General features: G+C 49.3%; 1 protein-coding gene across 6 annotated transcripts; it reads right to left on the reverse strand.

Annotated features, from left to right (window-relative positions):
• Window positions 1-533: 533 nt before the first annotated feature.
• MGLL (monoglyceride lipase) lies at window positions 534-113,170 on the reverse strand. 6 transcript variants are annotated; one of them, XM_072784876.1, is made up of 9 exons: window positions 113,031-113,170; window positions 111,671-111,815; window positions 106,194-106,281; window positions 72,836-72,942; window positions 30,559-30,695; window positions 29,175-29,285; window positions 18,667-18,756; window positions 4,660-4,875; window positions 534-1,427 (listed from the first exon to the last, which is right to left on the reverse strand). In XM_072784876.1, exons 2-9 carry the CDS (start codon window positions 111,723-111,725, stop codon window positions 1,299-1,301), a joined length of 933 nt encoding a protein of 310 aa, XP_072640977.1. In that variant the 5' UTR covers window positions 111,726-111,815; window positions 113,031-113,170; the 3' UTR covers window positions 534-1,298. The 6 variants fall into 6 exon arrangements, with proteins under 6 accessions (XP_072640977.1, XP_072640978.1, XP_072640979.1 ...); XM_072784877.1 differs by lacking the exon at window positions 113,031-113,170 and adding an exon at window positions 112,295-112,434; XM_072784878.1 differs by lacking the exon at window positions 106,194-106,281 and having other exon boundaries at window positions 113,031-113,164.
• Between the last annotated feature and the right edge of the window lie 30,698 nt (window positions 113,171-143,868).

Here is a 143,868-nt window from a genome sequence, read left to right on the forward strand (position 1 = left end):
GCAGTTCCACCCCCACCCGGGGTCCTGTCTGCCCCCAAGGAGCCTCGTGAGGTAACAACAGTCCCGTGTGGAAGTGGAAGTCCTCCCACAGTGGGCTGTGAGCCCCATTTATTGCTGGTGCCAAGGGCGGGCAGGCTGGGGTTGGCACCTGACAATGGCAGGTCAGGCGCTGCCGGGCCCTCTGCTGGCAAAGGTTGGCCCCTGCCAGCCTCGCGGCCCATTCTGCTGTGGTCTCTGGGGCCTGCAGCCCTGGGCTGGGCCACTGGGCCGGGACTCTCCTCTTTTGCCACCAGAGGTAGCTGTGCCCCCAGCACAGAGGCTTCCAGGGTGGCCATGGGCCCAGGCAGGCCAGGACAAGGACGGGCCTGTCACCGCCCACTGTGGGGGCCCCGGGGCCCTGCTTACAGGGGCTGCACCCTAGCGCCTTGACACAGGGCCCTGCGGCTGGCCCGTCCCCGTCCTGGGCGGGGGCATCGGGCTGCAGTGCCTTCAAGCCTCCGTTGGTCCCACCCACCCACCCAAATAATCTCTGCTTTAGAATATACATTATATATTAGACACTTCACCTTCAACACAACTGCCCTCTCATAGTGTTGGGTAAAAGTAGTCTCGCCAGGAAAGGCAGCCTCTGAACACGTAAAGCACTCGGTGGGCAGCGGCAGGCGGCCCGGCAGGTTGGAGGGGTTGCCTGCCTGTACTCCTTCTGGGCCAAGCCTCATCCTGTCCCGCAGTCCAGCTCCAGGCCAACGAGGAGCTGATGTGGGTCATGGGTGGCTCCTCGGGCCGAGGGGGTCCCAGGCAGTTCCTGGGCATCAGAGGGCACATGGGTGTGCCCAGGGGGGCTGCCACCTGCCACCTAGTCCCACGGCAAAAGGCCACGGAGCGGGGCCAGGCGGGGAGGTCCTGGAGTGGGGGCCGGAGCGGAGGGCATCAGGGAGGCTCCTCCAGTTATTGCAGTCGGGTGTCTGAGGCACACCAGGAATTGCTGGGAGCCTCGTGGGGGCCAGGAAAGGCAGGGCAGAGGCTTGCTCGGCTTGAAGGACGTCTGAGCACATTCCCTCCCTGGGACACTGCCTGGGACCCTGCTCTGTTTTTGCATAAAGTGTCTACCCCTTAACGTAGATCCAGGAGCAGACAGGATGTCTTCTTTTTTTTTTTTTTTTTAAGTACATTGTGCTAGGGATTCCTCCAATTTGTGATGTCCTCCCCCCTCCCCCTGGCGAGCCACAGGTGAGAAGCCCACCTCTGCCTCCTCTGCCCACTTCCCCGACCGTGGGCCGGCCACGCAGCCGCTGTGCTCAGGGTGGGGACCCCGTTCCCGCCGCCGCCCCTATCCTTTGGGAGACCCACATGTTTATTTCGCGGAAAACGGAGTTGGTCACTTCAGGAAGCTCTTTGTGGAGGACGTGGTAGGCACCTTCATAAATCTGCAATCAGGAGAGACAGGGAGTCAGGGCCACGGGAGGTGACAGGTGCAGGTGGGGAGGCCCAGGCAGCACAGCCAGTGCTCCAGCCCTGCCACCTCCCCATCAGGCCTGAAGGCTCCCTTCTTTACGTTGTCGTTGCCTTTGGATCAGATGATGATTCAGATAAATTTAAATGTCCCAACATGTTCTAGCACTCCCTTTCTTAAATCAACTCACACCCTCCCTTGACTGTCTTTCTCTCTCCAGCGATGGCCACGTCTGTGCCGTTCTCTGTCTACACATCCCCGCCTTCCATCTGGTGCTAGCTTATTCCAACCTGACTTTCACTCCCCCAACCCTCAGCGAGTGTCCTTGGCACAGACTCCAATGACCCTCATGGCACAATAACTGGGAAACACCTTGCTTTCATATGATTTGACTTCTCAGCTTCATTCAAAAGTTGACCAGAGTTCACCTTCTAGAAACACTCTCCTCTTGTGGTTTGCACGGCTCTTTACCCTCCTCCTCTTCTCCGTGCCTCTCTAGCAGCCCCTTCTCAGTCTATGGGGGCGCCAATGACCTTTGTAGGCTGGTGTGGCCCACAGGCCTGGCTGTGGCCCTCCTCCCTCCCTGGAGTAACCTCGTTCGGTCTCGTGGTTTTAAAACCACCCACGTGCTGGTGACTCAGGAATTTATATCTCCAGCCAGACCTCTCTCTGAACTCTAGATGTGTATATCTGCCGGCCTATTTGCCATTTCCAGTGGGACTACTAATAGGCACCACCAAATTTCCTTATTTTTAATACTGTGGTAAAAAATATTAGCCTAAAAGTGGCCATCTTAATCATTTTTAAGTGCACAGTTCAGTAGTGTTAAGTATGTTCACATGGTTGTGCAATAGATCTCTAAAACTTTTTCATCTTGCAAAACTGAAACTCTGGCCCGGTTAAATCCCCTCTCGTCATTCCCTGCAGCCCTGGGCAACCACCATTCTACTTTCTATTTCTATGGTTTGGATATTTCATACAAGATAGAATCATACAGTACTTTTTCTTTTGCAATTGGCTTATATCATGGAGCATAATGTCCCCAGGGATGCATGTTGTGCATGAGTCAAAATTCCATTCACTTTTAAAGCTGAATACTCTTCGCATCGTTGGTCCAGACCACACTTGATTTATCCACTCATCCATTGATGGATACCTGGGCTGCTTCAACCTGTTGGCTGCTCTGAATAATTCCTCTATGAATGTTGACTGTGTGAGGATCTTTTAGAGATTCTTCTTTTCTTTTTTCTTTTCTTTTTTTTTCTTTTCTTCTTTTCTTTTCTTCTTTCTTTCTTTCTTCTTTCTCTTTCTTTCTTTCTTTCTTTCTTTCTTTCTTTCTTTCTTTCTTTCTTTCTTTCTTTCTTCCTCTTTCCTTCCTTCCTTCCTTCCTTCCTTCCTTCCTTCCTTCCTTCCTTCCTCCCTTCTACCCCCCTTTTTTTGAGAGAGAGAGAGCGAGAGAACATGGGGGAGAGGCAGAAGGAAAAGGAAAGAGAATCTCAAGCAGGCTTCATGCTCAATGCAGAGCCTGATTCAGGGCTTAATCTCACGTCCCTGGGATCACGATCTGATCTGAAATCAAGAGTCAGATTCTTAACCGACTGAGCCACCCAGGCGCCCCGGTCTTTTTCCGAATTCTAAAGGGACTCAAAATGGAATTCTCAACGTTCCCCAGATCTCTCTCCCAGTGTCACCCATCTCAGAGTAGCGGGTCTCGTCTCGTCACTGGTGAGGCCCAGCCCCGGGGCTCACCCTGGTCACTCTGTCACCGTCCCTCCCAGCCGCCTCTGCCCTCCACTTTTGTCTCCACATGGCAGCTGCCAGGGCGCCTGGAGAGCTGAAATCAGCACATGCCACTCTCCAGCTGCAGACGCTTCAGTGGCTCCTCAGGGAACCGAAACAAGTCCTGACTCTCCAGGGACACAGGCCACCAGTCCCTCGCTTGGCTCACACCTCCCCCTGTTGGCTACTTGCACACACTGCGATCTCACCAATCTGGGGTCTTTGTGCTCTTTCGCCCTCAGTCTGGAATGTTCTTCTGCGGTCTCCCCTGGGCACCCCATCTAAAGTAAGGGCTTCGCCCTCCCTCTGGTGACCCAGCCCACCCCTTCATCGGTGGTGAAGGAATAACCAGGGGGGTCTCCTGGTGCTGCCAGGGTTTTCATGCCCTCTGGCACGAACACGAGCCAGCTCTCCTTTCCCTTTTCTCCTTCTTTCTCTTCAGCCCCGAGTCCACACCTGGTGGCTGGTGTGAGTTAGGGTCTGTACTTTGTAACGGTGTGAGGGGAGCCTGTGACGGCTGGCCAGGGTGTGAGCATCTTTGTCAGCAAGGTGCAGGGTGGAGAGGACCAGGGGCTTGCTCGGGGGGGCCTGAGCTGGGATCCTGACAGCACAGCTCAGGAGGCGTGGGACTTGTGTGACTTGCCTGCTCTCATACCTGAGCAGGATCCGGCCGGGGTGCAGGGCCCCCACAGGTGGCTGCCTGGGCTGTGGTGGCCCAGTCAAAGACAGATCTGTTCGGGAATGCACCTTGGGGTTGCGTCCACCCAGCTGGCCACAGAGAGCCACCTTTGGGATGAGCTGTCGCTTGACGGGCGCACAGGAGATGCTCCTCCGGCCAGGGCTCTTCCCAGCTCCATCAAGCAAAGGAAATGGGCACGAAATGCAGGTCAACCCCACAACTCCACCTGCCACCTCGGAAGGCGCTCTGAGTCAGTACGTTGCAGTCTGTTGTATCCGACATGCCATACGGCTAGGCCACGGGCATTGTACCCTTTATGGGACATGCTCTGGAAGATTCCTGCGCAGATCCAATCCCACCAAGGCCTGTGCACCTGTGCGCTCAGTGTCCCGGGGTGGCTGCTGGGCTGGAGCTATTGCTGCTGGTGCAGAAGGCTGACAGGTAGGGAGGCGGGCAGAAAACGTGCCCTTGGCCCTCATGCCCAAGCTGACCTCTGCTGCTCAGTGCTCGGGGTGGGTACTCTCCCGGACCTGACAGCTTCTCAGCGTTCTCTCCTCCTTCCTCTCAAGCTCGTTCGTGAGATCAGTCAGCTAGTGGCTCGGGGGCTCCCTTAGAATGAGCAGATGCCTGAGATTCCTGCTGCTTAGTCCCCTGGCGGGGGTGGGGTGGGGTGCGGGAGGCCCAGCGGTGCCACTGCCCCGCCCACCTCGGCCTTGGGAAGCAGCAGTGGGGGTGGGCGGCTGCTTACCTTGAGTGTCTTGTCCTGGCTCTTGGCGGACTCCATGAGCAAGTAGGCCCCTTTGCTGTCACAAAGGCGGTCGGCGGAGCCCTGGAGCAGCAGGAAGGGCAAGGTCAGCTTGGGGAGGGCCCGCTCCACTCTAGTGACAGCGTTGAGCAGCTGGATGCCAAAGCACACCTTCAGGCCTGCCCGGCAGATGAGGGGGTCCGAATTATAGAGGTCCACCTGCAGGAGAAGAGAGAGAGATCCATCAATTCATGGCCGGGGGTAGGGGTTGGAGGCTCCAGGTCCAGAGGCTCAGACCTATTCCCTGGGAGTCTTTGGGGCCTGAACAGTTGACTCCATTCAGGTCAGCTGGGTCTGGGGTGTGGGTGCTGAGGGCTGGCAGTGTGGCCGGCCCTTCCAGAACCTGGACCTGCACTACTTCCGGTGTCTCTTCTTCCAGGCTCTGTGGCGGTCCATATCCATACGTGTGTCCATGGGCAGCTCCAAAGCATGAATTTGTAATTTAAAAGATGTAAGCAGCGTGTTGCTTGCTTTGATGATTTCACTCAGGAATAGCTCTGAAGATGTTCTGGTGTAATTTGTGTGGATTTTGTTTTCTCTAAGTCTGCCTTCCTTGACTTAGAGTCTGCCTGGCTGGAGTGGCTGAGGAGCCCACCTGAGTTCCTGGGGTAATGGCCCTGCTGGAAGGCCTGGGGCTGGTGTGAGGGGTCCTGAGGGCACATGGCAGGGCACTGCCCCATGAACCTCAGAAGTGGCAGGGCTCAGGCAGGTCGGGGCTGCAGTTTGCCTGCCGTCCTGGCAAGGGGCCTGTTGCCATCTCTGCACCCTCAGCTACGTCTGTCCCTTTGTCAGATGTGCCCAAGGGTGGGTCTTCCCTCCTAACCATCTGCCCACTGCACCAGAGCCCGACACTGTCCTTGTTCATTGCTCGTAAGTCCACCCAGATTAGTTTCTGGCTTGACTCTTCCTGCTGCTGGGGCTCACTGTGGCCTGAGATGGGGCATCTGCCCCACAGAATCTGGGTAACAAGCTTCTATAACTCTCGGAGCCCCATATGGGCAGGGGTGAGACCACAACGCCCCTTCACTCACTTTCCTCATCCTTGCCAATGAGTCTTTAGCTAGTTGGAGAAGAAGTGCCCTGTGGTGTTAGGACTGGGTGAGGGAGCGTAAAAGCCATGGGGACAGGGCGTACAGGAACAGCTGCCTTGTGAGGCCACCAGAGCATCTGCTATGTTCTCACTCTGATTCTCCAAGTGCGGAGGCTACATCTCCCCTCCTGCTGGACTACCCCCTATAGGGCCTCAGCCAGAATCCTGGACCCATGCCAAGAGGGGATAGGCTGTCCTGGGTCACCCCTGCTGTCCCCGGATTCCTCCCATGCTGGGGATGGAGCACAGCAAACCAGACCATTTGCGAAAAGCCACACGAGAGAGATTAGCCACTTCCTGCAGCTGAGCTGGCACGACTCCTACAGGGCCAGGCCATCTGCTTGGGGGCTGAGATGAGACTGGCGAGGATAGTCCATGGGTAGCACGTGGCCACTGCAGGGGATGATCGGGGTCTGGGGAGGGGCCGACAGGGCTCACGAGAAAGCCCCGGGCTGAAAGTCTGTCGTAAACTGATGCTACCGGGAATGATGGCAAGTGCAGCCGAGCAGGGGCCTGGGTGTCACATGCAGGATCTCATTCGGCAAAATGAAATAAGGACAGCTAACATTTATTTCTGAGCTCTCCTGTATGTTTGCACTAAGTGCTCGGCCCATTTAACCTTCACAGCCGTCACAAGCACGCCGTATGAGGAGGAATGGCTCTCGCGGTCCCTACTGTGCAGACGAGGAACCTGTCATCCGTTCCCCACTTCTCGTTCTCCCCTAGAAAACCCTGGATGTATTTAGTCTGGAACACTACCACCAGGACAAAGGACTACATTTCCCAGCCTCCTTTGCGGCCGAGCGGTCATGCGACCCAATCCTGGCCAATAGGAGGCGAGCAGCCGCGCCCCGCGCGCTCTCTGGCCAGGGCTTGGCCTCCGCGGTGGCCCGTTTCCCTCCTCCCGCCGGCGGGGGTGGGGAGAGAGGTGAGGCCGCACACACCAGGGGCGCCCCCGGAGACGGTGAGCAAGGAGGTGGGTGCGTGGGCCCTGAGAAGTCCGCTGCGCGCAGGCCCAGCCTGTCTCCTGCAAGCGTGTGGCCGCGACCTCGATGCCTGCTGGGCCGCCCGGCCCTCGCCCCGCTGGCCCGGGCCATGCCGGCCTGTGAGGGCCTGGCGGAGGCCGCTCCTGGGTTCAGTTGCTCGGACGGCCCCCGGGGCTTCCTGCCGCCCCTTCCTGCTCGCTTTTTCCACGTCTTGGTCACGTAGGCCCTGTTTACACAATGGCCTATTATGGGCCTGGAGAAGGGCCTAGCAGATGGGTCGGGGAAAGGGCAGGCCCTGGCGCGAGCCCTGGCCAGGGTGGAGGGTGGGGGCCAGGAGGGAAGAGAGGAGGGCCGCGCCATGCGGGAGCACTGGGGCTCGGAGGGCCCAACCCTCCCTCCCTGCAAGGAAGTGCTGGCCCAGTCGTGGCAGATTTTGTTTTTGAGAGATTGAGATCTAAATCTGCCCCAGGTCCCCCTTTCAGGGTAGCAGGGTGTCCAGGCCCCCCAGGAAGAGATAGACAGGGCTCTCCCTCCGCGGCCAGGTCCAAGCCCAGAGCACTGGTCAGCGGAGCCAGCGCATTCAAAACCAGCACCAAAGAGTCAGTCCTGCGGAGGACTTCTTGTATGAGTCCATCTCCATGACATTCTTGAAATGACAAAACGAGGCAACAGATTAGTGGTCGTCAGGGCTCGGGAGGGTGAGGTGGGGGGACGTGGATGTGGCTACAAAGGGCTACAGGAGGGATATTGTGGTCACGGGATGTTCTGTTCTGGGGCTGACTGCCTCAATGTCAGTATCCTGGTTGTGCCCCATCCTGTGGCCTTGCAGGATGTCACCACCGGCGGGTGCCCAGGGCCAGAACATGGGCCCTGGGGATCCCTCTGTATTATTTTTCACCAGCGCATATGAACCATGACTATCTCCAAATAAAAAGCTTCATTAAAAACACATACGAAAGAGCCAGTCTTTGGTACTATCTCTCACAGCCAGCTCCCCTCCATTTTCTGGACCACAGCTGGTCCTGCCAGCTGAGGACATTGCGGGGACCTATCAACCAGAGGCTGTGGATCTGAGTCCAAGTGACTGAATTCTTGCTCCAGATGACTGACTCCTGGGGGCACCTCCACTTACTGAGACGTGAAGTCTTTCATCTTGGGGTAGTCGAGCAAACAGTATAAAGAAGGTCAGAGGAGTGAGACCACCCAGCCCTGACACCTCTTAGCCGAGTGATCTGGACAAGGCTCCTTGCTCTTAGACTCAGTCTGCCAATCTGTGAATGGGGGGATAGTGGAGGTGCCTGGGGAGATTCAGTGAAATGATAAAGCCACAGTGCCTAGCCCAGGGTCTGGTCCACAGTGGTGATAATGACTGTGAAGTCTGACACTGGGAAGCAAGGGGAGGAAAGCCACTCTTTCTTGGAAGCAGAGTGAGGCCTGCCCAAGAGACCCCAACCTACATGACCATGGGTGAGGCCCTCCTCCTTCCTGGGCCTCAGTTCCCGTAGAAGGGACCTCCAAGATTCTACTTGGGTTATAGGTCTCCTAAGCGGTGAGTATTTTCCTGGTCTCCTGAGTGTGTTTAGTGATCCTCTCATACCTCCCTGTTTTTCGGGGCTCTGAGGGCTGTTGTCAATTGAAGTTGACAGCCAGGGATGTGCCAACTGGGACTTCTGACTTCTGCACGTGGTCTCTCTGTAGGAAGAAACTTTGCCCTAAAGCACAGTAAATATAGCTGCAATCCACAGCTGGGAGCTTTCTTAAGCTTTCGGTTGAGCAAAATCTAGGCCCTACCCCTACAGTCAAATCTCTTGACCTATTTTTAGAAAATCTGTTCTGTGATGGAAAGCAAAATTACATTTTTAATTAGAGTAATATGCTGAGCCCTTAACTCTGTAGGGCTATATTAAGTGCTTTGCTTGTAGTTGTTCACTGAACCTTCTCAGGAGGGACATAGGGACTAGTCCCTACATAGGGACTAGGATTATTATCTCTGTTCTATACGTGAGGAGCCTGAAGCTCAGAGGGGTAGTAACTCACCCAAAGTTACACAGCAAGTGTGGGACAGAGCCAGGGGAAGCACATGGGCAGTCGGGCTGCACATTAGCATTCCTAACTGCTCACCAGGCTATGCTACCTGTCTAGAGGGAGAGAAAGGAAAGGCAGGTCCTGTGGACTCAGATGGCCAGGAGCTGTGGAGCCGGCCCTCCCAGAAAAGAAAGGGGTGAGTCCCTGGTGAAGACCAGAAACACCTGGGCCTGACAGATAATGAGGTGACCTGGGGGGATCCCAGGGGTTGCCTTCCTTCACAGACTGCCAAAGGGGTTGGGGGCCACCCTCTGGGTACAGACACACATGCCCTCCCACCTGACCCTGTCCCCTACTTCTCAGAGAAATGTGGTCCAACAGGCCTCATGTTCTGCGATTTCCCCTCAGGTTCCTATAGATGTGTCTACAGCTGGGATTTTTTGATGCTCCTCCCATCAAATCCCTCCCTTTTCCTCTATGCTTTAGAGCCCAGCCATCCTGGGCTTCCCACCTCCCTCCTCCATTGTTTAGGTCTCTGTTAGTCCATCCATTTTCTTCCCAGGAAAAAGCAGATCACCTTGTCTAGTGTGCTGGAGAGAGAGCAGCAACTCTATCCAAGGGATGTCTGTGAAACCCTTGGGAAGCCTAAAGTGAACTGGCAGGTCTTTGCAGAGACAATCTGTTCATTTTCCACCCCTGACCTGAAGGGCAAGGGGGGGACAATTTATAGTGCAGAGTTGGATCACGGAAAATCCTGTCCTACGTGCATTGGTTTCCATCTCCTGTCCCAAATGCTTTTCCAGCCTGATGCTCTTTGTCTGGTTGATGTCTACTCGGCTTCCAGGCCTCAGGTCAGACTTCACCCCTTCAGGGAGGGCTCCCAGGCTCCCAGACTCTCAGGCTAGCAACTCTCCGCCAGCTGCACACATGCTGCCGTGTGTGGCCAGGTGTTTGCACGCCTTGCGCAGCACTCAGGTGGCGGCCTCCACCGGGAGGCCCGGAGGGAAAGGTCCCTCCCTCGCCTCATCTCACAAAGAACGGGCTGTTCACGAGAGAGGGGCCCCATCCCTCCACGGAAGGTCAGCTCTCTGGAGCTGCTTGCTCTTGCTTTCCCTGTGGCTCGTAGGGCTGTGTTCTCATGAATGCCAGGCTTATGGAATATCCTAAACACAAGTAAGAATCGACCACAGAAACTGGCGGGAATGCAGAACACACTGAACGCTGAAGACGGCCTTCTTGCCTGGGGCTCCCAGCGCAAGCTCCCCTGTCCATGTGTCCTCTCCTGTTGGGACTCAGCTGGCTTGCAGCACCCTCAGAACCCACCCCAGAGCGCCCCACTTCCTGCGGCAGTAGGGCCAAGTCCAACAAACTCCCGCAGGGGCCTGTGAGGCCACAAGCCATGGGCTCCAGCCACTGCCCCGTGGCCCTCCTCAACACGTCGTCATCCCCACCCCGCCGCCTCACTCCCTCTAGGCCTAGTGTATACCTGTCTCCTCGGCCTGGCCGCCTGCAGAGCTTCTCCTCTCTTTCCACGCTCAGCTCAGCTGCCCCTTCTTCTGGGAAGCCTTCCTCCCCTGGGACACCAGGAGCCACTGCAGCTCCTGTCTTTCCTTCACGTGCCCATCTTCTGTACCTATAGGCCAGGGCTGTCCCGGACATTCCCGGTTTCCAGAATCCCGCTTCCTATGTCCTTCCTCCCGTCTGCTGGAGAAGCCCTGTTCCCTCTTCAGGGCCAGTTCAAGTGTTTCCTCCCATTGACAGGTGCCTAGACACTGTTGGGGAAACGGGTGCTTCTGTCCCCAAGGCTCCTGTATCTTTAATGGAAGATGTAATAATGACAGCTCCCATCCCCGTGGTGTCTACACTGTACCAGGCTGCAGCCTGGCCCCGCAAGGGGTCTGGGGACCAGTGACACTGAGTGTGGTTCTCAAGGTCATGCTGTGGCACAAAGAAAGAGACAGTTGGAAAGACGGGCCGTGCTCTCCCCACTGGGCCCACTGCCTGCTTTTTTGTCCTCTACCAGAACCACCTTTCTGTCCCTGTGACTGGGACCCCGGAGGACAGGGTGGCTAGGCAGGTATTCCCAGCCTCTGGCTCAGGGCTTGGCCCGAAGCAGGGGCTCCATGCAAGTCTATTGATGTGCCACTTGCAGGATGGCACAAGGGAGACGGGTCTTGCCTAACTCGGCACAAAGTCTCCCCAACGTAGTTGGCTAGAGGCAAGCCCTGTGTACCAGGAGGCCCAAGGCTATGACTACCGGAACAGGAGCCCGACCTTGGTGGTTGAAATTCTGGAGCTAGACAAGAACCACCAGAAACAAGGACGCTGCGGTTCCATTCTGGATATAAAAAGGATGAATCAGGATTAGCCTATATATATGAGTTACCACTTAATCAAGAACATGTGAATTACTGAACATTACTTCCCAAGAATGACTTTTTCTATTAAAGCTCAAACTCCTGGATGTTCTGGTCTCTGCACACACCCCCACCCTTTTTAAAGATTTTATTTATTCATTTGACAAAGAGACAGAGCACAAGTAGGAACAGAGCAAGTGGGAGAAGCAGGCCCCCTGTTGAGCAAGGAACCCGACATGGGTCTTGATCCCAGGACCCTGAGATCATGAGCTGAGCCAAAGGCAGCCACTTAACCCACTGAGCCACCCAGGCGCCCCTGGTCTCTGCCTTTCTAAGCCATGAGCTCTGGCGGGTCATGACCCTAGGCGTGTGGGTGCAGGCGGTTTACACAAATCTCTGGGGCTTCATTCTGGAGGGCAGGGGGATCTTCACAACCAAAAGTGATGCAGACAGGCAGCCCTGCCCGCTCTTCTGGGGTGGAGCTCCCGGAATTGTGACGCCAAACCCAGCTCCTGAGTGGTCACCTAAAGAAGGGGAAAAGCAGCCCCCACATTCTTTGCCCAGTCCCACTGGCCATAGCCACCTTCTCATAGGCCCCGGGGACTGAATAAATAGTAAGAGGAACAAGAAAGAATTACAGGAATCTTCCAAGGCCACCTCCATCATTGCTGCTCATGTTATCACAAGTCTTAACATCAAAAGTTGGCGGCAACTAAGGAAATCAGAATATGGACCAGACAGAGAACGAGGTAGGGAATTACTGTCACTTTTCCAGAGTGTGATAATGGCATGGGATTATGTGTGAACATCCTCCTTCTGGTTCCTTCCTCTTGGGCAACACACACTGAACTATGCAGGAGTTGAGGATTCTGGTGTTTGAAATTTCACTTTCAAAAGGTTTAGCCAAAAAAATGCATCTACTTCATGACATTGAATTGGGCAATGATTCCTTGAATATGACACCAGAAGTACAGGCTATATAAGCAGAAAGTGGGTAAATTGGATTACATCAGAACGAAAACCTCTTGTGCATCAAAGAACATGATCAACATAGTACAAAGCAAGCCACAGAGTGGGAGAAAATACTTTTAAATCATATACTGATCTAGAACATATAAAGAGCTCCTACAACCCAACAACAATAAGAAAATGCAGAAAGTCTGATTAAAACATTTTTTAAAAAGGGATAAAGAGACACTTCTCCAGGAAGATACATAAATAGCTGAAAAATACATGAAAAGATGCTCAGCATCATTTGTCATTAGGGAAATATAAATCCCTTTTGGGCATAAACCCAGAAGTATCAAAAGCAGGGTCTTGAAGAGATACTTGCACATGCATGTTCACAGCAGCATTATTCACAAGAGCCAAGAGGGGGAAGCCACCTAGGTGCCCATCAATGGATGAATGGGTTAACAAAGTGTGGTCTGCCCATACGATGGAATATCCTCCAGGCTTATAAAGGAAGTTCTGACACATGCCACCACATGGATGAGCCTTGAGGACGTGGTGCTGAGTGAAATGAGCCAGTCACAAAAGGACAACTACTATATGATCACACTCATATGACGTCCCTAGAATCATCCAATTCACAGAGACAGAAAGTATGATGGTGGGTGCCAGTGGCTGCAGAGGGCTGGGAGCAGAGAGTTATTATTTACTCAGGACAGAGTTTCAGTTTGGGAAGATGAGAAAGTTCTGGAGATGGTGGTGGATATGGCTGAACCACATTGTGAGTGTACTTCATGCCCCTGAACTAAACGTTTAAAGATGGTTAAGACGCTAAATTTTATGTTCTGTGTATACAACCACAATCGATTTTAAAAGGTTTAAAATATAGTGAAAGGGAATATAATAAGGGAAGGGAGAAGAAATGTGTGGGAAATATCAGAAAGGGAGACAGAACATGAAGACTCCTGACTCTGGGAAACGAACTAGGGGTGGTGGAAGGGGAGGAGGGCGGGGGGTGGGGGTGAGTGGGTGACGGGCACTGAGGGGGACACTTGACGGGATGAGCACTGGGTGTTATTCTGTATGTTGGTAAATTGAACACCAATAAAAAATTAATTTATTAAAAAAAATAAACATCCCTTACCAACAAAAAAAAATAAAAGGTTTAAAATATATATCCATATTGATATTTTCATACTTCAGCACAGATTTTAAATGCCTGCAGAATATTTTCAATTGGTGAATCCCAGGGAAGAGTATATGGGAGTGCATTGCACCACCACGTTGACTTTTCTGTAGGTTTGAAATTTTCCATAAATAAAATTGGAGGAGAACGCTCCTTTCCCCACAATACCAGTTTCCAGGTTCTTTATTTGGTTTCCCTTTGCCAGTAGGAGCCAAACATCCCTTGGGGATGCTTGGGGCAGGAAGACCCCCGTGGGCAGAGTCCCCCGCTCGGGGCTGGTGTCTCGCTGGGCCACTTATGCCAAGCCTTGGCAAGTCAGCCGCATCCACTCCTCATATAAATGGAGGTCCAAATCTTAGCTCCCGCCCAGGTCTTTGAGAGACAGGTGGCACCCCCACGCGGACCCAGCCGAGCGTGTGGCTTCTCTCCTCCTGGACTATGTGTGGGTACTTGGGAGGGAAGCTGCAGGGTAGGGAGGGCACCCTGTGGTCTTGGGTCTGGCTGGCAGCTGGGATTATCTCTGACAGTCTCTCTGTAGAGTCACTGACTTTTCCGCTGCCATTAGAGCCACTGCCTTCAGGAACCTGCCTCTGGTGTGCTCAGAGCTGCCTCTCCCATCGGTGGCAGTGGCAGGAGTAGAGCAGGGAGCAGGAAACATGCGGTGGGGGGAGGGGCGCAGCAAGGGGCAGGTGGCGGACCCCTGGCGTGCAGGGCAAAGGCCCCAAGCAAACCCATTCGCGTGCTGCCCGCTGGCCACTCCCATATGGAGACAGACATACCGAAAGACATTCTAATGGCCCGTGGTTTTTTTTTTAAGGCGTCAGTAAATTATCAGCTGCTTCAAATAGGCATGTCATCTGCAGGGAATGTAAGCTAGAAATGATGGAGAGTCGCAAAATAAAATCAGCTAACCAAATCGGGCACACTGGAAAGCTAATAACCGGTTCTCAGAGGGGATTTCTGTGGGAGGCTGTGTCCTGAGGACAGAGTGGGAGGCTGGGGCCTATCTTTAGCTGTGGTTACAATTAGTCAAAAGCCTCAGTGATGGCCGAGCTTTCCAAGGCCTGGCAGGAGCCTTCCCAGGGCCTCGGGCAGATGTAGCCTCCCTGCAGCAGAGAGAGGGGGCAGGGTGGGAGACATGCAGGCAAGAGGGGCAAGGGAGTCCCACCCTCAACACTGGGCACCTCTGAAATGTTAGGCAAGGGTCTGGAGCGGCGCCCCCGCCTAGAGGAACAGAAGGAAGCGAGCTGGCCACTGCTCACAGCTCTCCGGGTGCCTGGATCTCACCATATGGCCGGCCGGCAGGAGCGCGAGCTAGCCGGGATGCGCCCAGGGGCCGGCCAGCGTATTTATAGAAAACAGAGACTTGGTTCAATAAGACCAATCGCCTCAGTTGTATATACAGCGGATGCCCCTCGTAGACGGTCTGACCAGAATCAGCCACATCTTCCTCGCCGTCTCCACCCTGTTCAGAGGCTGGATGGAGCTCAGAGAAAGCAGTGCATTCTGTTTTTGGAATCAGGCGGTTGTCAGTGGTTTGAGATCCTCAGCCATCTCCTCTCTTTACCTCTTGCCCCAGTGTCCTTGGCCGGAGAACTATTTAGAACATTCAAGGCTTCTCAGAGTGGGAGGGATTCATCACATTGTGAAAACCCCACTGTTGAGGGAGGAATGGTGAATATGTCAGCACTCCGATGTTCTGGCCAAGGATGCTAAATGTGTAGACACACATAAAAAATGCCCGAATGGCAACTTCTTTGTTCTCAGGATTTTAGTGCCAAGGGCACTTGACTCAGAGCAGAGAGATCTGGGCACAAATCCTTACTTGGTAGCTGTGTGTCCTTGGGTAAGTGACTCGCCCTCTCTGGGCCTGCGCTTCCAGAGATGCAAATACTGGTGGTAAGACCGACTGCGGGAGCTGGCAGAGCAGAAGCCTAGGGCGTGGGGCTCGGAAGAAGGGTCTGACCACCATGCACTGGCCGGTGTCGGCCAACGTAAGGCATTAGGGCCTGTATTCCTGGGTGCTCCGCACAGGCCGGGAGGACGTGCCTCTGTGGGCCGGCGGCGGTGAGGCGGTGCCGCTCAGCGGAGGGTCCTGCTAACAGGCCGGTGGGCGGTAAGAACACTTGCCACAGCAAGGCCCAAACACACATTGCACATGGGGCTTTTGACATTCCAACGACAGAGCCAGCCTGCTTCCCCAGAGACACACTTCAGATCTTCCAAGAGCCTGCAGCCCCTTCCACCTGGTCCTGCGTTCGGGAGCTTGTTAGGGAGGGGAACGTTTCTTTTTGTTTTGGGGCTTTCATAGCTGCAGGGTTCTGTGGGAAATATATTAGCTAAAGATGTGCCTTAGGACACCCTGATGTTAGATCCGGCGAGGTGCCTTTTCTGAACACATGTCCCCCCTGGGCGTCGCTATTTTTAAGGCTCAGCAGAGTGTTCAAAGGGAGTCTCCGAGCAGGGACAAGCACGGGGCTGGCTCTCTCCACGTGGCCGAATGGAAACAGGCTTCTTGGTTATTCCAACTGGAGTCCAGCCTTCAGGCAGCCCGCTGCCTCCTTCCTCCGAGTCTTCCCAGCGGGGAGATACAGTAGCATTTCTAAAGCATCACCCCATTTGTCTGACGCTCAGAAACCCGAGGAATGAGGGTGTGCAACCTCCAGGGGCGCGGGCTGGAGGGAACAGGCAGGGAAAGAGCCTGCTTGCCCCGCGCTCACACCACACTCCCAGGCTTCCCTAAGGCCTTCAGTGGAAGTTTCCATTATCTCAAAAATGAGATAAAAGCTCTGAAATTTGCTACTTTTGAACAAAGATGGTTTGGAATCACTGCATTATCTTCTTCCCTTCCTTTCTGCCTCAGTACCTTCAGGTGGTAAGATAAACAATTTGGATTTGCACCTGGATGTTTCATTGCAAAGATGTCAAAGGGAGCATCGTTCTCCCTCTCTCCCCCCCTCTCTCTCCCTTATTGTTGTACTAGCGCAGCTGAGGCAAAGATAATTGGTTTTACTAGAGATTGCACATGCAAGCCAGACCCATTATTCGGGATGCCAGCAGGTGGAAGAGCCCCTGCCCCCGGGGTGGGGGTGGGGGTGGGTGGGGGGTGTCTCCCTCTCAAATCCTGTCTGCACACAGGCAATGGCCCCCAACCATGGCCATGGGTACCAGTCAGTGTAAAGCAGGAAAAAGAGCTTAGTGACTGTAGATGGTGCCGGAAGCAGGCAACCAGGCACGGGCTTCTCAATGAGACGGGTTCAGCTCTGGCCCCGATGAGTCGTGCACCTCAGAGAGCTTAAACCCCCTACTTAACCCTTGAGCCTCAGTCTTCTCATCTGTGAAACCGGGCTGTTGTGGCTCTCATCCACACACATTAGAGGGAACAGCACTGAGTTTGACTTTGGTGTTTCTGGGACCTAAAGGATGCCTTTTTACTGCATAGATGGGCTTTTGAAATGACATTTGTCTTCTTTACCCAAATATTCTTTGATCCTGGTGGTCAAATGTGGCCCCAAGATGTGGCTTTGGGAAGCATCATGGGTTTTAAAAATGGATTAAAAATTTCAATTGAAATGTGGATGACTTGGGTTATGGGATATCCCTGGGGTCCCCCACAGGCCCCAGCACCCCCTGGGGTCTCTTGCCAGCATCATTCACAAAGAGGTGTCCCTCAGAGGCCTGGGAGTCAGACCTCTGATCAAGACCTCTCTTTCCCACACATTAAGGCCTATTCCCATTTAGTTGTTCACTCTCTGACTCAGAGGGCCAGGAGATCACATTTTATAATGAAGCTACAACCTGAGTGCTCAGGTCCCAAGGAAATCCAGGAAGGCCACTGGAATACCAGAGCACCCCACTCCATTTTCCAGGGTCCTTGGGGAGCCAATGATTCCACAGTTTCAAACTCCTAAGCAAGAGGGGAAACTGAGGCAGAAGAGTAGCAAAATGATTTGCTTAACCCTGAAGATAATTCCAGTATCTTCCAGATGCGCAGGGATGCCTCCTGTCCACTGGCCATAAGCCCACAGGGGTCCTTGCCCCCCCCCCCACCAGACAGAGCAGGCTGAGGAGCACACCCCCTAAGCTCTCAGGCTAGCCCCTGCAGCGCCTGGGCCAAGGCAAGTCCTCTCGACATGTGCAGTCTCAGACTGCTCATCTGCAACATGAGCAGCCGGTGGCTCATGTGGCACCTGCCTGGCACCCAGTCAAAGGCAGAATGCAAGGTGCTGGACTTGAGCTAGATGGAAAGTGGGCTGGCTCGCTGAGCAGTATCTTAACAGACCGACCCACATCTCTGGCATATTGGACTGTACTCAGGCCCAGCATCTCAGGCACGTGAGTTGACCTTGACCACTTGTCCCTGCTGACTTTGATGCCTGGTCCCTGGATTATGACATTAAACCAGGAGCCACCTTGCCTTTTCTGAGCTTCTTTCAGCTGGTTTTGCTTTTACAGAAGATAGCACAGCTCTGTCTGGTGAGCTGTGATGTATTTCCTGGCTCATAGGAGAAGGGGTTCACGAGGTGCCTTATGATCTGACCTGTTTACCCCTTGCCAGTCACCTGCTGCCCTCTATGCTGTGGCTGAACCTAACAACTGACTGTTCTACACGTGGGCTGTCCTTCCTTCGTGCCAAGTCTTTATCAGCACAGTTACCTTTGTTGGGAACCCTCTTCCTCAGCTCCGGCACCAGCTCCCACCTCCCGAGCCATGGACCTATGACCTTTGGCCTGGCCCGGATCCTATCTGCTACCACCATCCCAATTTGCCCCCCAGGAACTTCCCTTCTGTAAAGCTGAGCCCATGAGTTTGGGTGGGGTTGATACCAGTTCTTTCCCTGGATAATAATTTAGGCCTGGACAGTCTGCCAATAAGCATCAGCCCTGAGACGTTTTTTGGCTTTTCCACCAACTGTCTTTCTGCTGGGGTTGCTGAGGTCAAGCTGCTGGTGACCCTCTTTGCTTGCACTTGGGGAAAGTTTGCCTGGGAATGAAGCCAAACCAGAGGATGTGAGAGCTGGGAAGAGACAGATGTTGAACAAGACTTTCAAGCCCCTGGATCCAGCCATGCCTGAAGCCTTTGGTTCCATTCACTGATAAATACCTCCTTTTGCTTGAATCACTCTGAGTTAGGTTTCTGTCCCTGGCAGCCACAAGAGACCTGGCTGATTCACACAACTTCATTTGGTTTGCTCCTTTGCATGTTCAAGGCACAGCTCAGGCATCATAACCATTTGTGCCTTCCCACCCAATCCTGAGGCCGCACAGCACCTCATGCATCTTTATGTCCCCATCACTTCATGCAGGGCCTCAGTGAAAGGCGTGGCCAGGTCCCCAGGTTTTCAGCAAGACTCACCTCCGTCTTATTCCGAGAGAGCACGCTGGAGTCGATTGGGCCCAGGGACATGTTTGGAAGGACAAGGTTGAGAACCTTCGCAGCCAAGACCTAGGGGGGAGGGGAACACAAGGGGCGTGAGTTCGGTGGCATCCATGCTCAGTTCCTTCCACGGGACAGTTTACAGTAAATTAAGGCAGGTGATGGCCCAGCTGAGCATCAGCCAGGTTTGCTTCCCAGGGCTGAACACCCCGACTCCCTCTGCTCTGACTCAGACGGCCTCCAGTTAGTCTGGCTCGGGCCTGCGCCGAGGGTGAGCCGGCGGGAGGTGGGCCGCCATGGCAGGCCGCAGGAGGGCCACGTCTATTTTCGGCCTGCTCCAGATCCTGTGTGGTCACCTCCCCTGCAGGCACGCATAGGCTGTGGTTCTGAATTCTCTGCAGAGTGGCCTAGCTGAGTTCTTAGGCTCGAGTCTCTGCCCTGGGGTTCCTAAAAATACACAGCCGGAGCTGAATTGCCCAGATCACCTGTGAGGCAGGATAGTGCGGAGGCCGCCAGAGAAGGCTGCTCAGAAAAAATCACTTGATTGCCTGGTTTTCTCTTGGAGGGAAACAGAAAGAGTCACCGGTCAGATCAGGAGATGCGTGGCAGAGAGAAAGAGACCTCATTTGACCCCTGGCTGTGCTGTCTGGCGCACTTGGGCACAAGACCTGAGCATCACAGAGCCTCCGCTTCCTTAGCTGCCAGTGGGGACCTTGGCACTCTCCCCAGAGGACCACTGTGTGCAAAAGCACCAGGCGCGCAGTAGGTGCTTAACCCGTGCTCCTTGAACTTGAGCCCGATGCAGGAACAAGCCTCCTCGCCCCACCCCATCACTCCTGCAGGATCTGGTGTTTACGGAGGGATGGAGTGAGCCTGGATCTCCCACTCCTGCCTGCAGAGTGGGGCTCTTCTCATTTCTGCACTGTGCACAGTCACTTGGGGGTGAAGGATGCTGTTTCACAAGCGAGCTGTGACATACTGAAATTAGAGTCGCATGGAAGGTGGTGAGCAGTGAATTCTCGGTCTGTGTGGAAGGGGGGCCCATCACGGAGCTAAGAAGTGACGTCCCCTCGGTACCCTCGGTGGGGGCGAGGGCACCAACGTCTACCGAGTGACAGTCTCCAGTGTGTCGTACAAGCAGGATGTCACCTCACACGACAACCATCTCACAGGCGGCCAGGGATCAGACACAGAAGAGAAAAGGGCCTCGCTCCTGAAGGAACTCCAGTGCGTGAAGCCACTCTGACACCCACAAGGTCAGCTGCCCATGCTTCGGGCCAGGATGGGAGCCCCCTGCGTGTAAGACTAGCCTCTCTCCCTACACCCCTTGCCCGAGGTCTAGGCCAGCAAACCCCACCCCTGTCCACTCACTGCCGTCGAGGTACCAGGCACCACGCCAGCCCTGACTGTGCTTGTGACAGTCTAGCACGGAAATATAAGGGGATCCAGCTTGCGGCACTGTGTGGGGGCCTGGACTTGGCCACACGGTCTGGAGCCTCATGGGGTGGACATGACCTGTTGGACAGTGTCAAGAGTCAAGGTGGGGTCATGGGCCAGCCCCACGGACAACACAGGACTGGGAGGCCTCAGGGTCCTGGGAGCTCAGGGTCCTGGGAACAGGTTTGGGTGTTTCCAAACACAGATCAAATGTCTGTGAACTCCAGGAATAGTTCACAGACACAGTTCACTCCTCTGGTAACCTAAATTCAGGAGTTGGGATCTGGGCTTTTAAAGGTTAAAAAAAGGTATTGGGCAGCCTGAGTGGCTCAGGCTTCAGCCCAGGGCCTAATCCTGGAGACCCGGGATCAAGTCTCATGTCAGGCTCCCTGCATGGAGCCTGCTTCTCCCTCTGCCTGTGTCTCTGCCTCTCTCTGTGTGTGTGTGTGTGTGTGTGTGTGTGTCTGTGTGTCTGTCTGTCATGAATAAATAAATAAAATCTTAAAAAAAATAATAAAGGTTAAAAAAAAGTATAAATAAAAGGAAAATACGGCAGATAAGGAGCATATTGCCATAAGCAGGGAAGCAATGTGCCGTACCCCGTGGCCAACTGCATCGGGAGGGTGGACTCCGTGGGACTTACCTCCCCAAGGAGCCATTGGCAGGAAGAATTTAATGTGCATCCCAAAGTTTGCACAACTGGTGTCTAGACATTTTGCCATCCTCAGTGACTCTTGCCGCAGCTCCCTGAGTGGTGTGAGGGCTTACGGTTGATGGTGTGTGGCCCATGTGCCCATCTGGTCCGACCCTCAAGGACACCGCTAGTTTTCTGTGCTTCAGTTTCCTACCCATTCCCAGATTAGAATGGCAGATAGCCAGGAAAAGGTGCGGGGGCATACAACCTCAGTAGCCATCCTACAATAAGGTGAGGGGGAGAGACCACCCCGCATCCATCCCAGAGCTCCGAAGCCCACCACCAGATTGCTCAGTGGCCAACAATTTACATTCTGTTGCCCGTCACCTGATTCTGCATGGACCTGAATCAGATGCCAGCCATTGGTGACAAGACACACTTACCTTCATCTTTGAATCTATATTTCTGCCCTTCATGCTTCTTAAACCAAAACATTTATACCCCAAAGTGCCAAGACCCCTATTTCTAGAAGAAGATGCTGACAGTTTAGGTTTGACAAGGATCAGAAAAGGCAGAGCAGTGGCTCGAACCATCCTTGCTCCGCTTCCACAGAGGGCCAGGAAAGACTGTAGTTGCTGGAGAGGATGACAGTCGTCTCTCTGAGCCACAACTTTTCTTTCTCTTAACAGAAAAACTTTCTGCAGCTACAGGGAGCTTTTAGGAAAAGAGTCTTGGAGGAGAAATAAAAGAGGAGGGCTATTTCTGGACAAGAATTTGCTTTGTACAAAATGAACAATGCCAGGGGCACCTGGGTGGCTCAGCCAGTTAAGTGGCTGCCTTCAGCTCAGGTCATGATCTCGGGGTCCTGGGATGGAGCCCCACATGGGCCTCTGTGCTCAGCGGGGAGTCTGCTTCTGTCTCCTGCCCCCTCACCATGCTCTCGCTCTCTCTCAAATAAATAAACAAAATGTTTTTAAAAAGCAAAAAAATCCCAAAATGCATAATGGCCAGGTTTGGTCTCTGGAGGAAACTAAACAGGGCAGATGAGTCGGCCGCTGTGCCTCCCCCTCCTCAGTACAGTGAGCCAAGTGCTGGGGAGACTGGTCCCTCCCACAGCTGCCAAAGGCCTTCTCCCCCAAAGAACAAGCAGAAAGAGACATGGCAAGGGTGCGTCATGCTCAGGACTGGAGGTGGTGGGTGGCTGGGCCACTGATGTGACCAGCTGTGCACCTCCCTCCACAAGGATTCACAGGGCAGCAGCCACTCTTGCTCCTCTGAGGGAGCGGAACCGGGGGTCCAGGTTGGGCGAATGCACCTAAAGGAGCAGCTCAGGACAGTATGAGTCCCGTGACAGGGCGCAGAGGCAGACACTGGGGTGGGAGCAAGGAGAGCCGGTGATTCAGGCACACACACAGAGGAGGCTGCAGACCCTCCAGGAAGGCAGGGGGCACAGACTAGCCTTCTCTCTCGTCAGCCTGGTGGTGTCTTGGCTCTCAACCCCACAGACCTCCACAGGGCCTCGGCACCAGGAGACTGCTAAGCCCTGGGTGTGAGTCAACACCAGAGAGAGCCCGCAGAGATGCCTGGCACCCCATTCACCGGACAGGCCCAGGGAGGGAAAACTGAGGGAGGCTTCTTGACTTCAGGGAGTCCCTTGGAGTGACATGGGCACCTTGCCTTCCCAGGAAGACAGCACTGTTGTTGGAACCTTCTGTTCCTTCCATCCCATTAGTGTAGTAAGGGTAGTGGGAGCAGCGCCCCCAGCCAGCCCTCTCCCTGCCTCCTGTAAGTGTGGTCCTCACACCAGCAGCATGAGCAGCACCAGCAGCTCCTAGGGACTCTGGCCTAATTGGACCAAGGTCAACATTTCCACAGACCCCGGGGCATTCTTGTGCACTGTGAAGGCTGACAGGGTGGGGATGCAGGTATGTCTCGGAGAAGCATCACAAATGCCTCTTCCCAGGTCCCACCCTGAGAGATTCTGATGGAATTAGTCTGAGGTGGGGCCCTGGAGTCAATCATTTTTTTTTTTTTCTTTTAAGCTCCCTGGGTGATTCCAGCGTTCAACCAGAGTAGAAAAAATGCTCTCATCCACTCCCGGATGGGTCCGGGTATGGACAGAGTTGAGGCTGGCACACGGATGTCTCTAAAAGGCATGCTGCCCTTTTGAAGGAGCCAGGATAAAAGATGTTTGGACAGGCCTGACCCTTAGCTCTTTTTCTAAAGCTGCAAAGTCCCAAACCACATTTCTAACAAGATGTAATTGGGTTGAGGCAAATCTTTGGCTGACAATAATGCAGATTAAAAAATTTTAAAAAGAATTAGGTGCTTAGCATCTTCCCCACAAAAAAAATCCAAGAAGGTTGCAGGGGCAGGATGCCTTAAACAGTTGCAAAAGATATTCCCTTTCCCTGCCCTTCTTTTATGGGTTGTTTATTCCATCAGCCAATAGGGCAGAAAGAACTAAGCGGGTTGATTATGGTGATGCAGAGAGTCAGACAAGCTGAGAAGGGGGTATGAGGGTAGGAAGGGCACGTAGTAAGGAAAGAGCGGCAGTGGCAAGGGCCTGACAGACAGAGCCCACACCCTGAGGATCAAGTCTGTTCAGGCTGCCCAGGTGGCTGCCTTGCCACACCATCATCTCCCTCAGCCTCCACCATCATCTTCCTCAGTCTCCACCATCATCTCCCTCAGCCTCCACCATCATCTTCCTCAGCCTCCACCATCATCTCCCTCAGCCTCCACCATCATCTTCCTCAGCCTCCACCATCATCTCCCTCAGCCTCCACCATCATCTTCCTCAGCCTCCACCATCATCTCCCTCAGCCTCCACCATCAGCAGCAAGAGCCCCCCAGCTCCTTCCAAGAGAAGGCAAAGGAAGCTGGGAGAGGTGCCAAGGAGGGGTGCAGCTCACCCATAAAGAAGTTGGAATAGAAGAGAATAACCTTCTTGTTGCCAGTTCGCTCAGGCTCTTCGGATAATCCTGCAGGAGTGTGGAGATCGCCTCAGATCCAGCTCAGGGGAGGGATGACCACAGACTACCCCCACCATCCATGACCCCCCTCCCCAAAGGTTTGTGCCCCCACAGGAGCTCCCAGAGGTGCTGACTCAGCAGGAACCGCAGGTCTCATCATCGGAGGATAATTTGGGGACCGAGACCTACAGCTAATGGGCACCAAGTTGCCAGCCCCAGAAAAAGGAGGCTGAGAGCCAGGCAAATCTGGATTCGAACTCTGGTTCCGCATCACCAAGAAAGTCTCCGGTCCTCAGTGTCTTCATTCCTCAAATGGGGATAATGAAGTGACCCTCAAAGCCTGGCTGGGGAGGTTACCCGGGACCCAGGTCCCACGGAGCTCATCCTTAACCACCCTCCTGCCTTCTGGCCCCAGGAGAAGCTCAACAAATACTCCATGGCTGTTTGAAGACAGAGCACCTGCTGATGTTTTTCAGAGCAAAGACTTCAGGAAAAGCATGTGGCCTGCGGCTGTGCAATGAACGTCACGGTCACAGCTAAAAACCCAACCTACTGCACCCACAAAAAAGGACAACTCTCTCAGAAGTGAGGTGCACCTCCTGATGAGCAAGAGGCCAGAGTGTGTCACTGGCCTGTGACACACCCTCGGGGGCATTCCTGAATGAAGTGCAGCGCCCATCACTTTAAATACTAGTGACTTGCACAAATGCCTCTATTGATCCAAAAGGTTTTAATGGCTCCCTAAGATCATTTTTAAGCTTCTGCCACTGAAAGACTTGACACGAGGGAGGGAATGACAATCGCTATCTTCTAAAGTGGCTCCAGCAGGAGCCCTGTGCAAAAGGGGCCAGAACCCCAGGCCTCCTGTGAAGGAGGCGTCTGTGCAAGGGTCAGCTTAGAATTTCTTGGTGGGGGAGGGATGTACCCTCAGGCCAGCCGAGACTGGAAAGTGCCTTGTGCCTTTTCTATAAGCTGAGCTGGGAAGGAGGGCGCAGCTGCTCACTGCTGCACGCCCCATGCCTGACATACAGCAGGGGCTCCCCAAAGATGTGCTGGGGAGATGACTCATTCCTTGAATGTCAAGTGTCTAGGGGTCTGAACCTCTAGCTAGGGCAGCCCAGGTGCTTGCAGGACAGAGGTACACCCCACCTCCACCAAGGTACATCACAGCTGCCAGATTCACGGGCCAGTTCATGACCGTAGTTTAGGTCCTGGTTTCTGTTTATTAGGCAGGTGCTTTAACCAACTAAGCCACAGAACCTTATTAGGTCCTGGTTTCTGGCTCTAACTTTACAGCAAGTGAGAAAGAATAGCAATTTCCCCTGCTGCCACCCACCTGCCCTCCATCCCCGGCCCCCAGATCATCCCCAGGGCCTTCTGGAGCCCAGTGACTACAAACAGATGAGAATGTGCTCAAGTCAAGAGAAGCTGATGGCAGGATATTCTGGGATGAAAGAGAGCATCCTGTCTTGCTCACTGGCCTGGGCTGGGGCCCAAGCTGACCTTGAGCAAGACAATTGGCCTCGTGTCCTTGTCTGTGAATTGGGAATTATTTTTCCCTCTTTACTGGGCGGTGACGGAAAGGAATTGAAACAGTGTTTCACTGAGGGCTAGGTTCATGGCAGCCCTCCTCTCTCTACTTGGCCAGCTGCCTTGGTTGATGGGGAATGGAAGCATCTGGAAGTGCTGGGCTGGCTCCTGCATCCCTGACCCTGGATCCCAGGGGACAACCTTCAGGAAAGAGGCAGAGAAGATCATTTAGAGGACTACCCTTCCTGCAGGCTGTGAGCCCCCATCCTGACCCCAAGCACGGCCCAGGGGGATTTCTGGTGTTCTTCACCCTACCTCACCACCCCCTCCTAGAAAAGCTAATGGCTCTGCAACCTGCCCTGAGTTCCTGCACGCTGTTCCAGGGCAAGGCTAAGTAAGGAGACCAGAGTCTAACACATACACCCTCTAGCAGGGCAGCCAAGGGTGTCATCTCTGTACCCCGGAATGACTCTAGCCCTGCTGCTCTCAGGGGGTGAGACATGGAGATAATCCCCCATGAAATGGCCTCATAAGCAGCTGAGACTCATTCTGATACACTGGATATTGTTTCCAAATTTCTCCTGCTGTCACTTCCCTTGTGCAACCACATTCTAAACACAGACAGGGTTTGGGGGCCAGAAGTCTCCTTTGTCTGTTCTCTGGGCTCGATATACCCCAATTTGTTGGAAAAAAGGAAAAGGAAAAAAAAAGGAAAAGGGAGCATGGAGGTTAAGACCAGATGTATGCAGGTCTGGCGGGGTGTGGGGGACCGGGGTGGGGGTGGCAAAGGCTGTAGTCTGGTGGGGGGATCAGCGTTCCCCATTCCAGGGGGTGGGGGCTGTCATCTTCCACATGCCTGTCTACTCAAAGACTCAGATGCCTCATGCTGCCCGCTTTGATGATTTGGGGAGTGTCTCCAGCAGGAGTTTGGTCCCATAAAACAAATGGTCGCAACAGTCCATGGGCTGAGCTCCGGGAGAGGAGGCCCAGGGCCAGGACTCCGGCTTTGTGCTCCGCGGCCCCGGGAAGGCCCCCTCCTCCACCTCATGTCTGAGGTCTGTAGTGGGGCTCACAGATCTTACCTGATCCAGGCCCCATCCTAACTATTTTTGCTAATCCTGCTGGGGAGGGAGCTGCAAGAGGTATCTCAAAGTAAAATAACTGAATTAAAGCCAAACCCTCAAAAAGGAACAAGCCGACAGAAAGCACAAAGGGGGTATTTTCATTTGTGCAAAAACACAGGACCGGATGGAGGGTGCCTGCGTGTCCCAGCTGGACGGACACTCCGGCTGCCCACCTCCGGGCAGAGAGACCCCGTGCTGTCTATCCTCTCTCGTCGTCCAGAGTTTGAACGATATGAATGAATTATTCTAAAGATGTTTAAATTTTAAACATTCTATGAGACTCTGTCAGGAAGGTTGTTAGACAAGACCTGATGTGTGCAGGGGTAATCAAGTCACCCCGGGGGCGGGTAGGCAAACGAATCAGAGACTCTGTCAGTCAAAATTGCCCAAGACCCAGAGGCAGCAACAGATTTCATGGTGGGGAAGATGTGTCCTCAGGTCTGGGGGCAACAGGAAATCCAATTTGTCTTGGTTAATAAGAGGAGACCAGCACCCCCCAGGGATGGCTGGTTCCTGATTTGACAAGGTGATCTATTAGCACAGAGCCCCGAGAGGTCACGCTGGCAGCCTTGCCCGAGAGTTCCACCTCTGCCAGTGACCCTGAGGGGAAGCCTTGTGGCCCACCTCCGGGCCCTGCTACCATGACCCCCATGTGCATTGTATCTGGTGAGCCTCATGGTCTCCACTTATCTCTAAGGGAAAGCATCCTAGACGGAGAGTGGTCAGCCCCAGATCCAAATCAATCACACAAGTTGTGTGATCCTGGAGAGTCACTCACCCTGCCCAAGCCTCAGTGTTCCCATTCACAAAGCAAGGTCACAACCTCTCCCTAGGGCGATAGTGCACAAGAAAGTGCCCATGCTTGGCAATCGGTGAACTGAGTAAATCTTCCTGAGTCAGAGAATATGGATGCAGTGAGAACTCCCCTCTCCACTGTGGTGATCCTGGTCTTGTTTATTCTACTTAGAAAATAACCTTGATTTGAGTGATTTGGCTTCATATAATCACACTCATGATGGGAGCTGTCCCCACAGTCCTACCTCCTCTTGCACGTTTCATTGACCATGAAGTAGCTCATCCGTGCATTTTCCCTGTGGTTCTATGAATTACCTTTATTTCTTTCCATGGCAGAGCCAGGGTGGCCTCCACACAGCCCTGAAATTTACTAATGATAGTTGATTTCAATAAGTCAGTGGCGGTTTCCTTAAAATGGGGTAAAATTCGAAGAAGCTTGTGCATCTCTGTTCTTCAGCCAATTAAGTAAATCGTTGTTCTCTGGTTAAACCATCAGACAGTTCCAGGTTTCTCTTTTACTCAGCCTGCCTCCATTTCAATTTGGTGACATTCCTGTATCTAAGCGAAAGCCTGGACACAGGACCTGCCCACCCATCTCTGGCTGTGGGCTGGAGGAAACACTTTGAAAACATTTTCATAAGGTTTCATTCCCTGCACTGCGCTCCCCCGTTTGGATTCTCAGGAGAATACTGGAGGAATCAAGCTAAGGCAATTATTTAAATGTCCTGCCATCATTTGATGGTGAGGCCAGGGAAAGTAGGCTAAGCCATGGGCTGATGGCCGCCCAGTTCCTCAGGGCCCCCTGACTCCCCATCTCACCCCCACATCCTTTGAGAGTTCTGATAACTGGCTCAGGCAGCAGCCCCATAAGATTGACCCTACCCTGGGGATCCACGGGGTTGGGATCTCCGCTCTCGTGTGTGGCTATGTGCTCTCTTAAACCCCACGCCGCTAAAGGGTCTGTAACATTCACAACTCATGTTCACAGCAAGCAGTCCTGCGAGGCCATGGTTTCATCTCCTTTCTCAGAGAAAGCACCTGTTCTACTCCTAGATCTTACAGTTGACCCTTGAATAATTCCAGGGCTAGGGGTGCCAAACCACCGGGTAGTGGAAAATCATGTAGAACTCTGACAACCTCCTCCCCCCAAACCTAGCTCCTAATAGCCTACTGTTGACTGGAAACCTTACTGATAACATAGTTGATCAGCACATATTTTGTATGTATCATACACTATATTCTTACAATAAAGTACACTAAAGAAATAATGTTATTAAGAAAATCATAAGGAAGAAAAAATCATAAGGAAGAGAAAATATAGTACGACATTTATTGAAAAAAATCCGTGTTTAAGTGGGCTCATGGAGTTCATATCTGTGTTGTTCAAGGGTCAACTGTATTTGTTATTAGCTTATTTGCCTTGTCAGAGTCACTGGAAGCCCCAGAACCAAGAGCATGTACACACATGCTACTCCATAACAGTGTAACCAAAAACCAAAATGATGGATAAAACAGAGTGATGGATCAATAGAGTCAGAGGGAAAAGTGCTCTGGGCTGGAGCAGAGCTACAGTGAGTATGCTTCTACGGCACCGTTACAAATGGCCTGCAGTTCCACTCACTGGGCACTTTTGGCTGAAGTTGGCAAATATTCAATGAAAATCAGCTCAAGCCTTGAACATAAATTGTTAACAAAGGTTATTTTGCTGGATTCCTGTCACCTTTCCCCTTTTTTTAACTCTCACCAATAAAACATGCATAAACAGGAAATCATTTTTCTTTCATCTCTAGGGGAAAAAAAAAACAACCACACCTGGCTTTGGAAATTATAGAACCCCAGTGGCAACAATGTTTGTTATTTGTCCAAACCTTCACGTAGCAGATCATGAAGTCCAAAAACAGACTTCGGCCCTCTTCCCCAGACTCTAGCCATAAATCGACACCCTGGGTCTTGGGAACTGCAAGACTTGCACAGAACTGGAAGTCCGTTTACCTTGAAAGTTGTTGCAGACTCAGGATTGGCAAGAACCAAAGGTGAAATCAGGACCATGCCAGAGAAGTGGCTCGGCCTCTCTGCGGCTGTGAGGATGGCGATGGCACCTCCCTGCAAAGCAAAACGGGCAGGGTTGCCACGTGCCAGCTTCCAGCAGCGCACAGCTTCCTACTAAGCACCATCTACACGCTCCTCCTAAGCTGCAGTCCTGGCCTGGAGCCCTGGGGAGGTCTACCTTGGAATAGGCACCATGGAATGTTGGATAAACTGGATCTGAAATTATTTTATTACACATGTTTTTTCTCTGGGTTTTCCAAGAGCAAACATTTCAGAGAGATATAAATAAGGCTCCTGCTTGTAGGCTGCAAGTTAAACAACACATTCCTACTTCGTTTCAAGCCAAAAGCTGGCAGGCCCCCAATTCCTCCATCCCGTCAGCCTTAATAGGAGATTTTTGTTTTTGTAATCGGATTATATGGACAGATCGCTATACTTTTTTTTCTTTTTCCCGGTTCGGTCAGGCTCCCAGAAATTTAGGTTCCAAGAAAAATACTGAGTGAACGTGGATGGTGCTGAAAGCCTGGGGCCTTGGTTGTTTGTCTGAAGCTGCGGGTAACTGGAACCAAGAGTTGAAACCACGTGTGCTTACAGAGGCCAGGCGGGTAAGAGAGACCCAGGAAGCCGGACAGGTGGTGACAAGAGGGGCAGAAGTCCTGCCCCAGAGTGAAGAGTACCCTCCCCCTGCACCCCACATTCAAATTTCATCAGTTCAAGATTCTCTGCCAGCCAACTTGTCAGCTTGTTGGGAGCTAGATATGCCCTGGGGCCCGCCCATTTGAGGACCACGGGTCTGAAGATGACACTTGGTTGATTCTTAGGGGATTTCATACATTCGCAAGGTGAAAAGGATTTCGAATGACCTTTACGGAATGGTTGCCCTGGGGAGGCTGTGTCTCTAGTTCCCGTTTGTACACATAGGGTTTGGGCACGTTCCTGCCCCGAGAAACAGCTCTACAGGGAGAAGTGCCCTTGGGAAGCTCATGAGAAATGGCACTAAGGGGTCAGCAGAGCTTGAAAAAGAGACTGATTTCCCAAGAGGCCCCATAGCTGAGGTCCCAGTAGGGATGGACAGGAAGCCTCCTGGGACTTGGGCCCCGAAGGGAAGCTAGCTCCCTCTGGGGCTGTCTCCTGAATTCCAAACCTGGCTCGTCCCCAGCTAAATTGCCTGGGAGCTCCAAGTATAGGGCATGCGGGGGCGGGGGGGGGGCACATGCTACAAAGGCAGAGAGCAGATGGGGTGGGGAGCACCTCTTCTTCATCACGGCCTTCTCACATCTGCCACCCACTGCGAGGCTGGGGATCAGGTCTTCTGGGGTCTACTTACCATGGAGTGGCCCAGAAGGAAGACAGGAAGCCCTGGGTAGTCTTTCTGCATGAAATCCACGTGCTGTAACACGTCCCTGATGAAAACGTGGAAGTCAGACACCACCATCCTTTCCCCTTCGCTCTGTCCATGGCCAACTGGAAGTGAACAGGAGATGAGAATCGCAGTCACCAGGAGTCTGTCTGCTGCTCAAGCTCAGTGATTTCCCCACCAGAATGACAGGTGGCTCTTTACTGAGGACCTGAGTGTAGCATCTCATCGAATCCTTTTTTTCCCACCACTCTCCCATGGGGGACTTCTCTCCCCATTTTCCAGCTTAGGAACTTGAAACACAGACTGGTCAAGGAACTTGGCCTAGGTCACACAGCTGGAAGTGGTAAGCCAGGATGTAAACATTGCAAAGGCTGTCCACACAGCCAGGAGGCTCTCCGTGTGCCGTTTCCAAGGAAGGAAGAAGGCACAGGTGCACAGAGTCTCACCAAGCCTGATTATCTACCAAGTGGGCAGGAGTAAAAGTGATGGGGCTCAGAATTTTCTGGGTTTTTCTCAGCTCTTTGATCCTCACAGTTGTGTTTCAAGGTTAGCCTTTTGCCAGGCAAAGGGTTGCAGGCTGTCACCCCATTTTACAGCTTTCAGTGACGATAATATGACAAACACACAATGAGAAATAGTGTGTTTGCCAGAGATCTCAACAAAGCCGCAATAAAACTAGGTCACAGTGTATTCCTCCTGGATTTTATGATCTGTCACATTTCTGTACTGCACATTTCCCCTTGTTCTTTTCTTAGGGTCTCTCCACGTATTCCCCTCTCTGAAGGACATCAGTCGCTATAGAAACAGCACGCTGGCTTTCTTATTCAGGCTGTAAGCAGCTCATACAACTGTTTGAAAATCACAAAAAAGAAAGAGCTCCCAGAGAACAGGGGCCACACAGCCAGGGCATCTGTCCAAACCCCTCCCGCCACCTCTGTGAGGCACCTGTCACGGGAATAATGATGGCAACACTCCTTTCATGGATGGCAAGGACTTACTGCCTAGAACTGACAGGCGGCCCACACCTCCAACCCAGAACCCACATTGTTGGGCCATCGGCAAGCCCCCATTTCCCACTGTCCTGTCTGCCATGCTGCCCTGCTCTGGCCCTGCCGTCATATGCAGCCCAGTGCCACCAGCTCTGTCACCTTCCCGATGGCACCCTCTGCTCCCTTGCCCCCTGAGGATTTTTGTCTCCTCTTTAAATTTATTTTATTTTATTTTTTAAGATTTTATTTATTTATTTATGAGAGACATAGAGAGAGAGGCAGAGACATCGGGGAGCCTGATGCAAGGACCCCAGGATCACACCCTGAGCTGAAGGTGGATGCTCAACCATTGAGCCACTCAAGCTCCCCATTTTTATTATTTTTATTTTGGTAAAACATACATAACACAAGTTTTACCCTCTTAACTACCTTTCAGCATAGAGTTCAGTGGACTTGAGTACATTCACGTAGTTGTGCTGCTACCACCACCATCCACCTACAGAAGTTCCCCAAACTGAAACTCCATACCTATTGTTATGGTCTGAACTGTGTCCCTTCCTCCTCCCATCCCCAAATTCCTATGTCGAAGTCCTAAATCCTTATGGCTCAGAATGTGACTTTATTTGGAGACAGGGCCTTTGGGGAGGCCTAAAACAAGGCCCATATGGTGGGTCTTAACCTTAATCTACTGGTGTCTTGATAAGCAAAGGAGGTTAGGACACAGAGACTTAAAGGGCATGCCCACAGGGGAAAGACCATGTGAGGACACAGGGAAATGGGGACGATCTGCAGGCCAAGGAGAGGCACCTCAGCCCTGCCAACACCTCAATCCTGGGCTTCCAGCCTCCAAAGCGCCAGAAAATCAGTGGGTGCTATTTAAGCCACCCCATCTACAGTGTTTTGCCACAGGAGCCAGAGGTCTGATACACCCATCCCATAACAATTCCCCACTCACCTCTCCCCCCATGTCCGCAGACTGTAGTTCAGTAATGGTATGGGCCAGTCTTATGTTTAAAGTTTAAGTTATTACAAATATGTCATAATCATTTCCCCTGTGTGTTTATGTCACTAATTTGATATACTATTAGACTTGTTAATTTCACATTTCAAGAAATTTGTTTCCAGCTATAAGTTATGCTTTTCAATTTAATTTTCTCTTCTGAATACATACACATTGACCTCATACAATGATTGGAAATTTATAGGAAGCTTCATCCAAGGAAGTCTCACTTCTATGCCTATCTATTCTACCTCTCCTCTCTTGCTCCCTATGGTTAACCATCTTCGTTATTTTCTGTTTTCTTCTTGAAGCACTTCTTTTTGCAAAAAAATATGAAAATTGTCTACTCGCATTTTCCCTCCTTTCTTGCATTAAAGGTCACATGCCATACAATGCTTCTATTCTACAATAGGCTTTTCTTTCACTTTTAGCATATTCTGGAGATTATTTCATTACAACCAGGCTACAGAACTCTTCTTCATCTTGTTGAACTGCTGTGTGATACGACATTGCCTGAGTGAATGGAAGTTCCTTCAAGCAGTCTCTCACTGAAAGCTATTTTTTTATAGATTTTATTTATTTATTCATGAGAAACACAGAGAGAGAGGCAGAGACATAGGCAGAGGGAGAAGGAGGCTCCCTGTGGGGAACCTGATGCGGAACTCGATCCCAGGACCCTGGGATCATGCCCTGAGCTGAAGGCAGATGCTCAACCACTGAGCCACCAGGTGCCCCACATTGAAAGCTATTTGTGTGCTAGTCAATCTCTTGTTTATCAAACAGTTGGCTGTAACAAATAACCAGGGGATGCCTAATTTCACCTTGGTGAAGGTGTGCCTTCAGGGTCTATGTCTAGATGGGGGTCACTTGGTTGAAAGGAACATGCCTATGTCACTTTGGTATTTTTTGCCAAATTCCCCTCCACGTGAGATATCCTGTATTGACTTGATGAGCCAGGTAGGGGAGAAGGCCGTTTCTCTCAGCCTTACCAACAAAGCATGCCAACTGCATTTGAGTTTCTACCCATAAGATAGGGGAGAAAGTGTAGTTTTTCTACACTTCCTTCTTATTCTCCAAGAGCCAGCTATATTTTCTTCTTCTTCTTCTCCTTCTCCTTCTCCTTCTTCTTCTTTTCTTTCTTCTTCTTCTTCTCCTTCTCCTTCTCCTTCTTCTTCTTCTTTTTCCTATCAGGGTCTTGCATTTTGTCTTGATATTTAAGAGCTGCTTCTCCTCCTCCTCCTTCTCCTCCTTCTTCTCCTTCTCCTCCTCCTTCTTCTTCTCTGTCTTATTTTTAAAGATTTTTATGCATTTATTCATAAGAGATACACAGAGAGAGGCAGAGACATAGGCTGAGGGAGAAGCAGGCTCCCAGTGGGGAGCCTGATGCAGAACTTAATCCCAGGACCCCAGGATCACAACCTGAGCCAAAGGCAGACGCTCAACTACTGAGCCACCCAGGCGTCCCTTAAGAACTTTTTCTATATTAGTTGCTCTTTTGCCCTTTGACTTCATTTATGTTGTGTTTAGCTGTGCGGGTGCGTCTTACTTTTAAAGAGCCAAATAATAATTCCTTTCTTTCTATGGCTTCTGAATTTTGATTCTTGGTCATATAGGATTTCCCTACTTCAGGGTTCTAAAGGATGCTGTCAGTCATACGTTATGAGTTATTTTATTGTTTCATTTCTTTTTTTGTGGTAACACGTATATAACGTGAAGTTCACACGAATCACTTCTAAGTGTCGAGCTCCGTGGCATCAAGGACACTCATGGTGTTGTGTGCCTGCCATGTCTGTTGAGCTGCAAAATGCAGATGGGTCTTCACTGTCTTAACAAAAGTCATAAAAAAGTCCATCATTACTTCATCAAATGGTGAGGTCATCATTGCAATACATGGAAGTTCCCATTTTCACTTGAATCTAGTCTATTTCTGAATTTCTGCTCAAGTCCTCCCATCTGCTTCTTCTTCGGGAGCTATCTCCCTGTTATTAAGCATTACAGTATCTTCCTATCCTTCCTGTGGATTAAGAGCAGGCAGGAGGGAGGCCCCAGCACTCCCCAGCTCCCCCTTGCTCCTGTCTGTGGCTCCTCTGACTCTCCTCCTGGTGTAGAGGTCTCCGGGCCACACAGTCTCTGGCTCCTGGCTCTTTCCAGAGCTGCAGATCCATCTTGCCGGTCCCTGGTCTGAAAAATTCCCATCTGTCCCATGGCTCCTTAAACTGGTTCCAAACCGGCTCTCCTCCTGGCTTCTACATTTTGGTTCATGGCCCCATCGTCTCTCCAAATCATTCAGGCCAAAACAGGGCTGTTGTCTTGGACTTTCATTCTATCCCTACATCCAGCTGATGCCCAATTCCTTCTGGATTTCCTGAGGCATACATAGCCTCCTGAATCTGTCATTTGAAGGGGGTGAGGCCCTCATTGGGTGTCACAGGCCACAGTCTCTTGTCCGGCCTTCCTGCCCCCCACAAGCTCTCCGCGCTCTAACCTGCTCGGCACTGCCCTGCTCTGCTTCTGGGAGCTGCTCAATCCTCACGTAGCCAGACCTCCCCCACTTTCCAGAACTCGGTCTGCACATTCCAGCCCAGGATTTGGGACCTTCCTTAAAGGCTCTTACTCGTCCCTCTGCCTTGGTAGAAACTTTTTTTTTTTTTAAGATTTATTTATTTATTTACTTACTTGCTTATTTATGAGAGACACAGAGAGGCAGAGACACAGACAGAGAGAGAAGCAAGTTCTCCGTGGGGAGCCCAATATGGGACTTGATCCCAGATCATGCCCTGAGCCAAAGGCAGATGCTCAACCACTGAGCCACCCAGACATCCCAATAGAAACATTCTAAGGCACACTGACACCCACCTGCCCACTGTTTGTCAAAGCATATCTATATTGTCCCTGTCATGGAACAGCTGGCCCCTCTGGGGCAGTGCCCTCACTCCTTCACCAGGCCAGAAGCAAAGTCCTTTAAGACCAGGTACAAATCTGACCACTTCCATGAAGTCAGCTGTAGCCCTCCAGATGCAAGTGTGATTTTTTTCCCTTCCATACCCCAAAGCACTTCTTGTCTCTATCACACCTGAGCTGATGAGACTTGCCCTCTTTCTCTCCCCTAGCACCATCTGCCCCCCATGGCCTGAGGGTCCTTGGAGCCAGGGTGACAAAAGCTTTGGTTAGTGGCTCTTGAGCCCCACTGTACTGTGTCGTGGAGGATTCTGAGGCTAGTCTGGCTGGACTGGGCAGAAAGGAGCATAGCGAATGATTAGTGATGTGTGCTATGGACAGGAAGGAGGAGGTTCAGCATGTGTGCACCCCATATTTGCCAGGCTATCCTGGCAAGCCTATTTTATTCATCTGCACATGCCTTGGGGCTCTGTACACAGGCCTGGCGGTGGGTAGGTGCTTGATTAATGCCTGTTGAAATGGATTGTAGGCAGTATTTTCATAATGGCCACTCATCAAAGAGATTTAACCCCATGACTCCAGTCACAGTGGATGTGATACATTTCCTTTCCCACCCTGTAGACGGAGCCTATGGAGCAACAGTCTGCACGTACAACTCAGATTCTTCTTTCCCTCATATCTTTTTATTATTATTATTATTTAAATTCAATTTGCCAACATAAAGTACATACTTAATTTCAGATACAGTGTGCAATAATTCATTAGTAGTGTATAACACCCAGTGCTCATCCCATCACGTGCCCTTCTTAATGCTCATCACCCAGTTACCCCATCCCCTACCCCCTCCCTCATGCTTGCTCTCTCTCTCAAATAAATAAATAAATTTTTTTTTAAAAAGCTGGTAAAATTCAGTCTTAAGGGAAGAGGGAGTGTACAAAGCAGGAATAACACCACCTGATATTTGAGTGGCAGTGTATAATTTACAAAGCCCTTTCCCAGGGTTTAATCCATCTGATCCTTCCAATTCTGTGAGTTAGGGTTCCATTCCCTAATTTTTAGCAGAGAACAGTGACCCTCAGGTAGACGGATGGGGCTCGGCCCTGCAGACTCCAGGTCCAGTGTTTTACTGTCACAGCTCTGTGGGAAGCATGAGCAGGAGGCAGGAGGCTGGGAAGCTGGTGGAATGAAAAGCAAAACCCCTCCAAACAGGATGAAGAAGCCGCTGTGAGAACACACAGCTGGCCTCTGGCCTCCGAGCCTGTGCCCTTGTGCCAGGAGCTGCTCACCCATGAGGCAAGCGCGGGCAAGGGTCGATCGGCAGTGACTCATGTGGAGCAGGTCACACTCGCCACGTGGCTGAGCTCTTTAATGCCTGCACATGTACAAACACGGGCCCTGGGAAGCACCCTTTGAGAGCCTTCTCAAATATTTGAGCGCGGGGTACAGTATAAACATACAGGCCAGGCAGAGACCAACATCCAAAATGAACCACAGCACACAGCAACAGACACTCACTGAAGACCTCATGACTGTGAGTGCACAGTGTTCAAAGGTGTCAGCATGGACACGATGACCCATCTGGGAGGTTCAGCAGCCTCCCTGGGCCAGGGTCCCCTTGAGGACGTGCTCTCTGAGCTAAGCTGGGAAGAACGGCCGGGTCCACGATGGGCAGGGTGCGCGGGCCTCTGCCCCAGGCACAGAGTGGATGGACCAGGATCCCAGGTGGGAGGGAGTGTGCTGCCTTGGGTTTGGGGCCATAGTCTGGCTGTTGGCATCTATCTAGAGAGAAGGGGCACCCGAGACAGTCTAACAAAGAGTGACATGTGCATTTGTTTAAAAACTGGCTTCACTTGATCACTTTTGCCATGAGACCATCACAGAAAGTCTTGCCCAAGGCTTTGTCCACTGCCTACATCTATGCCCTGCCCCCTAGGTATAGGGAACCCTGACACAGCTTTTGCTCTGGCTGCCAGGAGTTAGGAGGGAACTTCATCTCTGGGAGGAGGGATGGAGCCATCAGGGTGTGCAGTGGCCCTTGGGGTGGAGTGGACTGAAGACATGGTGAGTCAGAGACCTTCCTCAATGCAGAAGGACATGTAGCCCTGGCCGAGGTCCTGGTCTTGATCTCTGGTCCTGCCTCCACCCACTAGGCCCCCCTATGGAGGAGAGCAGCCCCCAGCTCAGAGGCTGGCCTGCAGCAACACTGACCTTCTCTATAGACCTAGAGACCCACAGAAGCTTTGAAGTCCACAAAAAGCCTTAGGGTGGCAGAGCTAGTAAGCCACATCTTACCTCTACCATCAGGGAAGAGATGTAGCATGTGGTATTTAAAATGCAGGCCTGGGATCCCTGGGTGGCTCAGTGGCTCAGTGTCTGCCTTTGGCTCAGGGCATGATCCTGGAGTCCCTGGATTGAGTCCCACATCCTGCTTCTCCCTCTGCCTGTGTCTCTCTCTGCCTCTCTCTCTGTATGTCTCTCATGAATAAATAAATAAAACCTTTAAAAAAATAAAATAAAATGCAGGCCTGTGAGTACAGGTGTTAACATCAGACCAGTGCTTACCTGCACCGGTTCCTCTGTCTTCTGAAAGGCACAGGTCAGCGAGGCAAGTCTAGAATGATGACACCATTTCCATGAGACCTCAGGGTGCCCACATCCCAACTTTGCCATCTGCCCTGTGAAAGCAGTGCCCTGGCGTCTCTGGTGAGGGGTGTGTGGTGGGGGCCCGGGACTTCAGTTTTCCTAGCTCCTACCCTGTGTGAGGGTTTCTGTGAGAGCAGAAATCTCTCCTGCTTTCTCACCTCTGCTCCTCTGGAAGTGCCTCCCTGCCCTCCAAGCTGGCTGCCTTCCCACAGACCACACAGGTGTCCTGCCAAAGAAACCAACTCTGAAAAGATGAAAGAACAAGGAAAAAGGCTCTGGTCTTGGCTTTGGCTCAACTTCACAACACACCCATGGAGATCCAAGGTGCAATTAGCTCTGTTGTATTTCTTCGCAGCAGCCCAGTGAGAACCGCTGAGGTCCTCTGTTCTTGATTTTCTAGAGGACCTTTCTTCCCATGGGCAAGGCAGCCATGGGAGGGGATGTGGAGCTAACTTGGCCTAGGCTCTGGGAAGCTGGCTATGATTTCCTTGGGGACATCCACTGGTAAGAGGACAGGCACTTCCTCCCACAATTAGGGTGTTGCCTCTGCATTTCTGGCTTACCCCAGGAGATTGAGAAGCACCAGGTTGGGGGGGACCCCTACATGATGTGTGGTCAGGCCAACCAGACAGACGATCATCAGTCATCGTGGAGCTTCTGGCCGTGAGAATCATGTGACTGGACCAGCAGCAGCCAGTTGTGGGAGTCACAGCTTCTCAAATCCAGAGGGAGAATTAGCTGTGGATGAGCGCCAGAGTGAAATAGGCATTGGCAGGAGCAAGGTGAAGGCCATAATGGAGCCCCCACTTCTAGGTCTAACATAATCAGCAACTCATACATGATAACTGAAGGAGAGAAACTGGTACAGCCACTGTGGAAAACATTCTGGTGCCTCATAGGGTTGAGATTCCATACTTTACAACCCAACAATTCCACCCCAGGTATAAATATGCCCAAGAGAAATTCTTGTGCACACACCAGGGCACAGGCATATGACCGGAGCAGCCTGTTTCTCAGCCAGAGATGGACAACTTGTAGCAAAGGGGATTACTCTACAGGTGTTATAAGCTAAAGCTACATCCTGCAACACGGATGAATCTTAGTAACAGACATAAAGTGAACAAAAGCAAGTCACAGAAGACTGTGTAAGTGTGCAGTTTAGCCATTTTATATAAAGCTAAAAAAAAAACCCAAGCAAAAGCAAACAATACATATATTTTTAAAAGATTTTATTTATTTATCTGACAGAGAAAGAGAGAGAGAGAGAGAGCACAAGCAGAAAGAGAAGCAGACTTCCCCGCTGAGAGGGAGCCTGATGTGGGGCTCGATCCCAGGACCTCGGGATCCTGACCAAAGGCAGACATTTAACTAACTGAGCCACCTACGTGCCCTACAAACAATGTATTTTTTGAGAGTGCCATACCAATGTGATAAAAGCAAAAAATAACAAAGCGAGGGAATTTTAAGATGGTGGCTACCTCGATTACTTGCCCAAGTGTAAAACTGGAAGGCATGTCTCCTAAAGTTGGGGGGATAAATGAAATCGAATAACCTACCGGGCATACAGGAGGTCACTGGCATATGCTAGCTGTCACCCACCCCCCCTTGCCCTACATACAGTTTCAGATGAGAAAACTCGTAAACTGTCTCGGGGGTCAGCACTCGTCCATGCCAGAGCTCTTCCGCGTGTCTAACCTGTATTTCTCACACTTATAAGAGTTTTGTCTTGTCCAGCTCCCAAAGAGATGGAGGACAGCTGGTCTACATCCTCAGGACAACCATGGCCTTCTTAGAGACAAGGCATTAAATAACCTTTCAGCTCAGTTTCCTGAGAATTAAAACTCCCCAGGTTTAACATGTAACAGACCTTTCTCCCCCTTCCAAAACATTAAGTTGGATCTGTCATGTCCTCCACCCAATTCCAGAAGTTCCCATGTGATGCTCTTCAGCTGCTTGGAGCTTAGGGTCAGGTAAACATGACAAAAACAGAAATGCTGCACCCAAGTTCAGCTTCTGTCGAACCTCTTTCACGCGCTAACAGAAAAAACAGCGGTACGCACATGGTAAAGGAGGATTGCTTTAAAACAAGCGCAGATTCATTTTGCCAAGATGTGAGATGCTATCTTTTCAATATACATAAAGTGAAGCTTACTTAAAGCCTTGGAGAGGTGCAAGCGCCCAAGACCAGCTGAGATCAGGGTCCCAGAGCTTTCAGAGAAGGCGAGAAGTGGCCAACATGTTCCCAGCAGCACAATATAAATGAGGTGCAAATTCAAGATACACACATAAGATGTTATGAAGGCAAAAATTAAAGAGACCCATTTGTTAAGTTTTTATTATATGCCTGTGCCTATGCCAGCCTCCCGGGCCTGTGATTCCTCTTGTATGGTGATAACAACTCTCACTGGAGGATCACCATCTAATGCAAAGACAGGAGGCAAAAGCCAGAGAAGACCAGGCACCAGAGGACTGGGGTTAAGGGTGGAGTTGGCTCTGTCTCCATGTGACCTGGGGCAGGTGGCCTCACCCCCAAAAGCTCAGCTTCCTCCCCTGCAGCAATGGGCACTCACTCACAAAGCCCACTCCATGGGGCACTGTGAGGATTAAGTGAGAGCCTGAGGGTGAGGTGGTTAGCGCTGTGCATGGCACGCAGTAAGTGCTCCATAAATGCCTACTGTTGTTATTAGGTTATTATGAACCCAGGGTCTGGACCCAAAGCAGCCCTGCATTCATTGCACTGGAACATCTGCTGTGTCATTTTCAGTTCCAGCACATCACTGACCACTGCCAGGATACAGGGAAGTCATCTGCTCCTCAAAACTGGCATTAATTATGTAATAACATGACACAAGAGGGTAGCAAGTGAGAATTATGTCAAGAGTGCCCATGAGTCCTAGAAATTTGTGAACGATGACTTAGATCTTTCCTGTAGATTCCTCAAGCAGATGTGGGGGCAAGCCACACCCCAGGAAGCTTTGTTTCCCTAAGGAGTAAGCTGGGTAGGAGTCCCACATGATAAGGGTGGAGGGGTAGAGGCTGGGGGCCTGGAGGCCAACCTCAGGCATTCCCCACCAACTCAGTCGTGTCAGAACAGGGGATGAAGCAAAGGGAGGCCTTTAGCAGAAGCCATCTGCCAGGGTTCTAGGGGCTCTGCTAGCTTGAGCCCCAGATCCCTGATGGCCCTGTCTGTGAAGAGGTTAGAGACTGGCCACCTGGCTCTCTGCCCACCCTCACCACCGGGACACAGTGATCTCCCGGCACAGAGGGATGGAGCACGGTCCTGCGGCTGTGGCCCAGCCCCTCTGTGGAGTGAGCATTCCCCAGCCACCCAGCTGCAGGGCGCCAAGGCACTTTATGCCATCAGGTGGTAGGACTGTAGCAGGGTGCTAATCTGTACGCTAGCCACTGGCCACATGTATCAGTTGAAGGTAAAGTAATACATGTTCAAGGCAGCTCTCTGGGGAAAACCAGACAAGCATCGAGGTAGCCACAGAGTGTGGGGTTAGGTGGGGGCAACTCTGCAGTTAGACATCCTCAGGTCCAATCTGGCTTCATTATACTAAAGCATCATATAGGGTTTGCAACTTCTTTGAGCTGCAAAGTGTGGGTAAAAATAGCCCTTCTCGACTTGGATTATTGGTAAGATTAATGGAGATAATGTGCACAAAGTGCCAGGTAGGTCAATGCTGGGCACAAAGAGATCAGTAAGTTCTAGCTGCAGAAATAAGAAACTAAACAAACAAACGAAAAACAACAAACCACCTCTGCCCTCACCAAGCAGAAATGAGCATTACTCAAGTTTGGTCTCACTCCAATGGCTTGTCAACATGAACTGTGTGAACTGACCTAGGATGGCCTCTAAGACACATCGCTGGGAGAAAAAAACCTCAAATTGTGGCATGCTGCCTAAAGAGCTCACCACTTATGTTTTTAATAACCCACAAAATCATACCATTCCCTATGGCCCCTGGGAATGGCCATCTGCCCTCGTGTGGCTCTGGACACTACCTTGGCTGGGCCAGAGCAGGCTGGCCTGGGCCCCTCAGGCTCTTCCCAGCCTGAGATTCAGGGGCTCTGCCCTTCATCAGGCAAGGGCCTCCTGCTAGGACACCCAGGATGCACATGCCTTACAAAGGCACAGAAGGTTTAGGTGGAGGTGGCCATGGACACGCCTTCCAGCAAGAACAGCCAAGGAGCATAAGTTGACTCCTTGTTCAGTCAACACCACCATCCCATGTCCAGTCCCTAGGGACACGTACTAGAACATGGGGTGGGGAGGAGGTCAATCCTGCTAACCGACGAGGCCTACCTTCTCTAACAGAGCTGCTGCAGGAAGATGGAAAAGCAGCTCACGTCAACCAAATAAATGTTTCTTACATACCTGCTGTGTGCCTGGTCATGGCTTCGTACTGGGAGCCTCGAGTTGATTTGTAATTTAATATATGATATATGAATATCCCACCCCCCCACCCCTGCATTGTTACGTAATCTGTACTCATGATTTCCACTGACTGCACGGTATTCCATCAGGAGAATCAAATCAAGACTCACTTAACTATTCTCAATGATCACCTTCAATCTTTGCTGCTGTAAATAACACTGGGATGAGCACCGTGTTACAGATGTTTATAGGATTGTTAGGACTAACTTGCCAAGATGGGGTTTCCGGATCCAAAGATATGACTATCTGGGGGAGTCCCCATTAGTAGAACCGAAAATGCTTTCCCAATGGACAGTTCTCGTTGTCCCCAGCAAAGTATGGAAATGTGAGTCTCATTACATCTTTCTTTCCACAAGGAGCTGTGCCTTTGTTTATTTTATGGGAGGTGGAAAACCTACTTTGTTTCCAGGCAAATGCGTAGGGAAAGCTATTGTTTTGGTCTAAAGATGACGTAGCTCAAGTCATGGTTTTTCTTCTCCACCTTTGGTGGGGAGTGAGCATAGAATACAAATGTGACCCAAACAATGGTTCATAAAATAATCCAGGCTCAGGGATGACTCATTTAAAAGCCCTGGTGTAGGCAGCTCTGTGTGACTGCATGAGCCACAGGGAATGCACCCAAAGGTGAGGCAACAGGAAACCAGCCCAAAGGTCGCCTACACCAGCAAGCCACAGCTGTCCGGTTCCCCACGGCCATGCTGTGCCATCTACTTCCAGTGTTTAACCTCAGTGCAGGATGCCCGCACCCCCATATTTCCTTCCTACTTTAGAGATCATGGTTTCAAAGCCTGTTTTCCAATGAGGGTCTGGCTTGTGTGCTGTGCTCTGTGACCTCCCATAGCAGAAACCCCCTCGGCAACAGCATATTACCAAAGTGGAAGGACGTAAGACCAACGACCAGTTAAAAGTAAAAGAATTGCATCCTTAAGCTGAAGGCCATATGTCTGTTTGCTGCCACCAAACACAAAACAAAATAGAAAAAGCAAACCCTGTTCAGTCACAGCCTACACACCCCACTTGTGCTCCCAACGCCCTCGTTAGCTTCTAGGAGCAGAGTGTGGGAACAGAGGGGGACAGAGTCCGAGGGCCCAGGACCCTCCAGGGAGTGGGCATCCAGGCGGGACGGGGGCTGTGTGCCACCTCGCCCTGCGTCTGTCCCCAGCTGGGGCTGCAATGAGCGTGTGACCAGGCAGGTTCTGCGTGCTCCTGTCTCCTGCTCTTTCTCTCTTTCACAAAACGTGTGTATGGCAAGAAGTCCAAGATCACAGCTTGTTGGCCTGAAAAATAGTTTGTTTCCCTCAACAAAAGCCATTTCCTCCTCATGTGTTTGCTGACGGTCCAGGCCTCCTTGCACGGACCCTTCGAGCAGCATGTGTCTGTCCTCCCAGCTGCCCCCACACCGAGCTACCTGCCACCAAAGGAGACCACCTCCCACCGCCACTCTCTGCAGCATCCACGTACACACTCGGCTTTACAAAGGACATAAAGACAGAAATTAATTTCTTTACTAATTGACAACAGCTTGAAAAAGGTATAAAGATGCCAGGATTCAGCATATGGCCTATGGAAACACATTTTGGCTCAGAATTTTTTTTTTTTTTTTTGTAGCTGTTACAACATCCTTTATAATGTAACCAGCTAAAAGGCAGTTAACGGTGTGGCATTTTAGAAAGAATGCACTTTCAGGATTTCATGTTTAGAGGATTTATTTGAAAATATCCTCCTCTCTACTGTATAAATAAGAGAAAACAGCATGACAAAAAGTGTCATAACTAAGGTTCTTGGCATCGAGCAAGAGGATCTTCCTTTTGCATCATGCTATAGGATGACGGCTCTGGTTTGGACAGCTGAGGGAGGCTGATTCCCACTCTGGGAGTAGCGATCACCTCCCACGTGTCATGCCTGTGGGGGCCATTCTCCTGTTCGTTTTCTGCCTTGCGAACAGATTCTGGATTAGTCGAAATCATCCAGAAATACTAGACCTTTCACCCAGATCTGTCTGATAAAAATTCTGAATATACAGAAAGTTTATAAACCGGCAACAGCTGTGGGGCGGGGCAAGGCGTTGACTCCCAGAAACTTCCAGGATGCGATGAGATCAAGGAATAAAAAGTCTGTGAGAACATAACAGGACGCTCTGCACCTTCCCAATCATGCTTGCAGCAATCACAGCACAGCCCGAGATTACTCCATGAGATCAGCAATCCCAAGGGTTTGAAAGCTCAGAAAAATGTTAAATATATTTTTAAAAACCTTCCTATATTTAGAGACAAATACAGGGGAAAGGGTCAAAGGCATAGGCAACAACGTGCCCAACCAGACAAATTCCTGACCTGACCCAGCTTTCACAGAAGACTTCATGCTAAAACTATTTCCTTCATGTCCTTCAGACCATCTTTATATTTTAGGGAGCAGATTAAACAGACTATGTTTTTGACTCATGGATGTGACTGTACATCAATCCTGGAAGATCATAGGAAGGACCGGGGTTCAAATCCCCACTGCTAGGGATCCCTGGGTGGCTCAGTGGTTTAGTGCTGCCTTGGGCCCAGGGCGTGATCCTGGAGTCCCGGGACCAAGTCCCACGTCGGGCTCCCTGCATGGAGCCTGCTTTTCCCTCTGCCTGTCTCTCTGTCTCTCTGTCTCTCTCTCTCTGAGTCTCTCATGGATAAATAAAATCTTTTTTTTTTTTTTTTTTAATTTATGATAGTCACAGAGAGAGAGAGAGAGAGGCAGAGACATAGATAGGCAGAGGGAGAAGCAGGCTCCATGCACCGGGAGCCCGATGTGGGACTCGATCCCGGGTCTCCAGGATCGCGCCCTGGGCCAAAGGCAGGCGCTAAACCGCTGCGCCACCCAGGGATCCCGATAAATAAAATCTTAAAAAAAAAATTCAAATCCCCACTGCTGCCTAGTGGCTGTGTGAGTGTGGGCCAGCCACCTCGCTGCTGTGACCTCAGCTTCCCATGGGTTAAAACTGCCCTCGGGGACAGGTGTGTGTGGCTGGCGGGTGGCTGAGGGTTAAACGAGAGGGAGCAGGTGAAGGTGGCTGGCTGTTGGCAGCCTGGCATCTGTCCAGCCTCTGCGGCGCAGCCTGGCGCCCTCGGGCCAAGCAGGGGACGCTGCACCCAGAGCAAGCTCCCCTCACAGACGGCTGCCACAAGCTGTCCCTGCGAGCGGGCCAGCGGAGCCTCGAGGACAAGCCGAGAAGGCTACCGGGGCACTGCCTTCCTACAGGAGCAGCTGTGAGGCCGCCTGGCCCTGCCCACTATGTTAACAGAGGAGCCGGTGGCTGTCCAGGCTCAGACGGAAGGGACAGCAGCAGCCAGGAGCCCGGGAGAGGGCGGCCCGGGCGGGACAGGCCGAAATGGCAGATGTGCCAGCAGGGCCGCGGCAGGCCGAAGAGACGGGCTCCCAGGGCTGCTGACACGAACCCACGTCCCTCTAAAGGGGAAAGCCTTCCCGTCTCTGGTTCAGGGAAAAAACCCGAACAAAAATACAGGCAACCACATGCACTGAGTTTTCTTTTACGGGGGCCCCACACGTCACGGTTGTTACGTTTCTCCAAATCTCTCCAAGCTGTGCGTCAGCCCGGTGCAGGGTGCAGACCGCGGCCCCCTCCTTCTGAGAGTCAAACTCCCTCCTCCCCGGGCTCGCAGACCTGCTGGGTCCTCCCGCTTCCCGGCCCAGAGGGTCCTTTGTCACCCCCTCCCATTCCCTCACACTGTGTGGAACCCGGCTCATCCTGTCTGTGCCCTGGAAGGCCCCCAACTACTCCTTGTGTCCCCAGGCTCCCCAGCCCCAGTGTCCTCACTCCACAGTGGAATTATGCTCCACACCGTGGGAAACCCCCCCCCCCAGAGATGGTGTGCCCCAGGATGCCTTATCTTTGTGTCTCAGGCATCTAGAAAGTTCCAGACCCACAGTGAATTCTCAAGAGTGAGAGAACTAATGAGAACCAGAGATTGTGGTTTATTGGGTCACAACTTAGAGGCTCATTCCAGGAGAACTGACTGCAGGGTCTCGAGTCCAGCCTGGCCCCAAATGGGTACAGTCCCAGTGTCTTCCATCAGATGGCTGTCCAAAGACTTATGAAACCTGATCCCAGGCTCCCTGGGGGCACCAGCCTCCACAATGACACCTGTCCAGCTCTTCAAAGGAAAACACCCAGAAACTGTGATGGGGCTGGAGCCTGGCTGCACACCCGAGGTCCCTGGGACTGGCTCATGCGCTGCTGAGCCTGTGACCCAGTCACATCCCAGAAGGGAGAGCATTCCCTGCAGGAGCAGGATTTCATGAGGGGAGGGGCTCCAAAGGTATCACACAGAGTAAAGAATAATTGGTGACAAGAATCAGAGGTATTCTCCGAAGTGCCAAGTGTTAAAAGTAATTGCAAGCAAATGTCAAACAACTTGTGATCATACTTTGTAGATCTCACTGGTATGGTACACAGAGGGCAATTTTAGTTTCTTCCATAAAAGCGGGCCTGCCCTCTGTGGGCTCGGATGTTTTCCCCTCTACACCACGAAGAGGCATCTGGCATTCAAAGGAACATCCGAGTCCAATCTGAGTTCTTCTGAATTCAGGACTGTACACCACAATCTGTTGTCACTATGCATTCCTCGGTAACTCCCGGGATAGAGCCCAAAGTCCTGGCCACAGCCCCTAGGGCGGTCACTTGTGTCATGGTGCTAGGGGCTAGGCTGTGGCCCCCACTAGTTCATATCCTCAGTCCTAAAGCCCAGCACCAGAATGTGACTGTGTTTGGAGACAGGGCCTTACAAGAGGTGATTAAGTTAAACTGAGGGCACAGGGGCACACCCTCTCCTATCTGACTGGTGTCATTGCAGCGGGGGGAGACTAGGACACAGACACGCACAGATGGGTGACCACGTGAGGACACAGGGAGAAGACGGCCACCTGCACGCCAAGGAGAGGGGTCTCAGAGGAAACCAACCCTACAGATCTAGGACTTCCAGGGCCATGAGGAAGCCAATGTCTGTTGTCGGAGACCCCCCATCCCCCTACCCCCGTTTACCCTTAACATCCACACTCCCTGTAGACACCATGACCTGTTGCTCCTCGGCACCCTTGCCCCCACCCCCAGAGCTGCTCCCTCCTCGCCTGCAGAAGGCTCCAGCAGCCTGCAGATGGCCCTGCGCTGAGATGCCTGTGATCTGGTGCCAAGTCCGATCACCAGACACCATGGGGTTCCCACCCTTCTCCAGCTGCACAGGACCAAAGCGAAGGTTTCAGAGGGCTTTCCTGTGATAATGCCTTTAGAATATATAAATTCAGATAATGTCTGTTTTAAAAGTAAATTCCATTCATCTCTTATTCACGTAGATGTTCCCTGAGCACTTGCTGCATGCTGGGGGTGGGGGTGGGCAGTGGAGGAGGTGAGTGAGGAGCCCCCTCCACACCCCAAGCAGACCTGTTGCCATTCCAGGGGAGTGAGGCAAGAGACAGAAGATGTAGAGCAGGTTCTGCTGGGGGGGTGGGGAGCAAGGGGTGGTGGGCAGTGCGCATGTGCGTGTGGGAATGGGGGAGGGTGACAATTTCAGAGCCGTGGAGAAGGTGATGCTTCAGTAAAGGGAAGGAGGTGACACAGGAAGCCACACAGACGTCTAGGGACACATGCTCCTATTTCCCACGGCAGAGGGGCCGGCCTGGCGGCTCTAGATGGGGACCCTGTGGACGGGGAGCACAGGGAGGCCAGTGATCTGGAGCAGGGCCGGGAGGGGAGGGCCCCTGAAAGAGATTCCTACAGAGGCAAGAGTGGAGTAGGAGCAGAGGCTCTCTGTTGAGAAGCCACCTCTGTGTCCAGCTTGCTTCCCAGTGAAACTCAGGGCCCTTTTTCCTTTGGGTTTGGTGTGGACACAGAATCAAGAGTCCCCATTCTGCCCACAGCCTGTCAGGTGGCTCTGAGCAAGACTCTGACCCTCCCCGGGCCTTCCCTTCCTCATCTGTGCAGGGAAGGAGAGAGCCTCCATATCTGCTCCCCTCAAGCTTCAATCTGCTGCACTCCCCTTTTCCAGTGTCAGAAACAACTAACAAAAAAGTAGAGGGATATACACAACCAGGGAGTGAGCCCCAGGGCCCTTGGCAGAGGGGAACAGAGAATGACCCAAGCGGCAAGTGGGAGGCAAGGACTCTGGGGGACACCAGCCTGTTCTGCTGGAAAAACCACCGGCCTCAGGCATTCACACACACACACACACACACGCGCGCGCGCGCGGGTGCGCACAAACATGCACACATGCACGCACATGTACACACATGTACACACCTGCGCAAGTGCGAGAGTGTGCACCCCCCTCCCCAAACACGTGCACACAGCTAAAAGGATATACCACAAAACAGTGTACTGGTTACTTCTGGGTAGTCTGATTAAGGTTATTTTAACTGTTTTTCCTTTTTTTTTTTTTTTTTAACATTTTCCAAAATCTGTATAATGAACCGGTATTTTGCCATTGGAGGACAACAATAAAGGCTGCTTTTCTTTTTTGAAATCAGCTCATACCTATGCACAGACACATAAAGCATGAAAACAAAATCACCCAGCTCTGCAATCAGCCTACAATCATATCTGCTCTTGAGAAGTGACTGTAATTGGAGTCAGTGCATCCGTGCATTAAGCCAACGCGCGGGGACCTGGCTAGGTGGTGAGGATGTGAAAATTAATGAGCGGGGGCCAGGGGGAGGATACAGTGACAATCAATCTGAAGAGCCCTTTCATGCAGCAATGAGGCTGCTGCTGGCTTGCACCAGTGCCATCAAGACAAGACCTTAAAAAAAAAAAAAAAAAAAGACAGGACCTTAACCTCCATGGGGCACCGTGGGATAGAAAAAGGCACTTACCAGAAACAGCTCCAAGATAGGCTTCCCTTTCTCTCCTGCTTACTCCGGCCTCTCAGAAACACACCTGGAAGCTGATCTTGGTCACGTGGTGGGCTGACCAGATAGGTGGCTGCAAATCTGCCCCCACCGCCTCCTGTCCTCCCAGGGGCCCTGCAGCCCCCCCTGGTCAGGCCTGCATCCCGGCTCAGGCCTTGCTTTGACCAACACCATGCAGTGAAGGTGATGTGTGGCCAGATCTGAGCCTAGGCTCAAAAGGTCTTGCAGCTTCTGGAAACCTTTTTCACCTGCCGGCTGACAGGGGAGACCAGCCCAGTCACCTCTACCACCTCAGCTACGCCAGCCTGTAGCCGGTGACCTTTAGGCTACAGGTGTCCCACCAAGGACCTGTGGCCAAGCCCGGCCTGATACCTTGACTCTAGAGATCGTGAGCTAGAGAAATGGCTGTAGTCTCAAGCTCCTCCGCTGAGGGGTGGTTTGTTACAGAGCAGTAGCTAATGGGCTGCTCTCACAGACATCCCTGGGCAAGAAAACCTTGGCTCAATCTTTAAATTTTTTTAAGACTTTTTCATTTGAGGGGCTGGGGGACGGCGAGTGCGGAGACAGGGAGAGGGAGAGGGAGAGAGAATCTCAAGCAGACTCTCAGCTGAGCATGGAGCCTGATGCAGGGCTCCATCTCAGGAACCTGAGATCAAGACCTGAGCCAAAATCAAGAGTGGGATGCTTAAGTGACTGAGCCACTCAGGTGCCCCAACCTTGGCTCAATTGAAACAGGCCCTCAGAGAATTTTGCGTTAGACCACGAGGCTCTGGCTGAGAGAACTGTTCTTCTGTGCTGGACGTCTGGGGTCTCCCAGGCCACAGTGGGGCCTTTCAGAGGTCAGGCGTGATGGCAGGTGAAGACCACAAATAATAACTCGGTCAACAAGCATTGCATCTATGGATTATTGTTAAAACGGTTATTTATTCTAGGGGCACCTGGGTGGCTCAGTGGTTGAGCATCTGTCTTTGGCTCAGGTTGTGATCCAGGGGTCCCGGGATTAAGCCCCGTGTCGGGCTCCCCGCAGGGAGCCTGCTTCTCCCTCTGCCTGTGTCTCTGCCTCTCTCTGTGTGTCTCATGAATAAATAAAATCTTAAGAAGATTATTTATTCTAAATTACAAGAGATGTGAATGCAATCTCAGATCTGCTAACCCGATCACTTTGGGTGTTTCTACATACTCACATTCTTAGGTCTGTACCTCCATATAATTTGGTGTTACAATCTTCTTTTCCTTTCCATAGACAGCTATCTTTACCCTTAATAACATATCTTGGAGACCTTTCCAAAGCCAAAATTATAGATCTCTCTCCTCCCTTTTCACTGGCAACATGTGAATGTGCCCCAGTCTCTCTACCTATTTCTCTGTGGATAGGCATGTGGGTTGTTCTGGACTGTTCTCAATAACAAGGTTTGTCTCTCTGTGCAGACCTGATGGGTCCCTCCAGGGTGGAAGCAGAAATGTGGAATCTCTGGCCAAGTGAGCATTTTACAGGGAAGATAATGGCAGAAAGAGACCCCCAAACCCACAGACCAATGAACCACCCTTCTTGCAAAACCCAGCTAAGCCCCACCCCCCCTTGTCCTGTGTTTTCTCCTTTCTGTCACCTCCCTCCTCTCCTGGGCTCCTTCCCTTTCCTCTTTTCCCACAGCCTCAAGTGTACTTAGCATGAGACTTGTCAAATAGTGTTATCTTTCCTGCCTTAATCTAAAAAGCATGTGCCCTGAAGTTGCTATATTTTTCTCAAGGGGGAAAAAAATCACTACCCATTTACTTATTCTCGTGCCCTTAATTTTTTTTTTCTGAGTTAGCTATTTTGCATTAAGAAAAATTCTAACGTTGCATTATAAAATAAACTCCAGATTCTTATGGGAAGAAGACTATAAAAGGAATTACTGCAAAAATGAGAAACACAGTATGTACAGAAGTAAGTACATAAACCCAGAAAGAAGAAGAATAGACAAGGAGTAACAGAACAGTGGAGAAGCACAGAGCACCCCCGCCCTGGACGCCAGAAGGCTGCCCCACTGCTGCTCCCGTTGTCCAGATGGGCCAGGGCTCTGGACCAGTGAGGGTTGCAGGTATAGGCTGCTGATGATGTGGAAGCCAAGGTACTCTTTTTCTGGCAGGCCTGAGAACCCAGCAATGTCCTCAGGGGTTCTGGGGTCAGGCATGAGGCCATGTGCCCCCACACAGAATGGCCCAAGGGGACAGAGCTCTGTTTCCATAGTCATGTTCCCCTGACCCCTGCAGTGGTGGTGAACAGGACACAGGTGTCTATGACATCAGACATTCCTGGGCCTATGTTTTGCCTCTGTCCTTGGGGAGCAGTGCACAAATGCCCTCTGACCTTTACTGTCCTCGTTGAAAATGGTGACACTAATAAGGATAGCATGTAGTCCTCGAGGAGGACAGTTCCTTCTGCCAACGTGAGGCCCAGAAGCCACCCGATGACTTAATCAAGGTCACATGCTTCAAGGTGGCAAAGAACCTGGTCCAGGGGGACACGCAGGGCATGTGGGTATGACCCCACCCAGCAGGGCTCCACACCCTCTGCTGGGTGATGGCTCTCCATCTCCACCCCCACCCTTGACTTGGCATGCCAATGTGGATGGGCGGGGACTAGTCTCCCACATGCGGCCTGCTGTTTTGGTCATCTCTGGTAGGTGGCCAGGTCAGCACTTCAGGGTGGACTTTGTGCCCTGGAGAAGAGACCACACTCTCCCTCCTCCCCAAGCCCTGGTTTCACTCTGCTTCTCTGAGCTTCCTTCTCCTGCTGGTGCTTCCTTTTGCGGACTCAGCCCCCAGCCTGCATGAGGTACCCACTGCTGACCCCCAAATCCTGGCACCTGCCAGGTCCCACGTTCCCACAAAGGTCCAGGCAAAGCTCCTCAGATCCCCTTGCAAGGAGGAGGTGCCTAGACGGAAAGAGAGAGTCTCTCCCTTTTAGGGAATCAGTCCTGCTGTTCCCCTCACAACCATAAAAGGCAAAAAAAAAGGAGGAAAAAAATATATAAAAAGCTCAGCGCCAGTATGTTCCAAGACTATAAGAAATGCTTTACTTCTGTTCCAGTTTCCTCGCCTGTAAGATGAGAAATCTGCAGCCTCTTGCTGAGAGCTATTGGGAGACTCAGAAACATCCCGTATCCACTCAGAGCCTCATATGTTTCATGAACACCTGCTGGATTAATCCTCACAGAGGCGGCACTTCTGATCTGTTTTACCAGGCTGGAAACTGAGGCACGGATGGCTGACATGGCCAGCAGAATCCACAGCTGCTGGCTTTGTGCAGAGCACCTGAGGCTGCCAGCCCTGCAGGCCTGGGAGGTGGGAGGCATGCCTGGACTGCCTCCCCAGCCGGCCCCAGCACACTCCCCCATCGGCAGCTGACAACCAGGGGGAGGGGGAACAGGGGAGAACTGTCAGAATGAAAGGCGTTTTGGGAAGGCATCTTGTAAGATGTATTTTTAACTATGTGTCCTCTGGTTCTCATACCTTAGCCCCTTAGACGGTAACATTCCCTGGACTCCCTCTGTTATAAATCCACCTTGAACCCATGGGAGAAGACCATCTAGGAGGCACGTGGAATTTGACAATATGGTGGGGTGCTCTCTTTGTTTTTATCAGTGTTTTTTGGCTTCCCCAGGCTTCTGAGCAATGTCACATAGTTTGGGGGGGGGTCACCTAGCAGTGGCGTCCAGGAGGGACTGTGCTGGGAGGGGCCCCTCAGACATGGAGGCTGTTCTTTGGGCCTACATGGCCCCATCTGCACAAGGAAGTCCTATAAGTTGCTCAACACTTAAAAGAAAAGCAGAAGATAAAACTTTAATTCAAACAATTTCACTTCTCATGAGCCACTGTGACCTGGAAACACGGGAAAAACCAAAGTTAAAAACTCTGTCCTTTGCAAAAGCAGTTGGTTAAAAAAAAAAGAAAGAAAAGAAAAAGAAAAAGAATGGTTTAAATATTTGCTCACAGGTTCCCAAAGGATAAGACTGCTCTCCAGCCCAGCCCACCTTCCCATGTCTCATCTCCTCCCCACCAACCACCACCGTGGTGCCCCAGGCATGAGAGTAAACGTGTGGGTCGGGAGGCACGTCCAGGCCGTGGACAGGCACGAGGGCAGCCCCAAGCTCTGAACACAGGGTGATGGGAACCCCTGTGGGCCCCAGTGAGCACAGCGGCCTCTCCTGCAGGCAGAGTGGCTCAATCTGCACCACAAGCTACCACCTGCGCGATTCTGTCCTGGTCACCCATACCATTATTTATCAAATATATTTAATGAATGTATAATATATGGACTCACTTCTTTTCCTTATTATCAATGTATTTATCAAAGGTACTTTCAAGGGTGCCTGGGTGGCTCAGTTGGTTAAGCGTCCAACTCTGATTTTGGCTCAGGTCATGATCTCAGGGTTGTGAGATTGAGCCCTGTGTCCAGCTCCACGCTCAGCAGGGAATCTGTTTGAGATTCTCTCCCTCTCGGTCCTTCTGCCCCCTTCCCTGCTCACATGCTTTCTCTCTAAAATAAATAAATCTTAAAAAAAAAAAAAAAGATACTTTTTCTCACTGTTAATGGAAAACCAGAGTCACCTCCCCTAAACAGAGTAACTGGCAGAGACTCCTATTTAGGGACCCCATATCTAGTCTCTCCGCCTTAGTGACTTAAACCCAATTTTATTCAATTTGGCAATGTACTCGGCTACAGATAGATGTACTCTATCTCCCAGCCTCCCTAGCAATCAGGTGTGGCCATGGACCAAGTTCTAGCCATTAATATATAAGAGGATGTTGACAGTGGAACTTCCAGAAAACCCTCTTAATAAGAAGGTGGACATTATTTCTGATGTCTGAAATATACATGAGATGTGATGGCTGGAACTCCAACAGCTATTCTGGACCAAGAGGGAAACTTGAGGCTGGATGCTCTAAGGGGAGCAGAGCAGATAGAAGAAAGCTGGTTTCTTTATAACACAATGAAGCCATCATCTCAGGGTATGTTAAGCACATCTTTTCTGCGGCTATTTTGACATCTGGAGCCTTACTAACCCAGGGGAAACTGCCCTTCCTCTCGCTAGCCAATTCCTGGAGAAAAGGTGGTTTTGAAGGCGCCTTTCATATGCAAACTAACCGATCCAGAGCCCACTCCCTGCTACTACCCCCAATCTCCTCTATCAGGCTCTCCTACTCCAGGCCAATATGCCCCTGCCCTAATCACTCCAGGGTCAGGTATCAGACAACTAGGGACCACCCCTATGCCCCAGGGTCATGAAATCGTTCAAATTGTCCAATCCTAAACCCACTTTACCCTGCCTCACCCATTCCTTCCCAAGAAAACCACGATAAAGGCTCCTGCCCACCGCTCCCTAGCTCCCTCTGCCTCCTGACCCACATGCTGCTTCCGCACTGCCGCCCTACCTGGTGCAGAGCATCCCGTCCTCTGGGAACTGTGAGGGAAAAACTATCTTTTCAACGGTGGTGATCTCCTGATCTGTTGACCCCACCACACCTGAGGAATAATAAAACCCACACTTACAACATAGGCTCAGAATATCTTGACTTCTTTGCAGCGAGAGGGACATTAACTTTTTTCTTGCTTAATCCGCTGCCATGACTAATCTCTGTTTAGCACCTGGACTGAATTCCTAACTGATACAGAAATCATAACATAAACATATATAATTTAAATCAAAAAGAGAGGGCACCTCTCAGTCAGTTAAGTGTCTGCCTTTGGCTCAGGTTCTAATCTCAGGATCCTGGGATCGAGTCCTGCATCAGGCTTCCCCCTCTGCCTCTGCCTCTGCCTGCCACTCCCCCTGCTTATGTGCTCTATCAAATAAATAAATAAAGTCGTTTTTAAAAAAAAATAAAAAAGAGATTGCCTATGTGCGATTTAAAATCACGTTGGGTTCCACCCCTAATGGTTCAGGCCTAGGTCAATATGCAGAATAGGTCCTAGGTCTTTTCCAGGGAGACTTTCCCTCATCCCTGTTCTTTACCACATTATTATGAATCTTCCCACGGGGGGAGGAATATAACGTCCCCAACCTGTGAATGTCAGGCTTGGCCACATGACTGGTTCTGGGCAGAACTGATAATGGGACAGTCTGAGCCTAGACATTTTTTTTTTTTAAGATTTTGTTTATTCATGAAAGACACAGAGAGAGAGGCAGAGACACAGGCAGAGGGAGAAGCAGGCTCCACGCAGGGAGCCTGACGCAGGACTTGATCCCAGGACCTTGGAATCACGACCTGAGCCAAAGGCAGATGCTCAGCGGCTGAGCCACCCGGGCGCCCTGAGCCTGGACTTCAAGAAGCATCGCGTGGTTCTCCCACTCTCTGTGCCTCTGACAGCACCTTGGGAGGAACAGCCCTCAGCCGGCACAGTGGCCTGCAGAGGAGAGGAGGCGGGGGAGAGAACTGGAAGTGGGCTGACCTGCAACTACGTGAGAAAGACAAAGTGTCTTAGCCTCTCAGCCTTGGGAGACCTCGTTACACAGTATCCTCGCGGCAGCTGGGACCGGTTCAGTCGGGGAAGCCGAGAAGCGGCCTGGGGCAGATCCCAGGGCCTGGATGCAGCATACATAAAATACACTAACACATAACACACAACACACGCACTCGCAATCAGCCACACGGTTCCTGGCTTCAAGGACTTTATCTCAGCTTTGGAACTCTCCACTTTTAAAGACGAGATTAAAGATGAGATTAGCCCGATGCCCACGGCAAGCTCCAGCAGGGCTGTGTCATCATTCCCCGGTGAATTGATTCTCTCAGAGAGAGCGGCTTTGTATGGAGCTCTCCGAAAGAGAAAGCCCCGAGGAGCTTTGGGGACAACTGAAGAAGCTGCAAGGGTGCTGCAAAGCTGGGGTGGGGTGGGGTTCTGCTAATAAGAGAGCACCCCTTGATGCCAGTCAGGGTAGGTCTGAACCCGAGCTCACCTGCACTGGGCTGCATTGGCCACTCGGTGCTGACACCTGTGAATGGACAGAGAGCTGGCTTCCTGCATCTCTGAGGTAGGAGACGAGTGCACACTTGCCCACACTTGGTCAATGCCTACAATAGGTGCAGGTGCTTGGTGTGTGCCATCCCATCAAATCTGTAAGACGGCCACGTGGGTCTTTTATGGATGAGGACTCTGGGGTTCCCTGGGCCCCGCTTGTGCTGCTCCTATCTCCCCTGCCACATCCGCCGCTCCTTTCTTTCCCGTGTCCCCTGTCACTGACTGCTCCTCCCTGAGCCAGGCACTCTCCCACCTCAGGACCTTTGTACTGGCTATTCCCTCTTCCCCTCCAATATCCATTGTTCCTCCTCCTTTTCCTCAGGTCTTTGCTTGTTGCCACTTTCTCAGCGTGACCAGCCTATTTAAAACGCTACCCAGCCCCCACTGCACTGCCCTGCTCCACCCCTCTTTTTATATTTCTCCGTGACGCTCATCTCCAGGTTATATACCCTCAAGTCATTCTTTCCTGCTTATGGTCTAACCAGGGCAGGGATTTTGGTCAGTCTCATTCACAGCAGTACTTGCTGTGCTTCAAGACCAAGCCGGGCCATGGCAGGTGCTCCACAAATTATAGAATTGGTGAGGCTCAGGGATGTGAAGGAAATTGCAAACTGTCAACAGCAAGAAGTTTTCTGAGCACCCTGAACCCCCCCACCTCCACCCCATCTGCCTGGCGGCCTCACACAGTGCGTGCGGCCTTGCACAATTAAACCTACAGCCACACTTCTCGCTTTGGGCGCATTTCATTGTTAGCTCTGAAAGACAAAGTGTCAGTCTCTTTTCCTAACAATCCTGCTATGTGGAGGGAAGAGAATGGGGGAAGTTATAATTTTCTTTTCTCTCTTGCTTTTTAAAAAAGGCCTTAAAAATCAGATAAAATTTTTTGGGGAAAACCAGTCGATCTATCATGTCAATGACAAGCTATTACTAAAGAGGAAATACCATCCTTGAAAATGTGAACGTAATGTGTGCAGGTGAGGATGATTTGGGAGGTCCGGGCAGCTATTTTGAAGGGTTCCCCTCACTACAAACCAGTGCCCTATTCTGTGACTGCAGCAGCCATAATGCACAGGCCAGGCAGGTCTTCAGGTCCCCGGCTGATGGGCCAACGTCTCAAACCTCTCCAGGCCTATCCTCACCCCTCTCTTGGCCCTGTGCCACACAAGTACTTGTGACAAAGCCGAGCACTGTGCCTGGCACATAGCAGATGTTCAGTGAAGGTTCACCTCCCTGTGAGTCACGTGCCCAAAGGGATGTCATTGGGAAATCTTGACCATGGGTATGTTCTTACATCTCATCTCTCTCTCTCTCTCTCTAAAAGATTTTATTTATTTATTCATGAGAGACACACAGAGAGAAGCAGAGACACAGGCAGAGAGAGATGCCGGCTCCCAGCAGGGAGCTCAATGTGGGACTCGATCCCAGGAACCCGGGATCACTCCCTGACCCGAAGGCAGACGCTCAACCACTGAGCCACCCAGGCATCCCTCATCTCACCTTTTGCTCAGAGAGGCTTTTTTAGTTCATAGAAATGGTGCCGTTTTATCGTTTTAACAAGATGCTCGAGCCTTAGGGTGCCTGATGACCTCAGGGGCTGTTGGCTGACAGGTCAGCTGGTAAGAAGGGGAGCCTGCCCTAGAGCCCCACCTGCTGCTGAGCAGCCCAGCCCTCCCTCCCTGCACCCAGGGCCTTGGAATCTGTCCTTCTGGCCTTCAAATGAAGAGCTGTGGATGATTCCTCTCCTTTTTTAGTAAAAGAGAAAGTTTCCACCACATAAACCCTCTAAGCAATTTTTCTGATCTGGTGACATCTGTACAATAACCGGGGAAATAATTAATTATTATTATGGTGCCTAAATGATCCAGCATTTCTCCCCAAGTCCACGAAAAGAGACAGCTGGCCCCTGCCTCTCACACTCACAGTCTTTGCTGGCAACCCTGCCCCGTATGCCTGGTTTTTGACATTGAAGAAAGGAAGCCAGTGGCGTGGAAGAGAGAGCTGCCTTTTGGGAGTGCCACCTTTCAGATGGGAGCAGAGCAGAGGGAAAGACAGAAGCACCTGGGCACAGAAGCCTATGTTTATTGCATGCAGAGTCTGCTCTGGGTTCTTTGTTCAAGGTAGAAGCCTGTGGAACCCTCAGGCTCATTACACAGATGGGAAAACCGAGGCTCGGATAGGTCAACTGACCCATCTCAGCCACACAACCAGAAACAGAGGGCCAGGCCCTCTGCCTCCCTCCAGGGGAGTCACATAACAGAAGCCCTGTGGCTGAGCTCAAGCTGAAGCCGGGGAGCCAACTCCCGTGACAGGCTCACAGGATGTACTCAGCACGGCTGCCAGGGTGTGAGCCAAGGCACTGGAGTGAAAGCTCTGTGCTTCTACTCTTGGATTCAGCCCTTGACACTGTGTTGGCCCATTGGCTGGGCTCAGGTGCCACCTCTGGGAGCCTGAGCATCTCTGAGCAGAACTTTGGCAGAAGGTGCACACTGGGGAGCTGGCACTGCACCCCGATAGACTGCACGTCTCAAGCTATTCCTAGAGCTGCTCTGGTGCTTCTGTCAGATGGTGCAGAGACCTAGGGCCATTTGTGGGGAGGCTGCACTACCAGCCAGGCTGCTCAGAGGCGCAGCACCAAGAGGCGCCTCACTGGTCAGACAGAGCGTGCACAGGCACCCCATCCCAAAACAGTCTTCCAAAAGTGAAGATGTTAGCAAGGTGAAAGAGCACAGGGACCTGAATCGGCTTTGGCGCTCAGGGCTATGTAGCCTTGGGCAAGTTACTCTGCAGGTCTGCTCTTGCTTCCTAGATGGGCACAGTGCCTGCCCTGCCACATTGTTGCAAGGATTAAATGGGGCACTGATCCATGGAAAAATTACTCACATAGAGATGACAGATTTTCCCAAATGGTAAGGTGTTATTTTTTTAAGATTTTATTTATTTATTTAAAAAAAAAGATTTTATTTATTTATTTGAGAGACAGAAAGAGAGAGAACATGAACTGGGGGAGAAGCAGAGGGAGAGGGAGAAGCAAACTCCCCTGCTGAGCAAAGAACCCAACTTGGGACTCGATCCCAGGACCCTGAGATCATGACCTGAGCTGAAGGCAGTGCTGAGCCACCCAGGCGCCCTATTTGATTTTCTTTAAATAGGACCCATCCTCTGATCCAAATTCATACACGTGCATATACAATTATCGGGTCTGAACTTGGGTGAACCCAGAGAAATCACTGTTTCTAGCAAACGCCTTGAAATTCAGCAGGCATTCATGGAGTGGCCATTATAGCCTGGGCACCCAGAAGGATGCAGAGATCTGCAAGCCTTAGTTTGTTCTCTGAGTCCTGACTGTGCGAAGAGAGGGACCCATGGTGAGGGAGGGAACCGTGGGGAACCAGTGGCCAGACTGCCCTGTTTTCTGGAGCTCCCCAGGCAGACTGGCTCCCTCCTTGTGGCTGATGACTTCTTGGAGCCTCTGTGCCGGGGTTGCTGGCTTGGTTCAGGGCTGGGGTGAGATGCTCCAGGCAGTGTCAACTGCTTAACCTCTGCCTCCAGGTTTGGGGTAGAAACCCGTGGAGCTGCAGGGGAAGCAACATCCTGCACCCGTGGTTCTGTAGAATGGCCTGGAACACTGACTGCACAGACTGTCCAGCCGCATTCCAGCACTTTCCACATGCATCCATCCATGTGTTGTCACAGTCACTCAGCTACAACAGCCCGGGACAGAGGTGTGGTTGGTCTCTCTGTTTGCAGATGAGGATATGGAGGCCTGTAGAGGCAGAGCCAGGCTCAGCTCCAGAGATGGAGGCACGGCCACCAGGCCACCTTGGTCTCTAATGCCCTGCCCGCTCACTTCCCCAGGCTGCCCTCTGGGGGCCCAGCTCTCCAGGCCCCATCTTCACACACGGGGCTCCTTACTCTCCAACATCCAGACCAGCACCGACCATGCACGGCACCCCAGGGTGCTTGCCGAGGAGATCCAAATGCGCCTCAGCATCCCAGGCAAGGTGGGGGTCCCAGGCTTTACATTTTTTTCCTTTACCACTAGTAGGAGAGAAATCAAGGCACCGAGAGCAAAGCTGCGCGGCGCTGGAGCTAGACCCCTGCCCTGGGCCCTCCGCTCCCAGCTTGGGCCAGGGTCCCTGAGCAAAGCCAGAGACCGCTCTAGGAGCCTTGGAAGCAACTTGGGAAAATGAAGTTAAGCAAAGGCCATGAGAACCCTCAAGAAGGGTGTGGTAACTGTGCAGCTAGTTGCTTGTTTTTTCCAAGCTGCCAGCATGTACGGCTCTGAAGCCCCTCGCCTGCTGTCACGGGGTCCCTTTCCACGCCTCGCTCCCTCGCCGTGGTGCTCCCGGCCTGGCCTGCCAGTTGGCAGCACGGCAGTGTCTATTTTTAGTTCTCGGTGGGCCTGCCATTTCCTGCTCAAGTGCCGACTGAGCTCCCACTTCAGGAAGCTCACAAACCAGAGACGCGCCCCCCCAGGCGCACCCCCCCCCCCCAAAGGCTTGTGGGCCTATGGAGCCACCAGGCCTCCCCCAGGGACGGGTTCAAATGCGGTCAGCCCTGGCTCTACCTGTTTTCAAGTCTCTCCGAGGAGCTCCTTTTCCTGGTCCATCTGCAGCCAGAGTTATTTTGAATGTTAATTCACCAAACGGCGGGGGGTGGCCACTTCCAAGGCTGGGAGCTACAGGAGGACCCGCTCCTGGGACACCAGAGGCCCGGCCCAGCCTGCCATTTGGTGGCAGGCGCCTGAAGCCTGTACCTACCCCGTCCCCCTAGAAGAGAAGAGGCACCTTCTCTGGGCCGCCTGCGGCTTTGCCAGTGACCGCTAAGTGGCTGCAATTAGGGTCATTATTTCAGCTCCTGTTAGGAGCATGCTCTAAGAGGCACTGCCTGCCCACGCGCTCCCCAGGCCGTCCCGCCCTGTGTGCTTCTCAGATGATAACTCACAGGAGCTCAGCCAGGACCCATATCACTAGTTCCACCTCACAGGTAAGGAAATGGGGGTTCCTGGGGGTCAGGTCCTTGGCCATCCCTGCAGTTGGTGAGTGCCAGAGCAGCTGGGATGTGCACCCCGGCGGTCACTCTGGGGTCCCTCTCACCCTGGGCAGCCACGTTAGGTCACTCCCCTGGGCATGCCCTTGGTCTCCATGTGTGCCTCAAGGACTCCATGTCCCCGCTACTGATTGGGGACCTGTGTGTGTTTCACCTGACTTGAATATCTTTAGGCCAATCCTCAGTATTTGCAGATGGGATTATTTTTATAATCCAAGGTAATTGTTACTTGAGTCCGGGGGCAGACTGTTTAAATTTAGAAGGTGTCTGGCGCCTGGCAGAAGGGAGCTGGCCTCGTGGTGCATGCTGCAGGGCACGTGCAATGCACCCTCGGTGCTCTGCTGGGCCTGCCTGCACGGGGATACAGCCGGGGAACAGGTGCACCAGGGACGAATAGGCTCTAGAAGGCATGCCATCTCCAAAGCTGGCTTTTGAGGCACCAGTGGAGGCATCCGGCCTGACTAAGGGCATCAGGTCTCCTGACAGTGTGGAGCTACCCTGGACACTAGAAATGCCTGGCCAGCATCCCGTTGTCGTGGGCTCTCCAAGCTCAAGGCCAGCTCTGACTCAGCTGGAATGGGAACCTCTGGGATGCACCCAAGGCCTCCAGGCACACTCAGGAGTGTGCCCTCTGCTGTGGCCAAAACTGCCTGGGGTGTGGCTCCTGCCTCGATCCAGGTGGGGACCCCTGCTGTCCAAGCATGGGGCACACCTCGACATGTCCTGCTGCTGACCAGGTGCAGACCCTGGGGAGTGTCCATCTCTTCCTCTGCTCTGAGCTCTGCCAGCATGACCTTGCCTTCCACGGAGTCTCTTTGAATTTCATTCCTTCCCCCCTTCCACACCCATGTCCATCCCCTTGTCCCCCATCCAGTAATCTCCCAGAGATGGAACCCTCCTGGACGGGGGGAGAACGGGGGAGAACGGGGGAGAACGCGGTCTTCTGGGAACTGCTAAAGCTCCTTTATTTCACAAAACCATTACACCTCCCCCCAGCAAGTGGCCAGAATCTCAGCTGTGCTAGGGAAACAGGAAGAAAACAAAGACAAAGTTCCACTGCTGGAGGAACTAGGAGTCTAGCAGGGGAGGCAAATGTATCAACAAATCACTAAAAATACCCAGTGGGAGAAGAGCTATCCTCAAGCAAGTGAAAGATGGCACAGGAGCATGGAGGGCACAGAGGGGAAGGAAGGCTGCAGGGAGACCTGAGCTGGGGACACAAGCCAGACTGGCTGGGGACGGGCAGGTGGGTGGTGGCCATGGAAGGCAGCCAGGTCCCTGGGGAGGCTGCAGCACGGCGGAGCACAGCCGTTGGCCAGTGTCTGCACAGAGTTGCTTTTTTTTTTTTTTTTAAGATTTTATTTATTTATTCATAGAGATGCAGAGAGAGACAGAGAGAGAGAGGCAGAGACACAGGTAGAGGGAGAAGCAGGCACCATGCAGGGAGCCTGACGTGGGACTCGATCCCAGGTCTCTAGGATTATGCCCTGGGCTGCAGGCGGCGCTAAACCGCTGCGCCACCAGGGCACAAAGTTGTACGTTAGGAGGCAGCTGATGCTTCCGGGCCCTTGAAATACTCGTGGCCACTGTGGGCAACACTGAGCTGCTTGACGATGGTGATAAAAGCCCAGGAGCTGATCTACTGCACAGCTGCCAACCCCTGCCCCGGTCCTGGCCCTTAGTGAGGCTCTCAGCGGCAGCCCACTGCCCCTCCTCCTATGTGGCTGGACTGTCATCCCCCAAATGCTGCCCACACCCAGTCAGCTGGCTCCCTGGCTTTGGCCACCTGACTCAACCGTGACTTCTCTCACCTATGAACACCCTGGACAATGGAAGGAATCCAGTGTGTCCTTCCTACCACGTGCCTGGTGCTCTGCTTCCCCAAAGCTCAATATTACCATCTTTAAGGAGGGACAACAGGGCCATGCCTCGTGGTGCCAGCCCATGATGGGGAGGCTTGCTCCGGGGTCCTGCCCCTGCCTCTGTCCCTGTCCCTGGGGTGCCTGTTCTCCCACCCCCATCCTGCCAGGGGCCTCCCAAGGCAGTACAAGCCTCAGCCCTCATGGGGCCTCCTTCGCAAGGACTGCGCTCCCTCCTGCAGTCTTCCTCCCTCCTGGCTATCTGGAATGCCACCTGCCTCTCTTGGAGTCGGCAGTGTCCGTGGCCCCACCCTGATGAGCTGTGCCCCAGCAAGGGTAGGGTCTGAGCGTCGGGTGTCCCATCCCCCACCAGGGCCTTCTGGGTAGTGCCCATGCCTGTGTGCTGAGGTGACCAAGCACCATCCATCCTGGGTGTACCTGGGCTAGCTGTCCTCCCTTCCCTATCCTCATGCGGGAACCCCGCTCTGACCTGATGAGGGAGGAACTCGGGGGGAACGTGTGCACACAGCAGATAATTGGGCGCTGTGAAGCCTGAGGACGAAGAGCAGGTCTGGCACATTTGTGGGAGAGGGGCTCCGGGACTGTGGGCCTCTGTTACCTGTGGACCTTTCCTCTGCTTCCTGGGCTGGAGAAGGGGCCTCCGGATGCTATCAGTCTGCCATGCACAGTAAGTGAGACGAAATGCCCAGGACGGTCTCTGCCCACAGTTAGTGTCCAAATGGTAACTCCTGGTCCTGCGTTGGGCGGCGGGTGGTGCTTGGGTGCTCACACGCTGTCCTCACCTGTGATAATGGCACCTACTTCCAGGCTGTCACGAGGGTCCAACAGGCAGTGTTTCAAAAGCCTTTTGTGTGGACAGTCAGGGGTACAGTAACTATTAATAGATATTAATTGAATGCAAATATCATCGCATCCTGGAATGACTCTCCTAAATACCCCCTGAGACAAGTAAAGTGACATCCATTTTTCAGATCTGGAAGCCACACTCAGTCATGTGACACTGCAACCAGTGTCAAACTCAGGTTTTTCTATGACTAATAAGTAGTCCCTCCCCCATAGCCAGTGTCTACGGAGTACTGAAAGTGAGCCCACCACTCTGCATGGACCATCTAGCTCACTCAATCCCCCCACTCCCGATGCTGGGGTAAGCAGAGACTTTGATTCATTTCTGTGGAGATGAGAAAATGGAGATTCAGAGAGATTAAGTAACTTGCCCAGGGCCACACAGCAAGCAAGTGGTTGAACTAACCGGGGTCTTGCAGACACCAAGGTCTACATTTTTGTTCTATTTCCAAATATAACCTATGTATACACCCTAATTACGTACATCTTTCCTCAGTTCCTGAACCACAACAAAGAGCGTCGATGGTGCTGAGAAGAATTTCCTTCCCTAGAATTATTCAGTCTTTTTTTTTTAAACCCAGCATCACATATAAGTAATTTGACTTTTTTTTTCCTCCTCCAAGTGACTCATTTGAACACTTCAGACACTGTGTCTTCCAGAAGACACAGAATGATGTCTGTTTTCTCCTTACCAGAAAACCTTAAATATTTCCATCTTTGTGGGCATGTGAATAATTTTGAATGAATGAATACGCCCTTGGGTAAATTCCTTTTGAAATATAATCAGGTGGCAAAGTATCAGGCAAACTCCAGCATCGAAAGGAGAAAGGTGGCACCGACTTTCTGGATGCATCTATTTGGCTTTCCAAGGCCCTAACGCAAACTCCTGATTCAGGATTTCAGACTACCAACCGGCTTGTAGGCCTCAAAAGGGCAACGCCTTTTGTTGCTTCCACAAAGTGGAGTAAACAACATGCCTGATTCAGACGCAAATAAGTCAGTGCTCCTGGCGAATCCCTCCCCCCCGCCCCCCCCAGCAATCACTTCCTGCTTTCTTAGGGAATGAATTCAAGGGTAGGTAAAAGACCAGAGGCGAGGACACCTGATGCCATCAAAAGGAAGCCACTGATGCTGATGCCAATGAAGAGATGGGGAGCTGGAGGTTAGACCTGTCAGCATGGGCTGAATCGCGTTTGGATTAACACACCTGGCAAGTGTGAGCAACTTGCTTCGGAAAAGATAGAAACTGTCCATTTAACCGTGAGGAACTGCAAAAGGAAGACAGTACGCAGTGCCAACGAGAAAAGGGGTCTGTGGGTGGGGAGGGTGGCGCGGCACCTGCTCTGTGCCCAGCAGGTACGACATTCATGTAATCCTCGCCAGCTAGACACTGTGGCTCCGTCACGGGTCGGGCAGGGGGAAGCTGGTGCTCACTGAGGTTTAGTGACTTGTCCGAGGTCACTGTGTCTCGGACAATGAAGATTCCCCCGATGATCACTCCCCAAGGCAGGCTCAACCCCTCCCTTCCTCTATCCGTAGGCACGTTTCCACCACGGCCCCAGAACAAGCTCCTCTGCCCACTGTTCTTTTAAGACATGCCTGTCTCCTTCACTGTCCTGGGGTTCTTGGAGGCAGTCGCTAGCTCTCTGCCCTCCATATTCCCGAACCCCCTGCAGACCCAGCAATAGGTTCTCATACCACATCTGGTTTTTGAGATACTGAATCTGTTTGTTGAAAATATTACATTTCCAGGGCACCTGGGTGGCTCAGTTGGCTAACGTCTGCCTTCAGCTCAGGTCATGATCCTGGGGTCCTGGGATCGAGTCCCACATTGGGCTCCCTTGCTCAGTGGGGAGTCTGCTTCTCTCTCTCCCTCTGCCCCTCACCTTGCTTGTGCACTCTCTCTCTCTTATAAATAAATAAAATCTTTTTTTTAAAAAAAGAAAATATTACATTTCCAATTTTAACTACATCTACACTGTAGCTTAAAGGAGATTCTACATAAGAAATACCTGTGGTGAACCTGGCTCCTTTCTCCTTGCAATCTGCTCCCTTGAATCAAGATCTGGGGGTGGGGTTCAGCCATCTGGATTTCCACAAGCCTTCTGGGGACCCTGCTGTCCACTGGAGTTGAGAACCCTCTCGCTCTATCCCACAACCACAATATAACTATATTAGTACTATTACATCATTTTATAGATGAGCAAACAGAGGCCATGGAAGTTTGTTCTGTTCAAGAAAGAGGCAAGTGACCAAATAAACTCAGATATTTCTATCCGAGATGGAAGGTTTGGGTGTGCTTACCTGTGAACTAAGGAGGAAGGGACCCAAAAAGCTCTCGGGACACAGCAGGTGCATAGCCCACCCTCCTATACCTGCTACCCCTGTCCCTGGAGCTGGCTCCCCAAACTCCTGAAGCATCAAAGGGCAGCTCACTCCATTATTCTCACTTTCACATTTACTAAAGGCATTAAAAGCTGACACATTTTTCAAACATTTCAGACAAAAATACATTACTGTAACGGATGGTGACAATCTTTTCGATAGGTCCAGCAAGGGACTTGAGTCAAAACTATCCTTGTATGGAAAACACGCATATCATCTTCCCCCCACCCCTGAATTTCCTAAATACCCTTCATGGGCCTGGATGGAACCCCCTCACGAGCAGAACCCCACCCACAAACATTCCCTCAGAACTTCCTCTTCTCTCACGCCCCAGCTGAGTTAGAAAAAATAAAACAAACAAACTCCTTTTAACACTTTCCCTTAAATATTTGCAGATAATTAATTCACTGTTAATCAGTTGAGAATGGTTCTTTTATACTTTGTAAATAGAAAGAGAGCAGCTCTGGCCTCAGCAAATGTATTTCTCGGTGTGCCAGGTCCAGAGTCAGGAGGCTGCTCCCTGGGGAGGGTCCCCTTGTAGCAGCCCTGTCACCTGGAGCCCACCAAGATGCCCACATGCCAGGCAGGATCCTGTGTCCATCTCCGAGTCCTTCCACCTGCAGGGTGCTTCCCACCCCAGGGCCTTGACCCTCTCTTCTGGTCACACCAGCCGCTCAGCTTGCGTGGAAGGCTGAGGGGTTTCCAGTGAGTCACCGTGAGCAGCTGGTGACCGAGGGACGACGTAAGCATCAGCCCTGGTTTTCTCTGCACTATATTTAGAATGGCACAGAAAATTCCATCCTCTGGTGTTTCCACCTGTTCAGACATCCCAGAAGCTCCTCTGCTCCTGCCTCTCTCTCGCTGAACCCTGCCGTGGGTCCCATCTCCTGACAGCTCCTGAAGTCCCCTGGTGGCCTTCCCTGCTTCCATTCCCTCGTGAGCTCCAAGTACCCAAAGGGACTCACAACAGAACCCCGAGCTCTCCCGCCCCCTGGTAGCTGCCACTACACTTCAGAGTCCGTGAATCCTTGGGCCTGGATGTCCACCTGCACATGACACAAGCACACCATATCGTGCATCCACTTTTTGTCCCTATGGTCTCCTTGCCCGGAACTGTGGTTCTAACACCTGGGGTGATTTTCAAAAGTCTCGATGCCCCAGATATACCGAAGACCTAAGAAATCCAAGTCCCTCTGGAGAGGGGGCCCAGGCATCAGTATTTTTCAGGATTCTCCAGGGATTTCTTTTTTTTTTTTTTAAGGTTTTATTTATTTATTTATTTATTTATTTATTTATTTATTTATTTATTTACTTATTTATTTATGAGAGAGAGAGAGAGAGAGAGAGAGAGAGGCAGGAGGCAGAGACACAGGCAGAGGGAGAAGCAGGCTCCATGCAGGGAGCTCAATGTGGGACTCGATCCTGGGACTCCAGGATCACGCCTTGGACCGAAGGCGGCGCTAAACTGCTGAGCCACCCGGGCCACCCCTCTCCAGCGATTTCAATGGGCAGCAGAGGTCAGAGCCACTGCTTTCAATGATGGGTGCCTCTCTCCACACCCTTTCTTCTCCTGGGATGCTCTGACTCATCCAGCAAGATCCAGCCACCCTGACAGTGCTCCAGGCGTGGGGATGCCTGTGTACCTCTGAGGGACCATGCTCTCCTCGCACACCCGAGATACAGGCCACCTCTATTCCAGCCTCCAACCATGTTTCAGGCTTCACTGGACAAGTTGCCCCAATCTTGGCCACCAGACTCAGAGTTCTCATGGCCACTCTGTTGGGCCCCCTCCATGAGGATGAGACCCACCAGTGCCCTGATGCTATGGATACTTCTATGTGTATGTTCTATTGCAGATGTTTAAGACATTTCTGGTCTTGTGGATTTTGAATCATATACTCCTTCCTCCTTGGGATGCCTGGGTGGCTCGGTGGTTGAGCATCTGCCCTTCAGCTCAGAGCATGATCCCGGGGTCCTGGGATCACGTCTCACATCGGGCCCCCTGCAGGGAGCCTGCTTCTCCCTCTGCCTGGGTCTCTAACTCTCTCTCTGGGGCTCTCATGAACAAATAAATAAAAATCTTTAAAATAAATAAATAAACTCCTTCCTCTATTCGGCCAACACTGGTGATACCTCCCCTCTGCTTGGTGCTGGGCTCCACACAGCAGATGAGAAGGTTGTGGAGGACAGGAGGGCTGACACAGGATGACAGGTAAGACAGTCTCCTCCAAAGGAAGGAGTTACTGCTTAGGATACTAACTACTATAATGACGTTCAGCACTTAATAGGGGTCCTTTAATTTTTCTGGGGCAGACAGGTCATTGCACCATTAGCATGTCAGTTCTCATGTCCAGGAATCTGTCCTTAAATGGCACTTAATGCAGGGCTAACCCACAATTAGGAATGTTAATCACTACTTATTGATGATGCTAATAATGACCTTTGCATCAAAACCTTATGAAAGAATAGAAGGATGGATAAGACAGACAGGAGATGCTGTTAAATCCAGAAAACACATGAAGTAGAAATGGTTGGGAAATGCCCCTTGCAGTGACAAACCTGGGAGCGTGGCATGGCAGGGGATAGGTGGCTACTGGCAGCATCCTTTCTCCACTTCCTTCTTACTAACAGAACCCTGTTTTGTTTGTAGCAGCGAATGCACATGGAACAAACGTGATTTCCCCGCCTCCCTTGCAGCTAGGTGTAACCATGTGACGCTGTGCCGGCCAATGAGATGTAGCTGGAATATGCCGGTGAGCTTCCCTGGTATAAGCCCAGCCCCCTCCTCCATGTGGTGTCTCACATCTCCTTCCTGCTGAGAACAGGAGGCTGGAGCTGGCACCCATGGGCAGGAAAGCCACAGACTAAGAACAGCTGAGCTAAAGTGCACATGGAGCTTGGGGCTCTGGTGGTGGCGGCAGCACTGTTCTCATACCTGCCTCAGACTTTGTATGGTATGGGAGAAAAAGAAACCTTTTTTGTGTGTGTGAAGTTACTGTGGTCAGGCCTCTGTTGCATGCAAACTGTGTCTGACTCATATGAGGGCTTTGGTGCGATGAGAATGGGCTCCCTTGGCTATAGAGCCTCAGAATCCTCGCCCCTAAATCGGGGTAATAACATTAATCATATAGAATGTACAAAAAGTGCCTAGAGCAGAGCTTGATGTGCAGCTGGCACTCAACCAATGGCAGGAATCATAATTCTCATTTCTGGCGAGCTGTTAATGCCTGTGTGGTCATCTCGTAAAACCCTAAAGAAGCAAAGTTAAACGAGATCCTAATTGAGCACGGCTCTGTGCTTGCCAGTCCACCGGGCATGCTGGGAAACACAGCCAGACTGCTGCAAGCACTGTGTGTCAAGATTTCTGCCTAAACGATGAGATATTATAATGTAGTTGGGCAACGAGATTCAACCTGAAGTCAAGTTAGCAGCAGATTTATAGAAACCTTTATTTCTATAAATTATGTTGCGAAACCCAGCAGCGGCAGTTCTGTTTACTTTGTAAAGCATTTGCACATCTACTGCTTCATTCTATCCTCACGCCAGCCTCTCTGGGCCACACGGAGGACCAGGCTCGGGGCAGCAACAGTGGCTTCAGAACCCAGCAGCCCCGGCCCCCGGCCTTGGCTTCGCTGGTTCAGCTCAGAGCCTTGGAGTCTGCTGTGTGGGTGCGCGGCCCACGAGGCAGTCTGCACGGTGGCTGAGGGGTGGTCTGGGAGATGGCAGAGGGAGACGTTACCATACTCTGCTGGGCCCTCTCCTTGCATTATGCCATCACAATCCTGGCTGTCCTCCCCATCTGGCAGATGAGAAAACAGAGGCTGGGAATGGTTCAATATGGTCTCTGAGATCTCAGGCTTCAGTTGCAGCCTCGTGGGCACTTGGACCAGGTGTGTTTGCACCTGCGCGCTCTTGCTGTCTGGGGTGAAGGTTCTAGCAGCACACCTCTGCTGATGCATGGGAGCGCAGGATGACAATGTGTCTGAATACACAGGGTGTTGGGGCCCCACTGGCCCTGGAGTGGCCACAGGCCCTAGAATAGTCTTCCTCAGCTCTGCATTTTTAATCCTTTGTGTACCTCCAACAGGCCCAGTAAATGCCCGACATTCTCCCCATTTCTGCTCTATTTAAATTGAAAATCTATGTAGGAAAGAATAAAGTCTGCCTGTCTCTGCATGTATTTGTGCCTGGTATGAATACCAAATCATCCATATCTTGTCATCAGGGAGGCCAGGTTTCAGAATCTGCAGTTCTTGGTTCGAATCCCTCCTTTTCCACATGTCTCAGCAAGAAGTCTCAGCAAGAATAGATCACTGACCACCAGGATCCACCTCTCCAGCCTGCACGAGACCCCACTATGACGGCCCACTCATGGGGCTTTCTCCCACTAAGTAAGCCACAGTTGCTTTCATCTATACATGACCAACAAAGTCACACACACATTCAACTGGATTCATTTCTTGAATAATGCCTCCCTCTAGCACTTGCCAGAGAGATTTCCAATGAGTCACAGGAAAAAACCAATAAATCAAGATACTTGGAACAGGTGAACATAAACAACCGGTTTTGAATGATCTTTAGAACATCACAGAAAGCTATGCCTCAATCCTACATGTTATTTTGGAAACATCAAAAGGTGGGCTGTTTCTTTTCTCCTTTTACTCAAAAAAAGGAAGCCTTTAAAAATTGTTTTTCAAAGTTCCACAGTCAGACAAAATAAATAGTGCACAATAGGTACTCATCCCCACAGGTGTGGCCAAGAGGGGCTGGTAGGAAGGTAACTGACGCCAAGATTCACAACAAACACTTGAGTTTCTGGATAAAGGTGTTTAGTGTTTGCAAAGTATGATAATTTTTTTCCTCCAGAATGTCCCTATGTTGTTCAGTTTGAAGATGGAGGGGATGACTGCAACAAATGTTAATGGAAACAAAGACAACAGGAAGAGAGGCATTCCCATCCTCGGCCTTTACACGCAGCACACATTGCCAAGGTTCATAATGACACAGCCCCCATAGTGAAAATCAGGATAGTCCTCAAATATCATGTCTCAAACAGCCTCACAAATATTACTGGGACCATTTGCAAAGCACTAAAGAACATTACAACCATAACAAGAAAGGATTTAATCAATATTCCCAGTTACAAAGACGTTTGCACATATCTGGCTTAAAAGGGGCTCTTGGTAATCCACATTTATACTTCTTTTTACACAAAATGCCCCAGCAAGCTTCTCATCCCCTGCTCATCGTCTGTCTGCACAGATATGCTTTCCCTCTCTCAAGGACTCCTTGGCCCCATCTCTGCTCCCCACCTCCCTCTTTTCAGCAATGCCACTTAATTATCTGTTTTTCAAATCCCATAAAATAGAAACCACCTTGCTGGATCTGAGCCAGGACGATAGATTTCTACACTGAAGCAGTGGAGAAATCACCATGTTCAGTCATGGGGGAACACCTTGTTTTTAAAGACTGTTAGGCAAGGAAGGATCTAAATTGGGAGCTTTCCAAACCATGAAAAATATCACAAAAATGAAGGGATGACATACTGACTTAGGCAATAAACACTGCATTTTGACGGTGATTGTGGATTTTGTTACAGGACAAAGAATCAAAGCATCGGCCTGGGGACGTGTGTGTGTGTGTGTGTGTATGTGTGCAAGAATGTGTATGCATGCATATGTGTGTGTGTGCGTGCACATGCATGTGTGTGTTTGGGGCTTTCTTGTGACCAACACGGCCTTTGAGATTTTTACTATTCTCCTGGTTTGAAATGCTTTGTAAATGTCTTGCAGTGAAAGTGGGGTTGAATTGTATTTGCACTGCCTATACCACATCTATCTGAAGTCCCTTGGGAGAAAACCAGGGCCTGTTTTGTACAGAAAGCACTTTATAAATGCAAGAGAGGATTCCTTGGCCTGGGGCAAGTTCTTACATAAACAGATTCTGGCTTTGGTTTTTTTTTTCAGTTGAGATTTCTAATCAGTCTTCATTCAATCCCAGACTCAACAGAAACTGCTGGTCAGACACATTTTTTTGTTTACATGACTACAGTTTTGTTTTTTTTTTTTAAACTCAGAGACATCCCATGGAGAATGTCTTTTCTCAGTGTCACCGCAGGAATCACAGGAGAATAACAGAGGCAGAGGGATGAGGGAGGTGAGGTGATGGGAGGGTGGGGTCCCCAGCAGCGGGCCCTGTCCCCTGGGGGGTACTCACCATGGTCGTGGGCAAACACCAGCAGCTCCAGCCCCACCAGCATCTGAGCCAGCTCATCATAGCGGCCGCAGTGCTCCCCAGCTCCATGGGACACAAAGATGAGGGCCCTGCAGGGGTGAGAGGGAACCAGGTTAGGAAGGCAACAGACCACTGAGCATGGCTTGAGCAATACAGAACTTTCAAGACACCAGCATCAAGTGGAAGACAGATTTACAGGCTAGATGCATTAGTGAGAGGCACTGCTGTTAAAATGCTAGCTCCAGGCCACACAGAACGGAGCCCAAATCCAGGCTGTCCTAGGAACTCCCCTGGGAACTCCCCATCCCACTTCACTCCTTCCCCTGTAGGATACTAACGAGAATAGTACCTCCCTCCGTGGAGATGAGGGGGCTCGTGAGGATCCAGGAGCTACTTTCTGCCAACGCCGCAGGCCCAGTGCATGTGCCAGGTCCTCCCTAGCCAGCCACCCAGGTGAGCCAGCCCTCAGCCACCCAGGACACACCTTGGCCGTGGCCACAGTGATTGCCCCAGGGACAGGCAGGGGCCTCAAGTCGATCTGAGCAGACCCCAGGGCTCTGTCGGGCTGACTCATCCTTGAGGCCCACAGCCTGTGTGGCTCACACCTGGCAAGAGGCTGAAGATGCCTTCTCCTGGCTACCTGGGCCAATGCTCTGGGAAGGGATGGCAAGCCCTAAAGGTGGTGTGGGGGCCCTGGAGCCAGCCCGACCTGAAGCCAGAACTGTCCCCCCAACCTGCTGTGCTGGTGTCTGTCACTTGTGATCAGAAGAATCCTAAGTGACATCCAGCTCTTCCCATTGTGGATGGTTTTACCTCTATTCCCATCCTTCTATGGGCTGCTGGAATGCCCATCACGAGGGCGCCTTGTATTCTCTTCCCCCTTTCTCCAGCTGGCAAATCCCTCCCCTTCCTGAAGGTTCCCTCCTCTGAGGAAGATTTCACAGCCTCTAGCAGGCTCTTCTAAGCCTCCTCTCTCCTCAGGGCTTCTGTAATCCCTCTGTTGATGCAGGGGCGACAGCTGCCTTCTGCTTACCTCCACCACCACTTACAACCTTCTCCAGGACATGCAAACACTGCTTTTTCTTTAGTAGCTAGCACGGTTATGAGCTCACAGTGGACATTCTGAAGGAAGGAGGGTTGTAGGTTTTACAAGAAACAGCTATATTTTGCACCTTAAGTCTGTGTAGGAGAAGCCCTAGCGTCCAGAAGCAGAGCTCGGCTGGGCACTCAGTCACCCCGGAAGACCTCCAATGTGGCAGGGCTACTCTGTGGCCTGAACACTAGTGCCACCGTGCTATGGCTCGGCCCACCTGCACCAGCCAGAGCCAGCCTGCCCACAGGGGGGGCTAGTGAAAGGGCATTTAGATTCTCAAACAGATAGTTTTCAAGACTCATCTTCTTGGCATAAGACCCATGGGAGTACCTGATTCCCCTTTGGGCAGAGTGAATGCTGTGAGCAACACCCATCCAATTTCTGCCAATAATGAGGGGATGGGGGGGGGGCGGGAGGAGGAGAAGGAAGAAAGGGAGAGCCACCACTGCCAGTTCCTGAGCATTTACTATGCCTCAGTTCCTCTGTTAATCCACATATAAGATTTCTAACCTTTATCGTCATCTTATGCTTTGTTTTCTTTACAGCTGAAAATGAAAATCAGAGAAGTTCAGTTTACGGCCCAAGTCATCCAGCAAGGTGGTAAAATGTAGATCTGAGTGTGTTGCTGGTGGCTCTCGGGTCACCCACCGGTCACCAGTGGGGCTAGAATACAAGTCACCCTGTCCCTTGCCTGCCTGGACACTCCCTCTGGCCAGTTTACCTCCCTGTCCTCACCAGGCCTTCCAGCGTCACTCCAGCAGCACCTGCTTCTTCCTGCCCCAGGGCCTTTGACCCAGCCAACCCCCTCTCTCTGAATGCTCTGCTATAGCTGCTCCTCATGCCCCTGTCTTGGGACCCACATCACCACAAAGAGGCCTCTCCACCGATCACCTGGGGTGGCCCCCCTACTTGGGCCTTTTTGAGCCACACTGGCCCCGTCACTTACACAGGTCTGTAACTGCTCATCACTGGATGCCGTTGCTTTGCCATTCACTTGCCTGCTCGGGCCCTGGCTCTCTCCCCTCACTTCCAGGTTCAGCTCAAGAGGCCAGCAGCCTTGTCCGCTTGCTGCCAGCAGAGGCCCAGTGCTGTATCCCAGCCTGTGGCACTCAACAGGGACAAGCAGATGCATGTGAAGGGAACAAGCGCCTCATCCCAAAGCCTGCAACAACTCCTCTCTGCCAGGGTGTGTCGGGACAGGACGGCACAGGTTCGTCTCGCCACACTACCCATTTCTTCTCTGAGCAGTGCACAAAAAATCTGCATGAACTTCGCTGGCCTTTGGTATCTGTCCTCCCTACCCTCTTCCTAGAAACGTAGGACAAACGTTGCGCACCCTCTCCGCTGCTCCATGGAACACGCAGCCACCTGCTCCTGACCAATGCTCATCCGGGCAGACCCCACCTGCCCACCTGCCACTTCTGGGGTCAGCTGAGGATGATGCCGGAACCTCTAAATAGTCAGCTCCCATCTGCAAAAGGGGCAGGGCTTCGAGAACGGACGGCACAAGCACTTTAGCATCCTCTGGGGATGCGGCAGCTGCTGTATTAATTCAGCCCACAGTTAATGCAGGTGAACAAGTGCTCGAGCCGGTCACACTACAGGCAGCCTCTTGCTGCGGTCGGGCTCCTGCTTGGCAGAGGAGCCCTTCAGGGTTTCACTTAGCACCTGGAGGAGCGACGCAAGGCACTGCCATTATTCCTGAAATTGCTTGTTAATAGAATCTACCCCTGAGAGATCATGTGGAAAAATACTTGGCCTCTGACTCCATAGAAATTTCTTCCAATCCAGTGGTTCTCAACTTGGTCTGCAACTTGAAATCGCCTGGAGAGCTTTCACAGATGCTGAGGCTGGGTCCCACCCCCAGAAGAACCCCTGGGTTTAATTGGTGCAGGGTGGGGAAAGCTCTCCAGGGTTCTGGTGTGCAGCTGAGGTGGAGAAGCACCTGCTCCCATCACAGCGTGCGGCTCGGACGGCAGTCCTGCTCAGAGGTCGCGTGGAACTCGCCAGTGGCAAGAATGCCACCATTTAGGCCTGGAGACCTACAGCCACTTATCTCCCCAGGGACCATGCTGGGTAAACCACAGTTTCTATCTGTAGAGATGCAGACACTTCCAGAAATGAAGCAGGCTGGCAGGGACCCCTTCCCTGTCCCCTGGCAGGTTGCAGAAGCTTCTGGGCCCTTCTCTGTATGGGCTCAGCCCCCTCCCCAACCCCAGCCTCCCCCAAACCAACAGATGCATGCCCTGAAGCTGCCCCTGTGGTAAGTGGGGTTCTCTTAGTCTGTGCATTCAGCTCTGGCCTGGGCCCCGGTTCTGATACATCAGTGCCTCCCCCTCCCTGCATGTATCTGTTCCCTGGACTCGAGTCTTTGTTTTGTAGAATCTGTCTGGCAAAGTGAACATCAAATCACATTACTCCTCCGCCTTAATCCCTTCAGAGACTTCTCACCGCAAGAGAACAGAGCTATTGCCTCTGTGATGACATCCTCACCTCCCTCCTCTCCTCTGCCTGCGGCCTCCTTTCCGACATGTTGCACAACTGGGGCGAGGGAGAAGGGAGTCCCGATATGCAGTGTTGGCTAGTTTCCACAGTGTACGTGCTCTCTCCCGGCTGACGGCAGGTTAGTGTGCTGTCACTGGGCATGGGGTGGGAGGGTGCGGATGCCCAGCAAGCCCAGCAAGCCGATTCCCACCTGGGAGCCTCTGCCCCTGCCAAGGCGTCCAATGGGGATGCCCCCTCAGTCTGCACACAGTGACTTTGGCTTCATGTCATCGATCTCAGGCCTTCTGCAACCACTGCAGTAGAAAGAGGCCCGGGTCACCGTCCAAAACCACTTGTCCACTACCACACCTCTTTCTGCCTCTAACTAGGCTGCGTTCTATGAAGGCAACAAAGGTGTCATCTACAGTGCTCCCTACTATATCCTCAGCAGGTGAAAATGTTGGGGCATCACAGGAGCTTAGGAAGGACTAGTTGGCTGACTGGAGGAGCCCCAGGGCCTGGATTCCTCTGCCCCCCACCTCACAGCCCCCAGGTTTGGAGTTCACAGCCAGGGGCAGGCACGTCAGGAAGTCAGGCTGGCATGGGGTTTTCCATCGCTTCACTCCGCTCACCTGCCAGGACCCGCCTGCCCTGTCCCCGCACACCTGCTGTAGGTGCGGCACCATCTGTTGATCTGCTCCCCTGTCACCCCCATGTCCTACCCCTTCTGGTGTCAGGGGCATGCCAGCTGTGTGTATTTAGGCTCCGTCTCCCTAGGAGAAGGGGAACCCCCAGCCTGAGGCTGTCTGAGCTCCCTCCTCCACCGCTGGAGGCTGACCTCCACTTGGAACTTCCCCTTTGCGGTTGCACAAGATGTTGTGATTCTTGCTGTTTCTGCTCTGAAAACATTCGGCACCAAGGAATCGAGAGGTGCTTAAATAAACACCACAGTTGCTGGGTGGCTGGGACTAGAGCAAACTGAAGTCAGGATGACTGGGTTTGGTTCCTGACATCACCATGTGGGGCCCTGGGCAAGTCACCTGGTTGGTAGCTCTGAGCCTGCACTTACAGGAAGGCAGCAACCAGCAACCTTGACTGAGGTCGTCCAGAAATACTGACGCCAGGTTTATTGCGTGCTAGGCGCCAGGGCCCCAGACAGGGACAAACAGCATGGTCCCTGCCCTCGCACAGGTCACACTCCAGCGGGACGGACAGACACAGAGAATACACCTGTGGGCATGTATTGTGAGAGGCCCCGGGGACACAAAGAGAAGGGAGCACAGGGAGCCTTCTTTGGACAGGAGGGAGTGGCTAGTAAGAGTTCTAAGAAGTGAGGCAGCCAGAGCCTGTAGGGGAACTAAGGGGTTTCTCCTTACAGAGGATGGCTCTGCATAGGACAGTGATTGGATCTGACCTTCGGAAGCTTCCAGGGCTGCCATGGAGAATGGAAGGAGAGACAGAGGATGCTGTTTGTCAGGGCACCTGCAAGCTGGGCTCTCAGCGGGTGCCAGGCACAGAGGTTCTCTCCCTCCCCTCCTGCCCTGGCATCCCGCAGCCTCCGCAGAGAACAGCGGCAGAAAATTAGCAGGGACATTTACGCAGACAAGGCAATATCCACAGCAGCAGAAATCAGGTTGCAGAAGAGGCTGGCGAAGATCTTTTTCCTGGAACTTCTTTAATGGCTGCAGCCAGTTGGGAGACAGTCATTCTGGGAGGAGGCAATGACTGTCAGAGGGGGAGGCCCAGCCCCAGGAGCAGATGGCCTGCCTGGCATCCGGCCCTGGGAGGCGGGGCAGCTCCCAGCATAGCATATGCAGCCCTTGACATGAATATGCTGCAGAACTTCTCAGAATTTATAAACTGGGCCTGGTGTGGCCATGCCCCAGGTTTGACAAAGTGGAATTTCCCCCCACATTGAAAAACGATTTCTCCCTTTAATCCTTTGCTTAGTCATTATTTCAGTGATCAAACTTTCTAGGTCTTAGTTTGCTCATCTGTAAAATGGGGATAATCCTACCACCGCCAACCTCAGAGGGCATTGTGACATAAATGACCAAAGGTATATGGGATGCTCTGGGCCTTCCCAGCATATAGACAGCTCTCTGTAACTGCCTGCCTTGAAGATGTTTCCTCTGATGGCACAGACAGTCTGCCTGTGGTCTAGAGCCCTGGCTTTACACTCCAGCCCTCCCATAAACTGGCTTCCAGATCTCTGTGGGCCTCAGTTTCTCTACCTGTGAAATGGGGTCATGGTACCTCCTCGCTGGGATTTTGAGATGAAATGAGAGGATGTATGTGAAGGCATGCAGCCCAAGGCTGAAAGCTCTGACTCTGCTGCCACACACTCTGCCTGCCTGTGCCCAGAAGGTGAGGCCCGATCATGGACCAACACCAGGCAGAGACCCAGGAAGGCTGGGCGGAAAACAAGCCTGCAGCCACCAACACCTTGAAAGGCAGGGGCGGGTGCTAGAATGAAAAGCACTCCCCTCTATCAAGGATGTCCCCCATTTGTCACGTACAGGACTGTGGACTTGGCTGGGACCTCTCCATGTGCACACATGTGGCAGGTATCACAACACCTCCCCCGAGACGCTGTTGGAAGGTTTAGATGAACCTACCTCAAGGACTTAGCATGGTCTGGCATCCAGTAGAAAACATTAGCCTCGTGCTTGCCCTGCCCTTTCCAAAGCCACAGAAAGCTTCATCAAAGGAGTTGCTGGATGCCCAACTGAAGCAATGCTCTGTTCATTTTATTAGGAAAAATTCAGGAAACCCAGGATTTGTGGGAGGAAACCCATATGTCGGATGATCACAGTGGATGTTCCTACCAGCAGGCAGCAGCTCAGGTGGCAAGGTGGGGGCATCTGACCCAGGGAGGGGAAGGACACTAGCCCCACGAGCCCTTAGAATGTCCTCAAACGAAGGGGGCAGGAGGGCATCCGCCTGCCCGTTCTGGGGGCAGTATGTGCTAGGAGTTCTCACTTACCCCCGAGCCATCCCACTCAGGCAGCTCACTCCATCATCCACATCCACCAAACTCCTTCCTGCCAAATTTTATAACTTGAAAAAAAAATCCGCCCGGCACGTTTTGTCATGGGGCCCATGAGTGGGACTGCCAGGCTCCGCTGGACCCGTTTCCCATCACTAAAGCAGAGGCATGATGGGCTCTGCTGGGAGCCAAATTTAACCATTTCCCCTCCTCTTCCAGAGCGCCAGGCAGACTTCGCTCCTCTCCGTCTCTGGCAGGGCTCCCACAGCCAAATAGTGTGTGGCGGGGACCGATATAGAGCAAAACCCACAGAGGGTTATACAACTGCATAGGGGGAGCTAGAAATAGACTCATTTGTGAAACAGATCGATAATGCTTATCTCCCGGGGTCTTTGTGAGGGTTGATTGAGAGAATTTATGGAAAATAACCCTGCAGCACGTTGGTGCCGAGTCAGGCATTACATAATAGCCAATGCTGACAGCTGAGATTTACTGGCTCCATGTCGGTCTAAGCATGTTACGTGCTAACTCGTTTCACCCTCACAACCCCCGTGAGGTGGTTCCGGCTCTTCAGACCCATTTTTCCAAGGAGAAGAGTGAGGCCCGGAGAGGCTACACAGCTTGCCTGAGGCTTAGAACTCAGTAGAACCTGAACGCAGCCAGGCTGGCTCTCAGGGGTGCGTTGTGGCCCACGGCGTGATGGCACGGCAGCAGGGAGCGGCCGAGTGATCATGTCACCGGGTGTGGTCACATGGTCCCCGAGCCCCTCGCCCTGACCAGCTTCTCGCTCTGGCCTCCTGCCCCAGCCCACCCCTTCTCCCACCCTGTACACCAACCAAAGAAGGGCATCTCGTTCTCCAGCTCACCACCTCTGCCCATGCCTGCGATTGGGCTCAGGTCTGTCTCCTGCCTTCTCCGAACTCTGAAGCCTTTCCTGGCATCTCCCAGCCCGTTAGCTGCTCCCTCCTGAAGCCCTAAGAACACTCTGTTCACATCTCTTTTATCCAGGACTCATCAACAGCTAGCGTGAGTAGATAGCCACGAGTTCTTTGAAGACAAGGGCCATGTTTTATTGATTTGTCCTGGTGTCTGGTCCCTAGCAGCTAGGATGGCCTCCATTCTAGAAATCACAAATGATGAAGGAAAGAATGAATGAATGAGGAAATGAAGTGGCTCAGAGGAGGCGGACACCAACCCACGTTGGGGGGGAGCATGCCTGGAGGCCCATGGGCCACTCCTGTATGCCCTACAACTATTTTGCAAGCCCCTGGTTCCTTCCAGGCATGACTTAAACATTCCTTACTGCTACACACCATTTCACACATTAGGGAGCAGGCACAGAGATGTTAACTCAGATGCCCATCTTTGAGGGAGGAAAATTCGATTGGAGGATCCTCTTTCATAACCAGTATGTTCGATGCCGATGTCTTGCAGGAGAGGGAAACTGGGTGCTCTTTGTGTTTCGGAGAGGCGATGGGCTATAGGCGGCTTCTCCTGGGAGAGGCCACCACAAAGGACACGAGTAACCCCAAACTGGCTAGAGAGTACCTATCAAGGATCTGCTTCTATTCCAGAACCCTGAAATAAATGTACTGAGTCATCTGTTCATTTATCAATGATTTGCGGGACCAGCTATGGGTCAACTCATCTAAGGATCCTATGAATAAGAGTTCCATTGCTCCAGGGGGGTCAGAGTGGAAACAACTCCTGGCACCTCCCCGTGTCCACAGCACAGCCTCCCTACTCCACCCCAGACAGAATGCCTGGCTCTCTACTTCGCTGCCCTTTCTCTGTCCTGGTCCCAGCTGCCTGCCCGTTTCCTGTGTGACTCCAACCTATAATCCTTCTCACATGTGTGCTCCCCCATGCCCCACTGCCTCCCCAGGGCCCACTGTGGTTACGTATGTATATGTTTTACTGCTGATTATCCCACCCCCAGCCTCCTCCCAGGACCCAGACCAGGACCAGGGCATTTCAATAGCAGCATAGGCCAAACCCATCCTCTGTATTTTTTTGTTTTGTTTTGTTTTTTAAGATTTTATTTATTCATGAGAGACACAGAGAGAGGCAGAGACACAGGCAGAGGGAGAAGCAGGCTCCATGCAGGGAGCCCGATGTGGGACTCAATCCTGGGACTCCAGGATCATGCCCTGGGCCGAAGGCGGCGCTAAACCGCTGAGCCACCCGGGCTGCCCCATCCTCTGGTTTTTGAGAAAGTCACTCACTGCCTCAAGTGCCTTACTAGTGAAAGAATAACAAGAATCTCTTCCGTGCACAGGTGTTTTGAAGTTTAAATGACCATGTTCTCAAAATGTCTAGTGTTGCACCTGCCTGAATGCCAGCTCCCTTCTTTTGGCTTCCTCTTCTCCTTACGTGCATGCCAGGATTGTGTGAGTCAAGTCATTTGAGAACATGCAAAGGAGGCTGGCACTTTGCAAGAATGCTCCAGACAACTGCTGAGTTACGTGCCAGGTCACCCACTGGTTTTCTGATCAGTGTATTTGGGTTTTTATACCTCTGACTCACATCAGGCAGGCACACCTGTGTCAGAAATGAACTGGGCTTCATCTGCCCGGGGGCGGGGAGGTCGTACTTGAAACATTTTTATTTGGAACAAGGATGATGACTGTCAGCCTACCTAAGGCTGAAGGAATTCTCCATCCTTCCGGCCGTGAGCCAGATGGAACTCTTCCCAGCTCTGACATGCTAACTACAATGGCTCCCCCAGGGAAATAAAGCAGTCAGGGTAGCACCAGGCACGTGGCAGGACAGCAGCCACCTTGGACCCTGGCTGGCTCAACAGCTCCCACGGCCACTGTCAGGGTTCGGTCTGCACTCCGCCCATGTCTACGGAGAAGGAAGGCAGACGCTGGCTTGGGAGGCGCACGAACTGGGTGGTTTGGGAGGCGCACGAACTGGGTGGTTTCAAAAGCCCCACTTAGCATAATTCCTAATAAGCCAAAGTTACTAAATCATTAGAAAAATAGGTAACGAGTATGTAGGCTATCATGTAACTATAATTTTACTTTCTAAAAATTTTAACAACATGGGTGGGGGATGAGTAAAATAAGTGATGAGTGATAGGGATTCAGGAGTATACTTGTGATGCACACCGGGTGTTGTGTGGAAGTGTTGAATCACTAAACTGTACACCTGAAACTAATATTACCCTGTATGTTAACGACCTGGAATTTCAATAAAAAAGTAAAAAAATTATAACCACATATTTTCCGTGTCTTGGGCCAGGTGCTGGGCTTCGTGCTCTATATGCAGAATCTCATCCCCCCCGACTGGAAAAGCTCAGAGCTCTAGCTACCATGGAGTCTTTTCAGATGTCCGCTTCTTCCCTCTTCATAAGTGTTCATTCTTCGCTTATAAAAGCCAAGTCTTTAAAAAAAAAAAAAAAAAAGCCAAGTCTTCCTGGATCTTGCCAGGAGTTATTGGCAAGTTTCTAAATTTCTTGTAGCAATACCACCTCATAAGATACTCGTTCCTGTGATTCCTGAGAAGGATGGCCTTCTTTGGGGCTGCTAAGTCTTTTGGATCTCTGGCGATTTTTTATCTTTTGCTCAGCCTTTCCAAAGAAGGCCAAGACTTGTTCAGTGTTGGAGACTGGGAGATGATTGTGGGGGTTCTTGCCCAAAGGTTTCAGTCCAGATGAAGCAAAAGGCTTAGCATTACTCTAAGCAGCTACCTTAGTACATTGGTAAGGAGTAATTAGTGTTCCTGGTGTATCTGTGAAGTGAAAAATCATGCCACCAAATCTTTCTTTATATATAATATTTTAAAATGCACACACCCACGCCCACACACATAATTTATGTATTTTGAAAAGGGAATGTGGGTCATTCTGAAAAATGGAAAAATACAGACAAGCCTAAAGGAAAATGAAATCCATCCATAACCTCACTATCCAGTGATAACCAGTGTGAACATTTTATTTCCTCCCAGGTTCTTCCTTTCCACATATATTAATATCTGTTTGTCATTGCTTACAGTTTACTTATCAATGTATAGTTATGACTTTTAATTGTAATTATAACTTATAACTATCATCACACCTCATGTTTCATTTAGGATCCTCCTTTGGATTCCTTAACATCTTTCCATGAACAGCTGCCCACAGGAAGAGCACTGTCACCTCCTTCGAGAGTCACTCTGAGAGTGAATGAGGGGAATGTCTGAGGAAGCCCCCAGCACAGGGCCCAGTACCTGGGAGATATCTAGGAAGTGATTAGATGACAAACCCATGGCACCCGGACCCCCAGTCCCCTCCTGAACCCAGAGCAGACATTACTAATCAGTCGTGGCTCCCTGCTCTGCTGAACCCCAGGCAGCCTGTGAGCCTTTTTCAGCACCACATTCTGGACAGCCACATATTATCTTCCTATCCATGTTATATTTCCTGGTTTTGAGAAGGCTGGTTTTGCATAGCTTCAATCCCCAATTTCCCCCTAGGACGATGTCACGGCTACTTGGAGCTGCCAGCCTCTTGCATTCCATGAATCAGTAGTTGACTCTTTTACATTTAGCTGGGACCTCCCCTACGAAGCACCATGGAGCTAATGCATTCGGGTTGCCAAAATCAGGGTCTGGCTTCAAAAGTTCTAGTTAGGTGTCCAGCAGATGAGAGCCTCACTCTGCTACACAATAGTGGTCGGGCTGAATTTAGTTTAAGACTGGTCCATCTCGCTTCCTGGGCCATCAAAGGAATGTCATCACACAACCCTCAACACTGCGACATACTAAAGCCACAGGGGCTCCTTGATAAGTATCACAGGATGCCTGGGGCCATCCAGTCTCCTGAGCACGGAATCTCAGCAAAGCTTCCCAGTGTAAGGATAATTAAATTCCAAAGTGGGCCTGCCCCAAAGTCATTCAACTAGAAAATTATAAGCCACAGCAACGATGTATTTTCATATAAATGTGCAAAAGCAAATCCAGCATCAACCAGCTTGAAGCAGAGAGGGGATAAACAATTTGATGCATTTTAACACCTAATTTATCATACTGCTAACATCTCTCTTTGGGCACTTAGCACATTCCTCTCCCTGGGCCACCCAGACGCCTGCCTTATCTAGCCTGCTAAGTCAAGAGGTTCTGGAAGGCAATGCCTTATTCACTCTGCAGAGTCTCATGGGAGACGGTGAGCAACTGTTGTGCCTGCAGTCAGAGCTGGCAGACGAGAAGCATGCGATGCCACTCTGTCGCTGGCATGTCACGGGCTGCGGGCTGCATGACTACGTCTATATCATCCCCCATCCCCACTGTCCTTGTTTCTCTGCAGAGGACATGTCCCAGGATGGTTCACCGCTCAGCCTCTGGGACAGTCACTCCCTGCTGGCTCCTCTTACTCCTGCATCGCATATGGCTGTCCCAAGCAGACCCGGGTGGAGCGGAGCAAGGCGGAGTCTCCTCCTAGACCTACAGTCACACACTCACTCTTTGTAGTCAAAGGATAATGTCCCCCTGATGTATGAGAGTAACATCTCTCCTAGATAACACTTCCTCTTGACCTTTCAATACTCGGTCTAGCCTTCCTCTGCACACGGCCTATTTTCTGAGCTAGAAGGCCTCTGAAAGCAGAAATCCAGGGAAAGGATTGAGACCTACGACATTCTTTTATTAGGGTTATCTACAACTCCTTATTATTTATCTGAGATGTTGTATATTCTGAGTATCACTCATATCCTAAAATATTCCAGATGGGGAAAACATAAAATCAAAAACAACACAAAATCAAACTCTTTATGTTGCACAGAGGAGCCTTCCCAACATGTCTCCAAACTTCGTCTCCAGGCGCATCCCAATCCCTTTAACAATTACACTGAGATCAGTATTTCCAGGTCAGCAGGCTGGCATGATTTCTCATTGTGAATTTAAATAGTCGTACCAAAGTGGACATGCATGTACAGAACATCACTGGCACTGAGGAAGTGCATGTGCGCCTCTTCCTCCCTCCAGAAGTCACCACTTCTCCTGATTCCTGGGATAATTTATTCCTTTGCTTTTCTTCACAGCTTAACCACCTATGTGTGTAGGTAAACACTGATGTGTTTAGTTTTGCCTGTGTTCGAACTTTCATGTGAATAGACTCATCCTAACATTTTTTTTCTGGGTGTTGATTGTTTCTTTTATTCAGTACACTTTGGGATCTCATCCACCTGGATGAGCAGCCACAGGGTCCTTTCTGACTACTGTATGATATTCCACCATAAGATATTTTATAATGTGTTAATCTAGCCTCCTACAGATGGGCATTCAGGTTGTTTCCGGTTTGGGTGTAAGTCATGTTGCTCTGGCCATTCTCATGTGTCTCCTGGTACTCATGGGCAAGAGTGTTTCCAGCATGTATATCTGATAATAGAGTCACTGAATAGAGTTTGAAGATGTTCAGCTTCTACCAGGTGATGACAAATTGTTTTCCAAAGAGGTGGGGCCATTTCACACTCTTCCTTATAGCTGTGAGCATTCCTTTGTCCACAGCCTCACCACCCCCTGGTAACAATGTCAGACTTCAGATTTGCCAATCAAATGGGTGTGAAATGGTATCTTGTTGTGGTTTTAATTCCCATTTTCCTAATGATTGATGAGCTTGAGCACCACTGGCACATATAAGGCTTCTGAGCTATGCTGCCTCACACCACCATGACCACATACATTCTGGAGTCCTCTCTCCCTCCTCTCTGCCGATGAACTCCTATTCAGTCTGCAACACCCAATTCAAATGGGACCTTCTGGGTGACAGTTCCCTTCGGTTCCCTGAGCCAGGATTAGTCAGGCTTCCCACTGGGTTCCCACAGCCCTGGGCTCAGCTGTGTCACAGTCTCTGATCATGCTGGGCTGCAATAACCTGTTCCCTTGTTGTTCCTGCCAGAAAACGACAGCCTCCCTATTTCCCCTCGTTTCCATCATGCAGAACAACATCTGGCACAGAATGGCTGCTCATTATGTTCGCCGATGGATTTCATCAGGTTTAGAGAAGAATGGATTCCTTCTAGTATAGGTTAGTTTAAACTTAGGGGGAAAGGAAGTTTGGATTCAGATAAAAAGACAGATCTGGATTCCTTACCAGATCTGTGTGCGTCAGACTAGCGCCCAAGGTGAATTCCTGGAATGCTGGACACTCATCTCTGTGGGCTCCCCGCTCTGGCTTCAGGCTCCACATCCCAGGTCCCCTCTGGCTCTGAGGGCCTGGTTTGGACTCCTGCCTCATTCTCACTCCTGTGACCATGCCTGTGGCTCCAGCAGCTGGCCCCAGACACGGAGTCCCAGGACCAACTCCTCAGACAGGCCCCTCCTCCAGGGCCCACCCCTCTCCTGTTTGTTCTCACCATTCCCTCTGCTGCCACCCCCGCTCGTGCTACCCCAGACCCGGATGCTTGTAACAGCCTCTAGCTCAACACCCTGCCCCCAGTCTCTCCCACTCAAATCTGTGCTGACACAAACCCCAGCTTTCTATTGTTCACAGCCAAAAGTCGTCCACTGCTCTGCTCCCACCACTGACTCATCCCCCCTCGGCCCTCACCTTGCTGGCCCCTCTCCTGTCCCTCCTAGCCTCTTTACTCTATAGGCTCTGCTCTGGGGTCCTCTCAGAATGCTCCGGCCACCGGAGCCCTGGCGAGTGTGAAGGTGGTCAGCATTCCCACAGTGAGCTGAGGGTCATGGATGATGTGGCCAAGCCAGGGAGCACCGAGAGAAATCTGGGACAGAGAAGCAGGAGGTGGGAACAGTTCCAAAGAAGGGCCGCAGATAACAAGGGTCAGGATGGGAGAGCAACACAGCTCCCACGGAGAAGCGAGGACTGGGAGGGACAGGCAGGGCCACCTGCCCAGCTTCTCGGGGTCTGTGGCCTCAGCATTCTCCCAGTGCATTCCCAGGACCTCATCCAGCATGCAGGACAAACTGTCAGAGATCAAATGCCCCAAAGAAGCCAGAAGAGAAGGACAAACATACCTAGGAAGCATCTATTTAACCAAAGACTAATCCATTCTGCCAGGAGATTCTTAGGGGTAGCTCTCTGACATAAGAAAGCATAGCACCACTTCTAAAGATGAGGACACTAAGGCTCAAGGAAGTGAGCTGTTTGCTAGCAGAGGGGACAGAACTAGACTTTGGATATACCTGACCTTGAATTTGTGCTGTGCCTACTTCGCCATGCTCCCCTACAGGCCTGGCTCCTAACCCTGGCTCCATTCCCCACCAGTCATGTGATTTCTCTGAACCTGCCCCTGCGTCTCCCAGGGTGGGGGAGAAGACGAAAGAGATGGTGGGTGTCAACAGCATTTGCCAACTGTCCATTGCTATAGTTACACTACCTCAGTCCCTTCTTAGAAAGACACACATGTGAATAAATGGGAGTGAATGAATGCAGTCATGAATCCACTCTCTCCGCTCCCCAGTGCTTCACGGCTGGTGTCTCACCTCCTCACTATGCCACAAGGAGAAACAGTGAATCCCGCTTCCTGGTGGCCCCCAAACCGCTCACCCCAGAGCTGCCCACCGAAGAGGGTCTTAAGAACATTTATTAAATGAATAAAGGACCACATGCCTGCGTGACAATAAGGAACATACATAGCAACCTCCTTACAACAGACCAGCATTAACGGTCACGAAAGAGGAGACGACGGTCTTCACGGCAGACTGCAAATGGGCTGCCCCCAACTCCATCAGGGGGCAGAGTGATGGAACCTAACCTGGGCACAAGGCTGCCCAGGCAGAGACCATCTTCTCCAGGCTTCCCTGCAGCTAGGTATGGCCACATCACTGATTTGCACCAATGGAATATGAGTGGAAGTGATGCATGTAATTTCCACGACACCCACTTTAAAACAATTTGCTTGTTTTACACTCACTCTCTTCCTCCTTCCCCAGGTCTAGAAGACAGAAACGGCAATGACCCAGCTTTGGTCATGTGACCACACACAGAGGTGGTGGAGCAATGAGATGGAAGGAAACCTGGGCCCCTGAATGACCGTGTGAAGCAGACCGACCCGCCCAATTGGCCCACTCACCCCTAGACTGGTAAGGAAGGGGGAGTCTATATCTTCACCTTAGATAAGCCACTAAGCTTGGAGGTCTCTTTTAAACATTGCTCAGTCTGTACCGTAACAAATGCAGACTCATTACCAACATCCCTCAGGTGTGCAGCAGCAAGCAGATCTGGGTTCAGATCCAGACTCTCTTCCTTCCTAACTCTGTGACTTTGGGCAAGTCTTCCCTGTTTCCTCCTCTGGGAAATGGGGAAACAACAAGACTTGCAGGGAGAATTAAATGACATCAAATATGCACAACAAAGCTGGCTATTGTCATTATCACATCAAAATATTCTCCTACTCAGAAAGCCTCAGCCAGGCCACCCTGGGCCTGTCATCCTGTGCCAGAGGAAGTAGCTTTTATGTTGGTCCCCTGTGTGGTTAACTATTATCTTCCTGCCACAACTGATTTTCCTGTCCTCACATCCATTTTAATGCAAGAACCCTAAAAAGCATGGGGGTAAGAACTGCAGAGGAAAGTTCAGAAGCATGCAAAGTTCGGGAATATTCCCCAAAGCATCTATTTTTATTTTTTAATTATTTAAAAAAGATCTTATTTATTTATTCATGAGAGACACAGAGAGAGGTGGAGACATAGGCAGAGGGAGAAGCAGGCTCCCTGTGGGAACCCTGATGCAGGATTTGATCCCAGGATTCCGGGATCATGACCTGAGCTGAAGGCAGATGCTCAACCACTGAGCCACCCAGGCATCCCAAACGTCTATTAAGGAGAGAGAGAGAGAGAGAGAAAAAAAAAAATATATATATATATATAGAAAGAGAGAGAGAGAGAGAGAGAAAAGATGAAGCCCCACAAGCCTGGAAGGCTGCTATGATCACACCCATAATGCAACACAAGGGAACAGAAGGACTGCCTGCCATCAGCCTGATGCCCACGCAACTCTCAGCCCTTCATTTCTTCACTAACAGAGCTCTCGAGCACTTTGTCTGGGCCATGCACTCATTGAGGATCAGGGACACATGTGAATTAAATGAAGTCTCTACCCTTATGGGGATTTCATTCTAGTGCCAGAGCCAGAACACTTAGTAAATAAACATATTCTGAGCTGTGTCAAGCACTTTGGAGAAAAACAGTCAAGGTGGAGGGTCAGAAGGACATTCTGCTTTATCCCTAATGACACAGAATTGCTTCCTACAGTACTCATCACACTAGATACTAGGTTCAAGACTCCGGTGAAACATACTCCTGAAGATTATGAATGGCTGAGAGATGCATGAAAAGATGTCCAATGTCACAGTCATCAGGGAAATGCAAATGAAAATACAAAGAGCTATTACCTCACACCACCCAGAATGGCTAATCTCAAAAAGACAAGTGACAACAGGTGGAGTGGATGTCAAGAAAACAGAACCTCGTGTGCTGTTGGTGGGAATGGAAATTGGTGCAGCCACTAAGGAAAACAGTAAGGCTAAAAATAGAGCTCCCATAGGATCCAGAAATTCCAGTTCTGGAAATATATCCAAAGGAAATGAAGACGTATGTTGAAGAGACATCTGCACCCCCCACCCATGTTCACTGCAGCATTATTCACAATAGCCAAGACACGGAAGCAACCTAAGAGTCCGCCGATGGATGAATGGATAAAGACGACATGGTGTGTATATATCTACAAACACAATGGAACATCATTTAATCCTGCCATTTGTGATAACATGGATAGACCTGGTGGGCACTGAGCTAAATACGGCAACATCTCACTCATATGTGGAAGCTAAGAAAGAAAAAGAAAAAAACCCAAACTTCTAGAAAAAAGAGATCAGACTTGTGGTCACCAGAGAAAAGGGGGAACCGAGGAAGGAGGTCAAAATGTACACATTTCCAGTTATAAGAAAGCTAAGTCCCAGGGACGTCACACACAGGGTGGTGGCTACAGCTAATGCTGCTGTGTGCATACGGGAAAGGCACAAGGAAAAGACCTTTCCTATTGTACTTTTGTTGTTGTTGTTGTATGAGGGGCTGGATGCCAGCTGAACTGCGGTCATGGTTTCACAATACAGGGAAGTCAAACACCACGCTCCATCTCCAACTTGGACAGTGCTGCGTGTCAATGGCATGGACGAGATCCAGAGAGCGACAGCCAGAGTTTGGTCGGAGAGGACTCCAGAACTTAAGTGCCTGATTGCTGCCAATAAAATGCAAAAGCGACCACACAGAGGGGCCCACCGAGGCACTCAGCAGCTGGCAGCTCTAGCGCTCAGAATCCAATAAGGAGCTGAAGTGACATTCTGGCTTCCCTAATTAAGCTCGATCAGCCTCTCCCCCCTTCCGCTGATTTCCTGGAGGTTCAGGAAACCTGTCGATTCCGAGCCAGTGAGACAGGTAACTAACTGCCTTATACGAATGAAGTCAGAAGCTTCTATAGAATGATTATTCCTTAAAAAAAAAAAAAAAAAAAAAAAAGAATGATTATTCCTCTCCCACCAGGTCTGTCCTGCCTTAAAATAATTTCCTCCACATAGAGGGATGCAACCTCCAGGAATGATTTATTTTTCATCACAAAGCAGTTCTGTAAAAGGCTAAGAGATTAAGACCCTTCATTAACATGCGCAGTCTCTTCAGAGGCCTCTTCTGGCCGCCACAGGGGTGGCCAGCCCCGAATAGGTCCTTGTGCCAAAGGGCTCCTCGGAGGCCATCGTCCAGATCAATATTTGGAACAGGCCTTCTGGGAAATCACTAATGGTCTTTGGAAGGCACAGGGCATGATTTTTAGGACAGTCCATTAATGAAGAGCTTCACAGCTGTCCCACGATTCCAGAAAAGGCAGGCCAAGGGGCCAGATGTTGGTGCGACTGACTGGGCTCATCTGTGCAAAGGAGTTCCAGGCTCTGTCTTCCAAGCCTGGGTCTCTTTCTTACAGCAAAGTAAAGGGCCTGGATTTGCCCTAGTTCCCAAGACGGGGGTGCAGGCCCCAGAAGGTGCCAGGGGAGGACCCTCGGCTCCCCAGCATCCTCCCAGGTGCCAACCAGACTCCCCATGGTGGCTGCTGCATGCGAGCTCCTGCCATCTGGGACAGTTTTGCTGTGCTGGCCTGTGCCATTCAGGAAGGGGGGAGGCATGCTCATTTATTCAGAGCCTGACTCCTGACTGCAGGTGTGTGTATACACCTGTGCAGAAAAAAAAAATTGCTGAGAACTAGACCATCAGTCTCCTGGAGGGAGAGTACAAACCATCAACAGTTAGTAACTGGGGCAATGAACCTTGGAGGTGCCAAGGTACCACGTTACAAGCTTTCAACCTGTGAGATGCCCACGCTGGTGGCACGTGGGATGACACCACCTTAAATAGCATGGAAGCGCATGGGGAGAATGTTATTTATTCTGGTCTGTGAGTACAGAAGGGAGGGGCTCTGAGGCCCTGATCTGTCTTAAATAAGGTCTCGAATAGGAGCCCATCTCCAGGACAGAGAGAGAAGCCACGGGCTCAGGGTTCCGGGGGGCAAGCCCAGTTTTAGCACTATGGCTTGGTTTTCTCCTGTGGTCTCTCCGGCTATTGATGGCATCTGATACCGGTTTTCTATTTCCTGAGTTAGAATAACGTTACCTCTTAAAATAGATTTGAAGTGAAAACGAAAGTGAGTCAAAGACTATGAAGAAATCATATTCAACTCAAAGGGCTGCCATGAAAATCCCACAGGTGGCCTGTGAACAAGCAAGGTGTGGGGGACACGGGTCTGAGGAGGACGTGCAGCTCCTTCTCGGTGCTGGGCCAGCAAAACTGCCCGGACTGTACGGGGTCTCTGGGCCCCCGGGCCCTGCCCAGCGCCTGGGAAGCATCTGAGGACTCACTGGAGACTAGAAAGGAGAGGCAAACCTCCAAAGTAGTCTTGGAAGGAAGAAGAAGCAGCAAAAAGCTGTGTGCCCAGTGAGGCAAGCCCCCGAGGGAGCTCCAGGCCCACCCTGTCCTTGGCCAGCAGGTTCCAGTCCCCACCCAGCTCAAAGCCCATTCCTCTGCTGACTTGTCACCTGACCCACATTCCCCCCACTGGTCACCTCTCCCTCCACTGTTTTCTTGCTTGCCAGCCGACTTCTGGCTTCCCTGGGAACCAGGACCTTGGCTCACTCAGCTCAGACTCCCCAACACCTGTCACTGCCGCCTACCTCTCTGAGAGGGAATGCATGACCCTAACTCCCTGTGCCTCAGTTCCCCCATCTGTAGAGCCACGGGGGTAGAACTAGATCATCCTTAGAATGCTTCCCAACTTCTCAGAGTCTGTGACTGTTAACATGATTGTCCTGTGGTGGTCACGTGTCCTAGCTTTCTGCTTTCCCTTAATTACTCAATGTCTTCATTTTATGTACAACCACAAAATGAAATGACTAAGGTGAATGAGTGGAGGAAGAGCCTGTTCTATGAGGGAGAAATGGCAAGAGTTGGGCCAGCCAGCCAATAACCCTGGAGAGGGTCCACAGGGATCTTCAGCCCCCAGAGATGTCCCCTATCACCACCCAAAGGACAAAGTGGCCAGCGCTGACTGCCAGGAGGAAGGCCCGAGATTTCTCTGGAAGAAGCTTCTCCTCACAGAACCCAAAGGAGACCTTGGAGAGAAAGGATTTCTATGTGGGCATGGGGATAACATTTCGATTTTTCTTAAAGGCTTTGCAAGGGAAAATATTTAAAGAGACCACTGTGATGTGGTTTTGGACCTGGATGAAGCAGAAAACAGCGAGTGGAGGTAGTAGATTTTTTAATCAGAAACAGGCTCCCCGACCTTCCTATACCAGTGTGCTGGGCTCCATCTTATGTAACACTTTTTTTTTTTTTCCTGGAAGGAGAACAGCATGAACTTTCCAAGTATGCAGATGGCTCTAAGTTCTTTTGGGTGGTGAAATGCCAAACGGATGGCAATAAACGATCAGGAGATCGTTTATTGAGAATGCAGGAGAGGTGAGACAGGCACACAGTGATGGATTTAAGGGAAACAGTCACAATTTTGCAGGCACCATGAGGCTTCTGAGCTATGATCCTAACAGGCAGCTGCAGCCAGGCTGGCCTGATTAGAGCACACGCTGGAGTTGGACATCTGTGGGGTGTGGCGGGAGGGGGTAGATGGACCATGGACCATGGGCTCACACAACAGACCAGTCATCCCACCGTGGGACTTCATCAGAGCCACTGTGGCCTTCTGAGCCTCAATCTTTTTGTCTGTAAAATGGGATCATCATCCCTACCTCCATGGGTCATGGTGAACACTGAATAGGACCTATGCACATGGTGGGATTATAGGAATGGCTCTGGAAGGGTTTCATGAGGCAGAGCTGCATGTTAGGCAGCTGTTAAAGGAAACATATTGGTTCAGATGCTGGTTCTGCCATTTATGAGCATGCAGCTCTCTGAGACTCAGTTTCTCAATCAATAACGCAGCAGGGATGATTCTAAACATCTACAGTGATACGAGATTCAGGGAGATAAAGCCTAAAAAAGTATCTAGCAAGGCATCAGACTCAGGCTTGGACCTTTCTGTAGATCTGTTTCCTTCCTCTTTCCAAAGATGATATGGGCTCAAAGAGTGTTCAAGTAAGTTCACTGCTGCACTTTTAGGTTTAGCCACAGAGATGAGTCAGGCTCTCTCCCCAACTCTTGGCGGGTGCCAGTCGAGATGGAAGCTGACAATGCCCATCTTTGATGTGGTGTGTGGAGTTCTGAATGCACCCAACAGCCAGGCAGGATATGAGCTGGGGCTGTGAGGGGAGAACACTCGGTGAAGCTCTTAAGCTTCTCCAAGCAAAGCACCTGGCCTGGAGCCCAGATCCCACTGGGCCTTGGCACATGTACAAGTGGTTTGCCTTCCTGCCTTTCTCTCTGTCCTGTGGGTCCTCCAAAGGCGGGGACCATGGGGTCTCAATGGTTTCTCTCTCTCTCAAGGCCCAGCAAAAGGCCTGGCACAAAGTTGGTGCTCAGTGAATGTTTGCTGAGTGAATCTGATGGGTAGATAGATGACGGATGGATGATGGAGGCATACAGATGGATGGACGCACGAGGGGATGGATGGGAGGATGGAAGGGTGGGTGGCTGGCTGCATGGATGGACAGTTATAGCTACATGTTTGTCTCTTCCCTCACAGATGCTGCAGGACATGCAGGCTTTCTCTCTGAGGCATGAAAGCCAGGGGCCTACTGACATCCAACACCCCTCTCTCTGGGAGTCTCCAAATCATTTTCAGAAGAGCTATAAGGAGTGCCATGGGACGCCTGGGTGGCTCAGTCCGTTAAGCATCTGCCTTTGGCTCAGGTCATGATCCCAGGGTCCTGGGATTGAGCCCCACATTGGGCTCCCTGCTCAACAAGGAGTCTACTTCTCCTTCCTCTGTGCCTCCCCCATTCATACTCTCTCTCTTTCTAATAAATAAATAAAATCTTTAAAAAAAGGAAGAGGAAGGAATGTCATGGTGGAGTTATGTCTCCTCAATCTCCACACTTTGTGGCTGATTCCACCCAAGCTGGGGAGAGGGGACTCTCAGGCCAGCTGCTTGTCCACAGGGGCCAAAGCCAGGGGCCTGCTGTTCCCCCTGTGACGACAGTGCTCTCTGACTACCTACTATTTTTGGTCTCTACATACTTCCTGCTGCTGGATCTGCTATGGATGTCTCAGCAGCAGTCTCCACTCTTCTCCCTGTATTAACTCCCACCGTTTCCCAACAAGGGAGTCTCAGAGCCTCCTCGCTGCCTGCAAGTTAGAGTCCAAACAAGGCACATGAGCCCTTCCCAATGGGACAGCCACCTGCCTTTAGAGCCTTGTCCTTCAGGGCTCCAGCCATTTTCTCTGTCCACACTATGCCTTGTGAGGCTACCCAGTCCTGCCAGGGTCATATTTTCCTCTTTGTTCAGATCTATCACCCTTCAAGACCTGGTTCAGTTTTGAAGTCCTCCACAGCCTTCTCACAAACTGCTTCTTTTAGAAAATGTGAAGAAAACAAGAAAAGTCTGAAGAATAGAATGAAAATTGCCCATCACAATTCCACAACCTAGCAATGACTGCAATTCATATTCCTAGTCGTTTTTCCATGATGATATTTTTAATATGGCTGAGTTCACAGTTTTGTATTGTTATTCCCATGTATCGTTATCTCCTAAACAACTTTCCCTACTATTGGATTTTTATGGTAAACATCACTTAAAATATTTGCATAATGTTCCTTAACTCATTTCCCTAGGTATTTGCATTTTTTGGTAACAGGTTTATTAAGATGTAATTCACAGACCATACAATTCACTCATAAAGTGTAAAATTCAACACTTTTTAATATATTCACACAATAATGCAAGCATCACCATAATCGATCTTAGAACATTTTCATTGACCCAAAAAAGAAACCCTACACTCATTAACTATCACCCCTTACTTCCCCGACCTCCACTCCAGCTCTCGAGAATCACTAATCTACTTCACTAATCTACTTTCTCAGTAGATTTGCCTATGCTGGATACTTTGTATAAGTGAAATCATATAATATAATCATATAATCATATAATCTGTGGTCTTTGGTGACTAGGCTGCTGTTGTCCTATGTATCAGTATTTTATTCCTTTCTATGCCCAAATAATATTCCACTGTCTAGATATGCTACATTTTGTTCATCCATTCATTAGCTGACAGACATTTGGATTGTTCCTACATTTTGACTATTAGGAATAATGCTGCTATGAGTATTCATGTACAAGTGTTTAGGTGAACCTACATTTTCAGTCGCCTTTGTGTATAACTGGGAATGGAACAGGTGGGTCATACGGTAACTGCATTTTACCTCTGAATAACTGTCAGACTGTTTTTCCAACCTGGCTGCACCATTTAAATTCCCTCCAGCAGTGTGTGAGGATCCCGATTTTTCCACTCGCCAATAGTTGTTACTGTCTTTTAAATTCTAGCCACCCTCGTGGGTGTGAAGTGATAGCCCATGTGGTTTTGACTCACATGTCCCTGATGACAACTGATGGTCAGCATCTTTTCATGTGCCCATTGGCCATTTAGTCACATGTTTTCAGGTCTTTGCCCATTTTTTAATTGGGTCATTTGCCTTTTTTCAAGAGTTGTAAGTGTTCTTTTTATATTTTAGATACAATTCCCTTATAAGATAGATGATTTGTAAATATTTTCTCCTAATTCTATTCACTTTCTTAAGAGTGTACTTTGAAGCACAAAGCTTTGAAATTCTGATGAAGTCCAACTTATCAATTTTTTCTTTTGTTACTTGTGCTTTTTCTAGAAAGAAGCCACCTGGGATTCTGATAGAGATTGCCCTAAATCTGTTGATCAATTTGGGGAGTATTGCCATCTTAACAATATTTTCTTCTAGTCCATTGATATTTTCTACTAGTTTGGATTTTCTTTAATTTCCCTGAGAATGTTTTGCAGTTTCCAGAATATAAATTTCACATTTTTTAAAAAAGATTTTATTTATTTATTCATGAGAGACACACAGCGAGAGACACAGGCAGAGGGAGAAGCAGGCTCCATGCAGGGAGCCTGACATGGGACTCAATCCCAGGTCTCCAGGATCACGCCCTGGGCCGAAGGCGGATCCTGCTAAGCTAAGCCACCCAGGCTGCCCTAAATTTTACATTTCTTTTGTTCAATTTAGGCCTAAGTGTTTCTACTCTCTTGGATACTCTTGTAGATGGAGTTGTTTTCTTAATTTCATTTTCCGATTGTTCACTCCAAGTGTGTAGAAATTCAGCTGATTTGTGTCTATTCAGCCTGTATCTTGCAACCTTGTCGCATGCATTTATGGTTTTTTAGTGGATTCCTTAGGATTTTCCATATACAAGATCATGTCATCTGCAAATATAGTTTGATTTCTTCCTTTCCAACCTGGATGCCTTTTATTTCCTTTTCTTGCCTGTCCGCCCTGACTAGATCCTCCAATACACTGCTGAAGAGCAGTGAGGAGATGGCCATTCTCATCTTGTTCCTGACCTTAGGGAAAAGCATATCATCTTTCATCATTGAGTCTGATGCTAGTTTGTCCTTCACCAACTAGAAGGAAAGTCCCTTCTAGTTGGTTACAGATTTTCATCATGAGAGTGTGCTGGATTTTATCAACTACTTTTCCTACATATTTTTTAAATATATTTATTTATTTATGCAGAGAGAGAGAGAGAGAGAGAGAGAGAGGCAGAGACACAGGCAGAGGGAGAAGCAGGCTCCATGCAGGGAGCCTGATGTGGGACTCAATCCCCGGTCTCCGGGATCACACCCCGGGCTGCAGGCAGCGCTAAACTGCTGCGCCACTGGGGCTGCCCTTCCTACATATTTTTGATTATCTTTTTTCTTTATTCTATCAATATGGTGTGTTACAGTAATTACTTTTCAGATATTAAACCACCCTTGCATTCTGGGGATAAACCTCCCTTGGTAATGGTGCATAATTCTGTGTAATGGTGCTGGGTTCCATTTGCAAGTATTTTACTGAAGATTTTTGCATCTATATGCATATGAAATATTGGCTTATAGTTTTTTTTTGTTTTCTTTTTTTTTTAAGTTTATTTATTTATTTATTTATTTATTTATTTATTTATTTGAGACAGAGAGAGAACCAGGCATGGAGAGGGGCCCACGGGGGAGGGAGAAGCAGGCTCTCCACTGAGCAGGGAGCCCAATGTGGGGCTCAATCCCAGGACCCTGGGATCATGACCTGAGCTGAAGGCAGGTGCTTAACCAATTGAGCCACCCAGGCACCCCTGTTTATTTTATGTTATTGTATGTCTTTGTTTGCTTTTGGTATCCCGGTGATACTAGCCACTTAGAACAAGAAATATTTCATCTTCTCTTAGAAAGTTATGTGAAGAATTGATATTCATTCTTTACATGCTTGGTAGATTTCAACAGTGAAGCCACCTGGGCCTGGGCTTCTCTTTGTGGGTAGTTTTCCACTTACTAATTCAGTCTCTTGTAAGTTGATTCAGATTTTCTATTTCTCTCAGGTCAGTTTCAGGAGTTTGCATCTTTCTAGAAATTAGTCCACTTCACCTAAGTTATCTGATTGATCAGCAGACAATTGTTCATAGTATTCGTCTACAATCTTTTGTAATCATGAAAGATTGGTAATGGTCCCTCTTTCATATCTGATCCTCGCCATTCAAGTCTTCTCTTTCTTGATCAGTCTAGCTAAAGATCAGTCACTTTTGCTGATCTTTTTAAACACCCCAAATTTGAACTCGTTTATTTTATCTATTTGTTTTTCTACTCTCTAATTTATTTGTTTCTGCTGTGATCTTTATTATTTCCTTCCTTCTGCTTGCTTTAGGTTTAATTTGCCCTGCTTTTTCTTGTGTCATAGATGGAAGACCGGGCCTATAGCCAGCCCTGGCTGCAAATGACCCTGGGTAAGGAGAATGGAATAGTTGCTGCTGATAGAAAGCAATCATGAATTGTACCCCTGGGGACAGCAATCAGTAAAGAAGAAGCAGGAATGGCTACAGAGAGGGTAAAATACTGGCTCTGTACAGTGCCCTGACTCTGTAAAGACAGAGTTTATCCCTGGCCTGCTCCCACTCCTATGTCTGAGCCAGCTGGCCAATGGGGTCAGCTGAGACTAGAAGGTCTTAGGTAGTACATATCAAGGAGAAGGATGAATCCACAGCAACTTCAGACAGGCTGAGGCCTCCACCATGAAACCACAGAGAAGCAAAAATGTGAAAAGCTAGGATCCACATCCAAATTCAGCCATGGAAGATTTTCCAGTTGCTCTGAATGTACTAGATGGTAAACAATAACCACGTTCACTGAATCTCTGTCTCTATAATGGTTCCCACACGGCCCACACAATAAGACCCAAATCCCTTAGCATGGCAAATACAGCTGTTACAATTGCATCCCCCCAGAATTTATATGTTGAAGCCCTAACTTCCAGTATAAGTGTATTTAGAGATAAGGTTCTTAGGAAGGTAATTCAGGTTCCATGAGATCATAAGGATGGGGCCCTAATCCAGTAGGACTGGTGCCCTTATAAGAAGAGAGACACCAGGAATGCGCACACATAGAAGGAAGACCACGTGAAGATAAAGCATGAAAGTGGCCGCCTACAAGCCAAGAAGAGAGCTCTCAACAGGAACCAGGATACCAGCACTTGGTCTTAGACTTCCAATCTCCAGGACTGTGAGAATATAAATTTCTGTTGTTTCTACCACTGGGTCTGTGGTATTCTGCTGTGGTATCCTTAGCCAGTAGGCACAGTAGCCATTCATATCCAGACTCCCAAACAAACCATTCCATCTTCATCTTCTGCTTTAGGCTACAGTTTCTGAAGAACACCTGCCATTTTCAGAGCATACCTCCATGCCTGTACAAAAGCGCTCCCTCCCACCTGGACTGTCTCTTTCCACCTTCAAAAGACAGCTTAAAGTCACCACCTACACTTTCCTCTGAAATCCCCAAACAGGGTGCATGGCCCCCACAAACTCCCACAGTGCCTAGAACTGCCTCAATACATGTGCACAGGTGTCTTTGAAGGCAGAGACAGAGCCACTTCATTTCTGTACCGCCAAACTAGAATGGGGTACACTCATGCAAGGTGTTCAGAAGGAACTTGTGGCATCGGAGGTGCGCACTCAAACAGGCCCGAGTCTCTGGGCCGTACCGTGGACTCTCCAATGCTGTCTAGCAAGCCACTGAGCTTACATCTGGAGCTCAGTTAATACTGCTGAATCATCTCCCACATCAAACAAGGAGGCCGTCCTCATGTCCAGATCCTGGTGTCCCCTCTGACTTTGATGCTAAAAATGGAAAACTCTTTCTGCCGTCCTGCAGGCCCCACTCATATATGCGTTTTCACATACAGAATCTCACCTCCAAGTTAAATTGGCTACAACACTGTGATCAAGTATCTCAGGAGATTACCTAGAAGGAATATTCTTAATCTAGGTTTTACCAGCTCCTTCGGGGACACATCTGGACTTTGGTGCTCCATTGCCTGAACAAAAAGTTAGCCCTTCTGATCTATACTCAGTGGAAATATTCTGTTCTTTTCCTAGAAAACCATGCCAGAAAGAATTTTGGAGAATCATCTAACCTAATCATCTGACTCTAAATATAAGAAGTTCATTTATTTATTCAAAAAACATGTTTAAATCCCTTATTTTGTACTAAGAATGAAATTCTACAAGGCAGGAGCACTGGAGAAGAGAGAATAACACTGAACATGACTGGGGGGGTGACGCCTGGGGGGCGCAGTCGGCTGAGCAACCGACTCTTGGTTTCGGCTCAGGTCATAAAATCAGGGTCATGAGATCAAGCCCCTGGCCAGGCTTCCTACTCAGTATGGAGTCTGCTTGAGATTTTCTCTCTTCTCTCTTCTCTCTCTCCCTCTGCCCCTCCCCTTATTCATGTGCGTGCACGCGCGCACTCTTAAATAAATAAATAAATAAATAAATAAATAAATAAATTCTGTAACAAAAAAAAATTACTGTGACTTCTACCCTGGAGAAGCTCAGGAGTTGTTCCATCATCATAAGATGCAAGGTGTCCTAGAGTTGTATAAAATGCAAAACCCTCCGAGAACTTGCCTAAAGGACAAAGGGATGATACCTTGTCTAAAGTTACTCACAAGCAGAGGCAGAAATAAAACTTTAAGGCTGGTTTCCTGACTCTAAGGACAAAGATCTTTTCCCCATGTGATAGAATCTCAAAAGTGACCTCAAAACATGTCCTTCCTTCGTCCTTGCTCCTTGGATGTGCCCTTGCACACCGCCTCCCGACTGACTTGCTCTGACAGCGGGACACTTGCACACTTCACCCAAGCAGAGACTTGAAAAGCACTTGCACACTGGGGTTTGCTCTCCTGTTGCTCTTGAAACATTGCCACCCCCAGAACAGATCTGAGCTAGCCTGACAAAGGGTGTCAAACCACATGCAGCAGAACCGAGGTGCTCCTGCCAGCAGTGCACGGATACCTGACATGTGAGGAAAACCATCCAAGACCAGTAAGTCCCTCGCTGGCGCGTCAGTGCTGAAGGGGCAGCAGCTGACCACAGATGCATAAGGAAGCCCAGCCAAGGTCAGCAGAAGAACTGTCTGGCTGAGCCCAGAGCAAATTGCCAGTCACAGACTCATGAGCTAAGGAAATGCTGTTACACAGCATACAGTAGTAACATAGGTTACTACTGCACCCCAGACTGCCCTGCTCACTCCAGATGCAATAAATGGCAGGACAGCACTTGTACCAGTTAGTCACATTTGTTGCAATAGAAAATTTCCACACAACCTGATACACTATTAGGACCAAAGGAGACATACACGCCCAAGATGACATATCTTGAGACACAGCCTACTGGAAATGGAGTGGATGCTTGTACTCAGGTTTGCTGGCACTGACTCCCAGCCCTACTTGCTAAGACTTGTTTGGTTTCCTGGCCAATTGAGAGTGCACCTCACACACTGTCACAGAGGTTTTGCATGAGATAAAAGTGTCTCATTGTCCTGTTATCTCAAAAAGAATTTCACCACCAACGGCTCCTTACAGCTTTCTTGTTTCCTTTACCTTGTAAATGAAGCAGCCAGTATCTATTTCTACTAACGTTCTGTTATTTAGGGGGTTTGAAATCTCACTGAAATGGAACTAAAGCATTTTTGTTTTAAGTCGTCTCTACACCCAACTTGGGCTCCAACTCAAGACCCCTTGATCAAGAATTGCATGCTCCACTGACTGAGCCAGCCAGGTGCTCCAAAACAGAACTTTATTTTATCTGTTAAGAAAAAGAAAATAATAAATAGGCTGAACACTGGGGGAAAGCATGCAGCCTAAGGTCATGAGGGAGAGCAGTAAAAGTGGAATCTGTAAAGATCATTATCACGTGGCACATGGGCAGCTCAGTCAGTTAGGCATCTGCCTTTGGCTCAGGTCATGATCTCAGGGTCCTGGGGTGGAGCCCCATTTCGGGCTCTGTGCTCAGCAGGGAGTCTGCTTCTCCTCTCTGTCTGCCCCTGACACCCTGTCCCCCTCCTGCTTGCTCTCTCTCGCTCTTAAAGAAATAAGTAAAAAATCTTTAAAAAAAAAAAAAAATAAGGATCATTATTGCTTTCCCTGTAAGGCTTATGTGGCTGATGCTTACCAGGATGGTGGGATGTAGGGGCTAATGGTGGGTAACAGACAAGCCCAGGACATAGTCCTTCCTCACAGCCCGCCAGACTGATGATAGAGGCAGCCAAAGAGATCAAATTAAGTAATAAGAGCCCACCCTCACACCTCATTTACTATGTGCCAGGCATGAACTCTGACACTTAAACCTGACCTGTGCAACCACCGTAGGGCAAAGGTACTAGTGCTCCCCATTTTAAACGTGCAGAAATTGGTCAAGAAATATACACAGCCCCACACCTCATCCACATGGATGCTCTCCGCGGTCTGGCTCCATGGTCTATACTGTTCTCCACTGGGCTATCCTGCTTTGCATCCCAGAAAGACCAGCTTTCCCTGAAACATGTCTTTTCAAGATCAACTGAACAGGATAAACAGAGCAAAACTTCCAAAATATCTAAGGGCAGCAATTTCCTAGCCAAGATCTTTCCTCTCTAACCCAGATGCATGCAAGTGGCCTGGGGAAACTGACCTGCCTTGACAAGATGGGATTAACCAGAGGCTATGCAAGATCAAAGACTCAGTTTTCTCCTTGCCTTCAAGCTTTTCTCCTTCTGTTCCTCCTCCTCCCACCTCCCCTGTACTGGGGGGCCCCACACCTCCTCCACCACATCCTTCTCTTATTCTCCTAGAGGCTTCCTGGGCTTCTCTTCCTCCTCGAATTTATTCCCCTTCCCGTAGGGCCTCTCAGTGAGTCTCCTGCCATCTTTTGGAAGTCCATCAACCCCCATTACTAAGCATCCTGGGGCATCACCTAGGTGCCCACACGCTTCTAACCACTGAAAACAGAATGCAGATGTCGTCAAATGGCTTCCAGCAGTGAGCCAGGAGGGGGCCAATCAAGACCTCTCCCTCCAAGCCTTGCCCCAAACTGGACATCTGTTGAAATCTCTACTGCGAAGGGCTACCTTGTGACTTAAATCCATAAGAAGAAGGTGTGGGAGCAACTGCTGGGAGACAGTATGGTACAGAGGAGAGAGCATGGTCAGAACTTGGGGCCCTGGGCCCATGCAGCCCCCTAGGTGACCTCATGTTTGCCCTCTGAACTCCAGTCTGCTGGGGAAGAGTCTGCTGGAGCCTGTGATCCATCTTCCTTTCCAGAAAACCTACCCATGATGTCAAAAGAAAACCTACCCATGATGTCAGACTCTAACCCCCTGAAAGTCTCCACCACCTACCTGGGTAAAGTCCCAGGGCTGTGGCGAGCTGGGGAACTCTAAGAAAACCTTAGCGCTCAAGTCTGACTTCCTCCACCAGAAGAGAGAGAGCTCTGGTAGTCACATGCTCACACGCTCTCTCCTCTCTCAGAGAAGATTGTTCACTCATGAACACACATTCATGAAGCTCCTGCGGAGGGCTGGCCATTATTCTAGGCACCAGGGACATGACACGCGTGTGCCGAGAAACAAGATACTGGCTAGCATGCAATTTGGTGGGGGAAGCGTGCACCATCTCAGTAATCTAAGCCTTGCGCTGGGCCATTCCATGGATGTCTGCTCTCTAAAGGTGGCAGCATGAGGGGACAGATGCACCAGGGCCCTCAAAGTAGCACAGGTGCGATTTCACAAAATGATCCGTTTCCATCCTCATCTCTATTAATCCTGCTCTGTGAAACATAAACACTTCTGTTTTAGGAAACTTTGTCAAGGACACAGAAGGTCCAGGTCCCCTGAACCCTAACACCAGCTGAAAATACAGTTTCCCAAACCTTTTCTTTCCTTTTGTCCATCCCCCTCTTCCTCTTCCCTCCTCGCTCCCACCTTCCCTCCTTCCTTTCCTTCCCTCCAGAATATTGATAGAGCTGTGATCCTGGTGAGAAACAGCTCCTTTACACCTTTTTGAGGAAGGGGAGGCACAGGTTTTCATCACTGCTCACAGTATTTTCTGGATGCCAAGAGTAAAACTGAACGGTCAGCCCATGGGAGAGAGGCATGATGCCTGTGAAATCGGGCAACTGCAAATGGACTGACCCGGCTCACAGCTCTTGTCACCACCCTCCTGGCTCCACACAGCCCCCTGCTGAGTGTGTCTCCAACACAGAGAGAACAGTGTCACCCCCCAGTGCCTCAGCTACCACCATCAGCATCCCCACCCCCACCTCCAAGGAATAAGGCTGTGGGAAATGAAAAGAACCTCCTACCAACAAGAACCTTGAATGACCCTAAAATAAGGGACAAGGGTCGTCTTGTAATCTCAGCTGTAAAAATTCGCACCACTCAAGACCATTTCTTCCATTTACACAATAAGTGATGGTTTGGCTTGCATTCACGGACAAAGTGCCTCTGGCATTAAGATCTAAACTTCGAAGGTGCCGATAAATAGACAGTGGTGGACAACGAGTGCTATTCAGAAGGCAGCTTATTTTGCTATTTCTTTCTTAGATTCCACTGCAAAACAAAGCCAGATTTGTATCTGCAGAACATTCTTATAGCAACTGGAAGAAATTATCCCTTAACGAAGCTGTTAGAAAAATCAACTGTAAGAGTAGCAGCCTGCCCTTCCTCTGGTCAAAAGATCTTTGCTATTTGAAGAGTCTTAAACAACAACAACAACAACAACACACCCACCCAGGAGAAATGCCCTATTTAAAAATAAGGCAGTTTGCTACACTAAAACTAGGCACAAGCATTGGAAGGAGAAACAAAAGCTCATACAAGAGAAAGAGACTTTTGGAAATTCTTAAAATAGGCAATAGACAATCAAATTGCTACTGAGAAACAGATTAATCTGATTGAAAATAGTGTCGTTGCTATAAATGCAGAGTGAGGTCTACTTTCTCAGGGCTCAGGTGTAGATTTCGTAAAACAACACGTTAAGTCAAAGGTGCTTCCTCTTAGAGCCCTCCTTGGGGAGAGCCAATGTGAGACACGATTCCTTTCTCACTTTCCTGAAAATGAACTTGTCCCTGCCATTAATCTTTTACTGGGAATTCAGTTGGCTTGGCCATGCCCTCTGTCCTCCATTTCTCCTGCTGGTTTATTCCAGGGATGTTCCAAGGAGATGTCCCACGGGGTGGGTACCCCCCTGCACCCCGTCCTCACCATCAGAGAGCAGAGAGGACATCTTCGGAACAGAGATAATAAAGGGGAGTGTGGGGAAGGAGAACCCTCCATTCCCTGTGCACCTGTCGTTTGGAGGGGTCCCAAGGACCTGGGACGGGTCCTTGCCCGCCTTTACTGCCAGCATCATCAGGAGCAGGCAACTTCAGTCCTTCTACTGCTATCACAGGAGCCACTATCACATCAGCCCTCTTCAACTGTCCCCTGGATGATGGCAAATCCCTCCAACCAGATGGCTGTCCAAGTTACAAGTCTGACTACAGCCCTTCTTAAAACCTATCCACGGGGCTCCCACACCCTGAATGAAAGTTCAAGGCCAAGCCTCTGGCTCAGCCTGCAGCCTCCCTGTCCACCCTGCCCCCAGGGCCCGGCCCCCTCTGGCTTCATTAGGCTCCTGCCACTTTCTTCCTGGAGCTTTCCGCCCCAGCAATACCACTGCTGAGGCTCCCAAACAGAACACCTTGTGCAGTCCACCTGTTCCTGCCTCAGTTCCTGCCCCTGACATGCTCTTCCTGCAGGTCAAGGGCACTGGCTGAGATGAAGAGTAGGAGCTGAAACCCAGCCCACGTTCTGCTTCTCAAGCCACATACCTGAGGGGCTGGGTCTGCCTGGGAGGACTCCTTTTCCTCATTTGCACAAAGGCTCTCCAGGGCTTAGCAGTCGTCTTATCCCTAGGGGCTGACCACATAACATCATGACTATCCAGGTATTCATCTACCCCGATCCTTTCATCAAACGGAGAGGTCTTTGCCACCCTCTCCCCATCCTGGTACCCAACACAATGCCTGGAACATGTAGATGCCAATAACTAGGTGTTGGCTGAACTGGCTGGTGAACGGGAGCATGACTATGGCTGAGCATGGGGAGCAGGCAGGTAAGCCCTAAGAGCCTGTCTTGCTACAGAGGCTTCCGAAGAGCCCAAGAGCTATGCCAACACAACTAGAGAGCAGGTCTAAGGGGCTGGGCCTGGTGGGGGGAGCTTGACTGTTGTCACACCCATGGAGACCAACAGAATGGAGTTCAAAATGGCTCCTTTTAAGAACAAAGAAGGGATGTGATTGGGCCCACCCTGAGGATGCAGCCACCAAAGCTAAGTGATGCAGTAACACCTAGTCACACAGGTGGCAGGAGTTCAGAGTGGGGAGAGGTCATCAGGGCTGCAGGAGTCAGCACAAGATATAGGAGTGGAAACACTCAAAGATGTAAGCAAAACTCATGGAACGTTGCCCAGAACACTGGACCAATGCTGTAGGCTGTGGGGGGGGGGGGGGGGGCGGGGTGGAGAGGGTCAGGAGGGGAGGACTAAATAACTGACTTACAACCTGATTAGAAAACCGAAGGGGGACCGGAACACAGAGAAAGCCCATCTGATCTATAAGAACAAAATCCCAGAGGCGGTAGGGATCAAAATGATGTCCAGCCAGATGGTGGAGACTGCATCGCTGTGGCCTGGATCCAGCTGACTGGGAGGAGCCCTTATCTTCTGGAGCCACTGGTGCCACATGAAAAGGGGCTGGTGGCTGATGTGAGGAGGATAGTATGAAGACGGCGGGAAGGGAGTGTGTTTTGCAGCATTTAAATATATCCCAGCTTCAAGGACTCCCTTCATCTCCAGGTACATGTGCATAGGTGGGAGGAAGTGTCCTAAGGTGGCATTGCTCAACAGTACAGCTATAGGTTCTGAAGGCTTCATGGGGAAAGGGATCAGTGTGACCCAGGCCAGAGGTAGGGGATGTCAGCTGAGCCCCGCTTTGGGGAATAAGAGATAGTTTATTGATTCTAGATCCACCAACAATGACCAAGGCTGAGAACTTGGGGAGGTTCTAGAAACAATGCCCCATGATGCTTGAGAGTCCCTTTCCTGCCATGTGCTCCACTCTGTGTCACCAAGAGGAAAGTCCTGAAAACCACACTGCAGGTAGTGTTACCTGCACATGGCCTGGGACACAGCTCAGACTGGTAGAACTGGGAGGGGAGAGGCAGCAGTGCCCCGGGCAGGTGGGGCTGTGGGGTCACTGGAGGGAGAAGCCAGGTTACCAAAACTGCAGTCAAATGCAAGACAGGGCAAGGGCACAGAGCCAGCAAGGTCTGGAGAAGGAACTCCAGCAGCTTATGTTCTGGAAGGTCTCTGAACATGTAGGTGAGTTTGGAACAAAATGCCAAAGGAAATGCAAAATCAAGTCCCTTGTGAATCCCAGAGATTGTCCAGGCAGGGCTGCGTGGGGCAGGACCCCGGGCAGCAGAGGGACAAGAGACAACTGCACCGTGAAACAGCTCCCCCAGCAACCAGCTGTCATCAGCACGGACGCTGCGGACAGGAAAGCTCATCAGCCCTTCAGGGTTGAGGGGCTGCCCAGGGACCAAGTGCATGGGAGGGAAGTGGCGGCTCTAAAGGCAGGTGAAGGGCAGGGACCTGTGGATCAGCCCACGCCCACGCCCCCCCCCCCCCGCCGCCGCCCCCCCCCGCCAGGCGGCTCTGCCAATGAGCAGTCAGGCACCAACCATGTGCTGGGTCACAGCTGCAGTCATGCAGCTGCAGGGGGGTGCCCTGGCCCTCATCGGGCCCCCAGAACCGGGGAAGCCTGGGAATCCTCCTGCTGAGTCCGGTTTCCCACCATGTGGAGCAGCCACACCTGCACTTGGGGCTGGCCACCATCGCAGAGCTTTACACAGACAGTTGTCCTCTCATGGCCTAAGGGCCCCGTGGTGTCCTGACAGGGGCATTGGAGCTCCCGAGGCAACCCACCTCCCTGCCGCGGCAGGTCATCTGTCTCCCTGCTGGCATCTGGGCTTGAAATCTGCTGAAGAACCAGCCCTGGAAAGGTCCCAGACACCCAATCAGGATGAAGCAGCCACGCCCAGGGCCTCCCAAGACTTTGGTTTCGGAATGGATCCGGACCCACTTCCCACTTCTAGTAACGCTGAGCAAACAGGTTGAACCCATCATTCCATTACTCTTCCCACAGGGTGAAGTGATCTTCAGCCCTAATAAGAGATGGAAGCATATTGAGAAGTCGCTGCTCATAAAGACAGAAGTCTGAGTTTCACTGGGATGTGTTAAGAAGAGCAGCTGCCTTGGAGCAGAGGAATCAGATCTGAATCCAGCTACGGTCATCTTGGGCCTGTTCTCTCATGTAAAGGGGAAATAGAGGCAAATGTGAAGTCTGAATGAGATGGTGTGTACAGAGTCTAATCCAAACCCGGGAACACATTTGATACTCAACTAAGAGGAGATACTCGATTGACACGAGATAATTCCACCCTACCTCAAGTCTAACACTTGTTATCCCGGTAAATACTACCAGAGGGACATGCATTTGCCTTGACACTACCAAACGGAGGCTTAAAAGTCTCCAGCGCGAAATGATTCAAAGCTGAGCCTTTGGCTCGTGTATTAAAAACAGTGTCGTGTTTGGACACACACACACACGTTAGAACAACAATCCCAAGGAGTGTCTTCTTCTTTCTCAGGGTCCAGTGTGAGAGGCTGGACAGAATTTATAAACACACAATCTGTTTCCACAAGCAGGTTAGGCCGGTTTCCCAGCTAAGGCTGACACCTGTGACCCAGTGTTGCTCTGAGCCACCTGCAGCGCTAGCGCTGGTGTTGGAGCCCAGCAGGCTTGACTGGAGCGAAAAGAGCAGGACAGCAGAACGTTCCAGGTGCTCGGAGGCAGGCCCCAGGAGCTGGAGGCAACTCACTGACCGAAAAACCAGCCCAAAGCAGTGCAACTTAGAGTGGCGCACGCAGACTCTCTGCGTCAGATGACACCCGGGGTGGCTCCTGAGGTCTCAAGGTCCTCTGTGAGAACAAAATTTTTTTTTTTTTTTTTTTTAATGGAGCAGAGTGGAAGGACAGAGAGGAGGTGCCATGTGTCTGGGTTTTCCCTGCAGATGGTAGGGCATAGAGAGCTCTGAGCTTAACCGGGGAAAGGGCCTTAAGGACACTCCCTGGAGAGAATACACTGAGGCCAGTGGTGACCTAAGGTCCCTCCCCCTTCTGACAGCAATAGGCTACAGCCTTGAAACTCAACAACGGAGATGTCCCAGGCCACGAAGGAAGGCAGGCCTGCACAGTAGCTGCTCGCTGCCCGAGCAGCTGTTCCCAGTTATGAAGACACGGACATACTCTCACACCAGTTGGCACAGACCTCTGCCCTGAGGCCCTCACATCTCCCCACACTCCGCTTCCTCCTCCGGGAAGCTCTAACCTCCTCAAAATCCAGGGCTGCTTGCCATGGGGTCAACAGCTACCACATTGGGGCCTCCAAGACTTTCTGATTGGTCAGGACTGCTGGTAAGATGGTTTGAAGATCACTCCTGACATTGGCCCCAGCTCCCTATGATCTGTATGACCTTCAGAAGGTAAATGTAGTGGGGGGGGGGGGTGTTGGGGGGGTGGCGTACACAGGGAGTGGCCTCCCGGTCACATTCCTTCCACAGCTCCCAGGGCCCAACTGCCTTGGCCACCCACCCATGTTCTTACTGCCATTGGCCACCACAACATAAACCCTGACTTCCCAGATAGCTCAGTTCAAACTACCCCCTGGGGAGGGGGGGAGGGGTTTGTTCGGCTAACTGGAGCAAAAGCAAAGAAGTAGAGAGAACTGCCCACAGTACCACATCAGCGTGGAGATTGTGAAAACCACTCACAGCCAAGAAAGGGCAGCCAGTTCGGCCGTTCGCACCCAACCACTCGCCCACCGCCCTGCATGGCCCCCGTGGGAGACCCAAGGCCCTCCTTACCCTTATTTCATTGGCCTCGAACTAAGACAGTCTCCCCACTCAACCAAGGAACCCCAAAGTCCAGGACCTGGATGTTTAAAAATGTGTACTTTCAATTCTATGTCCTGTTTTTGTATATTGATCAAATATATAACAGAGTTCTTAGGAATTGAACCAAGACCATGCAATTCTACAGCTAGTTAAGTCAGAGTGGAGAAGTCAGAATGGAGAATTAATGACAATGCTTGATAACCCTTCCCCTCCTTCCCACTTCCTCCCTCCCTCCTTCCCTCCCTACCCCACTCTCTCCATCTGACACATACACAGACATACACACTCTCTTCTCGAGGAAACCTTCAAGAAAGATATTGCCAGAAGTGGTAGGAACCCTCACCAGCCCATTATGATAGCTAGTTTGTACAGCTGCCCTGAAGCTATGATTTTAAACCAGGGCTTTAAAAGTGTCTATCTCTGTATCTTTAATGTGCAGCTAGCTACCTGGATTACCTACACCTTGCTGAAAATGTAAGAAAGACTCTACAGCTGTGCTAGGGTTGGGTGATTACTGAAACACAAAGGGAGAGACATAATTCACATCAGACCGTGTCCCCTGGGAGACCAGAGGCCTGCGAGGCAGGTAAAATATCCATGGGACAGGAGACGCTCACTCATCACTGGGCAAATTGGTCCCCACAAATAATTTCTTTCCCTGAATAACACAAACAAGGAGGGTTTTCCCTGTTTTGTACAAGAGGAGGGAAGCAGCAGGAGACCAGCTGTCTTATGGTGTATAGTCCCAACGCCTGTTTCTAATAGCAAGACAAATCCTTGATGGAAAATGTACAAAGTAATGGAGCTGGCCAGAAAGCAGAAGGAGATACCCAGACCCCTTTCTTCCTCCTTGTACACATATGACACCTCTGAAACCCACAGTCACAGGAAAAGAAAACAAAGGTTACTCTAGAGATACAGTTTTGATTTTCCTATCTGCTGAGGTGGTTTGAGTTGTTGGGTTTGATTTTAAAGGAATGCCTGTACCACAGGAAATTCACTCCAGCACAAAAAATAAAGTCATGTGGAATTCTTGAAAACTGCCGGAAGGTAGATATCCGTATCCTGGTGGTTATCATGAAAACATAACTCTTGCTTCTTAATTAAAAAAAAAAAAAAAAGATCAAGTATAAATCTCAGCTTTGTTAGCAGTGCTGTGCCTGATGTGAAAATGCATGTGAAGTAGGTCATGAAGAAAGTGGCCCCGGAGGAGATGCTACATGATGTGGGAGGAGAGGCAGGCGAGAACAATCCCCCGTGCGTCTCGGGCAGCACTCTGGGGCAGACTTACTTGGGTGTGCCTGGAGGTTTCCAGTACCTGCAGAAGAGGTACTGCCCGTCGGCATTGACCAGGTGAGGCAAGTTCTGGTACGGAACGCTCTGTGGGGTCCGTCTGGGGGAACTTTCCTCCGGCATCCTGAAAGGATCTTCAGGTCCTTGAAAGGAAAAAGAGGACATGTTCCAAACTCAAAAATATGGCAAAACACACAGGGATGGGGAGAAAAGCCTCATTCAGTGTCAGTCATATTTTTTTAAGCAGTTAAAAAAGAAAAAAAAACCCTCCATTTCAAAGATTTTTTAAAAACCCATATATTTCTTGCAATCTCTCCAAGACTGAAAAATCCCATTTGTTCTTCAGAAAATGCTCACTTTATTTTTTAAGTGCCTCATTACAGCTTTTCCCCCCTTCCCATCTGTGTTTATTTTAAATCATTTCAGGAAACTTCATCTTAAAGACTATTTTAGCTGTAATCAAGTGGAAATTACAGTCAGCTCTGTGGGTATAAAGACCCAGCTGCAAGAAGACCCATCTATCTTAAAATCCCCAAGGAAGTTTCAAAGGGGCACAATAATGAGGTGGATGATACTCCAATTAATTCCTCCTGCCTGAAATTCCAAAGATTCCATGACAAACCTGTTTCCATCATGTCCTGGCTTTTGCATTCCACAACCGCGGCAGCATGGAGGATCAGAGCCAGGCGGTCGCAGGGCGGCATCCGAGCAGCGCCCGAGCCCCTGTCCCCGCGCCCCGCGCCCCGCGCCCCCGAGCCGGGAGCCGGGAGCCCGGAGCCTGCCTGCAGCGGGCACGGGCGCGCTCTCCGGGGCTCGGCTCCTTGCCCGGGGGCGGGACGCGGCGCCTGCGACGCCCCACACTAGCCCAGGTCACCGCTTTCCCTACGCAGACCCGCGGAGGGCTCGCCGGCGCGCACCCCCGCCCGGGGCAGCCGGGCAACCTGCCCCGCGCGCCCCGAGAAGCTCCGCACACGCACACAGGCGGGTCCCCGAGCAAAGTCGCCCCCGGGGCTCCGGACAAACTTTGCTTCCTGCCCGTCTCCGGCGGCGCCGGGAACGGAGCCCCGCAGCTGTCACTGGAGAAGCCACGGGAAACCGACCGGGAGGCTCGCCGGGCGGTGCCGGGGACGGCGGGGACCGGGAAGGCGGAGTGGACGGGGACAAGTTGGTTTGGGGGCTGCTGCGAGGAGCGGGGGGGCGCCCGCACACGCGCCTGCACACGCGCCCGCACACGCGCGCGCACACACGCGCGCGCCCCGGGGGCCGCGGGAGCCCACGCGGAGCGTGCGGGGTCCCGGGGCTGCTCCCCACCCCCGGGGACGGCGCCGGTGGCTGGGGCGGGGGCCGGAGGCAGTTACCGGGGCCACGAGCACGAGCGCCGCTGTCGCGTTCCCCGAGCGCCGCGGGTCCTCGTCTGCGGCGGGCCGGTGCCGGGCCGAGTGCGCGCCGCCGGCTCCGCGGCGACAGGGCGCGGCGTCCGCGCTGCCACTTTATCCCGGGCCGGCTCGGCGGCGGGGGCGGCCCGGGGGGTGGGGACGCGGGACCGGCGGGCGGCGCGGGGAGGCGGCGCCCGGGGCCCACGTGTGCCCGGCCCGCGGGGAGGAGCGGGGGCACAGCCCGCGGACCCGGCCACGCGCTCCTCCCCGCCCGGCCTGGCGGGAGGCCGCGCCCCGGGGTGGCCGCCCCGACCGTCACGAGGCCTGGAACCCAGCCGGGCTCTCCCGAGGATCAGCGGGGGGAGGACTCGCCACACCCACGCGCAGCACACCTCGTGCACCATTAGGGACACACGCGCACACCGCAGCTACAGCCTGCACACGCACGCAGACCACATGTGCGCGCAGACCCACACCCAGATGATACAGGAGCATATGCAGATACATGTAGACGCTGCGTGTTCACACATGCAGCCATGTGCATAGACCTCCCCTCAGACACACAAACACATAGGTGCTCAGTACACGAAGACACACATGACACCCACAGAGATACACAAACCCACATAGACACACAGAGAAAGGAACACAGACACAGAGCGACAAGCATACAAACATGACATGCACATATGGGCAGACACACTCATATCGCGTACACACACATTCACACCCCCAGGGAGACACACACATAAAAAGCTGGGGTGGGAGTGCACACCTCCCAGGAGGTGGGCTAGAAGCAGACTGTAGGCCTGTCCCTCTACCGCCGTCCCCAGCAATGTGCCCAGGTCCCAAGAGGTGGGCCCTGAAAGGAAATCTCTGGTGCATCCACACAGGCCAAGGAAGATCTGAACACTATCTGGAATGACTCGCAATGCAGCTTGTGGAGGTCCAGGAACCAGCACTGGACTTAGAGTCCAGACCACCTGCTCCAGCTTCTCCGTTTGTCCTGTGAGCCTTAATCTCCTCACCTGCAGCCGGAATGCAACAATACCTATGTCCCCAAGGAGTGTGACAAACGTCCCCAGCTCACATTGACCTCAGCTGGCCTTTGTGCCTCTCCTTCTTTCTCACATAACTGTATGCCATACCAATGGTGAAAAGAACTGCTGTCCTCCAGAAACTGGTATCTCAATGTCACATTGTCTGCGTGCAGGGGGCCAAGGCTGCTTAGAGCCTGTGATCTAACTTAAGAAATAAAACAATAGCCTTTGAGAAGCTATGGGTCCTAAGTGCCGCCCAGTGGCTTGGCCAGCTCTCTGGCCTCCAGCAGTTCACCAGGCCTGCTATACAGAAGCCGTAGCTAAATGACTTCTCTGAGGGGCTGTTTTGCAACATCCGTGCAGGCAGGGTCTAGAGGCAGCGGCCCTGGGGCAGGGGCCCTGCTAAGTACATTGTATTTACTGGGATGGTAATTTCTTCAAAGCCAGGCAGTTGGGGATCTGAAAGATGTTATGGGGGGCCCGGAGCCCACCAGTCCATCTTGTGTATGCAGCTGTTGTTTCAGTTTTTTCCAGCTCCAACATTCCAAAACTTTAAATAGACAGTGTGAAAGTTTGGAGGACAGATTTTGCTGAAGTTGTCAGCAGAGCCTCTGTGGAAATGGGGGTAGTGAGCTTGAAGTTTTGCTTGCTCGGTTACCAACATAAATGAGAGTGTGGTATGTGGTCAGCAGATTGGGAAACCAGCAGGTTAGAGATTGAGACTGTGCTGTTGTATATCTGGTTTTTCTTTTTCTTTTTTTTCCCAGTAAACTTTTTATTTTGAGATACTGGTAGATTCACATGCACTTGTTAACACCTAACACAGAGAAATGCTATGCGTCCTCTACCCAGGTTCCCATTGGTAACGTCTTGGGAAACTGTAGGAAAATATCACAACCAGGATATTGACGTTGATAAAGTCAAGATGCAGAACATTCCAGCACATCCTGTTGTCTTTTCTAGGCAGAGATACTTCCCTCCCACCCCCATCTTTTCCATAACCCCTGCCAGGCTCTAATTTGTTCTCCTGTTTCTAAAATTTTCTCATTTCGAGAATGTTCTATAACTTGAATCACAGTTCATTGAGGGACTTTGGGTCATTACCTGTTTGGGGCTATCACAAATAAAGCTGCTTTCAGTGCTCACCTAGAGATTTTTGTGTGAATCTGAGTCTATGCCATTTCACATGAACACCCAGAATGGGTGAGACATCCAGCTACTCAGCACCCTTGTCAACCTTCAGTGTTGTGGCTCTTTCTTGACTTTTAGCCTTGTCCTCCCCAGCATCTTTGCTCCTCCCCTCCCTCTGGGACTCGATGGTATGATGTTAGATCTCTTGTTAAAGTCCCATTGGTCTCTGAGGCCCACTCCATTTGTTTTCCTATTTTCTTTCCATTGTCCAGATGGGGTAATTTCTAGTGCCCTGTCTTCCAGTTCACTGCTTCTTTCCTCTCTCCCCTGCATTCTGCCTCTGAACCCATCCTCTGAGCTTTTTAAATTCAGCTGTCTAATTTTTCAGTTCTCCAATTCCCCTTTGGTTCTTTAGTAGATCTTCTCCTCCTTGGCTGAGACCTTCTATTTTCCATTAGTTTCAGCCATGTTTGTAATCACCCCTTGAAGTATTTTTATCATGGCTGCCTTAAAATCACTGCTCTTTCTGTTGGCATCTATATACTGTCTTACAAAATTATTTATTTATTCATGAGAGGCACAGAGAGAGAGAGAGAGAGGCAGAGACATAGGCAGAGGGAGCCTCCTCACAGGGAGCCTGATGTGGGACTGGATCCCGGATCCCAGGATCATGACCTAAGCTGAAGGCAGGCGCCCAACCACTGAGCTACCCAGGCGTTCCTATACAGTGTTTTCCCATCCAACTTCAGGTATTTCTGGTTCTTGCTGAGATGTGTGTTTTTCTATGGAAACCCAGATAGTCTGGTCTTGTATTGTATGGTGAGACTCTGGATCTTATTTAAAGCTTCTGTCTTTGCTGGTCCTCTCTAATACTGCTGTAGGCCAGGGGATGGGCAGGTGGCAGTGTGGCTTCATTACTCCCAGGTAGAGCGAGAAACCCAGCTTGCCTACTCAGCCTTGGTGGGTGTGGGAGTGAGCAATGTTTTACTTCTGTGTTGTTTGATTAGTGTGGAAGGTCAATGTCTGAAGCTTTTCTGTCTTGTTCAGCTTTCTCTCTCCTGGTTCTTTAGGTGGAAAAACAGGCTTTGGTTGGGTATCGCTTGGTGTGTGCCCATGACATTTCTGGATTGTTGGCTTCTCTAGCTCAAAGACTACAATATCTAAGGCAACACAAAAAACCCAGGAGCTTGCCACCATGTTGTTCCTTGGCTCCTGAAGTCCCTAGCTGGTCTGCCTTTTGTCTCCTCTTTTAGAGTTTCCTTCAGTTTGTCTTATATATGATGTTCAGGGTTTTTAGTTGAACTTAGTGGGAGTAATAGGGAAAAGCATATCTCCTGTGCCATTGCAGATGCAGATATCCTATATCTGGTAATATAATCCAGCAATCCCTGCCTACTCATGTGCCCACAGAGATATAGGGACTCAGTCTCTCTAGACTGGACCACTCTAGAGACAGTCATCTTTCAGAAGAGTGCCAGTTGGCAGGATCTGTCCCTACAGCCTGTGATAAAAAGGCAGGGCAGAAATTTAAGTAAAAGGAGTATCTTTCTATTCCCACTGAGGTCTTGTGTGGCCTTCTAGAGATACTCTAAGGTTTGTGCTGGGCAGAACATGCTGGAAATACTGTGGGGAGAAAGGCAGTAGGAGCAAACTAGGAGACAATAAGAAAGCCAGGAGTTTCCCTCATTAGAAATCTTGGTATGTGCAAGTTAACTTCTACAGCCATTTGCAATCATAGGAATTTGGGTTGTTGTACATTTCAACTCTGAATCACTCCTGGACAGAGAGAAGTGGAGGTTGGGAATGGAGATGGTAATTAGAGTGAATAATAGAGAAGAGGTAAGACTTTGTACAAACTTAGAGGGAAAACTAAGTTGAGCAAAAATACCTAAACTCTGAGATATGCTCCACTGACCAGCTGTGTAGCTTTCAGCAACTTACTTGGCCTTGCTAAGACTGTCTCCTCACCTGAATCAGGGGGATATGAATACTCACTCCTGGCTTGGCCATAGTCAGTGTAGATCATATCTACGCAGTACTAAACACAGTGCCTGTGGGCAGCCAGCTTGCACTAAATCAGGGGTGGCAGCTTGGCAGCCCAAGAAAAGGTACATTTTTGTCTGAAAAAAACTTTTAATGTGAATTTTTTAAATTGGTAATTTTACATGCAAATCCAGATTCCCAGCTTCTCTCAAAGAGCAGAGAGATATGGTCATAAGGGCCTGCAGTGTTGGATGTGTTGAGCATGAGGTGCCTGTAGGGAGGCTGGATCTGTGGATCTAGAAGTGAAGAGAAAGGTCAGGTCAGAGACATGGGAGTTGGCCCAGAAATAATCCCTGTATCCATGGAATAGAGCACATGCACCTCAGGAGAGTGGGCAGGTAGAGGTATATCTTGGCAGGCTATGCACTGCATCTGGTTAGCAGGAGGTTGAGTTTGGTTGATGCCAACATTCAAAATACCTGAATAAGTAGCCAACATTTGAAAATTAGGACATTTCACATGATAGTGCTGATTTCTGGACTTCGGGTCAAAGGCAAAAATCCTGGCAACATGGGCCACATCTGTACCTGACAATGATCAACACTATGGCTGGATGGAAGCAGCCCTCTTGGGGTGGTGTGTGCCCCTGCCCATCTGCCAGCCTTCTACTGCACCCACCTAAAGAAAACCTAACTCTCCAAATTCATTCTCTGAGGCCAGCATTACCCTGATACTAAAACCAGATAGAGACAAAATACAAAAAGGAGAACTGTAGGTCAATATCTTTGATGAACATAAATTTAAAAATCCTCAACAAAATATTAGCAAACAAAATTCAGTAACATATTTGAAAGAATCATTCACCACAACCAAGTGGACTTTATTCCTGGGAGTGAGGGTAGTTCAATATTTGCAAATCAGTCAGCGTGACACATCATATCGATTAGAGAAAGGATAAAAACCATCTAGTCACTTTAATAGATACAGAAAAGCATTTGACAAAATACAACATCTGTTCATGATAAAAACCCTCAATGTAATAGGCTTTGAGGGAATATACCCCAATATAATAAAGGCCATACATATATGAAAAATCCACAGCTAACATCATACTCAATGGAGACAAACTGAGAGCTTTTCCCTTAGGTCAGAAAGAAGACCAGGACATCCAGTCTTACCACTTCTATTCAACATAGGACTGGAAATCCAAGCCACAGCAATCAGACAAGAAAAAGGAATAAAAGGCATTCCGATTAGTAAGGAAGAAGTAAAACTTTCACTATTTGAGGATGACATGATGCTATATATAGAAAACCCTAAAGACTCCACCAAAAAGCCCACTAGAATTTAGTAAGGTCACAGGATACAAAATCAATGCACAGAAATCCATTGTATTTCCATACACTGATAATGAAGCAAAGAGAGAGAAGGCAAGAAAGCAAGCCCATTTACAACTGCACCAAAAAAAAAAAAAAAAAAAAAAAAAAAAAAAAAAAAGATAAAATATCTAGGAATAAACTTAACCAAAGAGGTAAAAGACATGCTCTGAACACTATAAGACATTAATGCATTAATGAAAGAAATTGAAGACAACATAAGCAAATGGAAAGATATTCCATGCACATAGATTAGAAGAACAAATATTGTTAAAATGTCTATACTACCCAAAGCAATCTACAGATTTAATGCAATTCGTGTCAAAATAGCAACAGCATTTTTCACAGAACTAGAACAAATAATCCAAAAACTTGTATAAAATCACAAAAGACCCTGAACAGCCAAAACAATCCTGAAAAAGAGAAACAAACCTGGAGGTATCAACAATTCTACATTTCAAGTTATACTATAAAGCTGTAGTAATCAAGATAGTATGTTACTGGCACAAAAATAGACACATAGATCAATAGAACAGGATAGAAAGCTCAGAAACAAACCCATGATTATATAGTCAATTAATCTTCAACAAAGGAAGCAAGAATATGCAGTGGGAAAAAGTCTCTTCAACAACTGGTGTTGGGAATACTGGACAACTACATGCCAAAGAATGAAACTGGACCACTTTTTTACACCATATACAAAAATAAAGTCAAAGAGATTAGGTCCTAAATGGAGATCTGAAGCCATAAAAATCCTTGAAGAGAGCACAAGCAGTTATTTCTTTGACATCAGCCATGCCAACATTTTTCTGGATAGGTCTCCCGAGGCCAGGGAAATGAAAGCAAAAATAAAAACTTCTGCACAGTGGAGGAAACAGTTAACAATATTAAAAGACAACTTACAGAATGGGAGAAGATATTTGCAGATCTACATATCCAATAAAGGATTAGTATCCAAATATATAAAGAACTTAGGCAACTCAACACCCCCAAAACAAATAATCTGATTAAAATGGATAGAAGACATAAACAGATATTTCCCCAAAGAAGATATCCAGATGGCCAACAGACACATGGGAAGATGCTCAACATCACTCATCATCATGTAAATCAAAGCTACAATGAAGTATCACCTTACATCTGTCAGAATGGTTAAAATCAAAAGCACAAAGACACAAGTGTTGGTGAGGATGTGGAGGAAAAGGAACATTTGTGCACTGTTGGTGGGAATTCAAACTGGGCAGGCACTGTGGAAAACAGCATGGAGTTCCCTCAAGAAGGTAAAAATAGGGATCCCTGGGTGGCGCAGTGGTTTAGCGCCTGCCTTTGGCCCAGGGCGCGATCCTGGAGACCCGGGATCGAATCCCACATCGGGCTCCCGGGCATGGAGCCTGCTTCTCCCTCTGCCTGTGTCTCTGCCTCTCTCTCTCTCTCTCTGTGTGACTATCATAAATAAATAAAAATTAAAAAAAAAAGAAGGTAAAAATAGAACTACCCTATGATCCAGTAATCACACTACTATGTATTTACCTAAAGAATTCAAAAACACTAATTCAGAGGTATACATACACCCCTATGTTTATAGCAGCATTATTTTAAAAAAAGATTTTACTTATTTATTCATGAGAGACACACAGAGAGAAGCAGAGACATAGGCAGAGGGAGAAACAGGCTCCCCGCGGGGACCTGATATAGGACTCAGTCCCAGGACCCCAGGATCATGCCCTGAGCCAAAGGTAGATGCTTAACCACTGAGCCACCCAGGGGTCCCTATAGCAGCATCATTGACAACAGCTAAGATATGGAAGCAGCCCAAGTGTCCATCATTTGGGCATGAAAGGATAAAGAATATATGGTATGTATATATATGTATTTGTATATATACATATATATGTGGAATATTATGGAGCCATAAAAAAGAGTGAGATCTTGCCATTTGCAATGGAGCTAGAGAGTATAATGTTAAGCGAAATCAGTCAGAGAAAGACAAATGCCATATGCTTTCACTCATGTGTGGAATTTAAGAAACAAAACAAGCAAAGAGGATAAAAAAGAGGGGGGCAAACCAAAAAAATAGTCTCCTTACCTATAGAGAACAAACTGATGGTTAGCAGAGGGGAGGTGGGTGGGGGGATGGGTGAAATAGGTGATGCAGATTAAGAAAAGCACCTGTTGTGATGAGCACTGGGTGTTGTGTGTTGAATGACTATATTGTACACCTGAAGCCAATATAACACTGTATGGTACCCATACTGGAATCAAAATTTAAAAAATATTTTAGAGACACCTGGGTGGTTCAGTCAGTTAAGCATCATGCTCATGTCATGATTCCAGGATCCTGGGCTCCCTGCTTAGGGCAGAGTCTGCTTTTCCCTCTCCCTATCCCTGCTTGTGCTCTCTCTCTAGCTCTCTTCGGCTCTCTCTCTCCCTCTGTCTCGTAAATCAATCAATCAATCAATCAATCAATCATTAAAAAAATAAACATTTTTAGAAGCTAACCCTTGAGTGTCTGATTTGTTTCACTGGGTCAGAACATGAGGGAGCAGGTAGGTTTTGGTGGTGGCAAGTGAGGTGTGATGTGTAGTTCTAGACTTTTTGCCTCTCTGGGACATCCAAGCCAAAGCCTGATGGGTTGTAGCTGATGCAATAGGAGAGTCAGGACAAGCCCCAAATAAGGGCTTGGACATAAGTGGTCTACTCGATGTCATAAGGATGGATTAGATTGCCCAGGAACCATGAACTGGAGGGAGAAGTGAACCCAGGAGAGATCTTTGTGAGGGGAAGGAGGAGGTGATGGAGGAGGATGGGGACAAGAGACTTTACCAAGGTGAAAGAGACAGAAGAAGACCACTTGGAAGGTGTATTTCACAGACTCTAAAAGTATGGCATGTTATAAGAAGGACCAAGAGTGGAATGCTGTCCAGAAGTCAAACAAGAGGACTGGAACGTGTTCAATAGATTTAATGACAAGGAGGCCATTTATTACCTTGGAGAGAACCCAGTTCACGGATTAACCAGAACAGAAAACAGACTGCACTGAGCTATGAAGTGGGTGGGAAATAAGTGGCAACAACTCTTTCAAGATGTTTTGTGTTAACAAGAGGCAGTGGTGTGCAGTGGCGAAATCTCTACGTTTTGGAGCCAGACGACCTGGATTCGATCCCTGGCTCTGGTGACTTGAACTACACAATCTTGGGCAGTTGGTTTACCTTCTTTATGTCTCTGCAAAAGAAGGGTAATTAAGAATCCTATCTAGCTCACGGGGCTGACTGGGATAGAGCAGGTTGGATGCGTAGCACAGAGTCTGGCACGGGGTAGGCAGGGTGCAAGACAATGTCACTATGATTAAGCTAAGTGAATCGATGCATGTGTGAGAAGTTCCAATGCAGACCAGAGTTAACAGTGAATTGTGAGTCTTCTTGCCACTCCTCCACCCTTGTTCCTGTCCCTGGAGACAATCACCCCCGCAGGCTTTCTGTACATGTTCTGAGGTCTGAGGAGAGTGGAACATGCCAGAAATACCTTGAGGTGGAAGGGAGAAAGTAAGATCCAAGGGCAACTACAGGGAAATAACTTCATCTCTGCTGGCTCCACCCTGCTGGGCTTCAAGAGGCAGGACCAAACTACTGAGTGTGAGTGTTCAGGGCAGGGCTTGGGAAACATCTCCTCAGCATGGCGAGGACGTCTGTTACCTCAGCAGAACTCAATGGATGGCCATCTGCATTGTGACTTTGCAGGTTTCCACTGCTTCCAAGTAGACAGCATCAGCACTGACTTTGATCACAGAACACCCAGCTGTTGTCACAGAATTGTTTGGGGGTGGGAAAAACCCCACGTTTGGGGACCTGGAGCATCAGAAGGGAAGTGTTCTGTGTAAGAGTAAAGGAGACATTACTGGGGAGAAAAACTGGGGTTTCCCCTACTCAAGAAGACTCCTGGGCTTTTCCAAAACAAAGAGAAAGGCAAAAAGAAACACTTTGTTCTGTCCTACAGAAAAGAATTTCCTGGAGAACAGAACCAACAAAGTCATGTACCCAGTGCTGTTACAGAGAGGTCACAAATACTCTTAATGTTGCTGTGACAAGTATGTTGATTCTGCTGTTCTGCCTTATTGAAACAGTTATAAAAATTGTCCTCAAATCATTTCTGCCTTGGCCCCTTTCACTATTTTTTTCCATTAAATTCTTCCCGCAGGGGCACCTGGATGGCTCAGTTTGTTAAGTACCTGCCTTCGGCTCAGGTCATGATCCTGGGGTCCTGGGATAGAGCCCTACCTAGGGCTCCCTGCTCAGTGGGGGGTCTGCTTCTGTCTTTCGCTCTGCTCCTCTTCCCACTCATGATTTCTCTCTCTCAAATAAATAAACACAATCTTTAAAAAAAATAAAAATAGGGACGACTGGGTGGTTCAGCGGCTGAGTGTCTGCCTTCGGCTCAGGGCGTGACCCCAGGGTCCCGGGATCGAGTCCCGCATCGGGCTCCCCGCATGGAGCCTGCTTCTCCCTCTGCCTATGTCTCTGCCTCTCTCTCTCTCTGTGTCTGTCATGGATAAATAAATAAAATCTAAAAAATAAACATTAAAATAAAAATAAATTCTTCCTGTAGAGATTTGGGGCCACTGATCTCCATGGTTAAGAGAGGGCTGCTGGGTATTAAGTGTGAAACAAGTTCTAACACATGTGCAGGTGCAGGAAAGCTCAGGAAACCTGGCTCCACCCTCAGTCTTCCATTGACACGGAAGGGTCAAATATTATTACAAGCAGTTATTCCAGAATGGCAGGTGTGACTGTCAGAAGCACTTTCCTGCCTTTCCTCAACCACTAGGAATCATGAAACAAAACAGGGAATTTCTAATCCTTTTAGTGTGGTTCCCACAGAAGTTGCATTTGCTTGAATCAAAATAGGGAGGTCAATGAATAGGTCTCTTTACCAACACTGCCCTGTGTGTGGGCCCCCACGGGGGATCCTGCAACTGAAGAAACTGTGGGTCCCTTGACTTGCCCAAGGCCGTCTGGGCGGGAGTGGCAGGGCCAGCCTCTGGACCTGATCCATGCACCTCCGGTGTCCCATCCTCTGCTGCGGGCTGGTGGGCGCACCCAGGCTGCTGGGGAAATGGATGCAGGTGCTCAATATTTGGGTATTAAACGACACTCAGCTCCATGGTGAGAAAGTCCCTCTTCTCTTTCATCTTTCTGATGAGTAAAAAGCAAAGTCTTTGTTAGGTTGTTATGTGCCCGTAACATTCCAATGTCTGTGTGTCTCCCCTTTTAGCCACTTGGCTTTGTTATTATCATTCGTTTTATTTGTAGGATCACCTTAAATGTGTGGCAAGTGTTCATGTTCTATTGAAAGAAACCTTTCAAAAAGACACGGAGTTAAAACATGGGTTGATTTAAAGAAAGACATAGGTAAAGTACAGAGCACATGGAACATAGATAATGCAAAGTCCTGTCAGTGGTGGGGACACAGGGGCGGAGTCCTGGTGGGGGGGGCTGGTGTAGGCCTGCCCCCCACCCCCACCAGCTCTGCCTCTAATGTGCATTTCCTAGAGACTGATCCTTCCATACCAGCCTGCTACTGCACTTCTGGGCTCCAGCTTCCCGTGGGTCAGCATAGGATTGGCCCAGATGGTCTCTAAGGCTCTCTTCCAGCTCTCAGAAACATTCTGTGGATGACTATTTTTGCTACGTCTTTAAGCACCAGGGCCAGCCCTATTAGGAAAGGCCGTTAAACACAATCAGATCTACTAAGATGAAAATACTGGTCCCCACCCACACACCACCTTCTTTAAATGCATTGGCAAGTCCAGAAAGCCCGCAATTAGTAAGTGGGCCCAATCACTATAAGGAGATCTGCTCTCAGCCTAAAGGAGAAATTCCTGCACTGACTAATCTGGTTAATGGAGCAGTTAAAAGTTATTCATGCTGAAAAATATTCCTTTGGGGTCAATATAAGCGCAAATAAAATGGACCCCTGCTAGCGAGTAACAGTGGCAGATCACAGATGTGTATCTTTCGACTTTGTTTTTTGCAAAAAAGAAAATTTTTTTGGCTTCTTTTGAAATAGATGCGACTGACCTAATGCTAAATTTTGGTCTTTGAAGGCAAATGAGGTAGTGGTTATGATTATGCAGGGAAAGTCCAATGGTGGGTTGAGTAACTGCAGAAACTGCTACATATGTATAGATATTTCCAGATAATCTAGGCAAGGTTGGGGAGGAGGAGGAACACACTGCATAGTTTTTCTCAACAGTAGCTCTTTTTTTTTCTTTCTCTGGTCTGTTTTTAATTGGTGGCTTTTGTCAAAGAGGCCATGTGGTGTGCTTGTTAAAGGCACAGACCCTGGGTCTGACTCAGCTCTTGGACTTAGAAGCTGCGTGACCTTGGGCAAATTACTTAGTCTCTCTGCTTCCATTTCCTTATCAGTAAAATGGAGGTAATAATAGAACCTGCTTCACAGAATTGTGAAGATTCAATGAATTAACACATTAATGTGCTTAGAATAATGCTTGGCATATAATAAATGCTTTTTATATGATCTACATTATTATTAATATTGTTATTATTATTTGTAACACAGCATCAACTCTCCCCTGTAAGTTGCCTTTGTAAATACCACACACCTAAGAACTCTGTGTCTTCTGAAATCACAATACCTTATACAATTTTAAATTGTACTTCAGTGTACATCAAGCAAAATTGGCAAGCCTTGGGGAGGATTTTGTAGCTGGAAGAGATCCTAGATATCATGGAATCTAAAGCCATCATTTTATAGGCAAAGCAACTGAGACCAGAGCGTGAGGTGACTTGCCCAAGGTTGCACAGGAAGTTGGTGGTCAAATCTGAATTAGAAAAAGAGTCCAGGCCCCACCTTTTATGTCTCAGGGAACTACATTTCTAATGGGTTCTTCGTGTTTCTAATGTGAAAAGCAACTGGAAACCAGTAATGTAGATACTTGGGGGTCTCTCACCCATACCCTACCACAGACCTGTGTCAGATTTCCCCTCATTTCCTTCAAATCTGGAAGAGGTCTATGCGGACATTGGTTTTCTTTGATTTGTTTGTTTGCTGACCACCAGGCAATCGTTGCTCCTTTCTAACAACAGCTCTGTTTCCTTTGAAGGAACCTTCTACCACCATGCTAATTCTTGGGGCAACTGTCAAGTTAGGCTTTACTCTGGTTCCCCAAGTCTTGATGGTTTAACACCCAGGCGCCCTAGGGATGTGCACAGGAATCCCTTGGTTCCTTACTTCCAGAGTGTGGTCCACCGACCAGCAGCATCAACCTGTCCTAGGAGCTTGTTAGAAATAGGGAATGCCGTGCCTCACCCCAGACCCACCAAACCAGTCTATAGTTTAACAAAGTTCCCAGGTAATTCATAGGCATATTAACATTTGAGAAGTATTAGTTAAACCCTTAGGTGAAATACTGAGATATCCATTTAAGGATACTTTATTTGGAAGGAATCAGGTCAGGACCTGAGCCATGCCAGCCAGGAATAGTGTGTAACTAATGTCCTTCTGACTAGTGGGGACAATGGCAGAGGGATGAGGGAGGGCAGGAAGACTCAGTCAAGACACGTTTCTATGGGCTGAATGTGTCATAGAGTTGTCCGATAAGATGTAGGAAGCCAGTTCCATCTATTTATTTGGATCTTTTGTTTTCTTTTTGACAAGTCTGGCTAAAGGTTTATCAATTTTACTAATTCTTTCAAAGAACCAGCTCTTTAGTTTCGTTGATCTGTTCTACCACTTTTTGTTTGTTTGTTGGTATCTATCTCGTTTATTTCTGCTCTAACCTTATTTCCCTTCCACTGGCTTTAGGCTTTATTTGCTGTTCCTTTTCTAATCATTCCATCTAAATTTCAGATAAACAGTGACTTAATTTTCAGTATTAGCATGTCCCATGCAATATTTAGGACATAGTTATACTAAAAATTACTTGTTATTTATTTGAAATTCAAACATAACATAAAAGCAACCTGTACTTTTAGTTGCCAAATCTGGCAACCCTAGTCTACAAGGACCCGGTGTTACCTCGCAACATCTAAAAGGGCTTCAACCTATTAAAATAAAGGGATTAAGAAGATCCAAAAGGATAGAATGAGTGACTTAAATTTAGGGATGTGTGTATAATTAATTATAATATTTTCAACCCAGATAGGAATGCAGATGAATCACCACCTTCTCACCACAAATGAGTAAGAACCAGAGGTGGCAAAGGGCTTAGTAAATGGTATTCAAAAAATAACGCTGAATCTCTACCTACTATCACATGGACTGGAGGCCTAAAAGTGAAAGATGGACTTAAAAAATTAATTACCCAGGTGAGGGAAGGAATGTCTTCAATTAAATTTTTAAAAATACAAACTGAAAGAAAGGAAGGAAGGGAAAAAGGAAGAAAAAAGAAAGAAAGAAAGAAAGAAAGAAAGAAAGAAAGAAAGAAAGAAAGAAAGAAAGAAAGAAAGAAGAGAGAAAGAAAGAAAGAAAGAAAGAAAGAAAGAAAGAAAGAAAGAAAGAAAGAAAGAAAGAAAAGGATTTGATTACATCAAAATTAAGGATTTTCTTCCAACAAGGGATACCAAGGACAAATAGGAGGAAACAAAGAAAAGGTGAGAATATTTGCCAAAGACAAATTAGGGATTAATTTCCAAAAGTTACCTGGAACTCTTGCAAATCAACAAGAAAAATACAACTGTCCTCATTTTTAAAAAATGGGCAAAAGATGGGAAACGTAGGTGGCTCAGAGGTTGAGTGTCTGCCTTTGGCTTGGGTCGTGATCCTGGGGTCCCGGGATTGAGTCCCACATGGGGCTCCCTGCTGGGAGCCTGTTTCTTCCTCTGCCTGGGTCTCTGCCCCTCTCTGTGTGTCTTTTATGCATAAATAAAATCTTTAAAAAATGAAAAAATGAGCAAAAGATACGAACAGGGAATTTCTGAAAACAGAATCTCAAAAAGCTAACAGGCATATTGAAGAGATGCTCCAAATCATTAGCCATCAGAGAATTACACAATTAGATAGCGTTAGCACATCATTAGCTTGGCACCAAGTGAAAGCCAACCCATGGGAAGTGGACAGGGACAGGGTGGGGCTGTAGTAAAGCTTCTGCCTGGCTGGTAGGAATGAATAGCCACTCTCAGGGAGGTGCATGCATCCCATAGCCAGCCTCTCATGTTCCAGTTCTCAAAGATCCAGTGGGGGCCACACAATCTTTTGTGGAGGGCTGTCCACACATCCAGAGTGGCCATCACTGGGGCAGTGGCCATACCACAGAAAGTCACATGGAATTTCAAGCCATGGTCAGACCCACCCAAAGTCATAGGTTGGATCTTACAGAGTATGTGGTGAACAAAGTGAAGAACAATGAAATTTAGAACACACATCCATTTATGTGTTTAAAACCATAGACACTCCATAAACCACATATTTTTAAAACATGAACTATAAACAGAATAGGAGGGCTGTATTTGCTCGGCAGGAGACTGGGGAGAGGGGTGGGAGATACAGAAAATGACGAATACTAAAAAGTAATAAACAGTGAATAATAAAATAATATGAAGAAAGGAGAAAATGTAAGTAAAAGAAGAAAGAACCAGCCATGATTAAGTAGCATGAAGTGAGGGGATGACTGGCTCAGTTCTGTACACCTGAAGTTCAAGAATAAACACGTAAATCTATAAACAAGTAATGACAGGTGTCTACAGTCAGCGTCCTGGTACTGGTCCCCTTTGGGGCTCAATCTGAGGTCCTCCCTTCTCCCCAGGACTTGGAGTGCCAGCCCCCTGGGCCCTGGTGCTTCGTTCTGTTCAGCCTCCAGGACTGCTGCCCAAGGGTGCTGTACCTTTTTCAGATGTGTGTCTCTGCAGTTTGAATGTTCATGCTTGGATGTTTAGCTTATGATCTGAGCTACTCACATTCAGGGTCTTAATCAATGGATTTTGACCAGAGAAGCAGAGCACCACTAAAACTCTTCTTCATTGACATCCTTTTGCAACCATGGGTCAGGGAGGGATTCTCAGCATCTCTATTGGAAAGTATTCTTCAGGTGGCTCTCAGGAGCTTTGCAGGTTGAAAACTACTGATGTTTAAAAAAAAAAAATTGTAAGACAGCAGGAAACAAAATTAGTGCGTAGAAATCAATAGCCCTGAAATACATATGTATATGTATTTGTATTTGTATACATAAAACAGAGGATATTAAGGAAGAGAAAAATCCCCTTTATAAAAACAACAAAGAAAGCAAAATATTTAGGAATAAATTCAAGAAGAAATATATAAGACCCATATTAAATACCTTTGAAAGACAGGAAAACATATGAAGAAATGGAAAGACATTCCTTGCTCTTGGATGGAATGACAGCATCATAAAGATGCCAGTTTTCCTTAAATTAATTTATAAAGTTTAAACAATCCCCATAAAAATAGCAACAAGCTTCTTCGTAGAGTTAGACAATTGATACTAAAGCTCTTAATTTGAAAAATGCAAGAATAGCACTGAATGTCTGAGAGGCAAGAATATCTTACCAGATGTTAAAGCATACCTTTTTAGACAGTGTGGTACTGGCACATAAAAAGACCAGCAGACCAGTGGAAAAGAACAGAAAGTCCAAAAATAGACCCAGCCACATAAAGGGATTCTGTGTTTGATAAAGATGGCATCTCAAATCACTGGGGCTTTTTAACAAACAGCCCTGGACAACTGGTTAGTTGTTTGCGAAAAGGTAACACAGCTCACACTTTACCCAAGAACTAATTCCAAAGGGATCAGGGATCCAGACTTTAAACCACAAAGCTAGTAGAAAACCACTGGTTCTAGAGGGGTTCTCAGGCCCCTGATGGTCAGCTGCTGGGATTTCGACTCTCCAGCAAATTGGCCTAAGCAGAGTGTTCCCCTGAGAACAAACTATATTCTTTACAATTTTCAAGCTCCCTCTGGCTCATCTACCAGTGCAGCATGGGACAAGTCTGTGAGGTACACAAGGTATTTAAGTCATATTTGTGGTAAAGACTGCCAGCATTTCGTGGGCACACACCTACACTTCACTTCCCAGACAGCTTTGCAGCTTCCGGAGCTCCTGGCCAATGGAATGTGGGGGGAAGTGATCTGCACCATGGCCAGACCTACCCTATTGAATCTATCTCCCTTTCCCTGTCAGCCAGGTGAAGAGTGAAGGATATCTATAAGATGGCATGGAGCCACATGATTGAAAGAGCCTAGGCTCCTGAGCGGCCACATGGGGCAGAGAAACCCCCACCACCAGCAACTTGCATTGGGTCATGAAGCAAAGGAGAAATAATAACCTCCTGCTGCATGAGGCCACTGAGACTTGGGTTTTTGTCTGTTACAGCAGCTGGCACTACTTGCTCTGACTAATATGGGATCTGAATTGTCACTATCCCAGCAGGAGACCCTTCCAGTCCTTTAAAACCTTTCCGGTCTTTCCTGCCTCTGTATATATGTGTGACATGTCAACACAAGAACACACATATTTGAAGCTGAATAGGTAGCTATGAACCAACTGCTCCTCTATGCTCAGGAAACAAGAAGAAAGGGAGGACACGGGCATGTGACAAAGGGGAACAAAATGCTGGAAGAGACAAAACCCTTTAAACTCTGATACTTGAAGCACAGCACAAAGACCAAGTTCAAAAATATTGGAAATAACGTGTGGTTCTATCCCTAAGTTAAAATTCTCCTATGTTTGTTTAGCAATTCAGCCAAAATAATAGGGAGCATTATAGTTCTCCAAACAGAACCATGATGAAGTATCACAGCCATGTCAGATCAGGAAGAGATAGATGGTCTGGCTCAGGAAGGGGGCCACCAGTCACACAAAGCTACTATAGGTGGTAGTAACAGCATTTCTTTGTGAGAGGTTAAAAAAACATTGTTTTTCATGTACACCTGCTATAATATGAGCCCTAGGTCTCCCCATCAGATGGGGAGAGGGCATGGCCCCAACATCTTAAATAATTTTCTAAAAGCGATGAACATAACTTGGCCAACTCCCTCAGGATGGATCAGAACTTGCCTGAAAGCAGGAAGAGAAGGTGGCCATACCACACTGACCTCCCAGAGAGCTAGAGAGATGAAGGGAGTGGAGAAGGGGGAAGGGAAGAGAGAAAGGGTGACCACAATGCACCTGGAGAAGTCTGCAGAAAGCAACAGAAGGGGCTCCTCAGACCATCTTAGGGACGCATGCTCCCCCACCTGCTGACCTCACCTGATGCACAGCCTTGAAGGCTCTGCCAAGGGGTCTCTGCCCTTGGGGAGCACTACAAATGCCAGCGGTGTCCAGAGTGTGGGGACTTGAGTTGATTAGTGGCACGAAGGTGAGCTGGCTAAGTCAGGCTTCCTCTGGTTAGGAGGGATAAAACTCCTCCGAAAGTCTGGCCCTGGAAAAAAGCTGATAATGCGTTTGTAACCTTCTTTCTAAGCATGACTGTGATACGTGCGAAATAAAGCCGTTCAAAGGGTGTGCTAGTGACTTGTGACACCTTGCAAGTAAAAGTGCCTTTAAACAGGTGTGTGTTGGCATGTGCTTCCCTCCAAACCCCAGACACGCTGTGCACGGGTCCAGGGCACAGGTGGGAATAGTACAGAAACCGTTAGGCACCCTGAAAGAGAAAACATGCCAGCTACTATATTTAAAGTGGTCCTAAGACAGCATCAGAGAGAGGCTTTTTGACTTTTACCCTTCAACATGGGAGAAAGAAAACCGGAACATCTAGGAACCATGAGCATGGATTCATGTACCCAAAGAGAAGACAGGAGCATGGTAAGGAGCAAGGCCAAACTCCTTGCCTGGTCTGCAGGGCTCCTGGGACCAGGAGCCTCGATGGCTTCAAACTGGTTTGCCCAGTTATCAATCACCCTTCCTTTGCTCCAGCACACCTGCCATCTTGCCAAGGCTTGACCACTCTACATAGGATCCTGACTTAGGGCCTTTGCTCTTGCTGAGCCCTCAACCTAGAAGCTCTTCCCCCAGTCTTAGCATGGCTCACTCCCTCACTCCTATCTCTGCATAAGCATCAGCTCCTCGGAGAGCAGCCTGGCCAGATGGCCTCCTTTTCCGCTATTGCTCTTGGTTTTCTTCCTAATACCGTTACTGTTAAGAATGATAATATATCACAATACTTGATACTAAAATTACATGATTTATACATATACTTATTATATATTACATCTTTATTATCTAGAATGGCACCGTTCAATCTGGTAGCCACTGGCCACATGTGGCTGTGGAGCCCTTGAAACATGGCTCATCTGAACTGAAAAGGGTGGTAAATGTAAAATACACACTGGATTTCAAAGATGTGGCCTAAAAAAAGAAACAACATAGATCATTAATAATTATATATGGATTGCATGATTGATTATGTGAACCCAATATTGAAATTAATTTCATTTACTTGTTTTTACTTTATCAGTGAGTCTACTAGAAAATTTAGAATTCCACATGTGGCTTGCATTTGTGATTTTCATTCTGTTTCCATTGGGTAGAGACCATCTAGGATGAACAGTCCGTGAGAGTAGGGACCTTGTCTGTCGTCTTCTGGCCTCCAGAAGAGCACCTGGCACATAGGACAAGCTTAGTACACGTTTGTTGAATGGAACTCTGACTGTGGAAAACTTAGTGATACACACTCTCTCCCTCTGCCCTCAATCTCTGTCTTTCTCTCTCTGCTCCTTGCCCTCTGACATCATCGTTACGTATGAAACTGGCAGCCTTCCTTGTCTGCTTACTTAAGCCCCTGCCCTGATTTAGCTCCTTCTTGGTTAGGTCCAAAACATGTTTTGAAAACCCTATCTTCTGAAAATAAGCTCAGTTCTTTTCCAAAACAGTTATTGCATTTTGAATGGCTCGTCTTCTGGGCGAATTAGTCAATGTAATTAAACTGAGAGAGCACCTGGAAGAAAGCAAAAGAAAACACAAACAAGCCCTCCTCCCATGGGAGACAGCGTGGCAAAGCAGCAGGCCTGCGGGTCAGAAAGGTGGCGCGTGCCGATGAAGCTGCAAGAGCAGCTGCTAATGCAGCGAATGTGTCTATGAAAGAAGAGACGCAATCCATTCAGCCATTGCACAGATGCACCGAGCACCTCCCGAGTATGTGCCAGGTGCTGAGGATACAGCCAGAATAAAACCGACAGGATGCCTCTCTTATTGGAGCTTATGTCCTGTCTGGGGGAGACAGAAAACAAGCAAATTAAGACCACAAATTAATATATGCTTTCTATATACTTTATTATTGCATGTTCAGAGAAGAGAATCCATGCTGTCGATTAATTTTTAAAATCCACAGCTTGGAAGATAAAACTGGGCAGTGGAATTTTTTCAAATACTAATTTTAGGACTTTTACAAAGGAAGGATATTTAAGATAAATCTCTGCAAAAATAAAACCCAGGCCAGATAGAAGAACACACAGGCCACCACCTAATACCTAAGAGGCATTCAGATGGGTGGAGATTCGGTCCCAGCATACAGCCATCAGCCAGGGATAGCTGCAAGACTCGTCACACAATATTGCCTGTTGCAACCTGGAAAACACTAACATTGTCTTTCCAGAGAGGAGAAAATTAATTTTAATACCAGTATTAGCATTAGCACAAAAGTAGTGCCAGAAGCACCTGCAGTGTTGCTAGAGATGGTAGGATATTTGGCACAGAATAAAAGAAAGGCAATACATGACACCCACTGGAACAGAACATGCTAGCCTGAAAAGCCCTTGAACTCCATAGTGTTCCAGGGCAGGAAAACACGCCAGTCTCTTTGTTAGCTCTGAGCACGCCTGAGCATTTTCTGGAAACTGCTAGTACTGCAAACCCGATCGCCGACTCTGAGCTGAAAAGAGACAGAAACAAACAGAGCAAAGGCATTGATTTAACTAGTATTCTGCAGTCACTGCAATGCTGCGGCGGGGGAGCCCATTCCCGGGATTGTAGCTAAGGACACCTGACAAATCTATCGTGCAAGCTTTCAGGCAATGTATAATCAGTGCCCTGGTTTGTAAATTACATAATAGTGAATGTATGCTCATTGAATTTCTGTGGGAGGAATGGGTGTGCTATTCGCAAGAGGTGTCATGTAAAGAAGGAAACACTTTTGTAAAGAATGAGGGTTTGTATGGGTATACGTGTAATTATATCATCTGTGTTCATTCATCCATTCACAAAAGATCTATTAGTACCTTTTACAAATCCAGCGTTGGAGATACAAAAATGAATAAAATATGGCTCCTGGCTTTAAGAAAATGACAGTCTAGTTCGAGAGATCAACATGTGAGCAAATCATTATGGTAGCACAGGGTAGGTGCCAATAGCAATTTAGTCACTTTCTTACGGGCTCAAAGAAGAGAAAATAATGAAACCTGCCAGGTAAGGGATGGGCGTCAGGGAAGGTTCCCAGGGGAGAAGATCCTCCACTCTGAGTGGGGTATTGGAGGGTGGGTAGGAGCATGCATGTGTAAGTGCAGGGTGTCCTCAGGGAGCTCTGGTGTGAAAGAAGACAGGGAGGCCAGGTAGCATGAAGTTGAGTGTGGCCTTAGCTGTTACTTTGGGAATAGATTCAGCTTCCTAAAAAAAGAAGTCACCAAATAAAAGTGACTTTAAAAATGAAGTTGTGGGACACCTGGGTGGCTCAGTCGGTTAAGCATCTGCCTTTGGCTCAGGTCATGATCTCAGGGTACTGGGATCAAGCCCCACATCAGGCTCCCTGCTCATCAGGGAGTCTGCTTCTCCCTCTCCCTGTGTCCCTCCCCCACCCATGCCTTCTATCTCTCTCTCTCTCTCCCATTCTCAAATAAATAAAATATTTTAAAAATTAAAAGAAATAAAAATGAAAAAAATGAGAAAAAAAGAAATAAAAATGAAGTTGTTTAGTTTTTTTCCTCATATGATCATATGACCATGCACAGAGTAGGGCTGGCAGGAAGGCTTCTCGGTGTGAGAGACCCCAGCTCCTTTTATCTCGGTGTCATCAAGCCAAGGGCTGGCCCCTTGTCCACAGGTACAGCACACTTGCCTCTGAGCCTCAGTGTTCTACTCTGGCCACCTCTGCCCTCGCCCCTTGCCATGGCTATAGTCCCTGGGCACTCTCCATTCATCCCTATGTGGTGCCAGCATGTTCTCTGTTCACTTGCCACATCCATAGTCTACCCCTACCACAGCTATATCAGAATGCACTGTCTGTTCATGCTGACCACTTTTATATTTTCACATTCCATAGTCTATCTGGAAAGGGCATGCAGAGCAGAAGCCTCTTCCTTCTAAGGGTGCAATTTGGAAATTGCACCCATGGCTCGCTCATGTGTCTTACTGACATGGTAAGAACCTAGCTGCAGGGAAGCCTGGGAAATGTAGTCCTTGTTCTGAGCAACCATATGGCAGCCATCTGCCAAGTTAAAAGTGGGAGGTCCTACTTCAATGAAGGGGAGACTGGAGACTATAGGGGCTTTTAGCAGCCTCTGCGTTTGCATGCTGTACCAGTGATCTCTGGAATGTTTTCAGGAAAGACTGATGTAACAGGCTTGCATCTTATGCTTGATTTATTCTGACATGCTGGCTTGAGAGTGATTTTTTTTTCTTGAAAGTAGAATTGTCAGGATGTGAGAGATTATTCAATGCCAGGAAGTAATAAATGAGTGCTGCCCCAATCACATGTGCTTTGCAAGCACTGATTCTGGCATTGTTTTGAAGGATATTTTCTAACATCTCTGGCCTGCAGAAGTTTTAAAAGCTCTGCTGCACCTACTGCCCATGTGTCATGAGCATTTCCACCCCTCAGAGTAAGAAGACAGGAACAGACTTCTAGGCAATTAGGGCAGAGAAAGAAGGCAGATGTCAACTTTATACCACTTTGAGTCTGAATCCCAGTGTGTCACCTAGGTGCCACTTGGAATACATAACTTATCTCTCTAGTTCTCAACTGCCTTGTCTATAAATGGGAATAATGATGACATTCCCAAGCAAAATTAAATGAGATACTACATGTGACCCATAGAGGGAGCTCAACAAATGTTTGCTTTCCAACAAATGTGCTGTCCTCCTCAGGACATCGACTAACTGTGGGTACTATGTGTACAGCACATGGGTAGAGAGTACATACACCCCAAGAAAGGATTGAAAAACCCAGTTTCCCACATAACACAGTATGTTAATTATATTTGAATAAAATAAATTTAATTAATTAAAAATAAATCCAGTTTCTTCTAAAGAGATAAGGACACCTGTAGAGCGATACCTTAGCCAAATGATCAGTCCTAACATGAGCAGTAAAAGTAAAAAGTGACATCATGTGCCACCCAATGTGTTGCCCTGGAGATAGAGCATCACTTCTATGGTATTCCTTCAAAATACGTGACCCAAATTTAAGTATAAAGAAACAAACTGAAATCAAGGGACATTCTGAACAAAAATGGACTGGACTCAGTAATATCGATGTCAAGGGCATCTGGGTGGCTCCGTAGGTTAAGTATCTGCTTTCAGCTCCAGTCATGATATCAGGGTCCTGGGATCGAGACCTGCTCAGTGGGGAGTCTGCTTCTCCTTCTTTCTCTGCTCCTCCTGTTGCTCATGCTCTCTCTCCCTCTCTCAAATAAATAAAATCTTTAATAATATCGATGTCATTAAATGCACATACACGTATGCACAGAAGCACACACATGAACACGCAAAGGAAAGGAAACTTCCAGCTTAAAGGAGATGAAGAAACAGAACCAATTAATGCAAATATTTGATTAAATCTTTAATCAAAAAAAACCTGTAAAGGACATTGTTGGGACAATTGGAGAAATGTGACTGCAAGCCCTATGCTAAATAATAGTGTATATCAATGTTAAATTCATTGGCTAAGATGACTGTGTGGTGATTACGTAGGAGAATGCCCTCTCTTCTAGTAAATACATGCTGATGTATTTAGAAGTGAAATGTCACAATGACGAAATTTACTTTTCAATGATTTTTTTAAATGTGTATTTGTGTATGTAAGTGTATAAAGAAAGAGAAAGTACAAGAGGGAGGGAGGGAGAATGCTTAAACAAAAAGTTGCAAAACATTAATAGGCAAATTGATTCAGAGCACCTACTTTTTCATTGTGTTATTCTTTTAACTTTTGGGATGAATTTGAAATTTGTCAAAATAAAAGTTGGAGAAGAAAAATAAGATGTTATGAAGGGAAAGAATCTGAGTTACATATGAGGGGGTCACCTTGAGACAACGTATTCAAGAGAGAAACTGGATCTTACTGACCTTCTTTCAATGACAGTGTAGAAAATAAATAAAAATATTTACATTAAAAAAAAGAAAAAAACAAGAAATTTTAGTTCATTTTGGCTGCATAAAAAGGTACTGTATAGATAGGGTGACTTATAAACAACAAAAATTTGTTTCTCACAGTTCTGGAGGCTGGAAGTCTGAGTTCAGGGACCCAGCCTGGTCAGGTTCTGGTGAGAACCCTCTTTGTGGCTGCAGGTGGCTTACTTCTCATTGTGTCCTCACATGGCAGAAAGGGGGCTAGAAAATTCTCTCAGGTCTCTTTCATTAAGGGCACTAATTCCATTCATGAGGGCTCCCTCGTCATCACCTGGTCCTGCCTCCTAATACCATCCCATGGGGGGGGGAGGTTTCAACATAAGATATTTGGGGACATGAACATTCAGTCTGTAGCACAAGGGTCCCTTGTTCACAATGGGTTTGTCACTGTCAGTGGGCAGTGAATGACATAGAACGGAAGAGACCCATCAGCTCACCCCCACTCTGGGACATCGTCAGGTTTGTCACTGATAACACACACAATGAGGTTCACAAGCTGAAGCAGAAAAGTAAGGGGACAACTGCCTTGCAAAATATATTCACACAAACATGAACTTCTGCAAGTGACACCAAAAGCCGTCAAGTGGCCGATGACAAGCCTAAGCCAGTGACAGACTCCTTATGAATGAGTCAGGAATGCTGCATGGGAAGAGAACCAAGCTTCTCAAGGGCATTGGAAATCCTTCCCTTAATTTCTCCGCACGTTTGTAGAAATCATTTACTAATGCAGCTGGATGGCACAGTAACCCACAACCCAACTTCATTAGAGGAGGATTTTCCATCTTAGTGCTGAACTGCAGGCACGGCTGATGTGGAACTGCCTGACCTAGCAGGCAGTGAGCATTGCTGAAATCATCGGAAGATGACTCAATTAAATACATCTGTATAAAAAGAACACAGACGAAAGTTCCTATCAGTATGTGGAGTACAGTAGGTGGTCAACAAATTTTACGTTAAAAATAATTTAAGAAACTTCTCGAATGTGATGTATATCTCAAGGGTAGCGGGAGCAGGTCACCCAGTTCCTTCAGAGAACTCCCAGGTCCCAGTGGCAGGCAGGTCCAGCTGCATGCAGTCACTGCAAGTCTGGAATCATTTGTGTTCCCTCTCGCCTCCTACCTCCAGTGTATCCACAGTATGGAAAGTTCTGTTTTTAAGCAGTAGATTCAAAATGAACAGTGATGGCACAGTGATTTTACAGAGAAAAGGGAACTTAAGCTACCTCAGTTCTGCTATTCTTTTACATGATGATTTGGAGTTTTTATTTTTTTTAAGATTTATATTTATTTTTTTGAGAGAGAGAGAAAGCGAGAGAGGCGGGGGGAAGGGAGAGGGAGAAAGAGTCCTAAGCAGACTCCACACTGAGCATAGAGCCACATGCGGGGCTTGATCTCAGAACCCTGAGATGATGACCTAAGCCAAAACCAAGAGTCAGCACTCAACAGACTGTACCACCCAGGCACCCTTTGGAATTTTTATTTCTGCTTAAAATGTAAGACTCTGAAAGAGAGTATGAGTGCAGTGTAAATTCTCCCCTTTAAAATTAATGTAATTGGGCAGCCTGGGTGGCTCAGCGGTTTAGTGCCGCCGTCAGCCCAGGGCGTGACCCTGGAGACCCGGGATTGAGTCCCACGTTGGGCTCCCTGCATGGAGCCTGCTTCTCCCTCTGCCTGTGTCTCTGCCTCTCTCTCTGTGTATCTCTCATGAATGAATAAATAAATAAAATCTTTAAAATAAAATTAAATTAAATTAATGTAATTTAAAATATTAATCCATTATTTTTTCTTTGTTCGTGTTTATGTGTGCTGACATGACTTTACCATGAAGTTCAATAAAAGAAAAATTTCGCTGCAGCATTTCTCTTCTAGATATTCTTCTTCATCATTATTATTACTACTTCATGATTGTTATTGAAAAGAATTTTATTGTGTAAGGAGAGAGCTGTTAAATATTTTCCTAGGGTGCCCAATAAGTCACACAACATAGAGAGAGCAGATGGAACATAGGCATCTCTTTTGCTCCCTTCCAAAACCTCTTTCAGATGCCAAGAAGAGAGTTGCTTTAAAGCCAGAACCTCAGGGAGAGGAGGAAGAAAAGGGACAATTGCGACCCAGCTTTGGCAGCTGAAGTGCAAAAGGGAAAGGGGTGAATGACACACGTAGCTGCCCTGGAAAAACCAAGTGCTAAGCTGGCAGTGGAGAAACCAGGATTTACCCTGCAGAATCCCCAGACGCCAATGAAACGAGGCACTGAACTCCTCTAGGGGTGACCACAACGGTGATAACGAGTGGTTTCAGGGGTAGTCAGCCCCTGAGACTCCTCCACTCCACATCATGTTATTGCCTTCCTCCCAACCTAACAAAGCATGAGAAATGTTCTGGGAGGGGAGAATAATAAAAGCAAGTCTTCTGGACTCAGAAACACAAGGCAAAGTGGAGGCCAGCGTTGTCGTGCCGAAAAGACAAAAAGATTATGTGTATATTGGATGGTGAAATCCCCAACCCGCCTCCAGACTCAGTTTCCAGAAACCTTCCCCTTGAGGCAGGAGACCAGAAGATCTTTCTGGATGGAAGCTGTGGAGTGACATTGGGACATCCCTGACTAAGTGACCTAGCCACACCACCCTGCAGTGAAGCTGAAAGTTGGCAGGCCTTGCTTAAGACCTCAGTTCCCGATAATCGTTTCAGTGTCCCATTCCTGAATATGAAGAGACATCAGGGCACATCAGAGGGAAAAGCTCTAACACAAAAGATGGACACCAAGGTGCAAGTGGAGATGGACCAAGATGGAGACAGAGAATGGGAATTTGGAGAAAACAGAGATTTTTGCAAGAAGAATGTTTAGAACAAAAAGATTATTAATAGCCTCAGAAAGATAAAAGAAGATAGTGCAACCGTGAAACAGACAAGATGTCATAAAAAGTAATATTCAGAGAACAAAAAGAATCCTAGAAATTAACATCATAATAGCTGAAATGAAAAGCTCAATAGAAAGTTACGAAGATAAAAGGACACATAAGTAGACAAAAAGACAAAAAGCAGGAAGGTAAGGAGAAAAGTTAAGAAAATTAAAGGACTGGTCCGTGAGGTCCAGCATTCAAATAATAGGCATTTTGGAAAAAAAGATAATCAAATAGAGGATAGGTGGGAACACAGGCAGAAGGAGTCTAAAACACCCCAGAAGATAAATTGCCCCATCGCAAAGACCCACCAAGTGCCCACTGAGGCACGGTATCCCAAAACTTCAGTATGCAGGAGGCAGAAAAGGTCCTATAAGTTTCCAGAGACAGAGAAAGGCTGAGGGGAAAAGATCAAGAATCAGACTGTTATTCACCTATAAGCAGCTATCACACTATCACTGAATGGCATTTGTATTCATTTCCCCGCTGCTGTTACAAAAAATAACCACAACTTAAGTGCCTTATGACAATGTAAACTTAGTATGTTATAGTTCTAGAGGTCAAGGATCCCAAACAGGTCTTGCTAGGCTGAAGTCAACCAGCAGGCTGAGCTGCATTCCTTCTGGGGAGTCTGAGGGAGAATCTGCTACTTTGCCTTTTCTAGCTTTTAGAGGTCACATGTATTCTCTGGCTCATGGCCCCTCTGTCTGGAAAGGCATCGGAGTAGCATCTTCAAGTCTCTGCCTCTCTGTCCCCTGCCCCACCTCTGCCTCCACTCTCACATCTTCTCTGACTACAACCCTCTGGCCTCTCTCTTATGAAGACCCTTTATGGCTATATTCAGCCCACCAGGATAATCTCCCTGTTTCAAAATTCTTAATTTAATCACACCTGCAAACTCCCTTTTGTCACTTGAAATAACAGATTCACAGGTTCCAGGACTTATGGCCAGGGTATCTTTGGGATAGGGGCATTATTCTACCCACCACAGCATTGAATTTCTAAAGAGCAAAACGAGAAACTGGCTGGCAATGAAGCAACCCTCTTTTCCTGCCTGGAAGACCTCTCTCCTCAGCCAAACTATCAGTCAAGTGTGAGAGAAAAAAAATTTTTTTTCAGATGTAAGATCCTCAAGAAATTTGCCTCCCACACATCCTATCCGAAGAAGCTCCTGGAGGATGTTCTCAAACAAATGACTCAACCAAGAAAGAGAAGGCACTAGGGATCCAGGAAATAGTAGATTCCACATAGGGACGAAAGAAAGGGTACAGGCAAGATGATGTTGAAGTGGCATTCCAGCAGGACAGCTGTGCAGCAGTCCGAGTTGGAATGGTTCGAAAATTCCAGAAGAGACTTCCTTGAGAAGATGAACTGTTAGCATTATGATCTGATGCATACAATCTGATTGTGAGAAAAATATAGACAACAGGTAAGGGCTTTGAGATTGAATTAACAATAAATTCATGAAAACAAAAGACAAATATTAACTCCAGGGAAAACAAAAGTTGTGTGGGGAAAAAGAAAAAGTAATCATAGTTTACTACATTTGACAGTTTCTTAGCTGCAAATAGTTATTTCCATAGCTATGATAGTGTGAACATTGGCCACTTGCTTAATCAAGCTAAAACTATGGGAGGGTGAGGGATGGGCCAGAGTGGGAAGCAGAGCTCACCTTGAGTTCCAGAGTGAGGATCTAAAAACTGAAAAGGAAGGAGTAATGTAAAAATGTTTTTTAGTGACCTGGAGGCATATTCCAGAATAATCATCCGGAAGAGGTGAAGGCTAAGGAAAATTTGATCAAGAAAGAGAAAAGGGGGCTGTCTAGTACAAGGTCAGCAAACTTTTACTGCAAATAACCAGATAGTAAATATCTACAATACAACACAAATTTGTATCCATTCTCTGGCCTGCATAACAGATGATTTTAAACATAGTGACTTAAAACACCTGTTTATTAGCTCTCAGTTCTGTAGTTCAGGAGTCACAGCACGCCTAGATTTTCTGTTCAGGGCTCACAAACCAGAAATGAAGGTGTTGGCTGCCAGCCTCTTATCTAGAGTCTCTGGGGGAAGAACCTGCTTCCAGAATCCAGCTCCTTTTGGTTGTAGAACGGAGGGTCCTATTTCCAGCCACATGGCCTCCTCTACCTCCAAGCACCCTTGTGCTTGGATTTCTCTACTTTCCTTGTCCACTTTCTCCCCCACCCCTGCCCCAGTTGAGGTATAATTGAGATGCAACATTATATTCGTTTCAGGTGTACAACATAATGATTCATATGTGCATACATTGTGAAATGGCCACCACGGTAAGTCTGGTTAACATCCATCACCTTACATAGTTACTAAAAATATTTTTTTCTTGTGATGAGAACTTTCATGATCCACTTAAAAGTGGATCTACTTCCTCTTCTGCTTTTAAGGACCCATGTGCTTCCATTGGACCTACCCAGGTAATCCAGGATAACTGATAGGTAACCTTAAAAAACCTTTGCCAAGCAAGGTAACATGTCGATGGGAGTAATGCCAGGTGGTGAAGGTCAAATTCTCAATGCTTGTTTCACCTACTCAATTCCACTGCTTTGGTGCAAAAGCAGCCCCCAGCAAAATGTAAATGAACATGTTCATAGGAACACAAATGCTTAGGGAAAGAACTGGAAAAACACATTTCAAATTTCTGGGGAAGTAGGGGCAGAGGCTGGGCATGCCCATCCACATTTTATTCTGCATACTCACTGGTCTGATTACTTCTTAATGTACTGATTGAGTAATAAAAAAATTTAAATTGTACATGTATATAAATATATGAATGTTAATATATGTATAGAGATGCTCAGCCCATGATGGTGATTATTCCTAAGGAGAGGAAGTGTAAGGAACTTTCTCTTTCCAAATTACATTTTCCTGTCATCTTTGATATTTTTTGCTACAATGAGCTTCTATTGGTGTGGTGAGCAGAAAAGATATATACTTTTTTTCTGTGTTTTTTGTTTGTTTGTTTTTAGAGAGAGTGAGTGAGTAGGGGAGGGGCAGAGAGAGAGCTAAGCCCAGAGCCTGATGTGGGACTCAATCCCATGACCCTGAGATCATGACCTAAGCCAAAAGCAAGAGTTGGATGCTTAACTGACAGAGCCACCCAGTCACCCCAAAAGGTATATATACTTTTAGTTTTACTGATGTTTCTGGAGAGTTTAAGCAAATAGCTAAAAGAAAAAAAAAAGTAAGAAGCTAGAGAGTAAATATCTACAATAGTCATCCATCATGGACAAATGTTCATGTTATAACTTCAAGTTAAAAGTGCAAGAAAAAGAGTGTCCCAGAAAATAAATCCAACTATATAAATATTCATAGAAAATGGAAGGAAATCCACTAAAATGCTAACAGTGGGTGTTCTAGTCAGTGAAATCATGAATAATTATTTCTTCTTTTCTAGTTTTTAATACTTCCCAATTTTCTATTATAAGCTTGTATTATTTTTATAATTGAAAAAATAAGCACCATTAAAAAAAAAAAACTAAAAGTAATTGCCAAGTATACTGCGGTATTCATGTCGGCGGGCTGCCAGGTTTTCTTCCCAGTGCAAAAGCTTGCTTGAAAACCAGTAGAAATCAGAGGGGATCTTGGTGAATATGGGTTCTAAGAAAAGGACCCCCAGGCTTCAGGGGTGTGCAATCACGTCATTTTGCAGTGCGGGGGAGGGTGCAGTTCTGCCCAGTGACCTGAACATCCAGGGATGTTGAGAAAGCCTCCAGTGGCCCTGGTCCACACTTGACACATGCTAATGAGCTGCTGTTTTCCATATAGATCAGATTTCTGACTCTCACATTCCTAACAACACCTACTCTTTCAACACCCCCATTTGGTGTGACATTCTCAGCAGGTGGCTTTCTGCGTGTTCCTGAGGTGGCTTCCTGGGCAGGTTGATGATAGGCTTTATTTGTGGCTATTTTTACAGCTCAGGAGAGCAGGTGCACGCCAGAGCTGCGGCTCTCACCAGCTCCTACTGAACAGGTCCCTTCCCAGACACGCATCTCCTGCACAGTCCCCGCCGCACAGATTTGCAGTCCTTGCTTCCTGCCAGGTGCCC

The sequence above is a fragment of the Canis lupus genome, chromosome 19 (genome assembly GCF_048164855.1).
Source record: "Canis lupus baileyi chromosome 19, mCanLup2.hap1, whole genome shotgun sequence".
Taxonomy (NCBI): domain Eukaryota; kingdom Metazoa; phylum Chordata; class Mammalia; order Carnivora; family Canidae; genus Canis; species Canis lupus.

Coding starts and splice junctions, on each gene's coding strand:
- MGLL (XM_072784875.1), bottom strand. CDS start 112,376: ATGCCGCCCTGCGACCGCCTGGCTCTGATCCTCCATGCTGCCGCGGTT. Junction 4,876..18,666: donor TCTCTCGGAATAAGACGGAG/GTGAGTCTTGCT, acceptor CTTCTCCTGCAG/GTGGACCTCTATAATTCGGA. Junction 1,428..4,659: donor GCCAGGACAAGACACTCAAG/GTAAGCAGCCGC, acceptor TCCTGATTGCAG/ATTTATGAAGGTGCCTACCA.